The sequence below is a fragment of the Eretmochelys imbricata genome, chromosome 5 (genome assembly GCF_965152235.1).
Source record: "Eretmochelys imbricata isolate rEreImb1 chromosome 5, rEreImb1.hap1, whole genome shotgun sequence".
Classification (NCBI taxonomy): Eukaryota; Metazoa; Chordata; order Testudines; family Cheloniidae; genus Eretmochelys; species Eretmochelys imbricata.
The window spans coordinates 91,638,497-91,760,392 of record NC_135576.1 but is presented as its reverse complement, the minus strand read 5'-3'; the positions used below and the strand labels follow the sequence as shown (position 1 = coordinate 91,760,392).

The 121,896-nt window shown below is 40.8% G+C and overlaps 4 protein-coding genes across 10 annotated transcripts; 1 reads left to right on the top strand and 3 right to left on the bottom strand.

Annotated features, from left to right (window-relative positions):
• Positions 1–1,656: 1,656 nt before the first annotated feature.
• Positions 1,657–48,690, bottom strand: KIF27 (kinesin family member 27). Its single transcript, XM_077816389.1, has 19 exons — positions 48,596–48,690; positions 46,419–46,487; positions 45,155–45,531; positions 42,403–42,603; positions 38,356–39,332; positions 32,198–32,341; positions 29,345–29,551; positions 27,524–27,699; positions 26,979–27,112; positions 26,189–26,344; positions 23,905–24,110; positions 23,222–23,419; positions 22,750–22,860; positions 15,110–15,286; positions 11,187–11,402; positions 9,395–9,601; positions 6,365–6,563; positions 5,084–5,248; positions 1,657–2,742 (listed from the first exon to the last, which is right to left on the bottom strand). Exons 3-19 carry the CDS (start codon positions 45,450–45,452, stop codon positions 2,279–2,281), a joined length of 4,236 nt encoding a protein of 1,411 aa, XP_077672515.1. The 5' UTR covers positions 45,453–45,531; positions 46,419–46,487; positions 48,596–48,690; the 3' UTR covers positions 1,657–2,278.
• A 3,435-nt stretch (positions 48,691–52,125) lies between these two features.
• QNG1 (Q-nucleotide N-glycosylase 1) lies at positions 52,126–68,802 on the bottom strand. Of its 3 annotated transcripts, none has more exons than XM_077817524.1 (5): positions 68,748–68,802; positions 68,125–68,471; positions 66,427–66,686; positions 54,206–54,401; positions 52,126–52,599 (listed from the first exon to the last, which is right to left on the bottom strand). In XM_077817524.1, the coding sequence occupies exons 2-5, from the start codon at positions 68,459–68,461 to the stop codon at positions 52,367–52,369; spliced, it is 1,026 nt and encodes a 341-aa protein (XP_077673650.1). In that variant the 5' UTR covers positions 68,462–68,471; positions 68,748–68,802; the 3' UTR covers positions 52,126–52,366. The 3 variants fall into 3 exon arrangements, with proteins under 3 accessions (XP_077673650.1, XP_077673652.1, XP_077673651.1); XM_077817526.1 differs by lacking the exon at positions 68,748–68,802 and adding an exon at positions 67,165–67,269 and having other exon boundaries at positions 68,125–68,234; XM_077817525.1 differs by lacking the exons at positions 68,125–68,471; positions 68,748–68,802 and adding an exon at positions 67,950–68,102.
• A 2,741-nt stretch (positions 68,803–71,543) lies between these two features.
• HNRNPK (heterogeneous nuclear ribonucleoprotein K) lies at positions 71,544–98,569 on the bottom strand. 3 transcript variants are annotated; one of them, XM_077817521.1, is made up of 16 exons: positions 98,434–98,569; positions 95,536–95,610; positions 95,347–95,429; positions 94,096–94,193; positions 92,105–92,161; positions 90,550–90,593; positions 89,508–89,580; positions 88,820–88,933; positions 87,363–87,491; positions 86,143–86,450; positions 85,903–85,957; positions 76,305–76,355; positions 74,039–74,060; positions 73,879–73,961; positions 73,287–73,456; positions 71,544–72,523 (listed from the first exon to the last, which is right to left on the bottom strand). In XM_077817521.1, exons 3-16 carry the CDS (start codon positions 95,393–95,395, stop codon positions 72,490–72,492), a joined length of 1,287 nt encoding a protein of 428 aa, XP_077673647.1. In that variant the 5' UTR covers positions 95,396–95,429; positions 95,536–95,610; positions 98,434–98,569; the 3' UTR covers positions 71,544–72,489. The 3 variants fall into 3 exon arrangements, with proteins under 3 accessions (XP_077673647.1, XP_077673648.1, XP_077673646.1); XM_077817522.1 differs by lacking the exon at positions 98,434–98,569 and adding an exon at positions 98,097–98,235 and having other exon boundaries at positions 71,544–72,463; XM_077817520.1 differs by lacking the exon at positions 98,434–98,569 and adding an exon at positions 98,097–98,234.
• On the top strand, positions 98,475–104,041 carry RMI1 (RecQ mediated genome instability 1). 3 transcript variants are annotated; one of them, XM_077817518.1, is made up of 2 exons: positions 98,475–98,591; positions 100,502–104,041. In XM_077817518.1, the coding sequence occupies exon 2, from the start codon at positions 100,537–100,539 to the stop codon at positions 102,403–102,405; it is 1,869 nt and encodes a 622-aa protein (XP_077673644.1). In that variant the 5' UTR covers positions 98,475–98,591; positions 100,502–100,536; the 3' UTR covers positions 102,406–104,041. The 3 variants fall into 3 exon arrangements, with proteins under 3 accessions (XP_077673644.1, XP_077673643.1, XP_077673645.1); XM_077817517.1 differs by lacking the exon at positions 98,475–98,591 and adding an exon at positions 98,711–98,789; XM_077817519.1 differs by lacking the exon at positions 98,475–98,591 and having other exon boundaries at positions 98,720–100,686; positions 100,798–104,041.
• Positions 104,042–121,896: the final 17,855 nt, after the last annotated feature.

Here is a 121,896-nt window from a genome sequence, read left to right as displayed (position 1 = left end):
AATTTCTACTATATGGGGAAATATATACACCATGCAATGTGTGCAAATATATACACCAATGTGCCGTGGAACCAAATCTGATATGAAGTAGGTAAAACATCTTTTAAAATTTGCAACAGGTTTTAAAGACATTTAAGTAAATGCCCATTATGCTTGGATAAGTAAATAATCCCACCCAATCCTACAGAAATTCACAGAGCATCCAGTGACACTTAGTAGTGAATCATTCTATCCTACATTTTAGTCTGTTTTTTGAGCCCATATGGACACATTTTTGGTTGGATTTTTATGTGTAAAATACAAAGCAAAATCAACCCAGATCTATTTAAATGCAGGCTAACAGATAAGATAGTTTGAGGTATATGATAAAGGCTCAGTATAGGTCTTTAACAGTTGTGTTTCATACAGCTGGTATGGTGATGTAGAAAACTGAAATTAAGCTTTTTAATACATTTACTGTATTTCCATGTATTGCTTTAGCATACCTGTATTAAGATATATTAAATACATTTATATAAAATTTAACATGACAAAGCCTCAATTATTTAGACTTACAGCACAGTAAAAACTCCTAACAAAAACCACCAACCAGTTTAAAAAAAAACCAGAAACCTCCAACTCCCTTATATCACAATTCTACAGAACAATATGTAATAAGTCCAGTTTTCAAGGATACAATTATATAGGCCTTTACAGGGCTGCAAAATGGTTCATCAATATGGTTATAATACAGTTTTGTGCAATCTATACAGAAAAGACCAACAATTGTGTTATAAGACAGTCAGAGCACTATCATGTTACAACATGATCTCCTGACATGGTAAAATTTGCTCTGTAGACAGGCCTTTGATGGCCTGAAGCATGGGAAAATGAAATTCTCTTTCTCTCAGTGGCTCTGTACTGGAGGCTTCAATCCAAGTATATCAGCAAATAATCTCAGTTCAGACTGGAAGGATTTGCTGTTGCTAAGTGCAGCAAATAATTCAGGACAAAGTTTTCAAATATGGGTGCTTAAAGTTATGTCTCTACATAAAAATGGCCTGGTTTTCAAAACTGCTGAGCTCAGAGGTACTAATCACCTTTGAAAATCAGGTCACTTTTACTTAGGAGCCTAAATATGAATGTAGGTGCCTAACCTATAGCACTCAAATTCAGAAATCTTGGCCTCTTCCTTCAAGTCAGCTCAGCTAACTAGCTTCTTGTGAATGATAACTGCTCTCTTACAAAACACTATTTAACTTATTATTCAGAACTAAACAAACTAGTTGTTAACCAATGGATCTGTGTACTGTCTGCTCTGAAGTACATTTGGATTTTAAAAGAATGATTCACATTTCCTTCTAAATTAAAAGGTTGTGAACCATTATTACTAATAACAATGTATTACACTGTACTGCTGGATTACCTTAAAATGCTGAATTTTTGGTCCCATATTTACCATTTCAATAGTACACAAACATCACACTTCAAATCTAGATACGTCGAAAGAAAGAAAGAAAGAACGAACCCACAAACAAAAACCACAAAAAGTAAAGTGAAATAAGTAATTGCATCAATTTCACAAATAAGGCATAATACTTGTTTCGCACAGAGCTTAAAGTTTATATAAACATGTAAAGAAAAAGACTTAACAGTTTTTAAGGCATGTTTGGCTCATGCAATATAACTCTTACATAAGAGTAAGTAATTAAATACTGAGGAAAAATTAAAAATTATTTGAAATATTTACATATGTGCCTTTCGAGGAACGAATTTAGTTTTAGATCCTGATATCAAGCATATGCTACGTAAGATATGTAGTATGAGTGATGGGAATTCAGTCACTGCCAATTACTAGGTCCAGCAGCCAAGCTTTTAAACTATGTATTTTGCAAATTACCAGGGACCTTAATGTGTTTTTAAACCATGAAAGTGAAATTACCTTAGTCTCAGAATATTCTTGTACACTTCAATAGTCTTCAATCTTCACTAATGTTAACTTTTGAAAAATGCACCAGAACTTTTAGAGTGATTTGAAAAACCAAGGAGTATAAAGATTTTTTTTTTCTCTCAGGAATAAAAAGCTTTTTAATCATGTGCCTGTTTGTGGTCATGCCAATAAGACAGTGTCTCAGATTCTTTGAAACTGCATAAGCGCAAGAGACATATATGATCTCTGGTGTTCTGAATATCAACAGTTACAGAACAATGTGGCTGCTAGTTTACTAGTACATGAATAAAGGAAATGTAATACAGTGATTCCAGTAGCATGTGCTGCTAAAAATGTGATAAAGAATAACTATATCTTGAAGTCATTAGATTTTCTGGACATTTCAATGGAATCTGCAGCAACAGAATTGACACCAACTCCAAGGCTGGAGCGCCTCAGTGATAGTTGGGACGCAGGAATATGCCGTAATTCTCGGCGAGACAGTTTTACTGGAGTTACTCCTTGAAGCTGTGTTATGATCTCTTTTGTCTGAGGATGAGAAAATAGTTGAGGATGAGATTTTGAAGGGTGTACTTCATCTGGTCCTGGTTGGTCTTCCGTACTACTTGATAAACACCCTCTATTGTGTACTAGCTCTGAAACATCTTCTTCAAGCCTGTATGAATTCTGCCACCACTTTAAACCACTTGCTGGGCTGTCTGTTTCTCCTAATTTTCCTGATAGTTTGTTACTTTCAGGTTTGGATGTCAATTTGAATTTTTCTGAAGAAACTCCTGCTTCTTGGCTGAGTATCCTGTTAGCAGCATCATTATCTAAAAGGAAGTTTTCCGGGAAGCAAATGTTAGGATACAATTCATATGAGAATCCTCCCAGTCAAGGAAACATTGTTTTACAGAACATTAAACTAGGAAATACAGTCTTAGGGCATTAACAAGATTAAATGTGAAAGCTGTCCCCAATAATAATGATTCAACAGTGGTGTATACAGTGTAGTTGTAGCTGTGTCAGTCCCAGGATATCAGAGAGACAAGGTGGGTAGGGTAATATCTTTTGTTGGACCAACTTTTGTTGGCAAGAGAGACAAGCTTTCGCACAACATTGGTGGCATTTTTTTCAGTCTGCTAAACAAACATCTCATGTATAATGACAGAAGGTAACTAGCTGTTACTTCCATCAACCTAGGCCAGCAATTCTCAAACTTCATTGCATCGTGACCCCCTTCTGACGACAAAAATTACTACACGACCCCAGGAGGAGGGACCAAAGACCGAGCCTGCCCGAGCTCCACTGCCCCAGGGGTGGGGGGCAAAGCTGAAGCCCAAAGGCTTCTGACCTGGCCGGGGGGCATGTAACTTTAGCCCTCGGTGGTGGGGCTTGGGCTTCAGACTTGCTGTGGCCCAGGGCTGACACCAGCCTTGGGGTCCCGACCCACAGTTTCAGAACCCCTGGGTCTGGGCATTTATACCTATCTCTTCACTATTTTAACTTGTAAGTGCACCTGACCTAATGGGCTGATGCATAATGGGTCAAGCTTTCAAAAGCAGCACCTAAAATTACTCCTGTAGTTATGCAATTAAATGCACAATTCTGTAAGTTCAATTTTAATGTGCATGTTCATTTCTTAGACTTTTTTGAAAATCTGGCTAATAAATTTAAATCAGCAGAAAAAATAGATTTTATTCTCTTGTATGAACACATACAACAACAAATCCAAGAATAAACGAAAGGCAAGGTGAGATGTTTAATGGTAATATTATAAGAAAACTGAACCACTATTGGATTTTATATCATTCCCATCAAAAATGTATTTGGGAAAATTAGATTGTTCCAGAGCTCACACATTTTTCTTTGATTAAATGACCAGGACTAGTTTTTGGAGAAATTCACTTGTCCTAAAAAATGTGCTTACCTGACAATTAAAAATCTCTATTGTAGTCTTTCCCACATTCAATTAGAATCAGATCCCCTGTAGTACTAGAGTTTGTGGTTTATGTTCTGTAGTGTAATGAACTTGTTGGCTCATTACACCACCTCAAATGAGCTAGAGGGAAAGGATTTCAGGGATGAGTGGGGAGACAGGGACCCAGATCAGCATACAGCCAAAAGGAGGCACTAGGTTACCCAGAATGGCCCAGAAAAGGTGACATTTTGGAAGCAGAACTGATCGAGCTCAGGGAGAAACAGAGGATCAGTGAGCAGCAGGCCAGAATCAGTGATCTGGTTCTCTGAAGGGATGGTCGGGGGGAGTAGCCTGTAACCAGAAGACATGAGGCCAGCAACCACTTAAACAGGATTACAAAAAGACAACATGAAGAGGGTCCCCAACTAGGCATGCTACAGGACTGAACACTGGTCAGTGGGATACACAGGCCAACACTTAATTGTCCTCTAATGGTAGGATGGACTAGAAAGGGCACTCTAGGTAATAGGCCTGAGAAGCTCCTCCACTGTACAGTTGCCTTTGGTTCCCCCTCTCCTAGGCTGTACTCTAGAGCCGAGTTAGGAACTAATGTGTTTATCTTTTTATTGTATTTGTCTAATTCACGATACCTAGAGTATCTACATCCTTTCTACTAGACCTAGTAAAGATTCCTTTTTTACTTACTAGAAGTCTCTGAGTATTCAATGAGAACCCACCAAGAGGTAAGTAATGTCTGTGTAGCATAATACTTGAAACAGCTACAGTGCTTGCCTCAGAGTCAGTGGTATGCATCCCATGCTACCACATATCTAAAAAAGGGACTGCTGTACCTCAAAGTTTACAATGACATCTTACAGTGGGGTCAACTACAGTACCATTTGAAAGCTTTCAGTTAATAAAAATCCTTTGTTTTTAACTCTATTTGAGACAGTGAATACTGAAATGTTAGAATCCAGAAAAGCAAGATAATAATCCAATGCAATTTTAAAGGTACAACATATTGCAGACTGTTGAGACTAGAAACAAATGACTTCTTTCACTTGAAAGCAACAGAAGCAATAAATCATCCTGGACAGATATCACTATTAAAAATTAAACTGAGGAAAAACTGCTTTGCTCAAGTCTGCTCAAATGTAAAAAGTTCAAAGCTTGAGACTCTCTGCATTAACTATTTTTGAAATGTTACAATTAAAAGTTGTATATTGTTTCTATTGTGACTACAAAACACATACATTTAGTTGGTGCCACCAGCTGATAAAATGACTCTCCCACCAGCTCCTTCAGTTTCTTCTTTAGTTCTCTGCTGGTTTTCTTATAGAAGAACAAGTCTTTTTCCAATTGTTCGACTTTAGCTTCATACAGTTTAAGGGTTTCTGCAATACTTTCACCATCTTGTTCTAAGATGACAACATTAATTTTAGCTTCAAAATGTTTATTTCATTTTTACAGATGCAAATAATAATGCAGAATACGAAATTACAGACTACATCCTACAGCCCACTGCTGGTTTCCTCCCAAAAGTTTAGAATTAGCATTGTAAAAGTTATAATTTACTTCTTAACAGGATTCCCCTGCACAGCACCAGAAAATGGGAGAATTCAGGTGTCTTCTGGGAGTTGAAGGTACCCAGCGAGGAAACACTTAGTATCTTAAAAGATTGGACTCAAAGCCCATCTCCATAGTTTGAAGATTTTGCCCCAAGATCTGCTCACTTTACTCACACAAGTAGTTCTGCACAAGTGACCACTGATTATGGATGTCCAACAGGAGACACCTGGGACTTGACTATTTACAAATGTAACTGAAATCAAGAATTGTTGATATGCGATATGTCTGGCAAGACAAAAAAAAGAAAAACCAAGGTGTCTCAAGCTGTGTACCCAAAAATCAGCACCTACTTTTGACCACTAACTTTTTAGGGAGTAATTGTGAAAGTAACACATGAAAAATATGGTCTTTAATTCTCATTTACATCAACAAGTTCCAGTTTTTAAAAAGGTCATTCCATTTCCTGTGTTTAGTGTAAAAACTTTAAAAACGGAGTTTTCCTTTCATACCAGAACTTATATTGTGTCTGTGCCCCAGCACTGTATCATGCAATAGAATTAAGGCTTGTCTACATTTACAGTGGTGCAATGACGCAGGTACACCAGTGCGGGTGTAGCACTTAGTGAAGACACTACCTACGCTGATGGGAGAGCTTTTCCCGTCAGCATAGGTACTCCACCTCCCTGAGCGGCGGTAGCTATGTTGACTGGAGAAGCCCTTCTGTTGACATAGCGCTGTCTGCACCAGGAGTTAGGTCAGTATAATTCCGTTGCTCAGGGGTGTGGAAAATCCACACCCCTGAGCAACGTCATTATACTGACATAAGTTTGTTGTCTAGACCAGGGCTTATTAATAATACAACTGTATGTTGTGGCTACACGTGTATGAAGTTTCAACTGAAAAGCAGTATTTTTTTTATAGTGAATAAATAGTGTTTGCCAATAGAAACCCTAAGAAGCAAATACCTTTGAAATGATGCAATATTAACTGTATCTTTTGTTCATGTTCTTTCTGCTGCAGGGTCAGTCGCCTGTCACACTGTAGCGTGAGGTGTTCGAGTGCCGATTCCAGTTCGCGTATTATGTTTTCCTGTTCTATGACTCTCATTTCTAGCTCTTCAGTCTGCAGCTGTAATTTACGTTCTCCCTCACGTAGGCTAACAACCTAATAAACAAATAATTCCCTTTTTGAGTAAAAGGGGAGAAAATCTTGAAGGAATGTACTTTTTTTTTTAATAAAACATTTTATTGTACTTACTGGAAAGTAGTAGCTTAATGCATATAATATTCATTAACCCACGGGGAATAACCCTTTATAAGCCACACACACATTGACTGGAAAAAGAATGGTCTAGAGTAGACTGCACATCCACAGCAAGACTATGAAAGGCTTACTATAGAGAAGGGTCCCCCCTGTTCCTGGTGGATTCCACAACCATGAAAAATTGCTGCAGAATTGCACTTTTTTTTTTAAATTATGTGTCTAGCCCATATGGTTATGAAGAACCTTAAAAATATGAACCAAGTGTAAATTAATGTTGTGTTGTCTTCCTCATTTTGTAAATGCCTCTAACAATAGCTCTGTGAGGTGTGACCTGTATGTCCAGTTCAATGGGATTTTTTACTCTGAAACTTAAAAACAATAATTTAAATGTCAACGTGATTTGGCATTTCACTGCTATTAATCTTAACAAAAATATCTAGCTAATGTACTTATCTCGTAATCTCAAACTGCCTCCCACACCTCAGGTAGCAAAAGCCCCAGTTGTCACCTACTAAGCTGCCAAAACCTCCAGCTTGTTTCATGAAAACTTGTGATGCAGTTATACGTTGTCAATAAAAAAATCTGCAGTATACTGTAAACTGAAAACACAGAGCCAGCATAAAATAAATTGAATGTAATATCAAAATAAATACAAGTGCTAAATGTAACAACTGCATTAATTGTCATATTTAATTCATTTTAAAACATTTAAATTAAAAAGTGAACTGCCACAGAATTTGCAGTGTCACACCAACATGCTGCAGTATCCAGGTGTCTTTCCACAAAATCAAATCAACCAGAGAACAGGATGAGTTATTTCTTGGACACCTGTCTGTAACATATGGAAAGAAAAATTGTGTTCTTATGGGGAACTTCAATTTAGGAGATGTATGCTGGAGGTGTCATGCAGCCAGTAATAAATCCTCATGGAGTTTCTAAATATTATAAATTTTCTAACATAAAAGGAATTGCTGCCAACATGAAGTAACTGTTTTGGACTTCATGACTGATAAAGATGAATGAATTACTAGACAGGAAGTTGGTGGTTGCCTAGGGACCTGATTATATTCCATATGTACAAACAGCCTCAAAAAAGGGCTGATTTCCCAAAGCTGAGGAAAATTATGAGCAAAATTAATTGGGAAGAAAAATTTAGAAAAAAGTGAATGAAAATTGGGAATTTTCTAAGAAGAGTTTATTAGGTGGCCAAGAGAGTTTAATAGAACAATATTGGCTAAAATAAAATCCTGATTCAGTGGCAAAAGTGAAGGAAACAATTAGAAATAAAAAGCTGTAAATAACAAATGGGAAAAAAGTGGGCAATACATAGCATAGCAATTGATATAAGTTAGGAGTTATGAAGTGCAGAAAATTGATATCGAGGCTAAAGATATCAGGGAAGAATCCATTGCTGGTAGGGCCAAGGACAATAAAAAGCGTTTTAACTATATTAAAAACAAAAGGAATCCTAGCAATGATATAGACTCATTACTAGATGGAGATAGTAAAATTGTTAATAACTATACAGAAAAGAGAAGTGTTCAATAAATATTTCTGTTCTGTATTTTGTAAGATGCAGGATGCACTCATCTCAAATGAGGATGATTAAGTATTCTCAAGTCCATTAGTAACTGAAGGTTGTTTGACAACATTTAGGGATAAACATTTTAAAATCAGTAACTCAGATCATTTGCAGCCCAGAGCCTTAACAGAGTTGGTTGAGAAGGTCTCTGGCCCACTGAAGTTAATTTTTGAATAAATCTTGCAATACCATGTTAATTCTAAAAGACTGGAAGAGTGCTAACGTTGAGCCAATATTCAAAATGTCAAATGGGATGACCAGGATAGCTATCAGCCAGTTATTCTGACATCAATCCCAGACAAAATAATGGAAAAAACAGTCATTAAAGAGTCAATCTTTCTCTCTCTCTCTGGCCCAATTAATATTTAAATATTTATGCACAGTAGAACAACTTCAATAGGAGAGTGAGAGAGCCCCATCCCAGAATAATCTATAGCCCAGTGGTTAGGGAACTCTCCTGGGAGGTAGGAGACTCAAATCCCTACTCCACATTAGGCAGAGGGGTGAACTGAACTTCTCACAACTGTGAACCCCAAGTAGAGATAGGCACCTATGGTCTCTTTCAGGAGTTGGGTTTAGGCCACACCCCTCTCCTTAGCACTGGCTAGTTTAGTCTGTTCCCAACTCAGTGTGCATGCTTTTGTGATTTCCATTTTCTAGGCACCTAACTCTGCCCATGCACTGTATATGGAGCCTGGATGCCTAACTTGTGGTAGTGAATTCCATTATGTGCCAGGGCACCTAAAAGAAGTTAGGCACTGCAACCCCCAATGCTGCAATACCTAAATCATCTAGTTCCTTGCTACTAGAAGGATCAGGACCACACTGGGGAAAGGTGGGAACCCTTACCTCCACATCTGAAAGTAAACACTATGTAGGCTGGCAACATCTGAAAGGAGCTTGACAAACCTGACATGTAAAAGTTCAAAACTATTTACAGAAGTGAGAAACACTGCACAGTATCTGGCACAATATAGGGAGACAGAGCCTAACTTCAGCAATCGTCACTGAAAACACAACTTTTAAAATGAAGTTTTCTTCTTTTTTCGGGGAGAGGGCTAGTCCTAAGATTGAACTGTTTCATTTTATTACCTGCGACACAAGTGAAAAATAAAATTCAGTTTAATATTATTCATCAGCCAAAACATACCTTGTTGAAGTATTTGAAGAGAATAGCTCTAAGCTCAGTAGCAGACAGGGAAACTAGTTTTCCCATTACATTGGCCTCGCTCTGTGTAAGGATTTGAGATGAGCCTCTAAGTGAGTGCTGGCGATTCTGAATATTTTCATTCTTGTAGTCAATGGCGGCCTCCAAAGCTTCAATCCCTTCTTCCAGTTGGAAAAGGGCATGTTCTTCCTACAAATAAAAGCAGAAATGAGGTGCCACTCTCCATTTCAATTAAAAAGCTACGCAAGAGTCAGGATACCCTAACGTTAATATGTTAATTTATTTTATTATATAGACTCTGACTGTTTGAGAGAAAATGCAATAACATACTACAAATTGAGGAAAATGTTTAAAAAAAATAAATGACCTTTTTCACAGTGGGTTAAATACAATACATTACTGAGTGGAGGACTCACGGGATGGTCTATACCCTGTAAGTGGGACTTACTTCACTTTAATTTAAGTTAATTATGCTGATTAGCAGGATTTCTACCTCACACTGTGCTGGAGTCTGGGAATATCCTTAGCAACACACCTTATTGTCACAATGGAAATTTGGGGACATTTCAGGTGAGGTTTCCTTCTCACAAAACCCAATGAAAAGTCAAGTGGAGCCCTTATTAGTGGATAAATCACCTCAAGCAATGTCCGAACATAATAAGAACCAGCTGCGAAAAACTGATAATCATCCATTGAAGTTTTTCTAAACAGTACGAATTTTTAATTATATGGTTATTTGGAAAACTAGTAGGTGTGGGTATTCCAAGAAAGCAGCACATAAAAAAATAACTTTAAAAGATCTTGATCTTCTTAATAGAAAGTACATTTATAGTAGTAGTCACTATAAACATGCATAGCTCTGTGTGTACATTATATACATAATCTTCATAGAAAATCATGGGAGCTATAATTTTCTACTTTTAACTCCCTGTTTTAAGTAGAAAGGAACTTAGTAGCTACTTTATTAGGATCCTGAAATCGAGGGTCAATCTGCAAACGTGTATCTTTTTAGCATAGTGAAGATGAAGCTATGCCAGAGAAGGAAAATGAAAATGAAACACAAAAAGACAGAACAATGCTTTTTATTAGTTTTGTATTTTTAGTGTGTGGATGGTGGGAAAGGCAGCGGAATGTGCCTAGGAGTCTCAGAAGTTTTAATTGGCTGTGTCCTGCAGCAAGACACGTAAGTTTGGAGGCAGTTTTGTCTCTTGCTTCCCATGACAGATGTCAGACCACTGTGTCATGAAGGTGATGTATTTTTAATTCCCTTGAGAGGAAAGGAACTTGTTGCATAAGCGTTTCCTGCTGGCCAATCCAGAACAGTACTGATGTCAGTTTCAGTGGCAGCTATTAGACAGCTGTCTCTAAGGCCTAATCTATACAAGAAAGTTACACTGATTTAACTAAAGATTTAAGTCATGCAGGTTTGAAAGTCCTATTTCAGTTTAAAGACAGAATTGTGATGGTTATCTGGAAAGGAGAAGCTCTCGGAGTTCAAGGAAGAAAAACAGTATGCCACAGACAAAAGAACAAGGGAGGGTTGTCAAGACACCAGCTGGAACAGATTTCCAAACCTAAACTTTCTTATTTAGCAAACCAGGCCACTACTGTTGTACCTACTTTAATTCCTTTGAATTTCTTATTTAAAATTTTAATATTTTAACAAAAACTGTTCAAATTTCTCAATTCTAGTTATCTGATATTTGGAAACATGTTTAGATCATGATTAGTGTGTTATATTATAAAATAGTAACTAATAGCTATTTTTACTTACTTCAGGGGATAACACTTTACCATCTTTAAGTTTCTCATCCACACTATTTCTTCTTCTGAGCAGCTGGTCCCTTTCTTTCTGAAGAACCTGAACTTCTTCCACAATCTGTCTCCTCTCTTCACTGGCACTGATCTGGAGCTGCACACTTTTATCACACAATTCCTTGTCCAGCATACTCAGGCAGGTAGATAATTTCAAGCTATCTTTGTTTAAAGCCTAAAAAAACCCAAATTCACAAATGATACAAAAATGCTACCCATAATTAACCAAACTGTACATAGTTTACATTGCAAGCCCTTCAGGGTAGGGACTGTCTCTTTTCCATTTTTGTAGAGCACCTAGCACAATGGGGCCCCAACGCTCTTTGGGCACTATCATAATATAAATATTTACTACTAACTATAAAACACTTAACTTTCTGTATGTAGAAAGCTGAAGTTGAATCATAATTTAGTCATCACCCGTTATAAAGACACCTGCTATTAAGAAATCTGTGTTTAAATTTCTATTCATTTTTGCTTTTAAAGCCAAATAGCCAAAAAATATATTTTGTTTTCAAATTGCAAAGAGATCTACCAAATTTTACAAAGTATAAGACTTTACACTTACATAAAGGAATTTAGAGTAACAGCCGTGTTAGTCTGTATTCGCAAAAAGAAAAGGAGTACTTGTGGCACCTTAGAGACTAACCAATTTATTTGAGCATGAGCTTTCGTGAGCTACAGCTCACTTCATCAGATGCATACCGTGGAAACTGCAGCAGACTTTATATATACACAGAGAATATGAAACAATACCTCCTCCCACCCTACTGTCCTGCTGGTAATAGCTTATCTAAAGTAATCGTCAGGTTAGGCCATTTCCAGCACAAATCCAGGTTTTCTCACCCTCCACCCCCCCCACACAAATTCACTCTCCTGCTGGTGATAGCCCATCCAAAGTGACAACTCTTTACACAATGTGCATGATAATGAAGTTAGGCCATTTCCTGCACAAATCCAGGTTCTCTCACTCCCTCACCCCCCTCCAAAAACCCACCCCCATACACACACAGACTCACTCTCCTGCTGGTAATAGCTCGTCCAAACTGACCACTCTCCAAGTTTAAATCCAAGTTAAACCAGAACATCTGGGGGGGGGGGTAGGAAAAAACAAGAGGAAATAGGCTACCTTGCATAATGACTTAGCCACTCCCAGTCTCTATTTAAGCCTAAATTAATAGTATCCAATTTGCAAATGAATTCCAATTCAGCAGTTTCCCGCTGGAGTCTGGATTTGAAGTTTTTTTGTTTTAAGATAGCGACCTTCATGTCTGTGATTGCGTGACCAGAGAGATTGAAGTGTTCTCCGACTGGTTTATGAATGTTATAATTCTTGACATCTGATTTGATTTGTGTCCATTTATTCTTTTACGTAGAGACTGTCCAGTTTGACCAATGTACATGGCAGAGGGGCATTGCTGGCACATGATGGCATAAATCACATTGGTGGATGTGCAAGTGAACGAGCCTCTGATAGTGTGGCTGATGTTATTAGGCCCTGTGATGGTGTCCCCTGAATAGATATGTGGGCACAATTGGCAACGGGCTTTGCTGCAAGGATAAGTTCCTGGGTTAGTGGTTCTGTTGTGTGGTATGTGGTTGTTGGTGAGTATTTGCTTCAGGTTGCGGGGCTGTCTGTAGGCAAGGACTGGCCTGTCTCCCAAGATTTGTGAGAGTGTTGGGTCATCCTTTAGGATAGGTTGTAGATCCTTAATAATGCGTTGGAGGGGTTTTAGTTGGGGGCTGAAGGTGATGGCTAGTGGCGTTCTGTTATTTTCTTTGTTAGGCCTGTCCTGTAGTAGGTAACTTCTGGGAACTCTTCTGGCTCTATCAATCTGTTTCTTTACTTCCGCAGGTGGGTATTGTAGTTGTAAGAAAGCTTGACAGAGATCTTGTAGGTGTTTGTCTCTGTCTGAGGGGTTGGAGCAAATGCGGTTGTATCGCAGAGCTTGGCTGTACACGATGGATCGTGTGGTGTGGTCAGGGTGAAAGCTGGAGGCATGCAGGAGGAATAGCGGTCAGTAGGTTTCCGGTATAGGGTGGTGTTTATGTGACCATTGTTTATTAGCACTGTAGTGTCCAGGAAGTGGATCTCTTGTGTGGACTGGACCAGGCTGAGGTTGATGGTGGGATGGAAATTGTTGAAATCATGGTGGAATTCCTCAAGGGCTTCTTTTCCATGGGTCCAGATGATGAAGATGTCATCAATATAGCGCAAGTAGAGTAGGGGCTTTAGGGGACGAGAGCTGAGGAAGCGTTGTTCTAAATCAGCCATAAAAATGTTGGCATACTGTGGGGCCATGCGGGTACCCATAGCAGTGCCGCTGATCTGAAGGTATACATTGTTCCCAAATGTGAAATAGTTATGGGTAAGGACAAAGTCACAAAGTTCAGCCACCAGAAACAGATTGATAGAGCCAGAAGAGTTCCCAGAAGTTACCTACTACAGGACAGGCCTAACAAAGAAAATAACAGAACGCCACTAGCCATCACCTTCAGCCCCCAACTAAAACCCCTCCAACGCATTATTAAGGATCTACAACCTATCCTAAAGGATGACCCAACACTCTCACAAATCTTGGGAGACAGGCCAGTCCTTGCCTACAGACAGCCCCGCAACCTGAAGCAAATACTCACCAACAACCACATACCACACAACAGAACCACTAACCCAGGAACTTATCCTTGCAACAAAGCCCGTTGCCAATTGTGCCCACATATCTATTCAGGGGACACCATCACAGGGCCTAATAACATCAGCCACACTATCAGAGGCTCGTTCACCTGCACATCCACCAATGTGATTTATGCCATCATGTGCCAGCAATGCCCCTCTGCCATGTACATTGGTCAAACTGGACAGTCTCTACGTAAAAGAATAAATGGACACAAATCAGATGTCAAGAATTATAACATTCATAAACCAGTCGGAGAACACTTCAATCTCTCTGGTCACGCAATCACAGACATGAAGGTCGCTATCTTAAAACAAAAAAACTTCAAATCCAGACTCCAGCGAGAAACTGCTGAATTGGAATTCATTTGCAAATTGGATACTATTAATTTAGGCTTAAATAGAGACTGGGAGTGGCTAAGTCATTATGCAAGGTAGCCTATTTCCTCTTGTTTTTTCCTACCCCCCCCCCCCCGATGTTCTGGTTTAACTTGGATTTAAACTTGGAGAGTGGTCAGTTTGGACGAGCTATTACCAGCAGGAGAGTGAGTCTGTGCGTGTATGGGGGTGGGTTTTTGGAGGGGGGTGAGGGAGTGAGAGAACCTGGATTTGTGCAGGAAATGGCCTAACTTCATTATCATGCACATTGTGTAAAGAGTTGTCACTTTGGATGGGCTATCACCAGCAGGAGAGTGAATTTGTGTGGGGGGGTGGAGGGTGAGAAAACCTGGATTTGTGCTGGAAATGGCCTAACCTGACGATTACTTTAGATAAGCTATTACCAGCAGGACAGTGGGGTGGGAGGAGGTATTGTTTCATATTCTCTGTGTATATATAAAGTCTGCTGCAGTTTCCACGGTATGCATCTGATGAAGTGAGCTGTAGCTCACGAAAGCTCATGCTCAAATAAATTGGTTAGTCTCTAAGGTGCCACAAGTACTCCTTTTCTTTTTGCATAAAGGAATTTGTCTCCAGAACTTAAAAAAGTGTTCTACAGAAGGTGAAGAAATATCTTTGTTCTACATTATCACTAATTTAAAAAGTCAGAGAAACTGAGGTACAGAAAAACAGATTGGCTTGCTTGAGATTACAGGGATAGAAATCAGATTACATGAGACCCATACTGCTGCTTCTCTTTCTAATATGTTTTATCTGGACTCTCAAACAATGGTACTGTAACAATAGTTACACAGTATTATATAGAGCACCTGGCTAGATCTTAGTTTCTTGATTTCCAAATGACTTTTCTCTTGTAACAACGCTTCTTTCTTGTTTATGATATCTTCTCTTTTCTTTAAGTCTTCTTCCAGTTCTGCTAATTCTTGACGTTGATGCAGAACCTTCTCTAGTTCTTCATCTAACCATTTCCTTTGCTCTTCCTGTTTCTACATTTTAAAAAAATAATAGCAAGATATAGTCAGGGCTCAGAAGTACATCCTTTGCACAGCATTCTTTAAGTACACTATTTTCTCATCCAGAATAATAATTCTATCAATTTCAGATTTCTATAACTTAATCCAAAATTGACATTCTTAGTGTTAACAACAGTAACTCTACAACAGAATCCTGATTTGGAACTCAAGATAATGAAGTTATTTGGCTGGAGAAATTTGAAAAACCACAGCAGTATTACATTGCAAAGTCTGCTATGCACATGTTTGTATAAAACAGCCCTTGCTGAAATACATGTTATTTTCCTAAGAATATTTCTATAGCTCAGGTACAGGGCGTTACATTACATTTCATCAAGACTATTTACTTGTCAGAAAACAGCAATTGAAAAGAAAATGAGAAGTTAAAAGCTACATTAACAACTGAAGTCAGAAAACTAGTACACTGGTCCTACATCAAGGTCTGCTAGCTTGGATATTATGCCCAAGTGAAGTCCTACTGAAGGCTTGTTTTGAACAGGTTTAATCAATGTCAGGAGACTGGAGGGCTCCCATACAGGCCACCCCTTAGATGCTCCTGTATCCCCAGGGTGTGGCACCTTTGTCCCTCTTATTTAAGCCCTGGTCTACACTAGGACTTTAGGTCGAATTTAGCAGCATTAAATCGATGTAAACCTGCACCCGTCCACACAATGAAGCCCTTTATTTCGACTTAAAGGGCTCTTAAAATCGATTTCCTTACTCCACCCCTGACAAGTGGATTAGCGCTTAAATCGACCTTGCCGGCTCGAATTTGGGGTACTGTAGACACAATTCGATGGTATTGGCCTCCGGGAGCTATCCCAGAGTGCTTCATTGTGACCGCTCTGGACAGCACTCTCAACTCAGATGCACTGGCCAGGTAGACAGGAAAAGAACCACGAACTTTTGAATCTCATTTCCTGTTTGGCCAGCGTGACAAGCTGCAGGTGAGCATGCAGAGCTCATCAGCACAGGTGACCATGATGGAGTCCCAGAATCGCAAAAGAGCTCCAGCATGGACCGAACGGGAGGTACGGGATCTGATCGCTGTTTGGGGAGAGGAATCCGTGCTATCAGAACTCTGTTCCAGTTTTCGAAATGCCAAAACCTTTGTCAAAATCTCCCAGGGCATGAAGGACAGAGGCCATAACAGGGACCCGAAGCAGTGCCGTGTGAAACTAAAGGAGCTGAGGCAAGCCTACCAGAAAACCAGAGAGGCGAACGGCCGCTCCGGGTCAGAGCCCCAAACATGCCGCTTCTATGATGAGCTGCATGCCATTTTAGGGGGATCAGCCACCACTACCCCAGCCGTGTTGTTTGACTCCTTCAATGGAGATGGAGGCAATACGGAAGCAGGTTTTGGGGACGAAGAAGATGATGATGATGATGAGGTTGTAGATAGCTCACAGCAAGCAAGCGGAGAAACCGGTTTTCCCGACAGCCAGGAACTGTTTCTCACCCTGGACCTGGAGCCAGTACCCCCCGAACCCACCCAAGGCTGCCTCCTGGACCCAGCAGGCAGAGAAGGGACCTCTGGTGAGTGTACCTTTTAAAATACTATACATGGTTTAAAAGCAAGCATGTGAAAGGATTACTTTGCCCTGGCATTCACGGTTCTCCTAGATGTACTCCTAAAGCCTTTGCAAAAGGTTTCTGGGGAGGGCAGCCTTATTGCGTCCTTCATGGTAGGACACTTTACCACTCCAGGCCAGTAACACGTACTCGGGAATCATTGTAGAACAAAGCATTGCAGTGTATGTTTGCTGGCATTCAAACAACATCCGTTCTTTATCTCTCTGTGTTATCCTCAGGAGAGTGAGATATAATTCATGGTCACCTGGTTGAAATAGAGTGCTTTTCTTCAGGGGACACTCAGAGGAGCCCATTCCTGCTGGGCTGTTTGCCTGTGGCTAAACAGAAATGTTCCCTGCTGTTAGCCACAGGGAGGGGGGAAGGTTGAGGGGGTAGTCACGCGGTGGGGGGAGGCAAAATGCGACCTTGTAACGAAAGCACATGTGCTATGTATGTAATGTTAACAGCAAGGTTTACCCTGAAAGAGTGTAGCCACTGTTTTATAAAATGTGTCTTTTTAAATACCGCTGTCCCTTTTTTTTTCTCCACCAGCTGCATGTGTTTCAATGATCACAGGATCTTCTCCTTCCCAGAGGCTAGTGAAGTTTAGAAAGAAAAAAAAAATGCACTCGCGATGAAATGTTCTCCGAGCTCATGCTGTCCTCCCACACTGACAGAGCACAGACGAATGCGTGGAGGCAAATAATGTCAGAGTGCAGGAAAGCACAAAATGACCGGGAGGAGAGGTGGCGGGCTGAAGAGAGTAAGTGGCGGGCTGAAGAGAGGGCTGAAGCTCAAATGTGGTGGCAGCGTGATGAGAGGAGGCAGGATTCAATGCTGAGGCTGCTGGAGGACCAAACCAGTATGCTCCAGTGTATGGTTGAGCTGCAGCAAAGGCAGCTGGAGCACAGACTGCCACTGCAGCCCCTCTGTAACCAACCGCCCTCCTCCCCAAGTTCCATAGCCTCCACACCCAGACGCCCAAGAACGCGGTTGGGGGGGCCTCCGGCCAACCAGCCACTCCACCACAGAGGATTGCCCAAAAAAGAGAAGGCTGTCATTCAATAAATTTTAAAGTTGTAAACTTTTAAAGTGCTGTGCTTAAAGTGCTGTGTGGCATTTTCCTTCCCTCCTCCACCACCCCTCCTGGGCTACCTTGGTAGTCATCCCCCTACTTGTGTGATGAATGAATAAAGAATGCATGAATGTGAAGCAACAATTACTTTATTGCCTCTGCAAGCGGTGATTGAAGGGAGGAGGGGCGGGTGGTTAGCTTACAGGGAAGTAGAGTGAACCAAGGGGTGGGGGGTTTCATCAAGGAGAAACAAACAGAACTTTCACACCATAGCCTGGCCAGTCGTGAAACTGGTTTTCAAAGCTTCTCTGATGCGTACCGCGCCCTCCTGTGCTCTTCTAACCGCCCTGGTGTCTGGCTGCGCGTAACCAGCAGCCAGGCGATTTGCCTCAACCTCCCACCCCGCCATAAACGTCTCCCCCTTACTCTCACAGATATTGTGGAGCACACAGCAAGCAGTAATAACAGTGGGAATATTGGTTTCGCTGAGGTCTAAGCGAGTCAGTAAACTGCGCCAGCGCGCCTTTTAACGTCCAAATGCACATTCTACCACCATTCTGCACTTGCTCAGCCTGTAGTTGAACAGCTCCTGACTACTGTCCAGGCTGCCTGTGCACGGCTTCATGAGCCATGGCATTAAGGGGTAGGCTGGGTCCCCAAGGATACATATAGGCATTTCAACATCCCCAACAGTTATTTTCGGGTCTGAGAATAAAGTCCCTTCCTGCAGCTTTTGAAACAGACCAGAGTTCCTGAAAATGCGAGCGTCATGCACCTTTCCCGGCCATCCCACGTTGATGTTGGTGAAACGTCCCTTGTGATCTACCAGAGCTTGCAGCACTATCGAAAAGTACCCCTTGCGGTTTATGTACTCGGCGGCTTGGTGCTCCGGTGCCAAGATAGGGATATGGGTTCCGTCTATGGCCCCACCACAGTTAGGAAATCCCATTGCAGCAAAGCCATCCACTATGACCTGCACATTTCCCAGGGTCACTACCCTTGATATCAGCAGATCTTTGATTGCGTGGGCTACTTGCATCACAGCAGCCCCCACAGTAGATTTGCCCACTCCAAATTGATTCCCAACTGACCGGTAGCTGTCTGGCGTTGCAAGCTTCCACAGGGCTATCGCCACTCGCTTCTCAACTGTGAGGACTGCTCTCATCTTGGTATTCATGCGCCTCAGGGCAGGGGAAAGCAAGTCACAAAGTTCCATGAAAGTGCCCTTACACATGCGTAAGTTTCGCAGCCACTGGGAATCGTCCCAGACCTGCAACACTGTGCGGTCCCACCAGTCTGTGCTTGTTTCCTAAGCCCAGAATCGGCGTTCCACAGCATGAACCTGCCCCATTAGCACCATGATGCATGCATTGGCAGGGCCCATGCTTTCAGAGAAATCTGTGTCCATGTCCTGATCACTCACGTGACCGCGCTGACGTCGCCTCCTCGCCCGGTATCGCTTTGCCAGGTTCCGGTGCTGCATATACTGTTGGATAATGCGTGTGGTGTTTAATGTGCTCCTAATTGCCAAAGTGAGCTGAGCGGCCTCCATGCTTGCCTTGGTATGGCATCCGCACAGAAAAAAGGAGCGGAACGATTGTCTGCCGTTGCTCTAACGGAGGGAGGGGCGACTAACGACACGGCTTACAGGGTTGGCTTCAGGGAGCTAAAATCAACAAAGGGGGTGTCTTTACATCAAGGAGTATTTCAGGCAGGACTTCACGGAGGGTTCCAATAAGAAATGGTGCACCTAAGTTATCATTCTTATTGGAACAAGGAGGTTAGCCTGGCCTCTGATTGATACATGGCTAGATTTACCTCGCTGCACCTTCTCTGTGAGTGACTGCAGTGTGACCTAGAGGAATGAGTCCCCTAGACAGGGGAGGAGGCAAATGAGTACAAAACAAATCTGGTCTATTTCTTGTTTTGATCCACTCCATCTATCTTTTACATCTTTGGCTGGCAGCAGACGGTGCAGAAGGACTGCATGCCATCCACATCTCATGGCTGCTCGGCAGAAGATGGTACAGTACGACTGCTAGCCATCCTCATCTCTTGCCTGCCTGGCAGAAGATGGTACAATACGACTACTAGCAATCCTCATCTCTTGCCTGCCTGGCAGAAGATGGTACAGTACGACTGCTAGCAATCCGTATCGCCTGCCTGCTCACCATAAGACGGTTCAATAGGACTGACTGCAGGACTAAAGAGAATGACCTGGTCAAGTCACTCCAAATTTAGTCCCTGCACCCATGTCTGCCCAGGCGCTCCCAGCCGACGTGGCCAGGAGCACCTCGGACACGACGAGGACGACTGCCAGTTGTATTGCACCGTCTGCTGCCACAAGGCAAGGGGTTGCTGCTACTGTGTAGCAAAGCCGTACCGTATCTGCCAGCACCCAGGAGACATAGGGTGACGGTTACCTGAGCGGGCTCCATGCTTGCCGTGGTATGGCGTCTGCACAGGTAACTCAGGAAAAAAGGCGCGAAACGATTGTCTGCCCTTGCTTTCACGGAGGGAGGGAGGGAACGGGGGCCTGACGATATGTACCCAGAACCACCCGCGACAATGTTTTAGCCCCATCAGGCGTTGGGATCTCAACCCAGAATTCCAATGGGCAGCGGAGACTGCGGGAACTGTGGGATAGCTACCCACAGTGCAACGCTCCGGAAGTTGACTCTAGCCTCGGTACTGTGGAAGCACTCCGCCGAGTTAATGCACTTAATGCACTTAGAGCATTTTCTGTGGGGACACACACACTCGAATATATAAAACCGATTTCTAAAAAAACGACTTCTATAAATCCGTAGTGTAGACATACCCTTAATGTTTATCTTCTCAGCATGTATTTCACATTTTCTGGCAATAGAGGGAACCGTGATTGGGCATGTCTGGACATGCTGTAAATGTGACATAAGAACACAAGAGCAACCATACTGGCTCAGACCAAATGTCCATCTAGCCCAGTATCCTGTTTTTCGACAGGGGCCAATGCCAGGTGCTTCAAGTGATTCATCCCCGGTCGCCCATTCCCAGCTTCTGGCAAACAGAGGCTAAGGACACTATCCCTGTCCATTCTGGCTAAAAGCCATTGATGGACCTATCCTCTGTGAATTTATCTAGTTCTTTTTCTAACCTTGTTACAGTCTTGGCCTTCACAGCATCCTCTGGCAAAGAGTTCCACAGGTTCACTGTGTGAAGAAATACTTCCTTTTTTGCTTGTTTTAAACCTGCTGCCTATTAAAGTGTCATACATTATTTCCTGGAGCCCCCCATGTCACCCCCAACATGCTATAAAAACTCCAGAACCCAGCAGGGGTAGGGGAGGATTTGGGGCTCGGTGTCAGTTGCTAAGCTGGGGGGTGGGGAGGAGCTCAGGGCTTCTGCCCTGTGGCGGAGTGGTGGGGCTAGGGGCTTCTGCCCTGTGTGGTAGCAGTGCTCCAGGCTTCAGCTGTGGAGTGGGGGGCGTCTCAGCACCAGGGCTCAAGGCTTCAACCTCATGGGGAGGCGCCAGGATTCAGGGTTTCAGCACCAGGGAACACACCAGGGCTCAGGGCTTCAGCTCTGCAAGTTTGAAAATATTTACTGGAGCTCCACTTCGGACAGCTCTGGCTGAATTTAAGCCCTGCTTGTGGCCATCACAAGGCGCATGCATAACTTAAGATATATGGGGGAGTGTTACAGCTAATCCGTGTGGTGGCGAGGTGACAGACTCTGAACACAGAAGAAGGTTCATCTGCCCGCAACCGATACGCCTTTCCAGACCACCAACAGGGAGAGAGAGTCTTTATTTTACTTTCTGTACTGTAGCTCAGGATCACATATTTGGATTCTATTGTAGTTTTCAATAAATGGTTAAAATCCACCTAGGTCTCTCTTGAACCTAACTGAATTGCACTGGAGGAAGGGCAGTTCATAACATCAACGAAGTACTGAAAATAACAGCTGGAGCCAAAAAGCTGGCTATATTAGCTCCCAACACTGCTAATGCTGGAGCAGCCAATACCACAGAGATTGAAGAGAATACTGACCATAGGCAACCAGCCCTGAACCAACACTTCCCTCATGAAGAGCTGGACACAGACAATGGTGCCTCTAATTTTTTCTCAGTCTTAAATGCTTTCTGCACCCCATCCTACCACCCACTGCACTCGGTTGCCCATTCACTCTTGGTCCTATGTTCAGGCTTGGAATAATCTAGATGGCATTGTCACAGAGGTTGCCACACTAAAGTTGCCACAAGTAACAGAAGCTCTATGAAGAGAGCCTTGAAACTGTCCACATTTGGGGGAAAAAACCCAATTCATCACCCTCCAACCCATTAGCTAGCCTCACCTAGTGGATGACCAGAGGAAAGGGTAAAATACCCCTTCCAGCTGCTGGCAAAAGTCTTTTACAACTCTGAGCAACAATCAGCCACAATCCAGAGCCTGTAAGCAAGTACAGCAGAAACCTTGTACCCCTGTGCCAACCAGAAACTAAGTTCATTGTACCACAATAAAGCCAAACTAAAACCATCACTGAGAGTGAGGGCAAGCAGGCAGGCAGAAGTTATTCCTGCTCCCTGCTGGAGGATTACCTTTCTCTTTACCTTTGATGGCCAATTTATCCCTGCTTCAAAGAAAGAAGGGCATCTAACAATTGATTTGAGTACAGTTCTGCCAATCAGGAAACAGAATCTTCCCTCCTCCCACACAAGGCTAATCAAGAGGTGGGGTGGGGGATAATGAGTTTTGTCTCCCCTCCCCTTGCTTCTCAAGGCCCACCAGATTTGGAATAAATTAGCTACCTGTAATTGCTGTGAAGTTTCTGCCAAGTTTTTCTTCTTTTTAAAAGCAGCAATCTCTTCATTTTTAAGTTTGAGAATTTTCTGCTGTTGCTCTGTCTTTAACTGAAGTTCCTGTAAGTAAGAAAGATAAAACTATTTTCCTAGCTTCGTTGAGTCTATTGTCATCACATTTAGTTTTTTTCTGAAGGAGCCCATGTCAGTATATAAGATATAAGATTTTCATTCCACTAATGGAAGCTGTATTGTAATGATAGGAGATGGACAGTAAAATAAAAAAGCATGAAGAAGAAGAAAGTAATTTGTAAAAATTGTAGGTGAAAAGATTTTGTATGCATTTTGATTTTTCCTACCTTGAATGGCATTCCTTGTATTTATGGGAAGCCTTATAGTTATGCATCATGATCTATGAGAAAGTGATGGGGTGAAACTGTACTATATGCTTATCCATTATACAGAAAAGATAGCCTCTTACTTTGATTTGCTGTTGGTCCCTTGCAATCTCTGCCTCAAGAATTTTCTTTTTTTCACTTTCCTCTCGCAGTCTTTTCTGTAGCTGGGCCTGCTGCTGCCTCATATGATTCACAGTCTGCTCAAGTTCTGTAGCCCGTTTCTCATTTTGGGTAGATAATGATGCCAACTTCTTAGTGTCCTGCTGCTTCTTCTGTAAGACCTGAATTCACATGGCATATTTCAGTCTAATAGCATAAACACTTAAAGAAACAAAAAACACATCTTAGGACAAATAGCAGTAAACAAGTCCACTGATATTTGCACAGGTTTAGGATTTAGTGTGGTATTTTGTTAGAAGACTTGTGCTACAAAGCAGATTGCTTTAAATTGATTTGCAAACTTTCTCCCTAAGTTCTTACCAACTGCCAAACACCATGGTATGTGAGCACATCCATGCTATCCAATAATCTCTTTTTGTCCACCTTTCTAGTAAGAAAATACACTTCTCACATAAGGATATTGTTTGATACATGCAAGTACCAACTATTGGTACATTGAGGGCCTGATTATCTACTGTAATTACACTGACTTCAATGGAGTCACATTGGCATAAAACTTGTGTAACAGAGCAGATGATTAGGCCCTAAGTGTTCTATGGGATAGAGCAGTAATTCATAACTCCTAATGACAAAAATCAAAAACTACCTGCACTTTTAATTTAGCTGTATCCATTTTCTTCCGAAACTCTTTTTGTAACTTGGCTTTCTCAGCAATGTCTCTCAGCTCCTTGTTCTCCAGCTCCTGAAGCTGCTTTTGTGTTTCAGCTAATTCTATCTTGGCTTGCTCACCTTCATGTTCCAGTTTAGTTATTTTCAAAGAGTACTGCCTGCTTACAGACTGAGCATCATTGCCTTAAAAACAAAATATTACAAAATTTCTTGAAAAATTGCGTTATTGAAAAAAAAAACCCACTATTTCCAAATTCCATATGAAAATCTAATCCTTAATTATACATCTAAAGAATTTATTACTACTTAGCATTTATTTCAGGTAACACCCACAGCGTACCAGACACGTTCCAATCAGAAAAAAAGGCATAGTTCTTTCCCTAAGAATTCACAATCGAATACCCTAACAAACAGGCACAAGGCAGGGGAAGGAGTACAATATACAGATAAGATGCCAGATGTTGATAGGACTCACCTGGATAGTACAAAGTATTTATAACCCAGTTACCAAAAATATACATAGACTATTCTCAGTAACACTCTTATTATTAGCAGCTAGTTTCTGGCAAGTGTCAAAGTAGAAGTAAAAAGAACGAGGAGTACTTGTGGCAACTTAGAGACTAACAAATTTATTTGAGCATAAGTTTTTGTGGGCTAAAACCCACTTCATCGGATGCATGCAGTGGAAAATACAGTAGGCAGAGATAGATAGACAGACACAGACACAGAGAACATGAAAAAATGGGTGTTGCTATACAAGCATAACGAGAGTAATCAGTTAAGGTGAGCTACTATCAGCAGGAGAAAAAAAAATAAAAAAAACTTTTGTAGCATGGGGAAATAGTTTTACTTTGTGTAATGACCCATCCACTCCCAGTCTTTATTCAAGCCTAATTTAATGGTGTCCAGTTTGAAAATTAATTCCAATTCAGCAGTTTCTCGTTGGAGTCTGTTTTTGAAGTTTTTTTGTTGTAGTATTGCGACTTTTAGGTCTGTAATCGAGTGACCACGGAGATTGACGTGTTCTCCGACTGGTTTTTGAATGTTATAATTCTTGACGTCTGATCTGTGTCCATTTATTCTTTTACGTAGAGACTGTCCGGTTTGGCCAATGTACATGGCAGAGGGGCATTGCTGGCACATGATGGATATATCACATTGGTAGATGTGCAGGTGAACGAACCTCTGATAGTGTGGCTGATGTGTCCCCATGCTACAAAAGTTTTTTTTTCTCCTGCTGATAATAGCTCACCTTAAGTGATTACTCTCATTACACTTGGTATGATAACACCCATTTTTTAATGTTCTCTGTGTATGTGTGTGTGTGTATATACACACACACACCCCCCACTGTATTTTCCACTGCATGCATCTGATGAAGTGGGTTTTAGCCCATGAAAGCTTATGCTCAAATAAATTTGTTGTTAGTCTCTAAGGTGCCACAAGTACGCCTCGTTCTTTTTGCTGATACAGACTAACACGGATACCACTCTGAAAGTAGAAGTAGATCTTCAAGAGGAATTTGAATGCACCCAAGTTCAAGAAGGACATTCCCTTTGTAGGACATGGCATGGAAAAAATATGGAGATATTTATGGAACAAAAAATCATTAGGAAAGCACACCAAATATTTAATGAAGGTATTTAATGAATGTATGGTGGGGCCCCAACCCACATCTGGGGCCCCAGGTGCCACGATAATACAATTAGTAAACAATTATTAAAAGAAGTGACAAAAACTTAATGATTTTATAATAGCCCCCACTGATTAAGATTAATTACATATTAATTACAAACAACTAGGACTATTAAATAGCTAATCCTTACTTTCTTTCATACAGTAGAACCTCAGAGTTACAAACTGAGTGGTCAACCACTCACCTCATTTGGAACTGGAAGTATACAATCAGGCAGCAGAGACAAAAAGAAAAAAAGCAAATACTGTACAGTACAGTACTGTGTTAAATGTAAACTACTAAAAAATAAAGGGAAAGTTTAAAAAACTGACAAGGTAAGGAAACTTTCTGTGCTTGTTTCATTTTAATTAAGATGGTTAAAAGCAGCATTTTTCTTCTGCATAGTAAAGTTTCAAAGCTGTATTAAGTCAATGTTCAATTGTACACTTTGGAAAGATCATAACATTTAGTTCAGAGTTATGAACATTTCAGAGTTACGAACAACCTCCATTCCTGAGGTGTTCATAACTCTGAGGTTATACTGTATATGTTTTGAATTAAAATGTGCTTTACACAAGTCAGTTACCTGTTTTTACTATTTCTTTAATAAGTTCCTCCTTCATTTTGATATTAAGTGCAAGTTCTCTCATCTTTTGCTTGGCCTCGGTGAGTCTCAGCTCTGAATTCTTTAATTTCTGCATGTTTATTACACGACTCTTACGGTGGCATTCAATCTCTTCACCTTGAAAGAAAGGGGCAATGCTGAGAAGAAAGATCTGGAACATGCTATATATCCAGAGGACAAAATCCTGGCCTATTCTCTGCATATACACTGGGGAGGGAATCAGAAAGACAGGATACAGGGAGTCTCTTCCTCCCCACCTGCCATCTGCACAAAATCAGGACAGGATACAGAGTAGGAGCACTAAGTTGGGAAAGAAAGGTCCTTGGCTAACATACCCACTGATGCTCCATGACCCAAAGGGGAGTGAAATAATGTACTTACAGCCACATGTGGCCTTCTACAAGTTGCTTCACTTTTCTGTCTCACTTTATCTGTGAAACAGGGATAATACAACTTACCTCCATCACTTACAAAGGTGTTGTGAGGATTAATTAAATATCTACACAATGCTCTGGATATGTGGCACACTATATAAATGTTAAATATTATTTTTAAAGCACCAACCAGGAAGAACATGAATGTACTTCACAAAAAAAGTATTTAAAAACAATTCCAAATGAGGACATCAAAAGTATTTTTATTTTAAAGTCCATGTTTGAATGGAAAAGATTAACAACACTAAAAATGTACGTTTTCATGGTGTGACATAAGCATATGTTAGTATCTCATAATTTCCATTTGTAATTGTTACCTGTGACAGTGTCATTCTGCAGTATGGTTTCATTTGATAAATTGGACTTGTGCATTTGGAACTGTAGATCAGTCAGTTGAAGGGGAGAACAAAGAAGAGTCTGTTTTCGTGTCCATGTGCGGTTTATGGAACGCCTAAAAAGAAATTAAAAACCAATCCATATTCCAAATTTATGATTTTTTAAAAATTTCATACCAGATTATATAATCCTAATGCACTAGGTCCCAAATCTACAAAGACTTGCATGTGTGTCATAAATCTACTTTTACCACCACCTGCTCCCTTCAGGTCCTGCAAGTAGATCCTTGGATCAAGACATACTTATTAAAGTGAAGAGGCGTTCAATCTAAAGCTATGTTAAATGGAATAGAGTAGGTCATTAGCAATACCTATTGTGTTCACTTATTTTGTGATGTCAGGAGGTTCTACAAATTTACATAAAATGACACTGTAAACTGGCTCCATGATATGCCAGTATTTGGCAGTAATATAGCTCTTTGAGTGAAAGCTTTAAAGACTGAATAAAACAACAACAAAAAGATTACCTAAATGCTGATTTCTTTTTGCTGTCTGTGTTCCTTTCTTCTTCATCACTATGATCAGAGAAGTGGCAGTGAAGGACTTCATCTTGGTCTTCTATATGACCCAATATCATTTGCCTGCGAGTCTGAAATCCAGCCATTACTCGGGCCAGTGAGTAAGTAGGAGGGCTGGTGTGTACCTTCCAAGAGACCCCAAAAATAAAACCGGGGGTAAAGTCATTTGCAGAAAGCTAGGAATATTTAGGGCTGATTTTTCAAATGGACTTCTGTGACATTATTGACATAATCTGGAACCGTATAGATCATCATTGCAACCAAGGTCCTGTAGTGGCACCAAATCTTACATAAAGGGGGTCAAATGAGGTGTCTAAGACAAGGTTATGGTTTGCTGATTATGATTATGCTGTCTATATGTGTGTATCATTTTTGTAATTGAAGTTACGAATATTGGCTCTATACTGTCTGTATTTCAAATTTATGCTATGCTTCTGGGTGACACCCCAGACGAGTTGGTGTCAGCTCTGCCTAGCCTGCTTGATGACCCATTAAGGGCCATCAGCTATACAACTGAGCCATTGAAAGAAGGCAGACATGCCTTGTGACTCAGCAAGGTATGCAGGGACATGCCTATGGACAGAACTCCGAGGTTTTTCCATGCCATGTGATGGACAGCTTGTCTTTGGAACAAAGAAAGAAAGACCACATGGCAAGAGAATATAAAAAGCTGCTGCAGCTCCTCCATCTTGTCTTCAATCCTGCTTCTTACCTCTGGAGGAACTTTGCTACACTGAAGCTTTGAACCAAGGACTGAAAGACCCATCCCAGCTGTGGATCTTCTCCAGAGACTTGATTTGAACCTGCAGTTTATTCTATCACTGCTGCAAGCCTGAACCAAGAACTTTGCCATTACTGTATGTAATTGATTCCATTTAACCAATTCTAGCTCTCATCTATATCTTTTTCCTTTTATGAATAAACCTTTAAATTTTAGATTCTAAAGGATTGGGAACAGTGTGATTTGTGGATAAGATCTAACTTGTATACTGACCTGGGTCTGGGCCTTGGTCCTTTGGGATCGAGACAACCTTTTCTCTTTTACTGGGGTATTGGTTTTCATAACCATCTGTCCCCATAATGAGTGGCACTGGTGGTGATACTGGGAAACTGGAGTGTCTAAGGAATTGCTTGTGTGACTTGTGCTTAGCCAGTGGGGTAAAACCAAAGTCCTCTCTGTCTGGCTGGTTTGGTTTGCCTTAGAGGTGAAAAAACCCCGGCCTTGGGCTGTAACTGCCCTGCTTTAAGCAGTTTGTCCTGAATTGGCATTCTCAGTTGGGTCCCACCAGAACCAGCCTTGTTACAACTTCATACACAAATCTGCTAACACCTGCATTTGCATGCAAACGATGAGGAGGGTTGTGCAAGTTTTCTGGATTTCTTTTTGGAAAAATCTATGGAGATACTTTTGAGAATTTGGTTCCAACTGTTACAGAATGGGATACTGGCAAATCAGTACATAGCACTCTTTTCTTGGAATTAGTACAGAATAAATATATCATTATTAGTAATTATTTGTATTTTACTAGCACCTAAAGGCCCACTCAGGAGTGCAGCCCCTTTGTGCTAGAGGTTGTACAAATACATTTGCACTGGATAAATTGGTGCTGTGTACGTTGCCACAGATCAGAAATTAATGTTTCACACTCTTTAATGTGATATAAACAGAAAATGTCAATGCAACTGTTAGTATCTCCTTTCAACTCTTGTACCAAAATCAGAATAATTACAAAACGAAGGAGAAAAATAAAAAATGTGTTTAGTCATTACCTTTCGGGACTCCAGTCCTGTAGCCATATGAATGGAATGTACTAAACTATTAGTGAGTGGCACACTATATGGTCTTCTTGCAGATGTCATAGCAGCTGGCCCATCTCCACAAGCACTTCTGGATACTGAAGCTGTAGTCACAGTAAGCTTCTCTAACTTATCTTTCAGCTGATCAATAAGGAGTTGCTGTTCCACCATTTTCTCATTCTCAAAAAACAAACAAACAAAAAAACCCTGTTAGGTGCCAGCTCTACATTATATTTACATTACTCTAACCACAAACACATTGGTTTGAATGGTAAAGCTATTAGCAGGGTGCTGTGTTTGGTGTAGCACACTGAACTTAAATTCTCTTGCAAGGCTTAAGTTTATGCAATGCACCAATGCTAACTTGAAATAGAAAATTTGATGGAGGTGCAAAATCTTTGAATTCTAAAACATACAATTTTAATTAAATTAATCTAAAAATATGCACCGCATAATGAACAAACTTCAAAAAGGTTTGTTAAAAACATCATTAACCTTTTCAAACAGGCCCATCTCAGGTATGTTATACAAGAAGATTAAAAGAGTTGGAGGGGATACTTATGAGTCCATATTTGCTTTATTAATGCATAATTGGAAAAGAACAAAATATGCTTATGAGTCCATATTTGCTTTATTAATGCATAATTGGAAAAGAACAAAATATGAGTCAGCCAAAATTGATATTCAAAATGGAAGTTACAACCTTGGAGCCTGATCCTAAAGCACAATGTGTATGTTTGCTCAACAAGTAGTTCCATTCAAGTAAGTGAACTCATATAAATAAAAGTATGTACATAAACATTTGCAGGATCAGGACTTTGGTTTGATCTTGCCTGCCCCACACAACTCTGCCAATGATGCTAGTCTGGAGAACCTACTTATCTGCCTTTCCCACAACAGTCTTTGTGCATTGTTCAAAACATTGTTCAAAACAGTTCGCCACACTGGCTCATAGCAACCAGGAGAAGCCGCTGCAGGGGAAGTCTTGCTCAGACCCTGATTCCCCAGGATGGAGCAGTCTCAGTATACATGGAATCTTTGAGAAATTTAGCTGCAAAATGCTTAACAAGTCTCTACTGATCATGTGCAAACTTACAATTTTCAAAGGATTAAAACTTGGCCAGATTTGAATGTTTTCTCCATGGGGACAAGAGGGCAATCCCCTGCCAAATTTCAAGTCCGTGCTCCAAAACACAGTAGCAGCAGAACTTATCAGCTAAATGTTTGTAAGAATTTCTTTTTAACACAGAAAAATAATTTATTTTCCCCTAACTTCATTCTCAAAAATGACTGAAATGTTTCTGCTGAAATGAAAATAACTAAATAAATCAGACACACCCAACATGGAAAATTTTAGTCCAAATGGTTTAAGTTTGGAAAGTTTATAAGCTATTGAAAATAAGGTTTTACAATGGGAAGTGTCAGGCAACATTCAGTTGCTTAAGATATGATATTTGCACATAATACCATGTGTATGTACTGCAATTTACTTTTACAGTTCTGATCCAATTTGAAGTGCCAATCAAATCACATTCTTGTGAATGCTATTAAAAACTATTTGATTCATAGAGTTGATTTTTATTTTTATTTTAAATAGAAAGGGATGGTTTAGTGAACTTACAAGTTAGCCAGGAACTCTAAAATTCTAATCCTGGGTCTGCCACTGTCTTGATGTGTGACTTAGGCAAATCTCTTAACCTCTGTATCTTCACTGAAAACAGATGTGTTTTTACATCAAAATGGATTTTACACTGAGAAAGCTATCTCAGCATAAAATCCCAGTGGAGACAAGGCACAGGTAGTTTTTACCTCAGTGTAGCTAGTCAAGGTAAAAATGACCTGTACCTCACCAGAAATTGCAGAAAAGGAAGAGAAGGAACAAGAGAAGAAGAAGGTGATAATTGGCTTACTCGCCTTTTCTGTCACATTACGCAGTGACCTGCTCATAAGGCATCAACAGAGGGAGGAGGAGAAGGGAAGATAAGATGGGATAAAGACAGAAAAAGGAGAATGAGGAGAACAGCACTGATTCTCCCATACTTGGAATATTTACAACTTATTTTCTTCATAAGTTTTAGGAGATGGTAATATTTGTGGATCTTATGAGAGAGTCAATTTTAGGAGAAATATATTGAATATTCCACTTGTAATCTGATGGTCCTCTGGCTACCAGGCAATTGACTAAACCCATCATAATTATTTTATTGAGAAATGCTCCAAATGGAGGGGAAAGTAGTGTCTCCACTATGCTACCCTGATTCCTGTGTTAGCAAATCTTCCTATATATTTAGGCTGAAATCCTGTCCCATTGACAAAGCTCCCATTAACTTCAATTAATTTAGTGGTGCCAAGATTTCACCTCTAAACTTTTTAGTATTATAATACAACAGACACTTCTATAATCCCTTCCATCCAAAGATCTCAAAAAGCTTTACAAATATTGAAGAATTAAGAGACACTACTCTCCAGTAATGTTGGTAAATATTACTGTTCTTGTTTTACGGATGGGACAGGGAACAAGTGACATTAAGTGATTCACCTAAGGTCATGCAGTAAGTCTGCAGTAGACTAGAATACAGATCTCCTGAGTCTCAGTTCTGTATTTTAGCCACTAGACAAAGATAATTTTCTCATAAATGGTCACAGTTATGGAATCTAAGGAATAAACAGTACAGCCTGAGACAAAATTCTCATTGATAAGAAAATAACTTGCCTGAGGGCTGCAAAATATGGCCCAAATTTTAATAACTATAGTAATTACTGCATTCTAATATGCATCTTATTTGAACCAAACTTACACAGTAAAATGTGCAAGAGGAAACCTACCTGTAATTTATTTGTTTCTTGTGCCTCTTTAAGAGATTCCAGATGTTCTTGGTTTTCCTGTATCAATGTCAGTATTTGATCCTGTAATACCTTCAGCTCAAGCTCCTTTTGACTGAATACTTCTTCGTCCGTAGCTAAAGCCTGCTAGACAACAAAAAGGAGATAGGGTGAGGATAGAAAGGTGTTATTCTGACAACAGAATAATGAAGAGATTCTTCATATGGTGTTAAGAAAAGCAGATCTGAACTGCAAAATTTCCCAAGGTATACCATTGGTAGATTTTCCATAAATGATGTGCTGATTCTAGTAGATCTTGAAGATGCAGTATCTCTAATTATTCCCTCAGTATTATTCATCATCTACTTACTTTTTTTTGATAAGTTCCTTTCTCCATATGATGGGGTGGAATAGGCCAAGAGGCCCCCAGCTGGAGGCCTCAGGGTCCTGCAACACCTGTCCCAGAAAAAGAGCAGTAGAGAGGTCCTCTAAGCTTCTTAGACAGATTGAGTGGGACATGGTGAATCTGGGGACGCTGCAAGGGGCTAGCCAATCAGTATAAAAGGAGCTGCAGTGCAGACCACAGTCAGTTCCTTGCTGGAGCTAGAGGAGTTCAGCTGGTGCTCTTGACTGGTCACAGAGAACTGCAGCACCATGGACAGCTCAGTGCTGGCAGGGACTGGGGGAGCAAAAAGGAGCTTCTGGCTGGCTGCTGGGCCTGAACATAGAAGAGCCCTAAGGTAAGGTTGAAGGACTGGTGAAGGCTGGGGCCATGCGGAAGTGGCCCAGGGAACTGAAAACACTTTTGTTAAAGGGACACGGTGGCGTGTGGCTGCTATTCTTAGGGTCCCTGGGCTGGGACTTGGAGCAGTGGGTGGGCCCGGGTTCCCTCCCCCACCACCATAGGCCACTGGGAAAATGGCCTAGAATTGGACAGTGATAAACCCCAAGAAGGGGATCTGAATTACTTAGGGGCCCAGCTAGGTCAAAACCATTGCCTCCAGGGAAGAAGCCCTGGAAGTACGGCCTGGTCCTAGGGCTAGGACTGTTTAAAGACTGCAGTCACACCCAACCTGAAGGGGACACTCGCAAGAGGTAGGTGCATGCCATTACACTCCCTAAGAGAAATGCCAGTAACCAGAACTACTGTATGCAATGGTATATTAATACAATGCTATTTTCAGCATGCATTAAAATTCAGTCACAAGATCCAAGCATTTTAACTGCAAGAGTAGTGCAAATCTCTCATAAAATAGTTAAGAAACTAACACTGCCTTCCTTGTTCTACAGCTGTGATGATAACCACATGAATAAAGTCAGAATAGGCCTGAAAATTTCTTTTGATGTCTTTACAGGTGTATGAGCCAATGTTGGTCTAAGCAACTTCCAGAGTGCAGACGCTGCAGTAGCTGCATAGTGTATTTGAGCTCTGCACCCATGGATGCTTGGTAGATCCTGAGGGGGCGGGGGAAGAGTCTCTCTGATGAGGCTATTACATCTAACGGGCTCCCCAAAACCATTCTTTTCTCAGAGCAGATTCATAGAGAGTCACTCCACCCCAATTATCACATATTGCAATTGAGCACTGGTGAATGACTCCAGGAAAGCACAGAGCATGTTCAGTGCCTCAGCTGCAATTACAACAAAGACTAGGTACCTCTCCAGCTAAATGACAATTAGCCAAAGGACCCTTAAAAAGGAACAGCTTCAAAACAGAAATACCATCCAAGAAAAGAGATTGTGGGTGGAAAGGGGTCTGAGAATGTCCCACCTAGTAATTATGGGGATTGATGATTCACAGCTCAGATTGAACCACGAACAGAGGCATACACAACCTCCCAATAAAAAAAACAAGGCAAAAGTATGCCCCTTCCATTTCTCCTGCCACTGAACTGATGAGGGATTCCCCAGGACTACAGCAGAGAGAAGGGCATTAGATAGGGCATGTATGAGGCTGATTAGGGGCCAGAGGTTTGTTGAGCTCTACATCCAAAAAGCAACTCTATCATCCACATGCAAAACAGGCCTGAGTCATCTGGATGATCCAGGACTGGTTAGCCTGGTTACAGCTGTTCTACCTACCTCTTGCTGCCAAATACACTGAGATGGGCCAATTGTTAACATTATTTAAACTGATCATCCAAGCGATTTATGAACCATTACAAGATAGAACTTTATTCTGACTGTGTGCATCAAAGCACTGAAGTGTCTCTATCACTTCAAAAGTTAACTGACACTTCAATTTCCTGGCCCACATTGGACCGGTAACATCATTCAGATTCCAGGCAATCACTGAAAACCAAGAATTCTCCACTTCATATTCTGACCTGACTTAATTAATAGTAGAGAAAATAACAGCTAATAATAAAGATAAATATGCATGTTGTGGGCAAGATGTGAGAATAAGTAGTATGTTGTCCATTTACTTCCTTTTTGATTTTACATTCAAATACCAGAAAGCTGCACTCTTATGTATATGAAAGAAAATACAGCTACATCAAGAAACTGTTACAATAAACTATGCTAATTGTTAAAACAGAAGAGGACAATGAATTAACGTAAAGAATTTATCATATTCAAATAATTTTACTTAACATTCATAGGGAGGAAAAAAACATCCTGATAAATCTTATTTAATTTTTCCCATTATAGGGGTATATTTTTTTAAAAATTAAGATCAAAATTAGAATGTTATTATGATTTGCATTATTTATGAGGAACCGTAAAGTGTAATATGAATATATACTTGGAACCATTCACTGAGGAAGCATATTTTGACAAATTGAGCTGAAAATCTTAGAACATTTTTCCCTGCTCTACTATATTCTTGTTTATGTTGTATAAATATAGTTTAGCCACTGCTAAAGAGGCAAAACAGGATAATTCTCAGTGCTTGAAACACAGCAACAAGAAGGAGGAGTGGTTTGCCTGGCAACCTTACCTGTAAGCAATTAAACATGCACCCTAGACTCTCCAGAGAAGTAGGAGGTTTAAAATAATCCAGAGGGGGAAATCACAAGCAAAGAGAAAGATCATTTAGAGGTAAAGGAACCAAGAGCAGATGCATATGTTTCCTTTTAAACAAATTAAAAGAAAGCAATTGGAAGACATAATTTATATAGGCATTTCCCAAGAGAGAGTCTATAAACTGCATCAGAATTCATGTGCAAACCTCAAAGTAGGTTTCCCCAACAAAACATCCATTTTGTTGCACTATTTATAACACACAGGAGCACAGATTCCTTCAATCACAAGATATAGACTCAGATTAGATTATTGTTGTTGACCTATTATTAATATTCTTATTCTTTTAATGCCACTTTCAGTCAGTTTTAAACTCTTGATTCAAATGTCTTAAGTTACACCATTAACTTTTGATTTGGTTAAAGCTGCATGGTTTAGTGTACTTTTTATTATCCATACAAAGCGTGTTAACATAACATTGTTTCCAAAAGTTCCACCTGCTAAGAGGCTGTCCCCCAAGAAGTTATGTATGTTTATCATGTAATATTTTTGGGGGGAGGTGAGGGGGTAGTCATGACTGAGATGGCAAAGAGCTAGTCTCTCTCAGCAGGTCATTGTCTAGCACTATTATGAGCTGAAAGGCTGCAACCTTATGTCTGCCTCTGAGAAAGAACTGTTCAAAGTTGCCAGCACAAGAGTTCCTCTCTCACCTCCTCCTAGATAGCAGTCCTGCTGGGAATCTCATACCTTCTTCAAAATTCTCACCTCAGCAGGAGAATTGAAAAGAAATGTTATGGCACCAAAAAGCAGAAGGCTGATATGTAACACAGAAATACACGTCCAAGGAGTGCTATGATAAAAAAACCTGTGAATAATGGATAACAAGAATAAAAATGCAGTTTTGAGAAACACTATTTTTTTTCTTGAACGTTACAGCTCTCAGTCAACTAAGGATTTGACAAGTAAAAGAAAAACAGCTTTTTGTCAGGTATTTTTATTTTTGAAGTAGGCCTGTTAAGCAATTAAAAATTAATTGTGATTAATCGTGCTATTAAACAATAGAATACCATTTATTTTAAATATATTTGGATGTTTACTACATTTTCAAATATATTAATTTCAATTACAACAGAGAATACAGAGTGTAAAGTGCTCACTTTATATTTATTTTTATTACAAATATTTGCACTGTAAAAAACAAAAAGAAAAATTTTCAATTCACCTCATAAGTACTGCAGTGCAATCTCTTTATCATGAAAACTGAACTTACAAATGTAGAATTATGTAGAAAAAAACTGCATTCAAAAGTAAAACAATGTAAAACTTTAGGGCCTACAAGACCACGCAGTCCTACTTCTTGGTCAGCCAATTACTCAGACAAACAAGATAATGCTGCCTGCTTCTTGTTTACAATGTCACCTGAAAGTGAGAACGGGTGTTTGCATGGCACTGTTGTAGCTGACATTGCAAGATATTTATGTGCCAGATGTGCTAAAGATTCACATGTCCTTTCAGGCTTCAACCACCATTCCAGAGGACATGCCTCCATACTGATGATGGGTTCTGCTTGATAATGATCCAAAGCAGTGCGGACTGACGCATGTTCATTTTCATCGTCTGAGTCAGATGCCACCAGCAGAAGGTTGATTTTCTTTTTTGGTGGTTCAGGTTCTGTAGTTTCCGCATTGGAGTATTGCTTTTTTAAGACTTCTAAAAGCATGCTCCACACCTCATCCCTCTCAGATTTTGGACGGCACTTCAGATTCTTAAACCTTGGGTCGAGTGCTGTAGCTGTTTTTAGAAATCTCACATAGGTACCTTTTTTGCGTTTTGTTAAATCTGCTGCGAAAGTGTTTTTAAAACGAACGTGTGCTGGGTCATCATCCGAGACTGCTCTAACATGAAATATATGCAGAATGCGGATAAAACAGAGCAGGAAACATACAATTCTCCCCTCCAAGGAGTACAATCACGAATTTAACTGATGCATTTTTTTTTTTTAAAATGAACATCATCAGCATGGAAGCATGTCCTCTGGAATGGTGGCCGAAATACGAAGGGGCATACAAACGTTTAGCATATCTGGCATGTAAATACCTTGCAACACCAGCTACAAAAGTGCCATATGAATGCCTGTTCTCACATTCAGGTGACACTGTAAATAAGAAGCAGGCAGCAGTATCTCCTGTCAATGTAAACAAACTTGTTTGCCTTAGCAATTGGCAGAATAAGAAGTAGGACTGAGTGGACTTGTAGGCTCTAAAGTTTTACACTGCTCTGTTTTTGACTGCAGTTATGTAATAAAAAAAGGTCTACATTTATAAGTTACACTTTCACGATAAAGAGATTGCACTTCAGTACTTGTATGAAGTGAACTGAAAAATACTGTTTCTTTTCTCATTTTTACAGTGCAAATATTTGTAATAAAAATAATATAAAATGAGCACTGAGCACTTAGTATTCTGGGTTGTAATTGAAATCAATACTGAAAATGTAGAAAAACCTCCAAAATATTTAATAAATTTCAATTGTTATTCTATTGTTATAAGTGTGATTAATTTTTTTAATCACGATTAATTTTTTTGAGTTAATCACGTGAGTTAACTGCAATTAATTGACATCCCTATTTTGAAGGATAGCTTTTATTATTCTTGCGAAGGACTGACTTAATAATAAGTACTAGGTTAGACACTGATACTTGACACTACAGTGTTGAGGCCAAGTAAGTAGGTAGGGTGGATACAACTTGGCATCAGATGACCTATGTTGTCAACTTGTCTGTGGCTTTGATACATTGAGTTATACTGGTGGGATATAAAAAGAGATTTCTCACTTAACTTGACAGCTTCAGTTATCACTGTAAAGGAAAGAACTAACGGATGAGAGGTCATCATACTGTTATTCAAGCTCTTTAAAGCTGTAATGAAAATTCATTAGCCCGAGCATAAAATCTATTTGCCCACCTCTAACACAATGATGATTAATGTTTTAAATCACCTATCAAAATGAATAACTCACCCAAGTGAGCAGGCAAACAGAATTTTGCAATGCTGCTATTATTTAACTAGATCAAACCCTAGATAAAATGCAGATGATAGGGTTAAGTATTTTAAAACTTTCAAAGTCTAATGTGAATTCTACTAGTGGGCTACCCTTTCATGTAACAATACTTAAATTAAGAAGTTATAGTTTAATACCTGGCATTTTTTTAGTTCCCTCTTCAGTTGAAGAATTGTAATATGATGTGGCTCTTCTTGGTCGCTTCCAATTCCACTATCAGTTCGTGGCATGACGAGAGCTACCTTCCTTAGCTCCTGTGCCATGTTGATCCAATCCTGCAGCTTCTCTTGTTGACGCTTTGTTAGGCTGGCAAAGTCATTTAGTTCAACTAGAAAGGGAAACGCTTCCTCTATGCAATTTCTGTAGTTGAAACATTCCACCTGAAGCTGGGAAAGCTGCTCCTCAAGAGAATGAATTCGAGTCCTATCTTCACTCATATCCTGTGATCCCTGGCTAGCATGGCTCATTACACTAACCTGCTGATTCTGCAAAGCTTCCCGGAGCAACTTGATCTCAAGTTCCATTTCATCAATCCGGTCCCGCTCAGGGTTGTAGTTTACAACTGGTTTATTTCTAATATTCTTGGCTCTGTTGGCATATTTGAGGGAATTTAAAGACTCATCAAAGTCAGATGAGGACGGATTTATACATGTTATCATGACCGTCTTGGCGTTTCCTCCTAAGGAGTCTTTCAGGATACGAGTAATTTTAGCATCCCTATATGGGATATGTACACTTTTTCTCTTTGGGTCTCCAAGAGCACTTATCACATTTCCCAAAGCCAACAAGCCACTGTTGATCTGAATTGATTCCTTGAACCGTTCACCAGTGTTCCCTGTTTTTGTCACCCTTTCTGATCCTGCCAAGTCCACAAAGTGAAACTTAGAAGCAATGATCTGGCCTGATCTCAGAGATAAATCTTGCGCAGCAGCTACATTTTTCAGAGACTGTGTAGGTCGTTGCTGACAAATATTGATGGTAAAAATAGCATGAGATCGGCTGGAGTGCTCATTCATTTGTGTCGTACCTGTGTGGCGAGCTGCATTCCCACTTTCTAAAAGGCTCATCACTTCATCCACGCTTTCCACTTGGAAATCCTTGGCACCAACAATCACTACAAACATCAAGCCCAGGAAAGCATGAATAATGGGTTAACACTAAGTTCTCAGCAAAAGTTTACAGAAAAACAGTTTTTAGATAAAGTCATGAATAGTCAAACTAATCCACAAAGAAACACACTAAAAATCCAGCAAATAAAATTAGCTATAATAATGTGTACAAGTTCACATTAGCATATGAGCTCACAGCAAATACCTACAAGAAAAAGTTATATTAATGGAAGCACTGCATACAGCATATTAAACCTGTAGCGTATGTATAAAATATATATATGTACTGTTAAAAAAATGCATTTTTACCTTTTTACAAAAAAGCTTGTTGAGACTTTATTTGAATCAATTCAAAAAACAACAAATGCAAGGTTACAGTGAAGACGTTAAACAAACAAAAGATAGAAAATTCAAAGTTATGGTTCTCACAACTTTGTCACTTTATACCTATATATTTGTATTATTGTCTATCAGCCTAATACAACAAACGCTTACATTTGTGAGTAATTTTACTCATGTGAGTAGTCCCACTGAAGTCAATGAACTATTCAGAGGCTAATTTGCAGGATTGGACCAGAGGGTATTAATGTTTATACTTCATTACATCTAGGAAATATGACCAAGTAACACTTACTTCAAGCAATTAATTTGAATTTCCTGACTACTGAGCTCTTCAAATGTCTACATGCAGGTCTGTGCATACACAAAAGAACTGAGTGCAAAACTGGAGGACAAGATGATGCCGTACTGAAAAATTGGGCCCCATGTGCAAGGGAGCATTGTGCCATGTTGCCTTATGAGAAATTAGGAAAAAAACAGTGTATCCCAGTGGTTCTCAACCAGGGGTACGCATACCCCAGGGGGTAGATCAACTCATCTAGATATTTGCCTAGTTTTATAACAGGTTACATAAAAAGCACTAGCAAAGTCAGTACAAACTAAAATTTGTTTATTATTGTTTATTATTGTTGATTTGTTTATACTGCTCTATATACTATAAACTGAAATGTATTATTGTTTATTATTGTTGATTTGTTTATACTGCTCTATATACTATACACTGAAATGTTAGTACAATATTTATATCCCAATTGATTTATTTTATAATTATATGGTAAAAATGGGAAATTAAGCAATTTTTCAGTAATTATGTGCTGTGACACTTTTTCTATGGTTTTTTTTTTTTTTTGTATTTTTATGTCAGATTTTGTAAGCAAGTAGTTTTTAAGTGAGGTGAAACTTGGGGGTACGCAAGACAAATCAGACTTCTGAAAGGGGTTGTCAAGGTTCCTTCCCCACTCTGAATTCTAGGGTACAGATGTGGAGACCTGCATGAAAACCCCCTAAGCTTATTTTTACCAGCTTAGGTTAAACCTTCCCCAAGGTACAAACTATTTTACCTTTTGCCCTTGGACTTTATTGCTGCCACCACCAAGTGTCTAACAAATATATAACAGGGAAAGAGTCCGCTTGGAAACGTCTTTCCCCCCAAAATCCTCCCAAACCCTACACCCCCTTTCCTGGGGAAGGCTTTATAAAAATCCTCACCAGTTTGCATCGGTGAACACAGACCCAAACCCTTGGATCTTAAGAACAAGGAAAAAGCAATCAGGTTCTTAAAAGAAGAATTTTAATTGAAGAAAAAGTAAAAGAATCACCTCTGTAAAATCAGGATGGTAAATACCTTACAGGGTAATCAGATTCAAAACATAGAGAATCCCTCTAGGCAAAACCTTAAGTTACAAAAAGACACAAAAACAGGAATATACATTCCATTCAGCACAGCTTATTTTATCAGCCGTTTAAACAAAACAGAATCTAACGCATATCTAGCTAGCTTACTTACTAAGTTCTAAGACTCCATTCCTTTTCTGTTCCCGGCAAAAGCATCACACAGAGAGAGAGCACCTTTGTTTCCCCCCGCCCAAGTTTGAAAGTATCTTGTCTCCTCATTGGTCATTTTGGTCAGGTGCCAGCAAGGTTATCCCTAGCTTCTTAACCCTTTACAGGTGAAAGGGTTTTTCCTCTGGCCAGGAGGGATTTAAAGGTGTTTACCCTTCCCTTTATATTTATGACAGGGGTACAGTAGCCTGGAAAGGTTGAGAGCCACTGGTGTATCCCATGTATACCACAGAATTTTACTTCATTTGAAAACATTTCTACAGTCAATATATTTGCTATCTTTGAGGATGCTGTCATAGCAAGCTCAGAATAATTAACTACAAAGAAGCTATGTTTAATTCATCACGGCAAAACAAACAAACAAAAATCCAAAATGTATAAAAAAATTTATCTTAATGGTGATAAAGGTTTCATGCTTGAATAACTTAAACACAGCTATATGGAATTTTACAAACTTGGTCTAAGAACAAGAATGAGAAATCTCAGTTCAAAAGGATAATTCCCCCCCACTCCAGTTAAAACGGACTGAAAATAGATGCTTATAATGGAAATTGCTTCTCAGCCGTAACTAGAACACTGTGGTAGCGATTCCATAATATGCTGCTTAAGGACCAAGGATTTTCTGAACAGCTTCCGTACCTCCTAGGTCTCTGTTTAATTGGATAGTTGAAAATACAGAAGTAATAAAGAATATTACTGTCCGAGATAGATTTTCCCCAGGATTTTACTGATGAATGGAAAGAGCTTGTCATAGAAGGATATGTGGTCAACTGAGGCTGATTAGAAATTTACGTGCATAAATGTTTGTACTAAAGAAGAGTAACTGATCCCTGCACAATAGTTTAAAATTTATTGATGGATTATTATTCAAAAACCCGTGTTCCACCAAGAACATTCTGTCATTCATCCATTTCAAAGCCACAAAGATTAGCAGTTTATCTCAGTATCAGACCATTCAAGATGAACTTTACATTTATCAATAAAATGTATCCCTACAATAGACCTCCCCTCTTGTTTCATAATATCTGTAATTAATAAGTGCTTTTTCTTTTAAGAGAAGACAAGAACATTTGCATTTGCTTTCATAAACTTGCACTTAGAACGAAATATTCTTTCAAGCATATAAGTAGGAGCAAATTTAATAAATTTTTGAGTTCAAATAGGCTTCTCTACCTGTGTTTCCCTTTTCATCTTCTCTGATGTGTAAATCTTTCATAGAAGTCTCTAACTCCAGCAGATCTCTGAGTTCTTCCTTGTAGACCTCTATATAAGATACTTTCACGCTGAAGTCAATATTATGGTTTTCAGAGATGCTCTGAAATAGTTCCTGTATAGCACGTGGAATGATACCTTTTTCATCCTCTCCAACCGATGCTAAAATATAAACAGAAACGTCACCAGACTTGCAGTGAATATATCTTTAGTACAAACTATAAAGTTTAAACTTCTGAAACATGAACAAAAGTCTGTGGCCAGTAGCGCTAAGCCACCCATGAATCTGAAGAATTTAGTCCTGTCAAAAAGTCACAATATATCAATACTATTGAATGGCTGAATATTTGTTTACAATCCTTAACAGGATTCATAATCAAGCTCCAATAAATTACTTGTTAATATAAACTGGAGGGCAACATGATGGGTGGTTCAGGAGTCAAATGCATCACTATTATAAGCCTATATTTCTCATGAGCCACATTTTACACTCAGTGATTACTGATGGCCAGGACATTGCACAATTTTACGACAACCTCAATTTTCAGTAGATACCTCTTGCTCCAATAAGGGTACAACAGTAGTTCAGTAAGTTCCCATGTGCCAGAAATAGAAGACAATATTTAGGAGCACTTCTTGTTCTTTCAACCAACATATGGCTCACCAATGCCATGTCAAATTCCTGCTTTTAAATATCAGAAAGGATCTCAGATGTTACTTATTCCACAGTATGGAAATTGGTTGGGCGTTGATGAGAGGCTTTTGAGTGGCTCACACCTTCTAACCAAGAAAATTAGAAATTGTCCCATCTAATCAGTGACTCAATAGGTATATATGAAAAAAATTGCTGAGCTTTGAACAGCTTTGTACTGTGGCACCTGCTATTTAATGCTTCTAGGTAACTCAGGCTTAATATTCAATAACCATGGTTAGTCAAAAGATGACAAGAAATTAAAAGAATTAAGAATAAAGAGGATTTTAATTTTTACTGATTTTTTAAAATAATCTATTTATATCCACTTGGAAAGGTGAAATTAAAAAAAGAACTGCCATGTTATAATTTGGGATTTTCTATTAGGAGAATTAACACCTGAAAACAGTGAACATGGTCAAGGGAGGGAATCTAATCTTCAAATGATTCAATTTAAACACAGAAAAAAAAGATAGTACGACCCAGTTAGTCGGAAAGATAAAAGACTGTTTTCCATATTTTAGAATAATATGCTGATTACCTGATGATGTCGCCAATATTTAAACAACAGGAGTCTAATCTGGAATCTTGAACCACAAAGACATTGAAATAAGAAATGTCTTACCATCTTGTTTTCTATTATAAAATTCTACAGCAGCAGCATGCTCTAACAGGAATAGAATTCCAATAATAATAAATAATAATAATAATGTCTGATAACTCAGAATGATGATGGTTAAGAGAGTTGTCATTTCTGGGGTAATTTTGCCAGTAAAGATCAGATGTTTGCCATTTTAAACCAAAATTCTGATCTCTATGATACTGATCTCATACTAAAAGTGTATCCTTTTTTAGGCCATCAGATGAAGACAGAGGGCCAAATTCATAGGTGAGTCTAAAGGAATCTAAGGTGGTGTACTTCCTACCTCCTGACATCCTCAACATGTAAATGACAATAATTTCAAACTTCATTACACTCAGTTTGAGTCTAAGGAGAGGCTACATCTGTGTAATTTTCATGCTGAGGGAACCAAAAGGAAGTGTATATTACAATGGCCTAGACTCACTCAGATTCACTAATATACTAATGCTAAAATAATATTTTCTCAACTCTTACTTTAGATAAAGATGTAAGCAGACTCTACATTGAATACTACATTCTGAACAGACTCTTACGGTGCTCAAATGAATTATTTGAAGAGCACAAAAATATTCTGGGCACGCAAATACTATAGTGATGGATATGCTAGAAATACCTAAAGTAGATTAGATAGATTTGCTCACCATTGCTTTTTTTAGTTAATACCTAATAAAGTTAAGAGCAAACAGGTTAAAATAAATGAGATCTTGATGCTCAAGCACAGGCTGGGATTAAATTTGGAAGATGAGAGCAAATAGTTGCACATCTAAAACAATCCTATTTTAAATGTGGGTCAAATCCAGAAGCTCCAACCAACCTCATATCAGTGGCTGGCACTGACAATGTTGGGGGTGTGTGGAGGAGGAAAAGCACTTCATATGACATTTCTCAGGGTTCTTGAGTACAGTCTAATTTAAGGTAAACCCCTGTTCTGGATAGCTCATCTCACTGATGTTTAGTCAGAAGAGTATATTAGTTTATAGCAGTGTTCTCTATTAGCCTTTTAACTGTTTTCTGACAGTAGCACAGAGCTTAGATCCTGTGGCAATGAACACTGTAGAAACTTCTCAGATATAGATAGACTGTAGTGCTCTCTATGTTGCATAGACACAGTTGTTGGAATTATTTATTGCAAGTGAAGCCAGCCCAGTATTCTAACAGGAAAAGTCAATCAAGCAGCAAAAAACAAACAAAAAACCCCACACACAAACAAAAACCCAACAGCCAGCCTGAACAACTATTCGCCTCAGGTGTTTAAAAATACACCTGTAAAATATAGTTATTTCACAACTATCACATAGCCTTCCATGTATTATTTATTTGGTTTAGGCAAGTACACTAGTCACAAATCACAAAAACAAATTAAACTTTCCAAAACATACCAATGTGACCTCCACCAATGGTGTACGTCTTCCCAGACCCTGTCTGTCCATAAGCAAAAACTGTAGCATTATATCCTTCAATCAAAGACACCACTAAAGGCTTAATGCAAGTTGTATAAACTTCATCTTGAGTTGAATTTTTGCCAAATACAAAATCAAACGTGAAGACACGGTCTTTCCCAATGATAACTTGTTGTGTGTTTGGAACCAGTCTCATGCATACTTGATGGTTGTGAAGAATCTCTTTGGAAAGCAGAGGTCTTATTCTTACGGCAACTTTAACTGGAATCTCTTCCATGACAGCCTCCAATTTTAACACTTAACCTGAAAAATTTTCTTATGGTTCTTGTCTTCACAGCATTCTCAATCTTCTGCATCTAAGAAACAAAGTTTTCTGAAATACACAGCGAACAGAAGTTCATTTCCCAGTGACTTAGTTAACTAAACTGAGTGAGTTTCTGTCCTGTAAAAATGGCATAGAAGGCTCCAGTCCCATATTCCTTCAGTTTATAGGTAATTTTTCCCCCCTCTTAATTACCAGACCAGCAAATTCGACCTGGAATCTGAAAGCCAAGTGATTTCTTTCTGGACATGGCATGATTACATTAAGTCAGCTGTTCTCAAACAGGGGGCATTGCCCCCTGGGGAGGCTTGCTAAACTTTCTATGGGGGTACAGCGAGCCTTCCCGTTCACTCACAGGGTTACAACACCACTCAGTGAAATTTAGCCCATCTGCCACACCATCTGACAGTGGGGTGGCTAGGACAAATTTCACCGAGTGGTATTGCGACATAGCGCAATGCCCACTAGCACTCTTCAATGCTGAAATTGAGAAATACTGCCCTGAAAACTTTGTGGATACTAAGGCATGTGCTTTTAAAAGGTTTCCTAGCCTATGCACAGGACTGATTTATTTCTAGTAGAATTCCCTTTATTGGAATCAATGTATTAATAGCCCCAATTCCACCTAGATTACATTGGAAAGTCCCATTTTGTAAGGATGGGGAGGGGAGGTGGTGGAATCTCCTTCCTTAGAAGTTTTTAAGGTCAGGCTTGACAAAGCCTTGGCTGGGATGATTTAATTGGGGATGGGTCCTGCTTTTGAGCAGGGGGTTGGACTAGATGACCTCCTGAGGTCCCCTCCAACCCTGATATTCTATGATTCCAAGTTAAAAAAAAAAAGTTGTGTGGGAGGATGGCATAATTTCAAAAAGGTTGAGAACCTGTACATTAAGTAATAGAGACAGCACCGTGAGAGCTTACTTATCAATTCTGTTGATGAAGCACGTGCTCAGAATTAATCCAACTCACTCTCCAACAGCTATATTAGCTCTGTAGGGGAAACAGAAGTAAAAGCACATTAAAAATGTCTTCCACTTACATAAGATAAGTAGACAGGACTTGAAAAGCACACGGGAAACAGATTAGTTGCATATGACAAGAAGGTGTAATTTTAAATACTTCTCTGATTATTATACTTTAAGAAGCCTGATGCAGAAGTCAGGCCTTTTTAATCAGTGTTAAGTACCTACCTAATTAAAATGACAGTTTTGTTTTTTGTTTTCATTTGTTTTTTGAAAACAGGTAACTTATAGCAATTGTGGTTCCATGTGTTGCCCTCTGCATATTCACTCTTACAGGATGTTCCTCCTCCCACAGCTACTTTCAAGAACCTTCTGGAAAGCTGAGTTTGTCAGGCATGGATGGACACCCCCTCAGGACACCAAAGGTTCAGAGTTTAAGTTATGGAAAGGCTGCGTGACCACAACCACTTCAGTTCCAAGAGTCCCATGAGAGCAGAAAATGAGGGGAAGAAGTAGTTCTTGCGGGTTGCATTGTTTGCTAGACTTCCATATATAGGAAAACGTAAAGGCTAGCTTGTCATATAAATAGTAGGTATGGATTTCCTGCCTTTTAATACTTTAGAATCAAAGCCTAAATAAAAAGTTTTATAACTAGCTTTTTCTTGAGGTTTGGTGTAACCTCAAATTTAGTATCACTTTAGTATTGGATATGTTCACTGTCATGATCACTTTTCACGAACTATATTCTGCAGTTGCAGAGAGATGGATCCAAAGGTCTAAAAGATGTTTTCACTATTTTATAAACTGGACCCCTATTTAAGTATTTAATTCTTTTTTAATTGACAATAGTGAGTGGAAATGAGTGCCCCAGGAATCAAACTGAAAGCAGAACAAGTAGTGGATTCCAAGTGGCATTGTACTGCAGCTACTATATATGGGAGGGATGGGGAAGAAGGATTTGTTTGTTATTTAAATGGTGCCTGTTTATAGAAAGAGAGATGATTTCCCTATATAAGGAACTTACTAGGGTCTCATAACATTATTATGTACATCATTGGTTACTGAACTTTTTTTAATTAAAAAAAAGTACACAAAACTCTCAAACATAAGAGAGTCCAGAGTTGGGGCAACAGGGGTATTAGATGAAATATCTTACAAGATCACTTCTAAACATTTTCAGCATAGACAAAAAAGTCTTTAAAGAAACCTGATTGTGGTTTACAAATACACAGAATAGAGTCTCTCTACAAGCATAGAGCAAAAGTACAACCGTTTGTAGTATGCAGAGTAGAAAGAATTCTATTGTCTGATGGCTCAGCACAAGCAAACCCCAGTCCACACAAATAAAATATTTTTTGTTTTTTTTAATTATTTCTACACAGAATTGTTTTTAGTCTGAATGAAAATATCATGAGCTCTTTAGAAACCACTAACTGAAATATAAATCAGTATTTACACCTGCCAAATGTATTAGCTTTTACATTATTAAATAAACAAACAAAAAAAACTACCTCCATGGACCATTACCTTGTTATCACAAAGAATTTTGGAAAGTTGTGGAAAATACAATGAGTGCAGAGCCTTTAATTAATAGGGGATCAGGTCGCTAAAATGAGAATCAGGAGATCTGACTTCTGGGTTCATTCAGCTTTCATGTTAATATTTAGCAACCGAAATATTTAACGCAAGAATATGGCTAAAAGTTCCTCCTTTGTTCACCTAGTGCCAATATTATGCACATGTATTATGCTAATATATTTACTTATTATCTGAAATATTGTATTTCCCCATCCTCCCCCAGACACACACCACAATCCAAAAGACAGACTGGCACAGAGATGTAACATAAATATATAATTTTAAGAAGTCTATTATGAATTACTCATATAACCAGTCTTAATACACATGCAGATGTCACAGTTTGTGTCTCTGCTCAATCATTATAATTAATTATTATTATTAAAATCGGGTGCAGAAATCATCCTCAGACTAAACCTGGGTTCAGCTAACAAAAAAGCCGCTTTGCTGCACTGTGTTTGGAAAGGGGTCCCCAGCATAATAGACCCTGCGTGGTGTGGTGCCAGAAAACCCTTGGGAATGCCATTGTAGCTCCTTAACCCAGTGCTCGAGAACCACCTGCTAAGACAGGGCGCAGGCCTGGGGGGACCCAGGAGACTTGGCTCCCAGACCTGGCTGTGCCACTGGCCTTGGGCACGTTGCTTAACTTCTCCATCCTTCTTCAGCGCCCGGCCTGTGACACGGGGATCAGGCTGCTCCTCCCCGGCGCGGCTCCTCGGCTGAGCAGCGTTACTGCTCGGTGCTATGCCCGAGCGGGACGGGCAGCGTGTGGCTCCTACCGGGCCGGGGGGTGCCCAGCTTTTCTCCCTTTTCCTCTCCCCTTGCGGAAGGCCCCCACGCCGGCCCGTCTGCTGGCGGGGCCGGTGCCAGGCACAGGAGAGGGCTGGGAAGGGAAGCACCGACCCGCGGGGCTGCGGCAAACCCACCTGCTGCTGCTGGGCACGGGCGGAGAGTGATGCAGGCCGCTCCCCGCCACTCCCCTTCTGTTTACACGCGGTCACCAGGCAACAGCGGAACCTTCCGGCCCGGCGGCGGTCAGCGAGTCCGAGGCCTCCGCCGCCCCCAAGAGCGGCGCTTCCCGCCCCGCCCGGCGCAGTGCCCCCTACAGGAGCCTGCGAGCGTCGCTGCCCGGCCGCGCCGCTCCCGTGGGTGGGTGGCCCTGCCGGAGGCCGCCCCCGCCGCCGGCTTCAAGCCCCAGACCCGAGCGCCTGGCGGCGGGGCTTCGCCTTCCGTCCCACTTGGGCCCATGTGAGGAAGCTGGGCCTCAGTCTGCGCCCCCTCAGTCTGGCTCAGCTCAGGCCTCAGCACCTCCCGCCCTGCCACAGGGCTCCCTCCCCGCCACCGGGGGGGGTCGTCCACATTTTAATTTAATTTTAAATAAAGCTTCTTAAACATTTTAAAAACCTAATTTACTTTACATACAACAGTGTAGTTATATGTTCTAGACTTATAGAGAGAGACCTTCTAAAAATATTAAAATGTATTGACTGGCACACGAAACCTTACATTAGAGTGACTAAATGAAGACACAGCCCACCACTTCTGAAAGGTCGCTAAGCCCTGAGCTGGAGCCACTCACCCCAGGCTAGGTCTCCAGTGGCCATGTCCGTGCTACATGTTCAAAAATCAGGCCTCAAAATATCATGAGACAAGAGTGGTTGTTTTTTTCAGTCTTAAAAAAAAAATTATGCCTTGGTACATCTGCTTTCTGAGCTGCTGGAGAGGTGTAGGTGGAGGGAGGAGCCTAGGGCAATCCTGATCGAGCTGCTCTCTGAACATTTCCCCCTCCCCGGGGTTAGAATTGTACTTTAAGAACAAAAAATAAAGTTGAGATTCTCAATCATTGGCTCCAGAAACTGTGGCTTTAAATAAACCACCAAATATTGCAAGACTTGTGATAAAATCATTAAGAGTTGGCAGGATCGCCCCTCATCAGTTGCCACTTGCTACAGGTTATGCTGCTGCCACCTATCTCCATTTCACCTAGCAGCTGTTACACTGCCACCAGGCCCGTCGTCATAACTCACATATTACCCCATCCCATCACAGCCAACCATCATGTTACACAGCCATGTCATGGGTTGCGCAGCAACTCAGCTGGTATTTTGCCACCAGATCACATTATACTACCAGGTGTCTTACACTGTTGTGCTTATGGTGCTCTACCATAATGATAACTAAATGTACCAGCCTGAGGTTTTTCCAATTAATTCCAAGCCCCCTCCCCCACCAAAAAACCAAAGCTATCTCTGTCATCACTTCCATTAATTAACCAATGTTCTCAGTGCTGCAGAAGACACACAAATTACAAAAGAGCCATCTTATGGCCAAAAGAAAACAGACACAGTATCAGAGGTGTAGCCATGTTAGTCTGTATCCACAAAAACAAGGAGTCCGGTGGCACCTTAAAGACTAATAGATTTATTTGGGCACAAGCTTTCAGGGGTAAAAAACCCAATTCTTTAGATGCATGGGGGAGTGGAGGCATAGGGGAAGTAGACCTGATGTATCTTGATTTAAGTAAAACTGTTGATGCAGTCACATGACATTCTCATAAGCAAGTAAACTAGGAAAATGTGATCTAGATTAAATTACTATAAAGTGAGTGCACCACTGGTTGCAAGACTGTACTCAAAGAATAATTATCAATGGTTCACTGTTGAGCTGGGAAGGTATACGTAGTGGGATATTGCAGGGGTCCTGTATTGATGAAAATACTGAATAGTAAACTTGGATAATGGGGTGGATAGTATGCTTACAAAATCTGCAGATGACAAGGTTGGAGGGGGTTACAAGTACCTTAGAGGACGAGATTAGAATTCAAAATGACCTTGACAAATTAAAGAACTGGTTTGAAATCAACAAGATGTAATTCAATAAAGATAAAAGTGCAAAATACTACCCTTAAGAAGGAAAAATAAAAAAATCAAATGCACAACTACAAAATAGGAAATAATTGGCTAAGCAGTAGTACTGCTGAAAAGAATCCCGTGGTTATAGTGTATCACAACTGCATAAGTCAAGAAAGTTTGCCAACATCTGTTTGGGCAGGGCTGTGGGGTTTGGGGCATGTGTTAACACCACAACAGGGGGGAATCTTATAACTTCGCATCAATACTCCCACACATCTTACCAGGCCAATACTAACCAGCAAATTATGAGTTTTCAAATGATACCTTACAAGGCACACTTTGTAGAAATATTACAGTAGGGTGCGGGGTGTAAATACAGGGGAGTATGCCCTATGAGGAAAGGTTAAAAAAACTGGGCATGTTTAGTCTTGAGAAAAGAAGGCTGAGGGAGAACCAGATGAAGTCTTCAAATATGTTAAGGGCTGTTATAAAGAGGATGCTGATCAATTGTTCTCCATGTGAGTTGAAGGTTGGATAAGAAGCAATGGTCTAAAATTGAAGCAAGGGAGATTTAGGAAAAGCTTTCTATGTATAAGGATAATTAAGCTCTGTAGCAGGCTTCCAAAGAAGGTTGCAGAATTTCCATCATTGGAGCTTATTAAGAACAGGTTGGACAAACTCCTGTCAGGACTGGTCTAGGTTTACCTGGTCCTGCCTGAGTGCAGGGGGCTGGACTTGATGACCTCTCAACATCTCTTCCAGCCCTGTGTGCCTATGAAAATGCAGTGATGTTTAAAATTTACAACACAAATTTGATAATTGAATATTTACTGAATCAAGTGATTCAACTCAATGGCGGATTAATGATTTTGCCGCCCCCAAGCCTTGAAATAATTGCCGCCCTCCCCCCCAAGCAGCTCCCATCCCCCCCCCGCCACAGCTCACCTCCGCCTCCTCCCCTGAGCGTGCCGCTGGGTCCTGCTTCTCCCTGCCAGTGCTTGTGCGCGAAACAGCTTCATGAAGGGGGGGTTGGGGGGGGGAAACACGGCGCATGCTCAGGAGAGGAGGCGGGGCTGGGCCGGGACGGAGGGCACGAACCAGCACCAGGGGAAGCAGTGTCCATCTGCTATTATAAATTTGCTGCCCCTGCAAATTTGTGGCCCTTAGGCCTAGGCCTTGTCAGCCTAGGCGTTAATACACCGCTGATTCAACTTTAATAAAGTTTGATTATATAAATCCAGATCTCTTGGTTTTATTTCAAGCACAATTATTTACTGAATACAAAAAATAGGCCTTCCCTGAATGTGATCTCTATGGAGTACTACTACACAACTGCAGTGATGGACAAAGTGTTAATATTATCAGAGAACAGGTATTTAACTTTCTCCTGAATGCTTCAAATCAGTATATAAAAAGCTACAAATTAAGTGACAAATCTGCAGGATGCTTTAGTGAGAGATCTATAAAATTGGTGTTGTTAGTAGTATACGCAACGTACACGATGAATTGGAATCTCTTTCATATCTTCTCTGTGATCCCGGGCATAGTCCCATAGATAATAATCAAGAAGAACTGCATTGATTCTTTCACTCATGTTTTGTCCTTTCTTCTTATAAAGTTCCAGCAGGTGATCACAAATCAATCCACAACACCAAATAGAACAACCTCGGATCTCCACTTCTTGTTGATCTCCAGAATGGAACATTACTCCTGTAGAACAGAGTAGAGAGCACTTCAATTAAATGTTCAGTGGAACAGAAGACAGGAATCACAGAATAGTATACACTTACTCTTTAAGCTACATATAGTTAAATATAAACCAGAGTTTCAGATTTAATATACTGCACTAAAAATCAAGAAAATTCAGCCTGTGCATTTTCTAGGGATTTCGTTTTGTTTTTCTGTGTATATTTATGAGTTGCTGCATTGTTAAACTCCCATCTATTGGGATGTCCTATATATTGTAGTTTTTTCTAAAATACAGCACTAAGTGGCCACGGATGAGGGAAGGGTTGATATACAAGCAAATCCAAATACTACAGCACTATTCAAAGTCAGGAATGCTGCAGGCAGGTGCTATGCAAGCTGCATACATTTATGAATACACCTTATTCCTCTTCTTGCGATTCCAGTCTTTATCTTTTTCTGACAAGAGATTGACAATTATGTATCCACCACGGTATAGCAACAGAATCTGAATATCACCCAGCACTAGAAGACCACAGACTCAATAAATAAAATAAATAAAAACACAATAAGGAAGCTGTATTTGCTGGATATGAAAGTGTGCTATCATGTACTGACAAAACACATTACAGATTAGAATAGAAGCAGCTGTCAGTGGACATGACTAAAGGACTGCCAGATGTAAAGGGACCCATTTATTCTAATGACTACAATAGCTATGCCTTTACTATGACTCCAGAGAGAATTTGCTTATATGGTCTTCAGAATTTCACTTTACATTGATAGGTTTACATAATAACTAACAAAATACCTTTATGTTTCTATATTACTGTTCTTTTCACACACACACACACAGAGTAGCTGTTAGCAGGTCAAGGTAAATGACTGTCCCCACCCTTTTGTTTTCTCAGGTTCAGGAACGGACTCACTAAGTGTATGTTTACACTAGAATTAAAAACCTGTGGCTGGCGCATGCCAGCTGACTTCGACTCACGGAGCTTGGGCTAAGAGGCTGTTTAATTACAGTATAGACATTCAAGCTTGGGCTGGAGCTGCAACCTGAGCTTGAATGTCTACACCACAATTTAACAGCTTCTTAGCCCAAGCCATGTGAGTCAGTCAGCTGGCATGGGCCAGCTGCAGGTGTCTAACTGCAATGTAGACATACTCTAAGCCAGTGCTACTCAAAGTGCCGGTCTGCGCGCACATTGGAAAAAAAAAAATTGCTGGTTCCCCACATCAGATAGCTTGAGAAGCACTGCTCTAAGCCACAAACTGGAGTGGCAGCTATAACCTTGTTGAAAATGGCACCAGCCCTACAGATGCTCAGTGTTCAACTGGTACACATCCTTTTAAATCCAGACTTAGTAGTGTTTAATCCAAATAAATTTACAGTTTAATATTTATATAAGATGAAAAGGATGATGGGGGCGGTCTTCTCATCCCAGATCTTTAGAGAATGTACTTTCCCACTCTCCCCTCATCATTGGAGGATAACTCTGCATACCAACAGGAAAAAACCTCATATACACCTCTTTCATAGATGCTAATCATCTCTATGCTACAAAATTAATATTCATAAACGCTGATGAACCACAAACACACTTGATGCAATAAAGGAGTTGCAAACCTTCACGAAGTTTCCTCATCAATTCATCAGAATATCTCATTGCTCCCAGGTGAACAAGGACTTGAGGGATCCTATAGTCAGCAAATATAGTCAGACTAGAAATATCACTGAAGCAGCCATCTCCTTTCCCTTCCAATGAGCTCCAGGTATCAGCCACTAGTATTTGTGCCCGTTTATAAAAAGACACCTTTTTACCCTGACAGAAAACAAGAATACAACTGTTTAGGCACCTGAGAGACATAGGTATTCAGAGACTTCATTTTGTTAAAGGAAACGATTATTATGCTTACTCAACTAAGGATAGCTAGTTAAACAGAATATAGTATCCTCCTATACATTCCAATAAAAACGTAGAACCAAATGCAAATTTTATATGCAAAAACCCCTTAAACAAGAAATACACCTGAACTTACTGAAGTGGAACTCATATACTGTGATATCAGGTTATTGAATAATATTGCAAAAAGAGAAGGAGTACTTGTGGCACCTTAGAGACTAACAAATTCATTTGAGCATAAGCTGTCGTGAGCTACAGCATTTGATGCATCCGATGAAGTGAGCTGTAGCTCACGACAGCTTATGCTCTAATAAATGTGTTAGTCTCTAAGGTGCCACAAGTACTCCTTTTCTTTTTGCGGATAAAGACTAACACGGCTGCTACTCTGAAACCTGAATAATATTGGTTTATTGTCCATGGGAATTACTGTAATATCAGGTTATTGAGTGACAATAGTTTATTGTCCATAAGTTACACTCCTTGAAGCCCAGTTAATACAAAGTTTCTTTCAGAGGCCCTAGAGTTCACCCAAGACTTTATCCGGAGGAAAGGAACATAGGGAGCATCTTACTGGATCAGACCATTGGTACATCGAGTTCAACAGTTTGCCTCTAATACTGATCAAACAATATAGTCTAGTAAAGGTAACACTTAATATTCATTCCATACAACTCGCCAATTACACAGCGGTAGAGAGGAAAAACTCATTTCAGTAATTGTAAAAATACTTTTGTATTAGGCCTCAATCCTCCAAAGACTTACGCACAGGCTTCCTTCAATGCACTGTGTGCAGTCTCATTGACTTCAAAGTGTAAAGTTAAAAATGTGCATAAGCCTTTGTAGGATTGGGGCCATAGCTCTTATAACTATAAATATTTTTATTATAAAATAAAACTAGATCTGATTAAAATACAGCTATGGCAGAATAGGGTTTGTTTGTTGAAGTGACTACTATAGAATACTAGCAAATAAGATGGGACTTTTATTACATTTCTGAATACTTTTCTTCTACTTCCCCTCCCCTCAAATTGTCACAATTCACAATGGACAGCAAGAAAATTATTCTTTTTCTAAAAAAGGGCTTTAAATTACTCCAGCGAATAGAGCATATTTTTCGCTGCTCTGTGCCCAACTCCAAAAGGACCAAGAGATCAGTAGTGCCAAGTCTGTTTCACTGCACAACACTTGTGTGCTTTTTTTTAGTTCTCTCTCTCCATCCTCCACTCATCCTGCATGGCTGCCCCCCCTCCATTTTTAAAGAAATACTCATCTTAGAATGTTATCGTGTTTCACTTAAATGCTACTCAAAGTATATGTAAGGTTCCATGTAAGGAAATAATACTTTGTATATAAACAACAATTTCCAGCACTTCTCTTTTCAAAAGAAAGAAATTAAAGCACAGCTAGACTGTGATAGTAGTTTTCATGCCCTGGCATGCATGCACTTTTATCCTTCCCAAAATGCTACCACAGTGACCCCATCTCCCTCTAAGTCTTCATAACTTGTCGGCTGGACAGAGCAGAATTAACTAGGGTTGTTGGTGGCAGTTAGTCTCGGAAGAAGCATATATCTTTAGGGAAATAGTGTTACCATTTGAACTGCTTTCTCAGACTGTTTCAGAGGGAAGTTGGGCCAACTATCAGTTTTGGCAGTGGAAGTCCATTGAGGGATTGGATGGTAATCCCTACTCCCCAATGAAAAGAGGAAAAACAGCTGGAACCATCAGAACCCTTACTAATTCTGACCTACCAACAGATCTAATCTTGAGTCAGACAGAGGCCTTAAGTACCATGTTACCAATGCTAGTTGCTGCTAACAAAGCAGTGTATTGAGCATTTAAGATATGATAATGCTTATAGCACCAAATCAGAGAAAAGGTGGATTGTTAGGGAGTGAGGATTTTACAGTTCCAGAATGTTGGACGCGAGGGATACGTATATGCATCATTCATGGGTCACTGCTTTGAAAGGATTCCATGGTTTAACTGGCAGGCATGAGACTCCTCCAGTGTGAATCTCAAAAATCTGGGACACATTTCAAATACAGCAATGATTTTGAGTACAACAGCGATTCACAAGTAATATGGATCTGGCTCCCAGTTCAGCAAAGCACTTAAGTTCTTGCTTAATTGTGGTCTATTACAGCAACTGTTTTTTTGTTTGTTTGTTTTTTTGGGCCGGGGGCGGAAGAGAGGGAGGGCAGTCTATTAATATTGTTAAGGGCACAAACAAAACCAAAAAAAGGACATACTTTTTTGGTTTGTAATTTGCCTTTAAGAACATAAGGACAATAGGGACTCTGATGTCTGTAATTTTAGCAACGAAGTGTCTTGTATGTAGTACATTTTGTGAAACTTGTGCCCATCGAATTGGGGACATATTGTCTTAGTTTTAAAAATTCCCCTAGAAAATCAGAGCATGACTGAGTAAAGCTGAAGTCTATTTTAGTTATACTTTTTAATACAAACGTGAGACACTAATACACATTACATTTTTGTTCTTAAGTGTTATTAGGGAAATTTGATTTGCTTTCAGATTCCTCCCCCACCCAACTTCATTCTCTGCTACTTCCTGATCCTGTATCACAGTCATGGTCCTGCCTTGTGACACCTCAGTCTTCTGCCATGGAAACAATGTTGATAATGTGAAAACTAGGACTGTCTCTCAACCGGTAGCACTGATTTTGTTACAACCAGGGTATAAATTTGGGCAGCAGTGTTTCATCCACCTTCAGAGCTGCCTGGCAAAAAAAAAAAAGAAAAAAAGACAGAGTTTATTGCACTAATGCAAAGCCTTTGATCGTGTAAATGTTTCTGGTGCAATGGCAGCGTTTGTGACTGATTTTCATTCTGCAGTTTGTTTGCAGCTGCTATTTATAATGCAAGACTCATTAAGCATTCAGACTCTTGTGAAGGTTACATAAACCTATTTTGTCATTACACAGATAAGAAGCATATTCTGCTGATCGCTTTCCAGTAAAGTGTTTATCCTTTAATCAGAAATATATCTGAGGGAAGGAGAAAGAATATGCTTTGAACTGTTTAAAGTGAACAGCACAGTAAGTTCAGAAACCAGTTAGGGTGGACCTCTTGTAGAATATAGGCCCACATTAGATTTGGATGAACTATGATTTTAAATTGAGTTGGGATATTAGCAACAGATCCAACACAAATGACCAAAAAGAATAAGACCATGAGAAAGAAGAGTTGTTGTGAAACGTGTAGTAACTCTTGTGCGGCAACACTACGTCATGACCCCATTCTGGCTTATCTCGGAGTGAAGCTGGATCACACACTAACCTTCCATAACCATCTGAAGAAGGTAATTGCCAAGACAAAGACAAGGGTCAACCTGGTCCAGAAACTGGCAAGTACAAGTGGGCGAGCATCACCATCAGTGCTAGGGACAACAGTCCTTGTGTACTCTGTAGCGGAGTATTGTGTGCTGGTATGGACCAGAAGTAGCGATATTCAACTTGTTGCTGTCCAACTGAACACTGCAATGTGGTGCATCACTGCAACCCTCAAGTGAACCCCAACACCTTGGCTGCCAGTACTGTTGCATGTTGCAGCAAATGGATGGGGAAGCAATGCCACAACACTTTGGGAATTCCAGAGGACCACAGAAAATGAAGTCTTTCCATTCACCAGGACCTTAACACCGTCCCTCACCACCGCTTGAGGTCATGTAAGCACTTTTGGACCCATGCATTTAAGCTTCAACAAATGTGACTTCAACCCTGATGATGCTTGGAAAGCAGAAAGGAATTCATAAAAAAATGTCACAAATAAATGGCCTGTGAAAGATCCAATGCAGAAGATCCCTGGTTTTGATCTTCCACGAAGCTCATGGGAAACTCAAAACACATCCGCACAAATCATGGCAGATGCAGATACTTGCTGTACAAATGGAAAATTAAAGACTCTCCACCGTGCAACTGGGGTCACCCAGAACAGACCATGGAACATATAACAACTCAATGCCCGATTCACAGATACAAAAGGAGGCATCACAGCAATACACTCTGCTAGTCCAGATGCAATTATCTGGCTTAATCATCTAAATGTAAAAAAAGATAGAGTTGTTGCTCTTCTTTGTATGGCTGATGTAAATGTAGAAGAAATAGTGACCCTTCAAATACCAGTGTTATCTTATTTAAGATTCAGGTTAAATAACAGAAATAAAACATAGTTAACTGGGTACCAGGTGCAGTAAATAATTGGCTATAAAAGAAACTCCATCTGGCCTTAGCAAAGGTCCAATAATTGGCAATGACATCACTTATTTGTTAAAAAGGTATAAAAAAGGGAAACTCTTAAAGCATTCGTTGCTAATACCAGTCTGACCGTGCTAGAGCTAACCAATAGCCCGTTTGTAAGTGTAACCCTTCTGCCCATCAGAGTTGGCAGCAACAAGGGCCGGGTTCAGTATCTAGGGGTTCCATTCCAATAACACAATGCAAAACCGGCTCGAGCCCCCCCCCCCCCCCCCAGTGACCTGGGACAAATATATACCACCCCTACTGGGCGCCTCCAAGAGGCAATACTTCCCCTCTCGCAAGCACGGAGTCTGAGTGTAGCAAAAAAAGCCTTTTCATAACAGAGAGAAACAATGTGGCATTATGTTGGGGAAACACCACCAACAGGATTCATAACACAACCCATGAGCAAAAACCCACCCCAAGCAAATTGGCGCGTGTCCTTTCCCTTGGGTTCTTGAGTCCAGCAACCCAAAATCACCCAAAGGCCCAAAAGTCTCTGTCCCTGGTCAGGGCAGCCCCAGAGTTCGAAAGTTTATCTGCAGAGTTTTACCTCCCAACCTGGGTGGAAATGGGGGGGGGAAGGGGTAAGGGGCACCTTACATGATCTGAAGCTGACTGTGCCACAGCTCCATAGGGCTCCGCTCCGCCAGCCAGTCCACAAACTGCTCTGCGTCCCACAAGCAGCTCCCATCGTCCCATGAACTACTCCACCAGCCGGTCCATGAACTGCTCCGCTCGGCTTCCCACGAACTGCTCCACCAGCCGGTCCACAAACTGCTCTGCTCGGCGTCCCACAAACAGCTCCTGCCGTCCCATGAACTGCTCCAGCAGCTGGTCCACAAGCCGCTCCAGCTGTCCCACAAACTGCTCCACGATATATCTTCAGGTTCCCCCACTACTTAACACAACACTCAGTGATTTCAGCTCTTAGTCAGTTTTTAGCTCTTTTGTGATTTCAGCTTGTAGTAGGGGAGCCTCAGTGCTGGTGCACCATTAGCCCAGAGTGAATTCAGCTCAGCAGCCTATAACTAGACTCCTAATGGAATCAACATTAGCTCTGATATTCCACAGTGGAGAGAGGAGGAAGTGCAATTAGCGTGTAAGGCCCTCACCAGGAGGCCCATGCCACCAAGTATAAATACCTGTCCCCAGCCTCTCTCAATTCACAGAGTTTTGGAACCCATGTCCCTGGCCTAGTGAGTGCTACTTAGCTGATGGCGAGTCCCTCCATCATAACAAAAGGCCCAGTACAGTTCCAAGCACAGTTCCCATAATCAGGGTAATAATTTATTCTTCCTGCCCCAATAACAGAGACACTGGGGATCCCACAGCAACCAAAGTGACCATTTGGGCAGCTATGGGCTTGTGCTAGGTGGGGTGGGTGTGCCTATGCAAATGAGATCAGCCCCTGAAGTTCTTTTCCACAACTTGCCACACCTCACCACCAGATGTCAGGGTGGAGCTCATCCTGACTCTGCTTACATCAGTATCTTGATCAAATGCTTATAAAATGTTTTGTTACTGTTTGGATGTAATAAATTGCTTATTATTTAGGTTTTTTACACATATTTAGAGCACCTGTATAAATACCATCTGGTTTTGGATTTAATACAGAAATTTATGATTAAATTAATATCATGGTAATACCCTGCATAAATAATCATTCAAACTCATCTCAACTGTTTCCCATACAGAAGACATCTCATTTCTCAGTAGGAAGCCACAAAAAGAAATAAAACATCACTTACTGAAGGCCAGCTAGAGGAAAAAAAAAAAAAATCAGTTATAAAATACCATTCTGCACTTTATTGGCCTGCTTCCTCTTTGCATGTTGTCCATATGCTTTACGTTCCAGTTAAGGTGATCAAAAAAAGGTATCTTGAAAAGACTGCATCCATTATCACAAATGCTCATACAGGTCTTCACATGTTGTGTTCAAGCCGAGTACTAGTATAGACAGGACTAAACACAGTGCAGCTCACCTGCTCTGACACCTGGGACAGAACATGCTAGCACAGACCAAGCTCCAGTATAGACAGGAGATGCCAACAAATGAACAAAATTGACCAGACCCAATTTCCTGTACAGCAGCCCTTTCCTTTTATGAGACTGTGTTTCATTCTGCTCCATCCCTGTAGAGATGAGCTACTGAGCAGAAGTATAACATTATGGGTCAATTCTATTTTATATTCATCTATGCAACACCCACTGAAATCAACAGGAGTCAAGGGGCAGATCCCCAGCTGGGGTCAATTGTTATACTCCATTAAAATAAAAATTTCTTCAGTGGCTGTTGAAATCCTTAAAAAATGGGGAGAAAGGGAAGAAAAAAACCCTGGAGTCTCAGCCCTGGTCTACACTATGGGGTTAGGTCGAATTTAGCCGTGTTAGGTCAATTTTAAAATGAATGCGTCTACACAACCAACCCCGTTCCGTCGACCTAAAGGGCTCTTAAAATCGACTTCTGTACTCTTCCCCAACAAAGGGGAGTAGCGCTAAAATCGACCTTGCTGGGTCGAAGTGCAGACGCAATTCGATAGTATTGGCCTCTGAGAGCTACCCCAGAGTGCTCCACTGTGACCACTCTGGACAGCGCTTTGAACTCCAATGCGCTAGCCAGGTACACAGGAAAAGCCCCAGGAAATTTTTGAATTTCATTTCTTGTTTGGTCAGCGTGGTGAGCTCAGCAGCACGTAATCATGCAGTCCCCCCAGAATCGCAAACAAGCTCCAGCATGGACTGAAAGGGAGACACTGGATCTGACTTCTGTATGGGGAGAAGAATCTGTGCAGGCCAAACTCCAATCAAAAAGAAGAAATGATAATATATATGCCAAAATCGCACAGGGACACACAGCAGTGCCACGTGGAAGTCAAGGAGCTCAGGCAAGCCTACCAAAAGACAAAGGAGGCAAACGGTCACTCCAGGTCAGAGCCCCATACATGCCTCTTCTATGATCAGCTGCATGGCATTCTAGGGAGGGACCCTACCACTACCCCATCACTATCCGTGGACACCTGAAAGAGGGGAGTCTCATGCAACAAGGAGGAGGATTTTGTGGATGAGGAGAATGCTCAGCAGGCAAGTGGTGAATCCGTTCTCCCCAGCAGCCAGGACCTTTTCATCACCCTGGAGACAATACCCTCCCAAGGCGGGATCCCCGACCCTGAAGCTGGAGAAGGCACCGCTGGTGAGAGTGCACATTTGTAACTACAGTACAGGGTTTAAAAGAAATAGTGTTTAATGTTTTAATTCTTCAGGGCAAATGGGATGCATTTGCAGCCAGTACAGCTACTGGAAAAGTCTGTTAACGTATCTGGGGGTGGAGCGGGAATCCTCCAGGGACATCTCCATGAAGCTCTCCTGGAGGTACGCTGAAAGTCTTTGCAGAAGATTTCTGGGGAGGGCTCTCTTATTTCGTCCTGCATGGTAGGACACTTTACCACGCCAAGACAGTAGCAAGTAGTCTGGAATCATTGCAGCACAAAGCATGGCAGTGAATGGTCCTGGGTTTTGGTCGCATTCAAGCAACATTCGGTCTTTATCTTTCTGTAGTAGCCTCAGGAGAGTGATATCATTCATGGCCACCTGGCTGAAATAGGGGAATTTTTGTAAGGGAACAGTAAAAGGACACTGTTCATGCTGGGTTGTTTGTGCTTGGCTAGAAGGAATCATCCCAGAGAATAGTGGCGGGGGAGGGGTGAAGGGATCATCCCAGAGAATAAATGATGCAGCGGGGTGGGAGGAGTTGTGTGCTGCACATCCACCCAAAAACCGCAGACCCTTCTTCTAAATGTGTAGCCCCACCGGCATTGCTTGCTATGGGAAAGGATGGCACTGCAGTTTGAAACCATTCCCACATGTTATGAAGGTGTAAGAAGCCAACCCCACGTACCAAAATGCTTACCATGGCTGCCTGGGAACTGAATTCTGTTGCCCGGCCATTTGTGATGTGTCACCATACCGGCAGGTGCTCAATACAAAAGGCAAAATGTGACCTTGTATCTAAAGCACATATGCTGTCTGCTGTGAATCGCTTCATTCATGTGAAAGTCTCCCTTTTGTCCTCAGAAATGATCCCCCTATCATCTCCGTCCCTGAGGTTATCGCAGATTAGAAGGTGAAAAAAACCGAACTCGCGCTGACATGTTTTCCGAGCTCATGCAGTCCTCCCGCACCGATAGGGCACAGCTTAATGCATGGAGGCAATCAGTGGCAGAGGCCAGGAAAGCATTAAGTGAGCACAAAGAACAGAGGCAGGAGGTGATGCTGAGGCTAATGGGGGAAGCAAACGGACATGATGAAATGTCTGTTGGAGCTGCAGGAAAGCCAACAAGAGCACAGCCCCCCGATGCATCCACTGTATAACTGCCTGCCCTCCTCACCAAGTTCCATACCCTCCTCACCCAGATGCCCAAGAACACGGGAGGGGGGCGGCGGCGGAGCTCCAGGCACCCAGCCACTCCACTCCAGAGGATGGCCCAAGCAACAAAAGGCTGTCATTCAAACAAAACAGTTTTGATTTGTAGTGTTGTGGCTACAATAAGCAATGTGGTCTTGTCCTTCCCTCCTCCCGCACCCCACCAGGGCTACCTTGTCAGTTATCTCCCCCTTTTTTTTTTTTAAATTAATAAAGAATGCATGGTTTCAAAATAATAGTTACTTCATTTCCTTTGCCAGCTGTGATCGAAGGGGTCGGGGGTTGGCTTACAGGGACTTAAAATCAACAAAGGGGGCAGGTTTGCAGCAAGGAGAAAAACAAAACTGTCACACCGTAGCCTGGCCAGTCATGAAACTGGTTTTCAAAGCCTCTCTGATGTGCAACGTGCCTAGCTGTGCTCTTCTAATCGTTCTGGTGTCTGGCTGCTCAAAAATCGGACGCCAGGCGATGTGCCTCAACCTCCCACCCCGCCATAAATGTCTCCCCCTTACTCTCACAGATATTATGGAGCACACAGCAATAACAATGGGAATGTTGGTTGCGCTGAGGTCTGACCTAGTCAGCAAACAGCACCAATGAGCTTTTAAACGTCCAAAGGCACATTCTACCACCATTCTGCACTTGCTCAGTCTATAGTTGAGCTGCTCCTTACTACCGTCCAGGCTGTCTGTGTACGGCTTCACGAACCATGGGAGCAAGGGGTAGGCTGGGTCCCCAAGGATAACTGTTGGCATTTCAACATTCCCAATGGTAATTTTCTGGTCTGGGAAGTAAGATCCTTCTTGCAACTGCTCGAACAGCCCAGAGTTCCTCAAGATGCGAGCGTCTTGCACCTTTCCCGGCCATCCCACGTTGATGTCGGTGAAATGTCCCTTATGACCCACCAGTGCTTGCAGCACCATTGAGAAGTACCCCTTGAGGTTTACGTACTGGTTGGCAAGGTGGTCCGGTGCCAAGATAGGGATGTGTGTTCCATTTATCGCCCCACCACAGTTAGGGAACCCCATTGCAGCAAAGCCATTCAGTATGACCTGCACATTTCCCAGAGTCACTACCCTTGATAGCAGAACATCAGTGATCGCACTGGCTACTTGGATCACAGCAGTCCCCACAGTAGACTTGCCCATTCCAAATTGATTCCCGACTGACCGGTAGCAGTCCGGCATTGGAAGCTTCCACAGGGCTATCACCACTCGATTCTCAACTGTCAGGGCAGCTCTCATCTTGGCATTTCTGCACTTCAGGGTGGGGGAAAGCAACTCACAAAGTTCAAGGAAAGTGGCCTTATGCATGCGGAAGTTTCGCAGGCACTGTGAATCATCCCATACCTGCAACACTATGCGGTCTCACCAATCTGTGCTTGTTTGCTGGGCCCAGAATCGGCATTCCACTGTATCAACCAGCCCCACTGCCACCATGATGTCCCAACTGCCACAGCCTATGCTTTCAGGAACATCTGTGTCCATGTCCTCATCACAATCGTCCTCGTGCTGGCGTCTCTTAGCCCGGTTCTGCACACACTCAAGGATCATGCGCAAGGTGTTAACAATGCTCACATCAGCAGCGGTGAGCTGAGCGGGCTGCATGCTTGCCGTGGTATGGTGTCTGCATGGGTAACCCAGGAAAAACGGCGCGAAACAATTGTCTGTCGTTGCTTTTACGGAGGGAAGGAAGGAGGCGACTGACGACATGTACCCAAAACCACCCTCAACAATATTTTTGCCCCATCAGGCATTGGGAGCATAACCCAGAATTCCAATGGGCAGTGGAGACTGCGGGAACTGTGGGATAGCTACCCACAGTGCACTGCTCTGTAAGTCGATGCTAGCCATGGTATTGAGGACATACTCCGCTGACTTAATGTGCTTAGTGGGCACATACACAAATCAACTGTATAAAATCGCCTTCTATAAAACCGACCTAATTTGGTAGCGTAGACATACTCTCAGATAAAAGGAAAAATAGAGTTAGTGGGAGCAGAATATGACCTTTCAGGGGCTGGAATCATCTCTTCCTGTGTGTTTATATAGACCCTGGTACAATGGGACCCTGATTTGATTGGGAACCCTGTCACTCCTACAATACAAAAACAAACAACAGCAAGAACGGTGAAGAAGGAAAATAAACTGTGTGCTTTTACTCAGAAAAGTGTGCATCATCCATAAGGAATGCATCACTGACTAGTACAGGAGTTATTTATCAGTGCAAGTAATTAAGGCAGTCCCTATTGCAGGGGTGGCCAACCTGAGCTTGAGAAGGAGCCAGAATTTACCAATTACATTGCCAAAGAGCCACAGCAATACATCAGCAGCTCTCCCCGCCCTCCGCCATCAGTTCCCCCTTCCAGCGCCTCCCACCCACTGGCAGCCCTGCCAATCAGCACTTCCCCCTCCCTCCTGATCAGCTGTTTCGTGGCATGCAGGAGGCTGGGGGGGGGGGGGGAGAAGAGGGGGAAGGAGTGGAAGCATGGCAGGCTCAGGGGAGGGGGTAGGAAGGGGTGGAGTGGGGACAGGGCCTGTGGCAGAGCCAGGGGTTGAGCAGTGAGCTGGCACATTGGAAAGTTGGCGACTGTAGCTCCAGCCCCGGAGTTGATGCCTATATAAGGAGCCACATATAAAACTTCTGAAGAGCCACACGTGGCTCCGGAGCCACAGGTTGGCCACCCCTGGCCTATTGGGTTTCAAGGAGCACAAAGGCTTTAATTAAGCAAGTGAGTTTTAAGTAATTCTTGTAATTTTGTTATCTATTGTTAGCTGTATAGATAAAACACAATTTTACCATATCTTAAAATTAATTTCTTAAAAGAAAAAAAACAAAAAAAAAGTTCCCTTTATTACTAATGATTAAATATTATTAAAAACCCATTAAAATATCAGATTTGCTTTTCACTACATGCTGTTTGCTTTTTACAGGAGAGAAACATCAGCAAAAATTGATTAGTCAATTTCACTCTCAGGTTCTCAAGCACTAGCACCATGCTATAATGTTTGGATTGCAAACACAGCAGAAGAATTGTTACCATTGAAATTCAAAAATAAAAAGATTTCAGGGCAGCATTTCTATTAGTCTTTGATTTTATGGAAGCTTGTTTTCACAAGACCTCAATTCTGACAAAATTTGACCTGTTGTCATTTAAAAAAAAAAAAAAAGTTTTCATGGACAGCTTAACAATAGTTTTGGGGTACGCTCAGTAATAAGTGAGCTCTTTTGAAGTTCAAAATTCCCCAGCAGAACTAACTTACCTTAAATGTAGCCTCATCTCTGTAAGAAGGAAAATTCTCGACTACTATACGCAGTAGTTTCTGAGCACTTTTCTCACTCATTTTAACACAGGTGACGAAAGAGCCTCCAAACTTCTCAAGCAGAATTGTCCCAGTTTCTTTCAGAATACGATGTCTCTCTTCAATCAAAGGCATGGGGACATCTGTGTCAGAGCGAAATACATGTCTAACCTGCTCAAGTGTCATAGTGGCATAATATGCCGCACTGGTAATAGGTATTCCTTCAGAAAAAGGAAAACAAAACCTTTTAGAATGTCATGTTATATAGGCATTTGCGAAATAATAATACACTGAGGATTGGAGTGGTTATATTACACTTGTACACTGGAAAGTAATGTTTACAAATTAAGATGAATCAAGTATTCAGATAACTGTTAAGTTTGGTTTTAAATGGAGACAGTGCTTTATTAGGTCTGTAGACTCCTATACATAACAGCTCCCAACAGCAGGTCATCATAGTACATTTCTTCTCTTTCTTCTGTGTCTTTTCCCATTTCTACTAGTCTTCAACACTTGATTTGAGGTTTAAATAATATTCCCATGCAAATATCAGTACGTGATTCTTACTCATATTTTTACACCAGTCATTCTGAATCCACATAAAATACTCTTACAGCTTTCCCCTTATTTGTATGCACTCATTGTGGTTTCTTCATTATGACATTTAACTAGACCCACACGGAGAATTTTTCGCCATACCTTCACCATTGGGCTAGCACTCCTTCAGTGATAGCAACTGTGGAAGCACCAGCCAACACCAGGCACTGTGTCAAGTATCAGAGGAGTAGCTGTGTTAGTCTGGATCTGTAAAAAGTGGCAAAAGAGTACTGTGGCACCTTATAGGCTAACAGACATACTGGAGCATAAGCTTTTGAGGGTGAATACCCACTTCATCGGATGCATGTAGTGGAAATTCCCAGAGGCAGGTATAAACATGCAAGCAAGAACCAGGCTAGGGATAAGGAGGTTAGTTCAATCAGAGAGGATGAGGCCCTCTTCTAGCCTGATTCTTGCTTGCATATTTATACCTGCCTCTGGAAATTTCCACTACATACATCCGACGAAGTGGGTATTCACCCACGAAAGCTTATGCTCCAATGTGTCTGTTAGTCTATAAGATGCCACAGGACTCTTTGCCTCTATTACTGTGGTTTCTAGACTTGCTAGAGCTGCATTGGTGTTAGATTAACAGGAGAGAATTCCCTAAGAGTCTCAGTGTAGACAAGGTTTACTTGTTAATCACAAAAATATAAAATTAATTTTACAAAGTATGTATCTGAAATAACAGGAGTCACATATGCATAACTACGTAATTGTCAAAAGTATAATTAATAGGAAAAAATATAACCCAAGACAGAAATTGTTTTGCATATACATGATTGAATAGTTTACTTTAATTTCTGTAAGAATAGGTATTATTAGAGCCCTTCTATTTCATCTCACGTGAACTTGATGGGACTACCCATGTATACTAAGCTGCTCACCTCCATGTATTTGCAGGATAAAGGAGTAACTTTGAAACTGACTCTGAGACAGTCTTGAATTTCCTCCTTCCCCCATCATAATGATAACTGGCATGTAGATTTTTAGTTAAATAAGCAACTCAACCATACAGCAGCCATGCTGCTCCACCACAATTCACAGTACTTATGCACTAACCATCATCAAGTGCTCTGTTGATTGCAGCACAAAGAGACCAGTAACCACTGTACATCTTGCCTCTGTACTTCACCAGACACTTACAGTCTTCATGTTCAGACCAAAAGGAAAAGTTAAGGGTATCTGCAAGAAACACCCAGTTCACTGCATCATCACTCACTGCTTGAGGGTTCAGTTCGTGAAGAGATTTCCAGCCAGCCAAACTGAACTCTTTTGCTGAGACTTTGTCAAACAGAGCCTCTGCAACTTTCCTCACTCCCTCCTCTTCAACGAGCACGTCTTGGCTGCTCTCGGCTATGAACCTGGCAGAGTCTTTAGGGGACAGGAACGCTTCCATGGCTCTCCTTCTGGCGACAGAGAAAGAGAAACACCCAGAGTCACCCAGGGGCGTGGCGGGGCCCAGCACGAACAGGGCCATCATTAGCATCACCCAGGTCTCGCGGTGGGTTGGCCCCGCCCCTTGCACGTGGTTAGCTACGGGCCGCCAGAGCACTTCTCCCCGCAGAGCGTACCACAAAGGAAGGAGAACTAAGGCCCGGGGCCGGGCCCCCCGCCCACGCTTAACACCCCAGGCGGGCGCTGCTGCAGCGGGGACGAGCGCCCCCAGCCGGTTCCCTGCTTACCTGGGCGGACTCGCGGGCGCTTCGCGCGGAGTGCTCCGCACAGCGAGCGACGGAACAAGGAGGCTGCCCCACAGAACGAGAAACAGCAGCGCACAGCCTGCCCCTTCCGCCTTTCTTCCAGCCGTCGCACCTTCAGCAGCCAATGGGGACTTGCCTGATGCGCATAATAGCGGCGAGAAGACAAGACGCGGGGCGCTCCTTCGGAGCTAATACACAGGCTGCGAGAAAGAGCCGATTAACGGAGCGGGGGCTCGGCCTGGCCTTTACAGCAGTTTGTATCAGAAGGCGGTGAGGCGCTAACTCCGCCTTACGGACTCTTTATGGAGCTTCTGCCAAACGCTTTCCTTCTCTGTAACTCCTGGTGCAATGAGAGGGGCTAGCTGCTGATTTGGGGGTAAAGGAGAATGCGGGGAAGGCAGAAAAAGGGAGTTCTGAGGGAATTATATTGCAACACGAATAATCAATTGCTCGCAGAGCGATTTGAACACAGAAAGCACCGTGCTTTATTTTAAAGCGTTATATGCCTACAACAGGCTTAAGGAACGTGAACAAAATACCGCGTCATGTTCCCCCATAGAAGCCGTTTGTTAGCCGCTGGTAGTCAGAAAGACACAAGACACCATCACAGGGCCTAATAACATCAGCCACACTATCAGAGGCTCGTTCACCTGCACATCCACCAATGTGATTTATGCCATCATGTGCCAGCAATGCCCCTCTGCCATGTACATTGGTCAAACTGGACAGTCTCTATGTAAAAGAATAAATGGACACAAATCAGATGTCAAGAATTATAACATTCATAAACCAGTTGGAGAACACTTCAATCTCTCTGGTCACGCAATCACAGACATGAAGGTCGCTTTCTTAAAACAAAAAAACTTCAAATCCAGACTCCAGCGAGAAACTGCTGAATTGGAATTCATTTGCAAATTGGATACTATTAATTTAGGCTTAAATAGAGACTGGGAGTGGCTAAGTCATTATGCAAGGTAGCCTATTTCCTCTTGTTTTTTCCTACCCCCCCCCCAGATGTTCTGGTTTAGCTTGGATTTAAACTTGGAGAGTGATCAGTTTGGATGAGCTATTACCAGCAGGAGAGTGAGTTTGTGTGTGTATGGGGGTGGGTTTTTGGAGGGGGGTGAGGGAGTGAGAGAACCTGGATTTGTGCAGGAAATGGCCTAACTTGATTATCATGCACATTGTGTAGAGTTGTCACTTTGGATGGGCTATCACCAGCAGGAGAGTGAATTTGTGTGGGGGGTGGAGGGTGAGAAAACCTGGATTTGTGCTGGAAATGGCCTAACCTGATGATTACTTTAGATAAGCTATTACCAGCAGGACAGTGGGGTAGGAGGAGGTATTGTTTCATATTCTCTGTGTGTATATAAAGTCTGCTGCAGTTTCCACGGTATGCATCTGATGAAGTGAGCTGTAGCTCACGAAAGCTCATGCTCAAATAAATTGGTTAGTCTCTAAGGTGCTACAGGTACTCCTTTTCTTTTTACAAGACACTATGCTTTCCATAACTCAAAAGCCTTTAGATCATGATTTGAGACAGAAGTTATGGGTCTATTTCAGGAAAAGATAGATGAGAGTCTGTGGCCTGCAACGTGCAAGTCACTCTAACCCAGGAGTTCTTAAAGCTCATTGCATTATGACCCCTTTCAGATAATAAGTTACTACATGGGGCAGGGGGAGGGAAGAAAGGGTAGAGCTCAAGCTTTAGCTTCAGCCCTGGGTTCCAGCAAGTCTAATGCTGGCTCTGGCAACCACATTAAAATGAAGTCACAACCCACTTTTGAGAATCACTGGTCTACCCGACAACAGGCCCATCTGCCTGCAAAGGCTAACAATTGTAACACCAGTTTTAGGCTCATTTACACTGTATTGTGAAATAGTCCACACTTAATAAAATATAGTTGGACACTACCATTTCCTGCACAGAAAATACCAGCAACCCCATCTCTGCTATTCAGTGGAATAACTACTTACAGCATTAACAGACCCAAAGCACTACTGATGCTTTATATCAGGGGTTCTCAAACTGGGGGTTAGGACCCCTCAAGGGGCTGTGAGGTTATTACATGAGGGGTCACAAGCATTCAGCCTCCACCTCAATCCCCACTTTGCCTCCAGCATTTATAAAGGTGTTAAATATATACACAAGTGTTTTTAATTTACAGGGGGAGGGGCATGTCACACTCAAGAGGCTTGCTGTGTGAAAGGGGTCCACCAATACAATAGTTTGAGAACTACTGCTTTATATTGATTTTAGGAATTGAGGAAGCTGACAATTTCTTGTTTTCTGTATAAAAATTGCTCTAAGGTAGGATTGAGTAAAGCATGTGTAAGAATAGCGACACACACTAACCAGCTTTCTTGTATCTACATCTTTGCCACAAGTGGTGTTGATAGCTGTTTGGGAGGGTAGCTGAAGTGAAATGTCTCAGTAATGAAAACAAGCATCCACACAAACTAGATTTATCAGATCCAGCCGTGTGTAAGGTGGATAGTTGTTTTTTTTTTTCATTTATTTTTATTTAGGAAGTGAAATTAAAACTTGTAAACTATCACTACAAATGCCAAGGTACATGAGATATCCAGAGGTACTTTTATCATTTTTTGAATTTCTCATGTTTCCTACATAAGCCAACATTTAACAGGGAAACAATACAAGTGTTTCATGTAAGCCTGTACACAATGAAAGACCAGGATATTTTTACAGGTTACAGAGTATCTATCAAACTCCCAATTCTTTAGAAGTGTCTACCTCATACAATTGAAAGATGTGAAAACAAATCAAAATGTATTTATTAGAGGTACACCATCTTTCATCTCTATAACAGTGTTATTTGATACAGCAAGGCCATCAATGACCAGACTTCAGGTGGAATCTAACATTGTAACTCAGATATCACAAAGTTTTAAAGGTTTTATTCACATACAGTCAGTAATATAGACAAATGTGCTGCAAATCAGATAAGTAGGGACAAACACTTGCAACAAACCCAAACCCAACCCAACTTTTGCATATGTTGCAATTTATTCCCAAGCAGCAAAGCTTTGAATCATGGTATTTTCACCAATACAATTTAATTTGCCAAAACACAAGTCTGTATCAGAAGCAGAAGAACTTAACAGCAATTTTCAATTACAATTCCTTGCGGGGGGATGAGGGGGGGAGGAGAAGAGCATCAATTTTAGATATTACCTTCATGGATATCTAAAAAAATGACCACCAAGTATAGATTCACTAAATTTATTTTAAAAATCATAAAACATTTCTTACAAAAGAGCATTACATTCTGCACACTGCTCTGAATGGATGCCAGAAACATGGACTACTAATATTCTCCCCCTTCAAAAAATAAAAATAAAAATACAGTGTACATAAAGCAGGGTGTTCACAATAGTTACAGAAAAACATTACAGATTACCACCAACTAACAAAAATAAAAACCACTCTCTCTGCTGCTGTTTCAAAATTCCAATGTTAGTCTCGCGCAACACCCTGTTTCCCCCCCAAATATTTGTAAGGAACTAAAACATTACATCTGGTGGACAGCAAAGCTTTCACTACACCTCAAATGCAGAACACCTATGAAGCAGAGGAATGTTGGCTTTTTAAACAGAAGCAGATAAAAAAAAAAAGATGCAGGACTCCTTCAGTTCTTCACTAGTCTTAGAAAAACTTTCCAGAATACTGCTTCACACTATAAAAAAGAAAAAATATCTTGCATTAGAATCCTTCAACATCTGCATACTGCTTCACACTATAAAAGAAAAAGAAAAAAAAGCATGTATTAGAATGGTTGAACATACATTTTGCATCAATATTTACACACATTTTTTTAAAAAAATCAAAATTACAAGTTCTCAAAACACTTGCATATTTTTAAAGACTAAGGGTTTAATTCACATTTAAGCATTAATACTCTGAAGTTCAACATTCAAATCTATTATTACAAAATATTTACTAGTTAGCCAACATGTTAATACAGAAAAATTAAGCAAATTAAGCAAATTAAATCTAAAGCTGTTAATATTTGGCAGAAAAGACAAGGTAATGCCAGTAAGGTGTGAAATGCTGCATTAACAGCACCAATCGTTTTCAACTTGTCCTGTAGAGGGATGGCCTGTGCCATATGGCAGACTGCGATTTGTTGTCGATTTAGTTATCTAAAAACAACAAAATCACTAGTCTTCCACACAGAACTAGACCAACATCCACTGAAATCTTCTATATTTTCTACAGGCTCTATATAATTTATTAGAAGTAGTTTTTGCAGCAGTTTTCACCAGAGAAATGAGAGGACTGCTCGGTTAAGGCGTCTTCCAGCAAGATTAGTTTTGAGGGCGTCTTCATTTTAGTAAGAATGGAGAACAAAAGAGAATAAAAGGCAAAACTACCAAGTGTAGAAGTCAGGTCCTTATATAGATATTTTTAAAACCCTGCCTTCTAAAAGCTACATCATATAAATAGAGAAGAAGAACTTTAGAATTTAGTGGGAGTGCAACATTAAAACTTTAACTTGCCTGTTCTGCAGTAAATACTGTGCATTCTGTATCTGATCCTGTGTGCCTGTAATAGTTATTATCCGGTCTTCTGAGCCTTCTAAAGGTTCATCAATTTTGATTGAAGCCCCTGATTCATGACGTATTTGTTTGATCCTCTGACCTCCTTTCCCAATAATAGATCCAGCCAACTAGAAAAAAAGCCAGTCATTTACATTTTAATATAAAATTTCCCTGTAAAAGAAGTTACAGAATTCAAGGTGTTACTCTCGGTAGTTTCTATGATTTTTTAGAGTGCCAATGGAAATTGCTCCCTTGTGGCCACCATTTGTTCGCAGCATTTTTGAGAAATAGTCAAATTGACTAAGCAAAAAAATCAAGTTGACTAGTCTATTTTGATTGCTCAAGATCAGTAAAATACTAAGTTTTACTATTAATTATTTTTGTAGAATGAAGCGACAAAATGAACATCAAATAATCGAAGAGTGGCAGTTTGGAAAAATATATACAGCATAGAAAGAAAAAGGGTGAGCATCTGAAATATTTCTGGTTCATTTGTACAATCTGGACAAGATGTTTTAGAGAGCTATTACAAAAAGAATAAAATACTTACATCTTTGGGAATCGTTACTTGTGTTGTGATGATGGGTCCACCGAGATCACCGTATGATCCACGACCCCCTGCATAAGAATAGTCTGATTTAAACGTATGCATCAAGTCCTTATAATACTAAGCAGTAAACTATGCGTAAAATGTATAAATATAAACTTACCATATCCAGACCCACCCTCAAACTATAGGAAAAAAGAAAAAGGTTTAGTGTTCTTATTTAATGAATCAAACATTTAGACAAGAAACATTTGTAGCAAATGTACTTAACACTCATTAAAGGCGCTGATTTGTTAACTCTGGGTATATCCACACAGCAAAGAGAAACCTGTGGCTGGCCCATGCCAGATGACTCAGGCTCAGGCTGTGCGGCTGTTTCATTGTTCTGTAGACTTCCGGGCTTGGGCTGGAGCCTAGAAGTCTACAGAACAATAAAATAGCCCCACAGCACAAGCCTGAGTCAGCTGGCCCGGGCCAGCTGTGATTTTTTGGGTAGACATACCATCTGAAGACTAACCCCATTTTGGGCAAAGAAAAACACCACAGTGCCATAAAAGCATATGCAGAAAGAAAACGACTGCTCTGCACAATCTTTCCAGCCTATGTACCTCAGCCCTATTCTGGAAGAAACATCTAGGACTGAGATTGCAATGACACCAAGGATCTGGATATGTATGTTAACAAAAGAATGTAAATTAATAATGTTATTTAGATACGATACAAATGGACATCTCACAATAGTGACTTACTGATCCAAGATCAGAACTTATGACTCAGAAGTGAAAAGCCCAGCATTTCAAAGCCACTTAAACTACTTGGTATGACGACAGCTCTTGTGCTCTACAACGTTTTTCTGAGCCCAAATATGTGACTTTTATTGAATCTGCAGATCGTATCAGCCCTCCTCTCACTCTGCCTAGGTCTAGGCCAATAGTTCTCATCCTGCGGCCTGCTTGCAGCCCAATCGGCACATAGCTGTAACTCATGTGACTCCATGTGAGCCCATATAACCCATAGAGAACTGCATAGGAGAACCACTGGTCTAGGCAAAAATTAAGTGGCAACTGTAAGGCAGTGCTTTAAGAAGATTAGCCCCAATACATAGCCCCAATATAACATGCCCCCCAATAGCCACAGTGCCCCCCCTCCCCTCCGATCCAGGATAGAAGAGTGCTAAAAAGAATCAGAGCACATGATCAGTGCAGAAACCTGTCACTAATTCTATGGAACTTCACTTGATGTCTACAGTGCTTCACTTCATGCACTTAGTTCTCCAATGTTCCTGATTAAACACATTTTAACTGATTCCTCTAATTTATCACTTGTAACCTCTTAACTCCTTTTTTAAAGTGCAAAAACTAACTAGATTTGGATACTTATTAAAATTCAAATTATAATTCAACAAATTAGTCAGAAATAGGGGAACATGCAGAATTGTTATTTGTTTGTAGAATTTCTAATTGAGCTGCTTCTTAAAATAATCTCGCATTTATTTACCTGCTACCTCTGGTCCTTTTTGAGAAATATGCCAAAAAGGAAACTATTTAGAACCAAGTGTTCAGTTATTCATTTGTTCCTAAGCAATGAATATGGTATAATCATGTTACTTAGCAACAGAGTTATCAATGCAGTATATTAGAACTTACAGTGGAACACAAAAAAAGAGGAGAATGAAAACCACTGTACAGGGCTTCATTCAAAGTTATGATTTTATATTTTATCTGTATACTTAAATAGTGCAAAGACCAAACAATGCATACCTGATAAGATGCTTATCCATAAGTGTATGTTATAACCCAATTTTAACATTTTCATAATTAAAATTTAGCATGAAAAACCAAATAGAATATTTAGCTTCTTACCAATAACTGGTTAGAGTACATTGCCTCAGCAGATCCATAGTGGGATACAAGCACAAAGAGTGCTGTTGTAGTAGAAATTTCTGCAAAGCAGCAAGTGATGTGATGGTAGAGTAATAGCACCTCATGGATCAAATGTTAGGACTAAAAAAAGGGGCAAAAGGGCAGAGTGGATCTAAAGAGGCAAGATATTGAAACAACAATAGTTAGAGGCTCTTTACCATTTTCCTCTTTGAGAAAGTTTCTGCATATTTGTACTCTGGGATATTAATTGGTAGTACAATCCCCAAGAGAAAGCTTAGCAACTGCAGCATTTGCTCTCAAGAAATGGACAAGTGAAAGATGTCAAATGAAGAGTATACCTGCATGAATCTGTAACCAGAGCACTAAATGGAAGGTTTCTATAACTTCATAGTACTACACAAGCCTGTCATGGGCTATACCTAAACTGAAGAATTGCCTGATGTCCTTCTCATTGTCTGAGGAGAACATCCTTAACCAGCTAAAAAGGCACTCCCTCTGAAGCAGTAATTATAGCAGATCAAATTAAAAGGAAAGAAGCTCACTCACCAATTCTGGTGGTTGTATGTCATCACAGGCGTCCACGTGACACTGCATCATCTTGCGAGAGAGACCATGGTAAAGGGAGAGAATGGGGACAAGAGAAATATATCTGAGTCCATGTCCTCAAGCAGAACTATAGCTAACGAAGTGAAGGTGTGCATGTACAAACACACACACACACACACACAGAGGATGGAGATGTGTAGGGGAATACCCTTGTGCTCCCAACCACCTTCCCCAGTATAGAGTACCGAAAAGGGAGAAGGAACCAACTGGCCACTCTGTTTCCTCTAGATTCTGGCCAGTGGCAGGGTTTTTGGAGGGGGGAGCCTGAAATGGCTCATCACTTCTTCTCTGCCCCTTTGGATGGGACAGATTTTCCTGTTAAGGATGCAACAGACAAATAGGGCACTCTGAGTTAGCTTTACCACCTATTGGCAAATGTTACCCCCCAAGCACCAAACCCTCATGCTTTTACTTCAGATTCTTCTGCCTGATGAACCCTCATTTCAATAGTGAGTGCAGAATAAAGAGTGGGAAGCGAAGGCTCTCTCTCCTTTTTGCAAGAGCGGTAACTGTACTTCCTCCTTATTTTAGTATCCCTACTAATGGGGACAAGGTGTGTGAGGTAATATTTTATTGGGCCAGCTTCTGTTGGTGAAAGAGACAAGCTTTCCATCTTACACGGAGTTCTTCAGGACCTGCTAGTTCACCATCAAAAGGTGGTCGAGTTAAAGATATTATCTCACCCACCTTGTCTCTCCATTATTCTGGACCAACATGGCTACAACACTGCAAACAATGGAAGATACCCATCCTCAGAACTGTTTCACTTTTGCTGAGGGTGCAACCTACTCTCCCTTCTCCCAACTTATGGACTATGTTCCTGACCTTGAGATTCACATAAAATCATCTATGGTCAAAAGATTCAGTTATCTCCGAGTTGTGTTTTACACACAAGTTCTGCTTATGGCTCCACAGCTAAGTCTGAGTACTTAAAGTAGGGCTAATACCACTGTGTTACATCCTTACAGCACATCCTTCCTGAAATTACAGCACTCTTGGGGCACAGAATAAACTTCCTAAAATGCTGGAAATAAACCCGTTAGTTAGTTTGAGTTAATGGGTTCTCTAAGATGTCCAGTACTCAAGAGTTACATCACATATGTCCCAAGTGATCTTAACTGAACATACAGACCCATCAACAGTTACAAATAACTGAAGTCTCATATACTGGTTACATTTAAAAAAAATTTTTTTAATGGAATAATAATACATTTTTGCCATTATTTTTCAACTTGAAAAGTTCCTCCTTCAGCAAAGCCTCACCAATAATTTTCCACATGCAACTTGTCTTTGCCCTAAAACACAGGGTAAAGAGTAAACACCTGTAGCATGGAATGAATATCCAGAGAGTGGCTACACTAATGTTTAACATGTTACAACTTGACTTAGTTGGCAATTAACTCACTCAAGGTTAAATAAAAAATCTGGTGTAGATAAGATCCATTGAAAGTGAAGCTGCAATCAACAAAATGACATTTGAAAATGACCCCCACTATTCCCCATGGAATTGGCGGCACCCTACAATGGCTGTCAGGGGCCATCATCTTCCCCTAGGGCAGCTTGACTTCATCCACACTAGGAGCAATGGAAGGCTGTGACCATTCTGAAAATGGGCACTTACTCACTGAAAGCAATAGAAGATGGCAGTCATTTTGTCATTTGCTATTCCACCTTTATGAAAATCTCTGTAGTAGATTTAGAGTAACATTTATCGAGCTCTGCTGAAGGAGAAAGGTTCAATAATGGGGGGCGAGGGGAGAGAAAAGCTACCTGTTGTACCAGGTCTACTCATCAGCAATGGCAGGTGGACATTTGGGGGAGGTCTCAAAGAAAATTTGAGGTACTGGAGGGAGGAGGTAACTAGTGTTCATGTATGGAGGTAGGAGAAAATTACGGGATATACACAGGGAAATGTGGAGATCAGGAGTTGCAGTATCTGACCAATACACGCAGGCTGCTTTGCGTTCATCTAGACGAATGCAAAGTAGACCAATCAAGATAGTGAATATTGCTTTAAAAAACATTTCACATATCTTATCTTCAAATGATAAGAAATATCACATGGTAATAAAATTGTCAAACTGGAGTTAAGCTTTGAGTACAAATCAATAATGTAACAGAACCAATAACTTAAAAAAAAAAAATCCAAACGTGTTATACTATGCAGCAAAAGCATCCCAAAATAACCTTAATTCCATCCTGTAGTGACACCATTCAACCACAATAAATATATTACTGTGTGTTTGCAGTCCCAGATTCAATTAAACTGATTTTTGAATGTTCAGGGATGCTTCCCCCCCCTTCTCCTGCTGTCACTGAAGGACAGAATACAGCTGGCCTGTATTCAGTAAGGCCTGGAAAAGCAGTTAAGGTTAACAAATGTGGATTTCTTTTGAGTTTAACTGTGAATTTCCTGGATTTGTAACATTTGGATTTGGGATAATTACAACACCCTTGTGATGCTTTCACCATTATGATAACGATATGTACTCAACTTTAACTACAGTTTAATAGAGTTTTTATTTGGAAATATACACTTATGGAAAAAAACTGAATCTGTGTTTACAGATTAGCTATTAGGAAACTGGTACTTTTATCAAAATGCTAGAAATGTTCTCTTCCCCGCCACCTGCGTTTGTGGAAATTTGCACACTGCCCATTTTAGGAACCCCCGCCCCCTTTTTCCTATTATAGATAAATTACACCATGTTAAATATAATGAAATAAATCTTCTCTTTTCCTTTCTTTGATATGTCTCCTAAGAGAGATTTAAAGAATAAGGAAGATAAAGAAAACTACATGTTATCAGCACTTTTATGTCTACTACAAGGCCAGCTGCAAGGAAGTAATGTCTTTTTAAACCAATCCCTTTCCATTCCTCTCATGTAGCTACTGTCCAAGTTGCCACTCTACTGGTACCTCTAGGTTTGTTTGAATTATCCCAGTAAATTAAGTAGTAAAACTGCTTATTATTTTAAGATTTTATTTATTTATTTATTTATTTAAAGCACAATTATTCTGTGGAATTCATTGCTATAAATCATCAAGGCCAAAAAATTAGCAGGATTAAAGAATTACAGACTTGTATGAACAAGAGTATCTAGAGTAATAGTAAACATATTAAAAAACCAAAAGCACCATTCCCTCCACCCTCATAAATCCTTATGTTTTAGGGCTTAAAACCGGCCTCTAACTACCGGGGACAGAAGGAAACTTTCCCTGGGGCAGGTTATCCCCTAATTGCAGTGTTTCTTGCAGCACCTTCCTTGCTGGCAAGAGGCTAGAAGACCATATGGACCACTAGCCTCATCCAATAAGGTAATTCCTATATTTCTAATAAGCTACCCATTGTGTTTATAATTATTTTAATTACAACACTGCACTTTTTACAGCTTAAAGTGAGCAACGTGGAAGCGGAAAAAACTCATTTATTGTCCAGAAAGACAACAGCTTCAGTATTTATATCAGATTTCCTTAGAAGTTTTTTGTTTTTCTTTTAGTAAATGAATTTAATTGTGTCTAACCTTCAGTATCAACCATCCATTTGTGTAGATATTGCTAATATTTATGTATGAAACATTATGTGCCAACAGTGGTTTTTCCTTTTTATTTTTAAAAATCAGAAGTCTTTGCCTGATATAGCTTAAAGATTTAATATTACAGTGAATTTTGATCTTATTTTCTTTTGTATGTGCTTCAATCTGGTTGATAATTAACTAAATATTTTCTAAAATCTAATAAACTGTTAAGATGTACCATGACACAGCTTTTGAATGAGCAGAACAGAAACAGCAGCTAAATTATAAATCTGGAAACATGGTTCACTTTGAAATGGAGACTGACTTCTTAGGTTTGTAATTCCTAGCTGTACATAATTCATGTAAGCTATTTCATAAAATTTTTTGGGGAAAATATGATTTAAATAAAAACCATTTTAGATGAGGATGTACCACCACTTTATATATTCAAAAGCCTGTGAAAGGAGGAATTCTTGGAGCTCATTCAGGGCTTCTTATGTAATCCAGTTAAAAGCAAGTATCTCTCGATAGGCTTGAAAGTCAACTCTATTTATCTAGTCTGGACTAGATTCAAATCCAATGTCTATGGTGGTTCTGTAACTAGAGATACAGGACGAATCAATCCTTTACAGCCTTCCTTGTGAAGGAATTTCTTAAACAGAATGGCCTGCACAACTAGCAATATATAGTTATAGCTCTTAACTTAGAAAACAGACGTGAATATTCCAATTTAAGTGAGTGGATTAAGTGAGAGGAACCAAAAAAATTATTTTTAAAAAAACTGCAACAACTTTTCCTTTTCAAAGCATGTTTTCCTTTTTCAGGATCTGGAAGATTTGTAAAGATTCTTAACTGTCAAAGTTCATAACCGAAACTAAAAAAGTCTCAAACTAGCAAATCTATTTACCTTCAATCTGGATAGAAAATCTAATAGTTTTAAGACAAAAGAGCTGGGACCAGTGTAGGAAATGCTCACACCAGAAGTGCTGAGCACAAGTTGGGGATAAGAGAATAATGTGACTCATGCTGGTCACTGGAAAGAAGTGGCAGAGAAAAACAAGCACTCCCATGTACTTCACTTCCATCCAGCCACATGGTATCTGAATGTTGGATCTTTTCCTGTCTTATCAGGATAATGTTGTGCTGTCTTTTGAGTCATTAGATTTATATAAACATGATCTTACTTTCTGAAGATGGCCTTTACTCCAAAGAGAAACTGCTGAGCTTGAATTAATATGCAAAGTAGATACCATTAACTTGGGTTTGAACAGAGACTGGGAGTGGCTGGGTCATTATACATATTGAATCTATTTCCCCATGTTAAGTATCCTCACGTCTTCTTGTCGACTGTCTAAATGGGCCATCTTGATCATCACAAGTTTTTTTCTCCTGCTGATAATAGCTCATCTTAATTAATTAGGGGCTTACAGTTTATATGGCAACTTCCACCTTCTCTGTATGTATATATCTTTTTACTATATGTTCCTGTCTATGCATTCGGTGAAGTAGGCTGTAGCCCACGAAAGCTTATGCTCTAACATATTTGTTAGTCTTTAAGGCACCATAAGTACTCCTGTTCTCTTTACTATAAAGTCCTTCAGAGGCTATATTCATATTGGTTCAGCGGAGACTCAGACATTCTGCCAGAGAATTGTCCTTTCCTGTTAAGTGAAGGCAACTGGGAAGATCTTACACTTTATGTATCACTACTCCTACAGGCTCTGTCTCCAATCAGGAGCAGCATCTTTATATTTCACATACAACCATACTTCCCAAACACATGTACAGCTGAGGTTGCTGGGACATTACATTTTTTCTGGCCCTGAGAACAGCAAATGGATTCATTCAATCTGTTTTGAGGAAGTAGCAGTTCTAAGAAGAGTATACATGATCATAAAAGTCAATTAAGCTTGTAATATGAGGGGATGGAAAAAAGTGAACTGATAGGTTCACAGGAAGATGCATTTTCAAGTCTTGAGACTTCTGTTCTGAGAGAAACTCTTAGGTCACCAAACAACCAAAGGACACCCAATAAAAGTTGGCTTGATTGGGACAAAGTGGACTTTCTAGGTTTATTCCATGTTTGAGTCCATAATAAAGAACATTACTATGTGAAGAGAGTATTTTGAAGACATTGTGCTTTGATCAGTCATCCAAGTAAACACATCACTCCAGAAGTCTTTTCAGACACACAGATCAAAATATGAAAATCGGTCTTGAGAACACGAGGTTGGAGATTGTCAAATGGAAGGCTATATCACCTGATATTTGCATCTATTGATTAGTTCAGTTTCTGAAGATGCAGGATAGAGTAGAAACTCAATTATAAGTGGAAACTCTTCCCTTCAATACTTCTGAGAAATTTCTACTTCTCTGTTATATAAGGATAGTAACTTCCTGCCACAGCAGGTTGTGAAATATCGAAGAGTTGAATAAGGATGGAGTGCAACCGGATCACATAGCTTTCTTGAACTCTAACATCACAGATCAGTATGTTCAACTTTGTGTTACATGGAAAAGCTAGATAGAAGAAAAGGCATGTCTCGTCAAACTTATTGCATTCTTTGAGGTTCCAGACTGAGCCAACAGAGTAGAGAACAATACCTTAGATTAGAGTCTTACCTCAGTGATTCATCTCCCTGATGCCCAAAATGAGCTTTGATATACACTTTCCACACCCGCTCAACAAGTCTCCAGAAGAGGAAACCTGAAATTTGCTGTGACAGTGGATGACTACTGTGAATGTTTCTTTCTGAATCAAGACTGACAGCCCTGAACAGCTAGGCTATGTTAGTGTGGTTTTGTTTTAGTGAAGGGGTTCAACCTTCAATGGACACATTTTCATATCAACTAGGAGCCCTGAGTACTCCACTTGTGCACGTCTATGCAGGTTTAACAGGTAGCCACAGCCTTTGCAGCTATGATCACTTAACACTGTTGATGAATATGCACTGAAATTTTGCAAGAGGATATTTAGCTTTCTTAAAAATCAAACAGAAGATATTTCAGATATAAATTTTCTCCCAGACATAATTATAAGAAAAGAATGGCCTGAAAAAATGACAAAACTTAATGCCTAGGAGCCAAAGACTAAGCCTTTCTTCCTAATTTCCCTTGCTCCAGATTTTTCTGCAGATATGGAGACCAGAGAACCAGGAATGGGACAGAAAAAGGAATATGCAAAAGCCTTGATAGAGGATTTGATGAAGATTATTCAGGTTCTTCACCACAGGTGTTACGGATGTAGGACTAACCAAAAACGTAGCAGATTCCAGTAATCTGTCACTAAGAAGCAAAGACAGCACTGTTCCGACAAGATTCCAAAATAGTCTGTCCATTTAAGTCTTTTCTTGAGTTTAAGACACTTCCAACTCCAGAGTTTCTGACATCCTGATCAAGAAGCCTTGAAACCGCCTCAAGTCATCACCACCTAATGTTGAAGTAATGTAAAGCAACACTCAAAAGACCGACAGTTGATGCTCAACCTTGCCTTATAATCACTAATCCAGTGACTGGACATCTTGAATTGGTCAATTCTTATCTTAATACAAGAAAAGATGATCTAATAAGGGAAAGAATCAGTATCTCAGAGTTTCTAGGAGTAGAGAGAAAATACTGCAGACTTCTCAGTGAACTCTTCAATCCTCACTCTCTAGAAAAGATCTTAACTTTTGTTGGGGTAGACAAACTAGGAATCTCTCAATGGACTTCTCTTGTCCCCTAGAGTTCACCAGGCTCCTTGTGATCATGAAACAAATGGGCTGTATTGACAGAATCTGACAAACGGCGAAGGACGAGAAGTTCATGGAAAACGGCTGTGAGAGCACATACTTAGTAGCAAAATTCAAAATCGCTGGTAAAAGTCTAATTTTTCCTAATATAAACAAGGGTCTAGGCCAGGGGTTCTCACAACACATTTTTGGTGGCCTCTGACTGACAATTTTTCCTAAAACAATTAACTTTAGGAAACAAAACAGAAAAACAAGTATGCACATATACATGTCCAAATCATTACAATTTATCTATGTAGGGTTTTTCGTTGCAGACTCAATAATACAAATACTGTACAGTTATCTCTATTCTTTACTGGATCAAAAGAGAACAGAAACATAAATAAGGTGCTTTGAACATTCTTGGTTTTTTTTTTCTCGTTTCTTTTGCTTTTTTGGGTTGTTGGTTTGGGTTTTTTTAAGACTTGCTAGCTATAAGTAAGTCTGCGGTGAAAAGCGGTATTTGTATGTTTGTATGTATCACTTTTGACTGCAGGCTTACTCAGCCCCAGCAAGCCTGGGGACAAATTAAGCCCTGGATGGGTAGGTGGGTTCAGAGGCAGCGGAGGCCAGGGGTGTTGGGGCAGGCAGTGGGGGCCAGAGGTGATAGGGAAGGTGGGGGTAAGCTTGGGGACAGAGCCCGCCACCACACAGCCAAGGAAGGGAGCCCAAAGCCCCACGTCCAGGGGACAGGGTCCGGGGACAGAGCCCGAAGCCGTATGGTGGGAGCCTGCTATCCACCACCCCAGGCTGAAGCATAACCCTACCACTCCCGGGAAGGTGGAGAACTCACTAACTGCCTGCTCCTCCAGCTTGTCTCTCCCCAGAAGGAGGTGGGGCGGCTTTGCCTCCCGCTCCCTCAAACCACTGCCCAGGAGCCTGTGGCTGCAAGAAAAGCTGCTGTTGGCCATATTTGAGAAACGTTGCTCTAGATGTTTGTGGGTACATTTAGAGACAGAAGATATGGAAAAGCCATCATGAAACATCAAATTTATAAATTCTGATTGGAGTATATATTGAGTTGAAATCCAGGTACCTCTGGAATTTACCTCAGCTCTCAATCCAGAGGAAAAAAGAATTAAGTGAAGAACATGAGTGATAAGATATTCAAGATAACTTGGAGCAGGTGACAATCTGCAGAAAAGTGGCAACTGACAACTGAGACTTGAACTGGGGGCCAAATGGGCAGTACCTGCAGCAGGACCCAACAACACTAGAATGGAAAGCAGCAAGCCATCTGAATGCTCATATCTGGCTTGCCTTGCCTTTTAACTTAAAAATCATTCTTGGACCAATGGCATCTCTCAGACGACGGCCCCAAACTTAAGTCAGAGTAGCACTCCATCACTTTTTTCTGAAGCCATGATGAATAAGTCCCAGAAGCTTCAGAATACATGAAACCACAAAGATCCAATAGCTTTAAATCTTAACATTTTTGATACTTTTCTGAGAAGCACTTTTAGGCAAGATGTGCACTGCACAATGGGGGCAGTAGAGCTTCTCCTGCGGACATAGCCACCACTGTTCGTTTATGTGGGTTTATTATACTGACAAGTCTGCATAGTGGCTACATGAGTGATCTTGCAACTGTACTGCTGTAAGCTTGCTAGTGTAGACGTGGTCTAACAGTGTCACAGCTATCTACAAGATCTAACACAAAGTTTAGCACATATTCTATAAAGAATAGGAGTACTTGCGGCACCTTAGAAACTAACAAATTTATTTGAGCATAAGCTTTCGTGAGCTACAGCATCTGATGCATCCGATGAAGCGAGCTGTAGCTCACGAAAGCTTATGCTCAAATAAATTTGTTAGTTTCTAAGATGCCACAAATACTCCTTTTCTTTTTGTGAATACAGACTAACACGGCTGCTACTCTGAAACCTGTCACATATTCTAAGGGACCATTCAAGATGAAGTGGCCTATTAGAACCCATGTGATCATAGGACAAAAAGGCGAGTTAGTGGAGACAAACTGACAGAGCACCATGGCTGGTAACAGGAAAACAAGCTGACTCAGGCAGTGGCGTATGCCCCTTCTAGCTTCAGTCCTAAATGTCCCTTTCCATGAGGGAGCTGTGAAGTGTACCTTTTGCACTGTTCTGATGGGTCCCTGCTTTCTAGAACTTTGAGAAACAAAAACACATATCCTAGACCAGGTACTTGAAGAGGCAATTCTTGAAGGAGAACAAACAAGTAAGGTTTTTTGGTCAATACATGGTAAATTACAATACAAATTAAAATCCTTACCATTCCATCATAACGGTCTCCAGGTCTGCCCCTCCGGTCATAAGACATAAGATCTCTACAATGAAAGAAAAAAACCAAAACTGGTGTATGACTTAAGTATTTTTACTTATGTAAGGTCACATTTTAGTTCAAAATTGCTAAGTCAATTTGATAATCTGCAACAAACACAGGAAGCACAAATAGTAATCAACAACTTCTACTCTTTAGAATTATTTTGTATGTCCTTGCGCAACAACTCACCCGCCACGAGGAGGCGGAGGAGGAGGAAGAGGAAGATTACGTGCTCTGCTACCACCTCTGCCACCACGACCTGGAGGAGGGGGAGGGGGTCCTCTGCGAGGGCTCATGTCATCATAATCTCGTCTTGACGGAGGCATGGGACGCCCACCACGACCAGGAGGCATTCGATCAAAGCCTCCCCTTCCACGCATTGGAAATCCTACAGGACGTCCCCTTCTATCATCAAACATCATTGTGAAGCCACCATAGTCATATGTTTCATCATAGAAATTGGGGTCATATGGCTGTGCCCGTCCTTTGATTGGAGACTAATTAAAAAGTAGAGAGAGTTCGCATTTGACTGTTAAAATTAATAGACCTCAGTATAATACATAAGAGTATAAAACAATACTTTAAACCACCAATTTAAAGAGTTTGAAAATTATCCCTGTACATTTTGATAAGTATCATGCTTGTGAAGAGTACATCTAGCAACCCTGGCATGTCCTCAGTTTATCCACAGAATAGGAACAGAAGAGGCAGAACGAGCATGAACTTTCCTATTAGGCTATGTCTACACTACCACGTATGTCAGAAAAACTTTAATGTTGCTTGGGGGTGTGAATATTCCACCCCACGGAACAACATAAATTATGCCAGCGTAAGTGCTAGTGTGCACAGCATCATATCGGCGGGAGAGCTTCTCCCGCTGCTTATTGAGAATGGATTAATTATGTCAACAGAAGTCTCTTCTGTTGGCATAGAGCCACTACATGAGAGCTTTTACAGCAGCGCAGCTGCACTGCAATGCTGCGCTGCCGTAACCTCTTAGGTGTAGACAATAGCCTTGATATGCTTCCTATGAAGTTCAACTCTGCTGGAGACACCACTCAAGGATCAGAGAGTAATTCAGTTTCTGTGCCCATTCTTTTCTGATTTTATTCTGTCCCGGACTCCCTTTATATCATTCAGTATACAAGAGAAAGTGAACAATGCCTTTTTTTGTAGAAATACTGCATTTTTTTTTTAAATGTAAAAAGAAAACATTTTCTAGAATTGGCCTGAAACTTATTTAACACAGGGCACCAATAGCCAAACTGTAACTTTTGGTTATAATTGCCATATGCTAGAATAGAAATGGAACCCAGAAGACTAAAGTGTCATGTCCCTATCTTGAAAACATCTAGGCCCGTTATAACAAAATACTGATCTTTAAATAAGTGAATCTAAAAACATGTTACCTCTGATATAAGATCCAGGATGATCTTGATGCATTCCACAACTCTATCAGGCTTTCCACCAATAAGTACCACTCTGTCCGTGGAATGAGGACAGCACTCTTGAAAAAGTTTAATGGTGGTCTGAGTGTTCTGTTAAAAAAAGAAACATTTCAACTACACGTATTTAAGCATGACTAATAGCTCACCAAGAAAACTAACAAAAAACCCAGCAATATTTGTGTGCGTGTGTGTGTATATATAAATAAATAAATAAATAAACAAATGAGACAGTGTCAACTTAACCTAGGCAATTAAAATTCTTAATAGTTTCAGTAGACTTGGTTCCTGAGCTCTCCTGCAAGCATCTGAAACAAATTCTACACCACATTGTCAAATGCACAAACTGAAGGAGAAAATTTTTTCCTCTCATCTTTTGGTTACAGTAACCCAAGATTAATTTTAATGATAGGATAAAAAAAGCACAGACCTGTATTTTTACATTTTCAGCATCCTTTCAAAACCAAGTAACTCTATAACCCCAGGATTTAACTTGTAATGTAGGTCACTGTCTATTGTGGTACAGAAATAATATCAAAGATCTTCTTAGGCTGCTTATTTTGTTTTACAGTCGAAATAGTCAATATTTGACTATTTTATACAATAAAAAACTCAAGTAATTAAATTATATCAATCTGTTTTGAAGAGCTAATGATACATCTAAATTATTAATGGTTTAAAATGAAAGACTAAATATTAAATTGATCAATTTTATCCACATATAAATTTAAAATGAGTGCACAAGAAAAATGTAATTTTTTTTTTGTATATAAAAACCATTACACGAATCAGAGAAGTCAGGGATTTAAAGTATTATTGGTAAAAATTTGTTACCGAGCAGCAGGGTGTGAAAAATATTAGAATCTTCTAAGCAACTATAATTTTACAATTTGTAGGACAAGCTCTATCAGTACCAGGCTATTTTTCATATCCTTCCAAAAGCTACATAAATATTTACTAAGTTATTTGACCAGACACAGCCTAAATTTTTTTTTTTGTATTGGTGCCATGCCATTCAACACCAAATAGAATGGTTATATTGTATATTTATAGAAAACCAAAAATGTTAAGGAAGTCTTCATAGGTTTCTAAGATGTTTTTAGAAAAAAATGGTGATCCAAATTAGACTTAAATATAGTACACTTTAGTGGACAGGATGGACCAAAAGTCATAGGCTTTATCACCATCTGTCCCGGGCTCACTGTACAACTGTAGCAAATCCTACAATAAGCTATGTACAAGCAGACCCCTTTGCCAGCATGGAAATCCGATGTGAAGTCAGTTCTGAGTAAGTCACATTGCCAGTGTTAAAAATAAAGCAGTCACGGAATGCACCCCGCCATGCTGGAACCCACCTATAAATACAAAACTAGTAAATATCTTATAAAACAAATCTGGATAATGGGGAAAAATTATGATACCTCTCGGAGTTCTTTGATTTTAGCACCCTTGACGCCAATAATTCCTCCTGCCAGACTCTGGTGAATCAACAGCCTTAGCTCGCAGTCAAAGTCACTTCCTTTGTAGTGCTGGTACTGTGGTAAAAGTACATAGAAAAATTTGTACACAATGAAGATCAGCCAAATATAGCACAAACCTGTCTTGAATAAATATTTAGCATAGTGCTATTTCTATTTTTTCAGATCGTACAAAGTTCTAAACAGATCTATAGCTGGCCAAAAACGGCTGAAATTTGTTTCTGTATTTCCTATGCTTTGACTACATAACCACTGAAGAACCATGCAGCACTGCGTGGGGTCAAGATAGCATGGTGCAACATCACAGCCGGAACAAGTAAAATGAAGAGTTTAGGATGGAATGTTCCCAATGTCCATTTTTGCTGATTATTGGAAGCATTTTAGTAATTGTGAAGTACCAAATTCTTGTATGTTTAACCTTAAGACAATTTTTTCTGCTGTATCAGAATGCAATTTGTGATAAACTGAATCCAAAAACTGATCTCTTAAATTATTGATTCTTATTGTCTAAGAGTTTGTAACACTTCCCTCCACTAAAAGAAGCTTAATTTACATATAAAGAATAGCACGGACAGAATTGTCATTTGATGTTTTACATTTCTGAAGATGCAAGTAGAGGAAAAAGGCATACCTCTTCTAAGGTAGGGATAATTTTCTTCAAAATTTCTCCAATTGTTTCAATATCTGCACTTATACTCAATATGCTGTCAAAGGCCGCAAGTGCCAGATAATAAAGAGAAGGTGAAAAAAAAAAGCAGAAGTAAGTTTTGCATTCATAATCATAGAACTCAAAACAACTTACTACAGAGTAGAATTTACAGTATTCCCCATTTAAAGTAAACCTGTTTACTGAATTTACAACACATGCATCTTTGTTTATGCCCAATATATACACACGATAAATTTAAGATTAGATCTTGCAGAGGCAGAGAGATCAAGAGACAGAGCAAAAGACAGAGCAAGAGAGAAAATGGGATTTTGGAAGGGCTCAGATTAAGTGGGCAAGAAACTGATGCAGAACTGAAAGTTGAAGTGAATATTCGTGTTCCCCACCACCACTAATTTAGGATACCCTCGCTATTACATCAGTAAAACTGGCACACCTTCTCATAGGAAAAGTAGGGATATGCAAGTGGTGAACATTATATTCGGAGTAAGGTTATGAGACCAGTTAGAAATTACTAATGGGGCTCTGCAAGAAAACAAATACAAAGCAAGACAAAAAAAAACCCAAAAACCAACAAAAAACCCCCAAAAAACCAACCCCCCCAAATAAATAAAAAGACAACACAAATGAGAAGTGAAGGAAAGTGAACCAGAGAGTTAGCATTTCATCAGAAAAAATTATGAACAGGCAATGTTGGGGGAGCAAGGTGGGCCACAAAAAGACAGAGCGAGAGATTATTTTGAAACAATTTGATTTACAATGCAGCAAATATGCAACACTTGAAGCTGTGCTCCTTCCATTGAAATAAAATTAGTGGATTGTTTGGGTGGGCAACTCACGTAAAAGTTCAGTGACAAAAAGACTTAATGGGGAAAATAAGACAGAAAACTTGAAAAAACAATACACCGTCTATAAGGGGATACTATTTAATTATATAAAAGGCAGGTAATAAAATACATTTCTCTCTTTCTAATCAGGCAGTGAGGCATAAACTGTTGGGACATACCGCTCGGGGCCACTGCTGTCTGGGACTGAAACACTGGCATTGTACTGCATTGGTCATTGGCGTTCGTGGATGTTGGCATTGGGCATGGGCATTCAATCGGAAGTTGTCAAGTATGGCACCCGTTTGGCAACGAGCACATTTTTGGGCATAGCCAACCAGGGTTTTCACATGGGCGTTCAGGGGCGGATGGGCCAACGTCATGATGGGCAACGCAGGGGCAAGTCGATCCAGTACATGGGCAACGGAGATATATGGCCAAAAAAACAAGGAGAGGGAAAAGGGGGAAAAGCAATAAATTTTAATTTAATACAAACTATACTCATTACTCTCAATTAATGAAACAAGCTTAAGTTGTTCTGAAGACTAACACAATAACGGATTGCTACATTGACTGTGGCTTAACATTTATGGACCTTAAAATGAGTTACTTGATCTAACTATACTACTTTTTACTTTTAGCATACGATGTTTCAGTAGTAGGCTGGCTCATGAGGGTAGACACAAAACCTGTTGAGATTCAGATTACTGAAATCCTGGGCAAACTGGGAAAGTTAATATTCCAGATAATTATATATGATATCTGGATTTTTTCCCCCCTTTAATAAAAGAACACTAGCTGCCAAAGAAGTCAGTTAATGTGCATATGGTTCCTGACCATTTTCAATTCTAGTTGCTAATGTTTATGAATTTCCAAGCACAATTTTTACAAGGAGTTCAGTTTACGTATTTAAAATTTAAATAATCTAATGAAAAATGTAGACAAATCTGATACCAACTGTGAAAATGATACACTACCAAATATGGTGTTTAACGAAGTGTCTTTCAAGAAAGAAAAACTACTGAAATCATAGCTGATGTCAAGTACAAGAGGATAAACTAATGAAATTTCTTTTTAAGTGTTGCCAAGTTTTATAAACAAACATTTACGTTGAATATGTGTCTAATCACAAGAGTCAACCCACTATAAAACGTGAATAGTAGATAAATCATGATCATTTAAAATCTTCCAAGTTACAGAATAAAATGTTTGTATGCTGTTCTATACCCATATTTAAATCATGCAATCTTCTTAACATTAATGTCTTTGTGCTTCATGTGCAAGCTGTTAAAGTAAGAACAGATGGACAGTTTTAAAAAAAGGAAGTCTAAAAAATATTCATCTATCACTGGGTTAAGCCAGCCACCTGCAATGGTTTTCAGTAATACTATAATTGATTCACACATATGGGAAATGGTGCAATTAAGGGTTTTAAGCTCTGTCAATATTTCTAATTAGATTGTTAACTCACTTGAAGTGTATAATTTAGTGGAACCCTGTTAATACGCAAAGAGGTTTAATACAAACCTCCTCCCACATAACTCAATCTGGGTTTTAATTACAATATAAACTCAAAAACCTTGAGGTTATCTATTCTAACAGTCATTACAAATGGCTTGTAACTAGACTATTAAGGTCTAAAACTGATTTTCTCAATTTCTAGAAATGCATGTAATCAGGTTTAAATGCAGTGTTCTGAAAGAATCGTTAAATTAGTTCAAACTCTCAAATACTCACGTCTGTACGAAGTGCCTTAATATTTTTGCCACCTTTTCCAATCACTGCTCCAGCATTCTGAAAAAATATTAAAAAATTACACAATGCCAATGCAAAATTTACTTTTTTCCAAAGGGAAATAAGTTTAAAAATGACATTTATTTTTGCATCAGGTTGATTTTAGCATGCCTTTAAAGACAGTTTTCTTTAAAAGGGTTCAAATTAAATGATGGTGAAGAAACTGAGACAAGCTATGCAAACTGAAAAAAGGCTGACAGATCTGTTACTGCTCAATTAAGAAAAAGCAAAATTTTGCAATCTAATAAAATTTCCATATTAACTTTAAATTTCTGGGTGTTTCAGTCTGCATCACTACAATATCAAGATATAGTTCACCTCTGAAAAGTGACATTTGGCATTATGAGGTTCCACATTTATTGTGCAGGTCAATGGCTTTTAGATTAAATCTGTTCAGTTTATAGGAAGGTTTATCATCTTAATTGCCAGCACTATAAAACTTGACTTTTAGATTGCATAATGCGCCTTGACAATTACTTGTAATAAAGGGTCTACAGTCCAAGTGTTGCCCTTGATTACACCTATGCAACTCTACTGCCTTCTTGCAAGGTACAACCCAAGTTATGATATGAAGACAATGGAGTTGAAGTGGCTCTGCAATTTGGATTTATCCGATTTATTTACAAGCCAAAAAACAATCCAGTTCACATTCAGAATCCACCATGTTGTGAAAAGTTAAGAGCGGTAAAAAAACCTTACTTCAACTAAATAAAGTAGGTATGACTCAATACATATAGAGAGGTTTGTTGAGTAAGGTGATGCCAATTTAGAATGTCACTTTCCTGAGTAAGTCTACATTTCACATTTTTGATTAGTAGAATAAATTTGCAGCAGTCTATAATATTGGTAGATGTTCAACAATGGCAAATAAATGTATCAAACTAGGCTGTTACATTGACTGGTGTATTAAAATCACCTGCTTACTATGCTGCAGGTTCTTCAAATACTATACTGAGTATGTCGAACTTGTTCTGCAACAATTTATGTAATCCATCTTCTAGAAATACCACATACAGTCAAAGAAACATAAATCCTAACAATAAAACCCCAACTACAGATTACTTTACTTCAACAAAATAGAAAACCAAGCTGTGCCCATATTTTGATGACTGCATGGCAATTTCTGAGAGAACCAAGGAATTAGCCATAGCAAGATGATCACCTTCTGTCTCAGTGTCGCAGATAAACACAGTGGGGATAAATGCTAAACTAGAGTAAACTGACATATAAAAATGTATATCCACTGAGGAGCTACCCATGTATTCTTCCATACTGCTCTTCTGCTTACTATGAGGGTGACTAACAATTGCACCGTTGAAAATAGAGTTATTAAAATTCACAGGCATAATTTCCTCCCCCATATTTAAATTGATGATCCCAACTGAACAATGTTCTCCTTACAGCCTTATTATCTGAGGTTAATTTTTAGTCCCAGCCCAGGAAATAACCTGCACTTTAACTGTTATTGCTTAACTTCCTGGTTACTGGCTTAAAATGTAAGTCCTTAAAAATCACTAAGGACTAATCCCGGTAAAATTACATTAAAAAAAAAGAAAAGGAGTAGAGACTAACAAATGCCACAAGTACTCCTTTTCTTTTTGTGAATACAGACTAACACGGCTGCTCCTCTGAAACCTATCATAAAAAAAAAAAAAATCACTTTTTATCTGCAACATCCCATCACCACATTCAATATTCCAAACAATCAAGTTTCATTTGACTATTTTAAAAGATGAACTACATGGTGTTGCTATTTCTGCTACAACACTGTATGTTAGTTCCCTCAGCAGAGTGAAAAATAAAGTTTTATTTTACATTTTTGTTTATAAACCTTCAACTAGAAACTCAAGCACTAAGATTATATGCTTTGCTATGATTGCCTGCATAATTGCTACTACACACTTTAAAGAGATAACATATTTCAAGTATATTACTTTGCTCTGAAGCAGGATGCGCAGTTCTACCATTTCATCAGTGTTGCGAGATCTTTTGAAAGCCTGTTCTTCTTCCATATCTTCTGCAGGACGTTTTCCTATAGTTTCATAGGGAAGGAATGCAAACACTCATTTAGCTTTCGCTATGCCATATTCAAAATGTGTGCACTTCGATACCAATGTTCCTGATCAAACTTTGTTTGATTAAGCGGATACCAATGTCAAATCCAAAAGCTAAATATACTGAACATTTGTAACCAAAATAATTCACAATTCCAATGCAAAAACTGTGGTAATTAACATTCTTACAGAATGGTGATCTTAATATCGCAATCATTTATAATCTATGAAGTACAGTCTAAACCAAGATGTTGGGGGTTTGTGGCTTTTATGAAATTTAGGTCTACACCATTTATTAAGATATACTTATGATGACAGTAGTGCTGTTTTACAATTTCCAAAATTCTCAAAAGATTAACATGAACATATCCAAAAGGTTGAAAATAGTTTACCCCATTGCTGAGTACTACTGGAATAATTTGCAATGCAACAATTCAAATACTCTCTTTACAAGCTGGCATCAATTACTATGAAAGCTGAATTACTGCTGCTGTTTTGAATTTTGCCACTGATCAGAAGATCCTGAGTAAGCAATGCATACTATCTGTTGTTCTTTTGTGCAAAATACTAAGTAAATAAAAGCTGCAATAATGACGCTGACTAGTACTTGCTTCTATTGACCAGAAATATGAGCTAAATAATGGATAGATAAAACAATTTTTAAATCCTTAGTTTTTACACTTATTTGATTAGCATCTGTATATACACATACACACACATGCTAAACAAGAACATGCAGTAATGCACTGACAAGATAGCCAAACTCATAGCACTGAATCAAAGTTCAAAATGTAACGTTATATGACCATTAAGAAATTTTCAGAAGTGTCACAGTCAATGCATAAGAGGTACTGTGACCTACTGTCTTGAAAACGTTCAGTACATTTAAGTTATTGAATTTGTGAATGCAATTAGTATTTTAACAATTTAAGCCTTCTAAAGTATTTAAAAGCATATAGCCTTTATAGAAATGCTTAAAATTGTCTCAAGGCTAAACATACAAGAATTTGGTACTCACAATTACTAAAATGCTTCCAATAATCAAGCAAAAATGGACATTGGGAACATTCCTTCCTAAACTGTTCATTTTACTCGCTATATATACTTGCATATAGCTTTTATAGAACTTACCATTTGTCTCTGTGTTGGTAAAAGTCTCCTCTTGCTGCTCGGTCTCCATCACTACCTTTTATTTTTAGACTAGTAAATGGAACCTGTCAAAGAATAAAAAGGCTAGCACAAGTACTCTTTATAGAAAAAATCAAACTGTGCATCTTGCTAAAAAGAACAATCAAAGAGACAACTGCTTCTAGAACTTACGATTATATATCCTTGCAGAGCAAAACTGAAGTGTTCTGGGCGGGATCAAAACCAACAGCCTATTGCTTCAATAGCCTATGAAAACCAACATACATTAATTTTAGTCTTGTTCATTTACAGTTACACAGTCTAGAACAAGAGTACATTGAAGCTGACGCATTGAGCTTTCCACTGTAAAAGCTATTATACAGTTTTTCTTTAGAACTCAGACAGCATGAGGCCTTAACATAAAAAGGCCAACAACTGATTTTTCCCACTTCCAGTCAATATGTAGTTATTGAAATATTGTTTTGCATTTGTTCATAATTTTCAGATTACGTTTAGCAACATTTCAGTATTCACCTTTCACTCAACAAATGGGAACTTCAAATTCTAAAATTAAATGAGACAAATCAATCCTTATTACACACAGCACACTAACACTTTAGACTTATGCACATTTTATTTTGAGGGGTTTCCACGGTCTATCTGTAAACAGGAGAGACTACTCAAGTTAAAGCACAATTACAAAAGCCAGTAACAATTTATTAGCCACATCAACTTGTTTTTAATAGGGCTTTTAACTCCAATATCAGCTGTGAGTCTTTAGAATGATAAAAGATCTACCTGTAAGTTTAGGAAAACTTTACTAAAAGCACTGCACAAGCATATTTTACACTCATGTATACACATACAACTGCTATCACACATTAAAAGCAGTAAAATATATTCAAGTGTAAACTATACATTTGCCTGCTTGCGTAAGAATGTTCAGAAATTGCATTGTCTGAAATCCTATTAAGTATAGATTTGCACAATATTCTTTAAGTAACATTTCAACAACTAAATACATCAAAAAATAGGTTTCCTAGGCTAACAAAAACTCCATGCTGGTTTAGAATTCTTGGTATTCTCTACCTGAAGTTTGACTTAATACGGTTGATTAATTCAGGATATTTAACAGGTTTATGCAGACAAATGGGCAATATCCATAGTATTGTTATAAATCACTTCATTATTCTAGAAAAAAAATATTTGGGGAGCGCCCAAACTAGCCTTTGTAAATGTATTAACTCTCTGAAATTAACTATTAACTCGGGGATAAAAAAAAGATTAGTGCAAACATATTTTCAAGTCTATATTTCTGCCACAATTGAGGAAAAAAGTGAACTCCAAAAAGTTCAAATCGATTGTGAATATATGGCCTGGGGATGTAACCGTGACATTTCCGAGCCGTATTTCCATTGCTGCTAACGCCATCAGGAAAGCCCATAAACCTCGGCATTGGTATGCTCCATATTTACTGAGCTGCTTACAGGCGGCTCGAATACTCCCAAGCGGGACTGGTGTGTGACTAATTCACGGTGGCTATAGTGCTAGGCTAGAAAGTGCCAGTCCAAAACCATTACACGAATAACGTAGCAGCAAGCCATAAATACTGTACAAGAACAGATACTCAATAGGGCAGTGGAGGGAAGATTACAGTGCCTACAACTTGCCCTGTGCTGGTGTAACCCTTTTGCGCATCGGGACGGGAGGAGCTTAGCCGAGATTGGCCACAACAGCCGCACCGCGCGATGAGAAGTGGGGCAGGGTGGGCCGCCACCCCAACCCACTCGCCCAACAAGCGGGATACTCGCTGTCTGAGAAGCGAGCAGCCGCGCCTCCGGACTCGGCTGCTCCCGGTGTCGGATCTGATAGAGCTGTCCCGCTCCCGGAGGGGGTGGGGGGGGGGGGGGAGAGGGAGAAAGAAGCCGACTGGCCGAGTTATATAATCTCCTCTTCTCCCCCCGAGATGACTCCGGAGCTTCTCTCTTTCCCGGCGGCAGGTCAGGGAAAAGAAATGGCGGCCGCTGTAATGGCGCCTACGCGCTGCTAGGCGGAGCCGGGAGCGGAAAAGCCACCACCACGCGGTCACACGAAGGCCTACCCCTTGGCTGCCCGGGCGGACACAAAAGAGGCGCCTAGGAGCCCTCGCACCATGGCCTGCCTGGGCGGATAAAGGCCTCCCAACAAGAAAGGAGCCCCCCCCCCCCCCCGCCGCCATGATCGCCCTGCGGGATCCGAGACCCAACCCGGATCCCGCAAAAATCGACACAGGCCCCGCACGGGCCACCACGCACGCTAGACACCTCTCCCCGATTGCGCGCCATGATCCCCCAACAGCCAGTCCCCCACACCGAGTTAGCAAACCAAGCCCGCAGAGATCACCCCTCCCCCGCCCCCAACCCGCCAGGTCCGACTGCGGGAGGGAAGGGGGGAGAGACTCGGCGTATGCGAGAACCGACCGGGGGGGGGCTACAATCCCTCAGGGCACGGATCTGCTCAACCCACTCCCGCAAAGGGGGAAGACGTCTGCCCTCGGGCAAAGGAGGCAGTGCCCTGGTGAGGGAAGAGAGCTGGCAGCGTGACAGTGTAGGCTGATGCACAGTTACAACCAGGCCGCCCGCCTCACTGTGTCTCGAGACGGAGACGGATTGGCGCAAACGGGGCCCGACTTCATTTATAGCGGGAGGAGGAATCCCACGCGCTGCATCGTCCCCCTTTCTCCTCAGGGCCGGCCTCTCCAGGCTACGTCTTACCGCGCTGCGCGCTCTCTCGTCCCAAGCAGCGACGCACCAGTCGCCTGCCCCACCGACTCGAGTGCGAGAAAGAAAGGGGTGTGGGAACGAACAGCCCCCACCACCAACGCGCACACACACAGCACTTTCAGCCCATTGGCTCAGCCTACAACCCAAGATAGCACGCCACAGCTCTATTGGCTAATAGAGCTGCCCATCACGCCTCAGGCGGTTCCCATTTAGCCCCGCCCTCCGTGGTAGCTACGCAAATCTATTTGGGCCCGAAAACCGTAAGAAAGGTGCCCGGCTTTATTCTCCGGTTGCTCTGCATCGCACTGGCATGTCGGACACCCTTTACCTGACAGGCAGGAGTCACGATAAAAGCTACGACAGCAACAAGAACCAGCGGGCGGTGTAAGGGAAGCAAGAGCGACCTCCGTCGTATGGCGAGAAAATGGCGTTTGTGAAAACTCCGCCTCCCTCGTCCGTCTCCGAGATGGGCGAAACTCTCGCGAGGTTCAAAGTCGCGCGCGCTTGGCCGGGCAGTTCCCGGCTCTAAATGATCGTTAGATTTTAGGCTCGGGTCGTGGGGACAGTGCGGAGCACGGCTGGCTCTGCGTATCCAGACCGTGCGCGCGCGCTATGAGGGGCGGGAGGAATGGTCTCTGTTGCCTTTTCCTGGCCGCTTGGCTCGCTGCCCCGCCCCGGGTGCGGGTAAGTGGGGCCGCTCCCCGCGAGCCGGGGTTGGTGGGGGCTGGTACCTAGCACGCTCTCCTCTAATCCCGCCAGCCCCACTGCCCGTGGGTCGTGACATTCACAGCACCGTGCAGCCGGGCTCCGTCCCCAGCGCTCTGCCTAGAGCCTAGCGGCCATGGCGCCTGCGCTCTGAACCGGTTCGAGCGCCGCAGCTAGGTGGTGAGGGTGTTCACGATGGTTTCTTAGATCCGCTTTCAGAACGCTCTCAGCCGCATGCCTGGGCGGCACCAGTGCCCGCTCTTGGTTGGAAAGCGGCTAAAGCCACTGATTTTGGGGCAGGGCCTGCGTTGCCCTCTGTCTGTGGGGCACCTACTCCACTGCAGACGACACTGCAAGACAAATGACAAAAACAGTTTGCAAATGCAAAGCCCGAGGCAGCAAAACTGATAGCAAAACAGTCCGTCTCATTGTAATCATACTGAAGTCAGTAGCTCCTACTTGCACAGGATGACCAGGCCCATAAATGTGTGAACACACTGCTTTCTTCTCACGTGGGGGAGAAGGTCTGCTTGCCTTGCAACGTGACTGATTCAGGCAGAAGTTTAGGCCAGGGTGGCTTTTGCCACAGACTAATATATAATTTAGAATTTCATGGAGGAGAAAGGTCTTATCAACCTCTGCTCTTATAATGCTTTTATAGCTCCTTTAAAAATAAAAAACAGCAATAATAAAACTCTAAGCTTTCTGATTACATAATAATGAAGTAAAAAAGGATACAACCTAGCTGTGTATGTTTTATTGAATTTCTTGTTTCTTTTGTTGATCAGTTTTTAAGACCATATAACCCTCAAAGAGCTTTTATTAGTAATATGGGTGTTCCTCAAGGCCTCACGGCTACAATTTGGGACCACCTCTACCTGGAATTTCAGTTTAGTCAAGGTGCCTGGTTGTATGATTTCACATCTTTAAAAGTACTTTGCAACTGGATTCAAGACTTGGACATATCTAGATACTACTTTAGTTCTAACGCTTTCATCCAGTTACAGCACTTTTAAGGTCCCCTCTGTGCCATAATTGTACACAAATCCCCTGAGTTGCTCATAGAATAGATGGGTCCCGTCACTTCTACGCATAAGCTTATTAGTAGCAGTGAAAATAAGGACCGTGTTCCTGTCAAAAGTAGAGAAGGTACTAGAGCCATTCCTGGAGGAAGAAAGCAAACATAAACTGAGGCTGAGGAGGACCTCCCAGCCTGCTTTCCACTATTTAATCTGGCAGGGTGGGAGGGAGATGAGACAATGACAGCAAGCGTTCTTTCTGCCAGCAAGAAGAAAGATTTTTGAGTCACAGGCTTGTCAGAAGTCTGTACAAAAGATGGAGTCACCAAGATGGGTTTAGGGAGAGCAGCATAGTAAAAATCTCAACACTTTCTCAGTTCTTTCTGGTGACCAGCTGGATACTTAGGCCTTGTCTACACTGAGACTTAGAGCGCTGAAACTTTATTCGCTCAGGGGTGTGAAAAAACACCCCCCTGAGCAATGCAAGTTTCAGTGCTGTAAAATGGCAGTGTAGATAGTGCTACAGCGCCTAGAGCCTCCCCTCACGGAGGTGGTTTTATTACAGCACCAGGAGAGCTCTGTCTCCCAGCGCTGGAGCTATGACTACACAACCACATTAAAGCGTTGCCATGGTAAGTGGCCCAAGAATAAACTTTTTTTGTTTCTTTTTAGGGGATTCATGCGTTTTTCCTATAACTTAAAAGAAAATGAGTGCATCTAGTGTTGCAGGAAAAGTGGAAACCTGGCTTTCTTCTACGTGGCATGTTAAAGTTCCTCTGACGTGGCTAGAAGCTTGTATTAACTGGATCCAACAAGAAAATGGTTGTAATTTAACTCAAGCTCAGATTAACAAACAGGTATTTGAACAGTGGCTTCTTACAGATCTGAGAGATTTGGACTATCCTGTTTTGCCTGATTGTATCTTAGATGGTCCAAAAGGAGAACTGAATGGCTTTTATTCCATACAGATTGATTCACTGGTGGATGTTAGCCAGCCTGCATATTCCCAGTTGCAAAAGATTAGAGGAAAAAATACTGTAAATGAAGAAGTAACAGCCAACACTCAGGCACCCCAAAAGTCCTGGGAAGCAAAGCCTACCCGAATGCTGATGCTGCAGCTAACTGATGGAATACATCAAATTCAGGGTATGGAATACCAACCCATTCCTGTCCTCCATAGTAATCTTCCTCCAGGTACAAAAATTACAATACAGGGTAACATTGCATATCGTCTTGGAGTTCTTTTGCTAAAATCAGAAAATGTTAAATTGTTGGGGGGCGAAGTAGATGCTCTTCTGGAGGACTATGCTCAGGAAAGAGTCCTTGCCAGGGTAATTGGAGAAGCTGAGAACCCTAATCCTGTCAAGCAGCATGATCATGAACAAGGCATTTTAGGAGCTGTTGATGAACTAGGACAAACTCTAGGACCTTCAGATGAAGAGCTTCTAGCAAGTCTTGATGAAAATGATGAATTTACCATAAATCATGAAGTTCCTTTAGAAAGTGGATATTGTAGCAGAAGTAACAACTCAAATACAGCCACACATTTGCTCCTTTCAAGCAATGAAAACTACTCACAACAGGGATTTGGGATCCTCTTGCCTGGGGCAAATGAAGAACAAAGTGTTCCAGCTATGGAGGATGTTGATGGAGATTTAGATGACTTCTCATTGGAAGATGACTTGTTTTTAGAAGAGGAGATCCAAGAAGAAATTCAGACAATGCAGTCACCGGTCATAAACAAAACCATAGATATCATTACACAAAGATTTTCACATATGCCAAGATCTTCACTAAGTTACACATCTGAAAAAGATGACAGAGGTCAGTTGGATTCAGTTAGCAAAGAAAAATCCTGTGGGAGAGAACTGTCTGTTGGTGATGAAAGTAGTACAAGTAACTTTTCACTACATCATAATGTACAACACTCCAAGAGCTTTACCAACGATTTCTCCTTGGAACATGTTCTTGAGCAGAAGTGTAATAAGATAGATGTAGTTAAGAGCAGTCAAAAAAATTGTAGTTTTTCTGGCAGTAGATTGTTAAACAAAAGACCAGTTAATTTTTCAAAAACTGATTCAGAGATAAACAAACAAAATTACTGTGTACAAACCTTTTCTTACAGAACAACAGAGAAATGCAAAAGTCTTGAGTTAGATTCCCCACCTTTTACATATATTTCTGTTCTACTTGCAAATACCGCAGAAACTGTTACAACAGTGAAAGTTAAAGCCTTTATTGTAACCCTTACTGGAAATCTCACAAGCAGCAGTGGCTTCTGGAATATAATGGCAAAAATCTCTGATGGTACCGCTTATCTAGAGGTAGACATTGCTGATGAAATTCTAACAAGCTTAATTGGATTTTCAGTGCCTGAAATGAAACAGTTAAGGAAAGATCCCATTCTACATCAGAAGCTTAAGGATGGTTTGCAGAAATGCCAAAGAGAACTGATAGATCTTTGTTGTTTGATGACTATTGAATTTAATCCCTTTCAGTCTAAAGCAACAGTACTAATTTTACAAGATGTTGATGCAGTAGATCTAGAAAACTTGAAGAAACGTTTAGATAAATAGTTGGAGGAAAAATCTATAGAAAGTAGTCCCAGGAAATATGTAATTCAAGGCATAGCAAAGTAAGTGTTGAGAACTCCATTAAGAAGTCCAGTGGTTTGTGTTTGTTTTTCTTAATGGCAGGGAGGGAAGGTGGGGGAAATATCCATTCTTTAAGGGGAAAATATTTGAATAAAAATTACAAATACATTTGTTTTGATAAAATGTTCATGTATCTAGTTATTTTTACAAAAGCCACCTTGCTCCTAATCAGGGAGCTGAGGAATACCCATTTCCTACTGAAAGTTTGTTATCGAGTGCTGATCAGCTGATCCTTACATTTTTCAGTGGAGTTACCATTAGCACTAGGGTCACTGCTAAGAAATTTTTACAAGGGAGTACTATGCAGTTCCAGAAGAAATCAGGGGATGTGACGGGGCAAGGCCAGATGGCTATAGAAAAGTAGTGGGAGATAGATATATTAGCTCCAGGCTAAACAAATCCTTGGTACCAGGTTAAGTGAAATGGCAGCTGCTCCAGGTCAATTAAGACATTTGGGGCCAATTAAGAACTTTCCATAAGGCAAGGAGAATGCTAGGTTGATTGGGACACCTGAAGCCAATCAGGGGCTGGCTGAAACTAGTTAAAAGCCTCCCAGTTAGGTGGGTGTGCATATCAGGAGCTGTGGGAGGAAGTTGTGCTGTTGGAGAGACTGAGTAGTACACACCATATCAGGCACAAGGAAGGGGGCCCTGAGGTAAGGGGGAAGTGAGGGCTGCTGTGGGGGAAATAGCCCAGGGAATTGTACATGTCATGTTTCTAAAAGGTCAGCTACTATAGCTGATACTGTTAAGGTCCCTGGGCTGGAGCTCAGAGAAGAGGGTGGGCCCAGGCTCCCCCCCCCCAATCTTTGCCCCCTGATTAATCACTGAGACTTGGAGACAACAGAGCCTGTGCAAGGAAGAATAACTTCTCCTCACCTCCCTTGCTGGCTTATGATGAAAATGGCTCAGTAGACTGTGACCTTTGTGTCTAGAGAGAGAAGGGTTATGTGGAGGGTCACAGTGAGCCTCTGAGGCTAGCGAAATCCGCCAGGAAACACGGGACCCACGGAGGCAAGGACAGAGCTTTGTCACAGGGAGTAAATCTAATCTAATTATTTGCTTTCATCACAAGGCACTGAACCTTTGTAAAATATAGAAGTTACCTATATTATGACATACTATCAGGACAAACCCTAGGGGATTTGTAACTCAAATATGTGTGTAGTGCATGAGAAGCTGAAAGTGAATAGAAATGGTTTATGATCGAAAGTCAAACAGACTATTTTATTCTTATTGTCCAGTATGAGAAACAACGACTAACCAACTTTTGAAAATCTCAGTGTTTTTCAAAATTATTTCATTTAACAGAGGGTTGTGTCTATCATATAAGTAAGCATATTTGTTTATTTTAACCTGACAATGCCACTGATCAATATAGTAGTACAACAAGACTGAACCTCATTAACATGATTTTTTTCTCTCCAAATTAGTAATATAACTTAACAGTTGCTTTTCTAGTCTTTGTGCTGTTTAGTCAAATGTTTTTCATGTTCCTGAAATGTTTCATGTCAATGTGGTTATTATATTTATTAAAATATCACTTTGTTCTGTCTTAAGACTCACCGAAAGGTCCAGTTTGGAAATTGATAGAGTGAATGGATCCAGAGATGAACATTTTTAATATTACTGGATCATACATAAAAATTAACATATCAGATGACTAAGTATGATTTGGGTTTTTTGTGAGAAGTCTTAAAGGTGACCTTTAAAAAAATGGGTGTATGTTTTTGGTGGTGGTTTTTGGTTTTTTTTTTTTTTTTATCCTTTATGAAATGTGTAGAAGGTCTGAAAGCATTTGTTTTTGTTTGTTTTTTCCCTTGCACCTTTTTTTACAGTAGAAATTTGAATCCTCTCTAAGCTACAGGATGGATGACTGGAGAACCACCGCACTGCTGACTTCTACTAAGAGTGTAAATTAAGAAGGGAATGAATTTTTAATCAGACCTCAACCTACAGTTTTGCTTGTTCTGGTAGCCTCTCTTACTGTCTAGTAACTAACATTCTGGAAAAAGGAAGTGTGTGTTATAGATTCAACACCACTGCCCCATAAGCTGTGAGACCTAACAATCCTAACAATATGCATCCTCTGTGATTCCAGCAAAAGTAGGGAAGACCCGAGCTGATGTTTCTGTTAAATAAGCAGTGTTAGCAATGCTGATTTCATTAGACTTCCTTTGTGACCTTGGGCAAATCACTTAATCTGTGAATCGGTTTCCCATCTGTAAAATGGAGATAATACTTTTTCTTCCACCTTTATATAGTCTATTTAGGTTGTAAATTCTTTGGAATGTCTCTTTATATGTTTTTACACTGTAATATAAACTACAATAAACAATGGTCTTAAACCATTACAGAGTAAAAACATACACCAATCACACTATAATACAAACAACAACAACAACGATTTAACTCTTTTGACGCCAGTGTGGTTACTGCTGATGAGAGTAGAATCAGACCGGTTGCCTTTATTGGGCAGTACTACTTAAAACTCAATAGCAAAATATGACCTTTTGTTTTCTGGAAAATTAACACAAAGGCTGATTTTTTTGCGCTCCTTAGCCAGACAAAATCTCCCTGACTTCAGGGAAGTTCTGTGTGCACAAAATGTGAACTGATAATTATTTCTATATTGAGGAAATGCTTTCTTTGGCAACACTGATGATAAGCACAGAACAAGTGTGGGGAAAATTGCAATGTAATTGATGGTATTAAATATGGCAGATGAATAACTGATTTTAGTTGACAGCACCAGCATTCACAACACATTTCTAAATTTAATAATAGATTTTAAAAGATTAATGTGAAAAATGTGTATATGTGCAAAGGATTCTTGGTAGAAAGCCTGATTTATGATAATAAAATGGTGGTAGTCTATACTACTAACTACATTTAAGTAGTTTTCAGAGTAACAGCCGTGTTAGTCTGTATTCGCAAAAAGAAAAGGAATACTTGTGGCACCTTAGAGACTAACCAATTTATTTGAGCATAAGCTTTCGTGAGCTACACCTCACTTCATCGGATGCTCAAATAAATTGGTTAGTCTCTAAGGTGCCACAAGTACTCCTTTTCTTTTAACATTTAAGTAATAACTTTTAGTTGGTAATTACATTTATTTATGACTTTTCTGACTTTAAGACAGTTTAATATTTACAAGTACATTGCAGTCAACATTTAACAAATGTATATGCAGAAAAGCATTGTCAATATTAAACCCTGAAACTTGCCTTAGTCATACAGAAGAAATGTGCTTATGGGCCTCAGCCCAGACAAGCACTTAAGAATGTGCTTCGGAGCGAGGAAGAGCGCTTACTTCCTGGATCCAGCTACTAGTATAGTGCCAGGCCTCGTGCAGGTGCAATTTACTACAAATTGAAGGATACAGTGCATTTAAGAAATGCATTAGAATGTGGGAGGAAACTTCGGTAACTTTAAAACACTTAGTTTTTCTCAATGTGTAGACATTTTATGAATGCACATGGGTGATACCGGCTGGATCCTTTTATTTACAGATTAAGAGGGTCTTCTCTTCTGTTCTTTGGGTACAAGAACTTCACAAAATATTCTTGATCTGCAGAAACCAGGACTGAAATAACACATACAGTGGATGTACAGCTGAGGCTGATTTAAACTAATAGGGTTAGATTTTTTTAAAATACACAAATGTTAATGAGCTGTTGTATGCACCAGACTTGCATGTGCTCAGATCATGATGTGGGTGTACAAGTTGGGAGCACACATATATCAGAATTGGCTGGAATAGTGGCTCACTCCTCTCCATATGATGTTTCTGAGCCACCAGATCTGTGCAAACCTGATACCAATGGCATCACTCTGAGCAAACCCTCAAGTCTCCCTTACACACCAGCCTATTTGGCTTGCACAGAGTACCTCTCTGAAATGCACCAAGCGTGTAGAGATTTCTCTGTAGGGCTATGCAGTTTGTGCAACTCTGGATTTTCTTTCAGGGCTTAAGTAGTGCAGAGGTCCTCCAATGAGATGAATTTCACCCAGATAATATAAACGCTGCAGAACCACAAAGAGTATGACTACACTATGAAAAGAGGTTTTTTGTTTTTTTCCCCAGGGAAGTTGGCTCAATTGAGTTAACATGCTAAGAAAGTCTCCTTAACACCCATAGATCCACTGGGCCAATATAGTTGTAAAGGTGTCAGTTGGAAAACCCATGTAGACATAGTTTATGTCAAACTAACTCAATGGGGCTAATTCAGTTGAAAAAACCCTACCTTTGTTTGCTATGTAGACATGGCCTATGACTGCAAAAATAAGCAAGTCTTATTCTTGTTGGTACCATCTCTTCTTCTGTGTTTGTACAGAGCCTAGCACAGTGGGGTCCTGGTCCATGAAGGGGGTACTCTGAGGTACTCTGCATAATAATTCCATTGTAGCCCGTGTAGCATAAGACTCTAATTTCTAACTAAACACTAAGGCCCAAATCATCAAATATATCTAAGCACCTAAATGCCTTTGACAATCTGAGCCAAAATATAAAATTTATTTATGTACTGGTGATGGCTGGTAAAGTATGAAGCAGAAAGAACCCAGTTTGATTTACAGGGATATCAAATGGATTACTACTCCTTCCCCATTGACATTTGGAACTTTTGTTGCAGTCCTTCCCTATTTCTACTTGAATACTAGATTCAGCACAAAATTGGAATTCATGAGTTCTAAGCCTCACTGATACTGACCCTCTCTGTGACACTGAGTAAGGCTGATCTACACTACAAATTTAGGTTGATGAAAGATGACTTGCATTGACCTAGTGCTGCATGCATCTACTTTTAAACATGTCTCCCACTGAAAGTCTCCAAGATGCCAACGTATAAATACCACCTCCCCTAGCGCTATGGAGCAATGACTGATGTATTGAAGACAATGCAGCATGAAGGTAGACACTGCATTACGTATATCAACCCTAACAGTCCTCCAGCGACTGTCCAACACTATCCAATACTGACTATTCTTGTCAGAATTGTGAACTCTACTGCCCAATGGTGACAGAGATTGGAAGGCCACACCACTCTTTAAAGCCTTTCAAATTTTTGAAATGCCTTTTCTTGATTGTCCAGCTTGGAGAGCACACCTATCAGCTCTTGACTGTTGTGCACAACTGCCCAGCTGACCATGCCAGCTACATGATCCAGATGTGCTCTTGCTTGGAGTAGACAGTAGTGGATCTCCTGGATGTGTGGAGAGAAGAGACAGAAACAACTCTGACATCATAATCAAAAAGGCTGACAAAGGAGGTGCTGTTGTCATCATGAATAGGTCGGAATATGAACAAGAGGCTGCTCGGCAGCTCTCCAACACCACCTTCTACAAGCCATTACCCTATGATCCCACTGAGAGTTACCAAAAGCAACTACAGCATTTGCTCAAGAAACTTCCTGAAAAAGCACAAGATCAAATCCGCACAGACACACCCCTGGAACCCCGACCTGGGATATTCTATCTACTACCCAAGATCCATAAACCTGGAAATCCTGGGTGCCCCATCATCTCAGGCATTGGCACCCTGACAGCAGGATTGTCTGGCTATGTAGACTCCCTCCTCAGGCCCTACGCTACCAGCACTCCCAGCTACCTTCGAGACACCACTGACTTCCTGAGGAAACTTCAATCCATCGGTGATCTTCCTGATAACACCATCCTGGCCACTATGGATGTAGAAGCCCTCTACACCAACATTCCACACAAAGATGGACTACAAGCCGTCAAGAATACTATCCTCGATAATGTCACGGCTAACCTGGTGGCTGAACTTTGTGACTTTGTCCTTACCCATAACTATTTTACATTTGGGGACAATGTATACCTTCAGATCAGTGGCACTGCTATGGGTACCTGCATGGCCCCACAGTATGCCAACATTTTTATGGCTGATTTAGAACAACGCTTTCTCAGCTCTCGTCCCCTAAAGCCCCTACTCTACTTGCGCTATATTGATGACATCTTCATCATCTGGACCTATGGAAAAGAAGCCCTTGAGGAATTCCACCATGATTTCAACAACTTCCATCCCACCATCAACCTCAGCCTGGTCCAGTCCACACAAGAGATCCACTTCCTGGACACTACAGTGCTAATAAACAATGGTCACATAAACACCACCCTATACCGGAAACCTACTGACCGCTATTCCTACCTACATGCCTCCAGCTTTCACCCTGACCACACCACACGATCCATCGTCTACAGCCAAGCTCTGCGATACAACCGCATTTGCTCCAACCCCTCAGACAGAGACAAACACCTACAAGATCTCTGTCAAGCTTTCTTACAACTACCATACCCACCTGCGGAAGTGAAGAAATAGATTGATAGAGCCAGAAGAGTTCCCAGAAGTCACCTACTACAGGACAGGCCTAACAAAGAAAATAACAGAACGCCACTAGCCGTCACCTTCAGCCCCCAACTAACATCCCTCCAACGCATTATTAAGGATCTACAACCTATCCTGAAGGATGACCCAACACTCTCACAAATCTTGGGAGACAGGCCAGTCCTTGCCTACAGACAGCCCCGCAACCTGAAGCAAATACTCACCAACAACCACAACCACACAACAGAACCACTAACCCAGGAACTTATCCTTGCAACAAAGCCCGTTGCCAACTGTGCCCACATATCTATTCAGGGGACACCATCACAGGGCCTAATAACATCAGCCACACTATCAGAGGCTCGTTCACCTGCACGTCCACCAGTGTGATATATGCCATCATGTGCCAGCAATGCCCCTCTGCCATGTACATTGGTCAAACTGGACAGTCTCTACGTAAAAGAATAAAAGGACACAAATCAGATGTCAAGAATTATAACATTCATAAACCAGTCGGAGAACACTTCAGTCTCTCTGGTCACGCAATCACAGACATGAAGGTCGCTATCTTAAAACAAAAAAACTTCAAATCCAGACTCCAGCGAGAAACTGCTGAATTGGAATTCATTTGCAAATTGGATACTATTAATTTAGGCTTAAATAGAGACTGGGAGTGGCTAAGTCATTATGCAAGGTAGCCTATTTTCCCTTGTTTTTTCCTACCCCCCCCCCCCCGACGTTCTGGTTAAACTTGGATTTAAACTTGGAGAGTGGTCAGTTTGGATGAGCTATTGCCAGCAGGAGAGTGAGTTTGTGTGTGTGTGTCCCCTCCCCGGGAAGGGGGTGGGGTGAGAAAGCCTGGATTTGTGCTGGACATGGCCCACTTTGATTACCATGCACATTGTAGGGAGAGTGGTCATTTTGGATGAGCTATTACCAGCAGGAGAGTGAGTTTGTGTGTGGGGGGGTGGAGGGTGAGAAAACCTGGATTTGTGCTGGAAATGGCCCAACTTGATGATCACTTTTGATAAGCTATTACCAGCAGGAGAGTGAGTTTGTGTGTGTGGTTTTTGGAGGGGGGTGAGGGAGTGAGAGAATCTGGATTTGTGCAGGAAATGGCTCACCTTGATTATCATACACATTGTGAAGAGAGTTGTCACTTTGGATGGGCTATTACCAGCAGGAGAGTGAGTTTGTGTGCGGGGGGGCGGAGGGTGAGAAAACTGGATTTGTGCTGGAAATGGCCCAACTTGATGATCACTTTAGATAAGCTATTACCAGCAGGACAGTGGGGTGGGAGGAGGTATTGTTTCATGGTCTCTGTGTGTATATAATGTCTTCTGCAGTTTCCACAGTTTGCATCCGATGAAGTGAGCTGTAGCTCACAAAAGCTCATGCTCAAATAAATTGGTTAGTCTCTAAGGTGCCACAAGTACTCCTTTTCTTTTTGCGAATACAGACTAACACGGCTGTTACTCTGAAACCTGTGCAAGCACAGCTATGGACTAGCTATAGAAACATAGATATGTACAAGTAGATTGCACGGGGGATGCAGGAGAAGGGGTACAACAGGGATCAGCAGCAGCAGTATGACCTGAAACCAAAGGAATTGTAGCAGGAATACCAGGCGGCCAGGGAGGCCAACAGTTGATCGGGTGCCAAGCTGCAGACCTACCCCTTTTATAAAGAGCTTTGCATGCCATACTTGGCAAAGAAGCCACCACCAGCCCACATGCCGCTGTGGATACCTCCCAAAAGCCCAAGTCATGGGCCCCTGGCATGAACAGTCAGGAGGAGGAAGAGGAGGAGAATGGAGGACATGCAACCAGGGGGTTCAGCTATGCCATGAGCCAGGAATAATTTGAAACTCCACCAGAATCCAGTCAGTCCCAGCAGTCGAGCATAGATGAGCCCATTGCAGGGAAAGAAACCTTGGGTAAGTGTGTACATTTATTTCCCATTACAGTGATGGCACCCCCAACTTAGCAGGATCCAGCTATCAACTTTTCATTAATTTACTTGTACTAGAAGAGGTAGCAGTACAACAAAGAGAGGGAGAGTTGTTATCGGCTTTTCATTCCCCTTTAGGAGGGGCAGAGTGCTGATCAGTTTGTTTATGTACACAGGCTTGTACATAATCCCTTTAATCCTCCTGAGAGATCTTGATGAAACTTTCATGGAGGTACTGTGCAATCCTCTCCTCAAGTTTTCTGGGAATGGTCGCCTTATTTCCTCCTCTGCAGTAGGACCTTTTCCTGCACCAATCAGCAATAAGTCACAGTTCTGTGTAGCAGAAGACTATTAACAGCCCTGCACGCTTGCATGACAGTAGCCCCCAAGGTGGATTTTCCAAACTCCAAAATGAATTTCCACTGACAGGTAGCAAGCAAGTGTTGCAAGTTTCCACAGTTTGATTGCTGCTTGTTGCTCCACTGTCAGTGCAGTTCTCATTTTGGTGTCCCTGCACTGGAGGGCTGGGATGAGCTTGGCACATAGATCCAGGAGCGTGGCCTTGTGCATCCAAAAGCTCTGCAGCTACTGCTCATCATCCTAAACGTGCATTACGTTGTGATCCCATCAGTCAGTGCTCATTTATCGGGGCCCAGAAACAGTGCTCCATGAACGGCACTAACAATCTTCAATTGGTTCTCGTTATGTCCCACATGCTTCTGTCAGAGGTTATGTACAGTTACAAGTCCCACATGGGTTTGTGAGATTTTCAAAATAGGAACAAAATTATGGGACAGAGATGGCATTATGCGGTGGAGAAAGTTGCATGATGGGAACTTGCTCCCAGTCAATATTGCATGATTCGTTTCAGCCCCACTGTGCATGTTCATAACTTCCCAAAAGACAGTGTGCTGTATGGTGGCAAGTTGCATTCTGGGATACCTATCCATGGTGCACCACATCATGCACTGACATGAGCACTCTTAGTGAGCAGAGATTACCTGTGACTGCAGATAGTGGGGTGGCAGAGTGAGGGCAGCTGGCTTTAGCATTGTTACTGAGTGTGCTCAGTCTGTGTGAGCACGCTCAGTACAAGCCAAGCATCAAATCTGGAGGATGGCACGTGAACCTGCATGTCCCCTCACACGGTCACCTCTGCTAGTGAGCATGCGCTGTACCAACCTATGGCACCAATTATGCATACACACAAGCTATATTTCAACTACAGCAACTTTATGCCGATATAATGTGCTGCATCAAAAGTTTGTAGTTAGACATGCCATAAGTCATTTAGGCCACTGATTTTGAGTGCCTCAGTTTCGGGTGTGGTATTTTATAGGCATGCCGGACATGATTTTTAGACATACAGCATAACCACCATGGGAACTTTGGGGTCAAATTTAATAAAGTTGGGTATCCAAAAACAGCCTCAAACATGAATGGACACCTTTGAAAATTGTTGCTTTAACCTCAGTCTCAATTTCTCCATCTTTAAAATAGGTATAATACTTTGACCCACCTGGCAGGGTTTTTGTGAAGGTTAACTGCAAAGCATTGCAGAAAATTCTTGGTCTGCTTACATCTCTCCTCCTGATCCAACTTCTATCCTCCTCCTGCAGAGACTAAATGATGCATTCCCCATACCACACCAGAAAAGCTAACTGATGTTCTAATATTGACTCTTGGGGTTCAATAATCAGTGCTTGCATGTGCAAAAATGCATGCACAATTGCAACCCTATTTTGCCTATGCAATTACTACAAGTGCCCATACAAAGAGCTAAGTAAGGGGTATTAATTTTCATGTGCAGTTACTTAGTTTATATAGGGTGTTGCAGCAATTGTACAAAAATACATGCATGAAACTGCAAAGACAAGTGAGTTTTCATTCATGAAATTTGTCCACATATGTGCTGTCGTTCAAATGACTTTTTGTCATTTCTGTATCATTGGCAGCTGCACAAATCACTAGTATGATATGTTATGAGGGAACTAATTTTTTTTTTGGTGTCTGATTTGCAGACAAAGGTGAAATATTGTTATCTCTTCCATTTATGATTCTGTGTAAAGAAGATATTTTTCATCTGCATGTATATTCCCATGTGAATCAGAACGAAATAGCTTCATTTTTAGTATTCTATTTTATCTTTCTCACACACTGTTACAATAACTGTACCAGTCTGTACAGGGCAGCAATGCAAAATAGATATATTGCACTTGATTTTGCCAGATGAATGCCTTTAAATCAGTGGTGGGCAACCTGCGGTCTGAAGGCCGCACGCGGCCCTTCAGGTTAATCCGCTGGCGGGCTGCAAGACAGTTTGTTTACATTGACCATCCACAGACACGGCCGCCCACAGCTCTCATTGGCTGGGAACAGCGAACCATGGCTGCTGGGAGCTGCGAGCAGCCGTGCCTGCGGATGGTCAGTGTAAACAAACTGTCTCGCAGCCTGCCAGCAGATTACCCTCCGGGTCGCAGGTTGCCCACTACTGCTTTAAATGAATAAAACAAACTGAAAAAACAAGAACACTGCTTTTGTGTCCTCGATAACCTTGTTGTCCTTACCATAGATAATGCTGAACAATATGGACTAGTATAATGTTTATCATTTATCTGTGAAGGACATCAGGGTTCTTTCTGATCTTTCATTGTCCAAGAGAAAGATATGTTCTATTAAAGGAACAGGTGTCCAACAGACATGCATGTTGATGTTGCTCAGTTAAGGTTTTGCATTACTGTGATTATGAGGTATGTGACATACTTTTTTGTCATTATGTGTGTTAGAGGTATAAAGGTTTTATTAATAGAGGTGTGTAGTCTGTCAGTGAAATGAAGATGTGATGGAGGTTAAGGTATTATAAAGAAGGATATTTCAATTGGAGAGTCCCTTGCTTTTAAGGGATTATGTAGGAGAGCATTCTCCTTAACTAATTTTTAACAAAGTTTTGTCTTTGTGGAAATATATATTTCCACAAAGGCGGCTGTATTAGGTAAGAAAACAATGGCCCTTACTTACCCTAGCCCTAGGTATCCATATTGTGTTGCTAGCATTTACACCGTGAAACCCTAGCCATGCTGAAATCAACAGCAACACTTCAGCTGACTTCAATGTGGTCAGCATTTTACCCACAGTGAATACCTTCCAATATTTCTGCACTGCTCACAGATTTTCAATAGGAAAACTGTAGACTGCTGAGCTGGACAATAGTGCCACTTAGCATATCACAGGGACCAACAGCTTTGATGGCTACTTCAGGGAAAAGACCTGTAAAAAGCTCAAAGTTCTTGGCATACCTGTGGCATCATCCTTCTAAGATTTTTGCCAGTGTAGTTACACTGGCATAGTTAAATTGGCAAAACCCATGGATGTTGTTATATCAGTGTAAACGTACTTATACTGGTCTAGTTTATGCCAGTTCCTTTGAATTGGCATAAAGATAGACTGGTATAAGCATAGCTGTACTGATGTAACTGCCTCCAGAATAGGGCTTCTGCCACTATAGCTAAGGCTCAGATTTGATCACAAATATTTTTAGTAAAAATCATAGACAAGTCATGGACAATAAACAAAAATTCATGGAAGCCCATGACTTGTCTATGATTTTTACTAAAAATATCCCTGATAAAATGGGGAGGGAGGAGGGTCCAGCACTCACAGTGGCTGGGCTGCTGCAAGCACCAATCCCAGCTGTGGTGGTTGGGCAGATGCAGGGGGCTCCCGCCGCCCCCAGGGCAGGACTGCTGTTGGGGGGGCTCCTGCCGCTCGCTGTGGCTGGACTGCTGCGGGGTCACCCGGCCCTCCTCCTGCTGCGGCTGGCTGCTGGGGCGGGGGGGGGCTCCTGCTGCTTGCTGCAGCTGAGCTGCTGGGGAGACCCCAGGCATCTGTGGCGAGTGGGCGCTCTGAGAGATCCCCAAGGAGCTCCAAGGCCCCCTGCCCTCTCAGCAGTGGCTAAGAGCCAGAGCCAGGGCAGAAAATGTCACAAAGGCCTCTGGAAGTCACAGATGCCATGACTTCCGTGACCTCCATGACATAATCGTAGCCCTAACTATAGCTATGTCCGTAAAAAGACACCCTAACTAACATAGCTATAACAGTCTAATTTTTAAATTTAGACCAGAGTTGAGACAGAAGTGGAAAAAGAGCAAGGAGTAGATCATTTTGGACACAATACAGTTTCTAATGAATTGGGATGATGACAGAATGGTTGTCTTTTTGAATTGGCAGGAGGAAAGGAGGAAAAAGATATAGTTAAAGGTGAACAAAGAAGGCAAAATAGGAAAGCTGAGATGGATTCAATTGTTTGAGTACAGCTAAAGAAACAGCTGGTCAAACCCTTTCTTTTTGTCTGTTTTTGTCTGTTTCTGTCCGCCCAGTTAGGAGCAGAAAGGGAAACAAACAGGGGGGAAAAATCAAAGATATAAAACAAGTGATAACTAGACTGAAACACGGAAAAAAGTCAATAGCTGTAGAGAGCCAGACTTGAGTGCAGGAGACAGTAGAAATGGGAAAACAAAACAAAAAAAGGTTTCAGAGTAACAGCCGTGTTAGTCTGTATTAGCAAAAAGAAAAGGAGTACTTGTGGCACCTTAGAGACTAACCAATTTATTTGAGCATAAGCTTTCATGAGCTACAGCTCACTTCATCGGATGTATACTGTGTGCATCCAATGAAGTGAGCTGTAGCTTACGAAAGCTTATGCTCAAATAAATTGGTTAGTCTCTAAGGTGCCACAAGTACTCCTTTTCTTAAAACAAAAAAACACACAACCAAGAAAAGAAAATAATCCAAATACACTTATATGAGTAAGGATGTCAGAACCCTGATATGCTGGGAAAAGGTTACTTAAAATTAATAGGATTTACCATCCCCAAGGCGTTATCTGCTTGAATTTTCATTTTTTTTTTTTAAAGGTAGGTACAGTGACAAAATATTTGTTCCATAAGAAATGAAAGTTGAATAGGATACTAAAGTCTAAAATCCCTGTAAGTCTGTTTCTTCCCCCAACCAGAAGGTATGCTTCGGCATAATTTAGGGCCCAGTTCTGCTACCTATATGTTAAGTAGTACATTACTCTGTCAATAGACCTACCAAGTTCAACTTAGTGTGAGTAAGGACTCAATTCTACCATTGCCTTCATTAGTAATTAGAACACGTTCCCTCATGCTCACTGCCATACTCATCCCGTAAGAAATATATTTTCATATGAAAAGAATCGGACACAGCCAGTTTCATTATGTAGGCTACTTAAGCCATTAGAAGAGAGCCCTGTATGGTGATATTGTAATATTATTTAAGCATGGGAATAGTAGTTAGGAAAAAAAGAGAAAGGATTATGCTCAATGCTAAGTTTTCCCCTGCTGCTTTTTAAACAATGTATTTATCTGTTCTACATTTTTCTAAGTATCTTCTCCAGCTGTGCAGTTCTAATTTAGCAGTAGTATGTACTGTCACTTCTGCATTAGTAAATACCCAGGACCTGCTGAGTAATTACTGAATAACCTCATAATGAAATGCAGCAAAGAGTTCTAATTAAAATTTAAAGTTGCTTAACAACTACTCTACTTAAAATGAAAATTTTTCAGCTATGTACCCTAATGAGTTTTCAGAATACATTACTAAAAATTTGTAAATGATAGGTAAATATAGACTATTTCCTCCTGTGTGTGAAGAACATTTGCAAACAAAATAAACACAATATACCCAAAATATGAAAATGCTTAACAATATTAAAATGCTGGGACAGATACATGAAATGATTTGTGAACTCCTATATTACAAGTCAGGAAAATGCAAGGATAAGGCTAGGTCTACAATGTAAACTTTTTTTCCGGCATACTAGGGGTGTGATTCTTTATGACATTTTTAAACTGGAGTCCTATTGTAGACACAATTATAATGGCAAAAATGTCCCTTTCTCAGCATGACGATTCTCGGGGCACCCAGGACTGAGGGTCACCTTGTTACCCCCTGCTTCCAGCGTGACAGTCTTGCTTGTGCCTAGCAGGGTGTCAGCTCCCTAATGCTACTAGCCTGTTTAGCCACTCAAGCACTCTCCTTTGGGCTATGACAGCCCTGTCTCCACCTTATAGGTTAACAATAGGTGCATCTCAGTCCCCAAATCCCTTTGAATTGTTCCCCTGTGATATCCAGCCCCTGAATTGGCTACTCACAGAAATTCCAGAAATTCCATCCTTGGCCCAGTCGGACTCGACCCGTAATAAGCAGGGGGCAAATTGGTCGTTCTGAGGGTGCGCCCAAGGGCGACCTACCAGACTGTTCCCCAGATCCATCTTTCCCAGTGTTCTCCGACCGTGTTTCCCCTTTCCTCCCAGGGTGGACTGCTATAACTTAGGACCGCTGGGTCCTCAGCACAGTGGAACAAGGTTATACCCTCCAGTTCCTTTCTACCCCCACTTCCCACCTCCCTTCCCCGTCCCTCTTCAGGGACCCCTCTCACGAGAGTCTCCTTGAGGAGGTAAAGGGGTTACTACAACTGGGTGCAGTGGAAGAAGTTCCTCTTGAGTACAGGAACAAGGGGTTCTATTCCCGGTACTTTTTAATTCCAAAGGCCAAGGGTGGTCTATGGCCCATCCTGGATGTGCAAGACCTTAACAAGTAGCTACAGAAGCTAAAGTTCCGCATGATCTCTCTGGCTTCTATTCTCCCCTCCCTGGATCCAGGAGACTGGTATGCCATCCTCGACTTGAAGGACACATACTTCTACATAGTGATCTTTCGAGGACACAGATGCTTCCTCTGGTTTATGGTGGGGCCCTACCACTACCAGTTTGTGGTCCTCCCATTTGGCCTGGAGACAGCGAGGGTGTTTACCAAGTGTATGTCAGTGGTAGCGGCTTACCTCAGGCGCCAGGGTATCCAAATCTACCCATAGCTCAACGATTGGCTCATCAAGGGCAGCTCCAGGTCTCAAGTCCGAAGGGATGTTGCGGTGCTTCAAGTCACATGCCGCTCTCTGGGCCTACTGGAGAACGACAAAAAGTCAACGTTAGTGCCAGTGCAAAGGATAGAGTTCATTGGAGCAGTCCTTGACTCTACCTATGCCAGAGTGTTCCTGCGGCTGGAAAGGTTCCACATGATTGCAAACCTCATTGCGGAAGTTTCTGTGTTCCCTCTGACTACAGCTAGGGTCTGTCTGCGCCTGCTGGGCCACATGACAGCACGCACTTACGTGGTCCGCCATGCCAGGCTCCAGATGCAGCCCCTGCAACAGTGCTGGCGACAGTCTATTCCCAGTCCCGAGACCCCCTGGAGAAGATCATTACCATTCCCCAGGCAATACTTACCTCGCTGAGATGGTGGACCAACTGCAGGACAGTCCTTGAATGGGTTCCGTTCGACAACCGTTCTCACTCCATCGAGTTGGTGTTGGACGCCTCGGACCTCAGCTGGGGGACACATCTCAGCAACCTCCAGACACAGGGGATGTGGTCCGCGAAGGAGGCGCTGTTACACAAATGTCAAAGAGCTCCGAGCAGTCTGTCTGGCATGCAATCTTCTTGCTCCACCTTTCGGGCAAAGTGGTACGAGTCCTGACAGACAACACAGCCTCAATATTCTACATCAACAGGGGGAGCATGCTTGTCAGCTCTCGGTCAGGAGGTGCTCCATCTGCCCTGACTGTAAAACTTCTAAGCCCAGTTCTAACTTCACATTGGTTTTCTACCGAGCTCTCCACTGACTTCAGTGCCTGAAGGATACTGTGGTACTAATTGTTTAAAATTAGTTGTGTAATCACCAGAGGGCCTCCCAGTGGAATGGATCTCTTACATGGTTCAAACTCAGTCTGAGTTTGCATGCTCAGAGACTAGCATCTGTAGGAGCCATCTTGTTACAGAACTAATAAAGGGCATGGCTACACTGGAAACTTCAAAACGCTGTTGCAGGAGTGCTCCCGCGGCAGTGCTTTGAAGTGCGAGTGTGGTCTTAGCTCCAAGGGGATTAGCTCCCAGTGCTCGGAGCCTGTTTACGCTAGCGCTTTAAAGTGCTCTGACTTGCTGCGCTTGGGGGGGGTGATTTTTTCACACCCCATAGCCAGCAAGTTAGAGCGCTACAAAATGTAAGTGTAGCCAGGCCCAAACAGAGTTCAAGCTTAAAGTTTATACCCCGATCTCACTCTGGGTTGCTGAAGTACAGAGGGTGTGGCATACTCACAAGGAAGATACTCTCTGTTGTCTCATTGCATTAGAAAGATTGCAGTAACCTTGTTTAGAGTTGGGGAAAAGGTATTTTAAAAAATGCATTAACACATTTTCAAACACCATCTAACACCTAGTGTAGAAAAGGGTTTAAAAATGTGCTAGATGGTCGAGGTCAAGAGGTTGACCAGGACGAACTAATATTTTTTTTCAAGGTGCTAACACTTTTTAAAAGTCTTAAATCATGTCTATACATGTCTTTAAAAATGTATTAGCTAACATGTTTTAATTAACACATTTTAAATACATCTTGCTTGAACAGGCTATAGTTCTTGCTGAATTTACTCCTTATTTTACACTCTGTGGTAAGGCATGGAAAATATTTTGAAATAATAATGTAATAATACCTTGTACTTATATAGTATCTTTCATCAGAGGAACTGAAAGTGCTGCATAAAAATAATTCACTTCTTAAGGAGAACTTGTATATCACAATCTGATACTGTGAGGATTTGGGGTTTTTTTGATAACCAGAAAATTTAGTTCAAACAAATTTTTTTTTTTAAAATTACTTTTGTTTTCTTCCTAGATGGTTTATGGCACTAATAAAGCACTTTGAGATCTACTGATAGAAAGTGCTATATGAGAGTTAAGTATATTTATAATTATGATTAATATAATTGGGACTCAAATATTCTTAATGAAGAGACTCTGAAGCATTGTACACCGGAGCCAATCCTGCAAGCCCCTGCTTCCTGAGAGTTCTTATTCTTGTTATTTTTTCATTGAAATGAATGAAATTTATTCGGTGACTGTGACTTCAAGAATGGATTTGGAATACTGTATCTATTGTTGTAATCCCTGATGATATGTACTATGATTTGCTATAATGGGCAGTATTAAGGATAATGTACAACAGTCTCTTTCTAAGCGTATGTTTACACTGCACTTCAACACCCGCATCTGGTCCATGTCAGCTGACTTTGACTTGTAGGGCTCAAGCTACAGGACTGTTTCATTGTGTTGTTGATGTTCTGGCTTTGGCTGGGCCCAGAGCCTGGGCTTCAGCCCAAATCTGAACATCTCCACCACAATTAAACAGCCCCAGCCCCGTGAGTCTGAGTCAGCTGACATGGGCCAGCCACAGGTGTTTAACTGCAGTGAAAACATACCCTAACTGTTGTCTTTTCTGTTTTATCTATTTTCATATAAGAACTAGAAATAAGTAAATATGTGCTGATTTCATGAAGATCTATCCATTTCAATCTATCCATTTCCTGTTACAAAAAGTTTCTGAAAGCAGTTTCGCAGTAGGTGGGGCAAGTAGCCAGATGAGAATAGTCACTAGGTTTTTGTGCTGGAAGAGGTGGAATGGTATTTTCTATTCCTGAAGATGTGGTCTTATTAAACCTTTTATCAAATAATTTGGTTTCACAATACATTTCCGGGAATTAGTGAGATTGGTTATGTTCCTAATTATGTTTTTTTAAAAATGTCCTTAGTCTACTTTGAAAAATTTTAAAGTGGACCTTTATTATAGTTACAGAATTGTATAAAAGAGCATTGCCCTCATAAAATGAGGGTCACAGGTGGAATGTAGCAGTGCTAATATGAAGGGTAATGGAAAAATCCACTACATGTGTTCACTACTTAAATGACATGGTTGGGTAAATGGATTTCTCTCCTTCCTAGGAGTGCGCTTCTACATTAGTCTAGCAGCAATTAGAGAGAAGAGGTTGCTCTGCAAATTGGCTCTGCGAACCATGTAGTTCATCTTTTTATTGTGTAAAACATAAAAAATTGCTGCTAATCAATCCACTTCAACTTTCTGTCTAAAAATTATTACCATCCCTTTCAGCCTAGAGCACTTTCAGAATGTTTTCCTTAAATTAACTAAAAGCAGGAGGTATTTGTATCAGTAAGCAGATTATGGTTATGTGGGTTAAATCTTACCATGGTAGCAGTAAAGAAACTGCATTATTACTCAAGAGTTCTTAACAAATTGATTAATGCTTTTAGAATAATTAGTCCATATTTCAGATGTAATAGTGCTATCTTATTTATTAAATCAGAGATGCAGCACTGGATGACCATAATGCTAAAACAGTTTCTGGTTTTTTTTTCTTAAATAGGAAATAAATTGTTTTGAACTTTTTTTGTCAACAGACAGTAAGTCACTTATTAAGAACAATTTTTGGCTTTCACAGTAACATTTGTCTCTTTTTTTTTTTCAGACCTACAGTGGGACTTGGACTTTTCTAAACAATGACAGTAATTGAAGTTGTGGCTTAACTTTAGTCAATAGTTTCCACACCTTGAAAGAGTAATCTGTGATCAGTCCATGGGACTAGGAGTCAGGAAATATGATTTCTACAGCAGGCTTTACCATTCACCATGGACAAGTTACTTGACCACTGTGCCATATTTTCCCCATCTGTAATAAGGGAATCATACTTACATGACAGGGGTGTTGTGAGGCTTAACTATTTGCACTTTGAAATTCTTGGAGGAAAGATGCTCTAAAAAGAAAAAAGTAGTATTATCCAGATGGACATTTTTAATCCAGTTGACCAATTGAGACCAGTTATGTAGTCCTCACTAAGGCAAAGCTGAAATGCAAAATATCTTTACTGATTATTACAGCTGACTGGAGAATTACAGTTTAGTTTCATGAAAACTTTTGAGTTTTCAGAATTTGTTTTAGGTGGAGCCCATCCTTCCTTTATAGGCGCCTTCTTTCCCAAAAGGTTCCCCAGTTCCTAATAAACCTAAAAGCCTCCTCCCTACACTATAGTCTCATTCCTGCATTGAGACCCTGCAGTTCTGTCTGTCTTTCTTGATCTACATGGGGAACGGGATGCATTTCAGAGAATGCTGCCATGGAGGTCCAGGACTTTACCTAGTAGCCAAAATTTGGCCTCCATGACCTTTCTCCCCACAATTTGATGTCCAGGTTGAA

Bases quoted from the DNA above. Each gene is read 5' to 3' on its own strand.
- QNG1 (XM_077817524.1), bottom strand. From the start codon at position 68,461: ATGGAAGCGTTCCTGTCCCCTAAAGACTCTGCCAGGTTCATAGCCGAG. The intron at 66,687-68,124 runs GTTAGTGCATAA...CTTTTTCTGAAG, and splicing joins CAACAGAGCACTTGATGATG to GAATACCTATTACCAGTGCG. The intron at 52,600-54,205 runs GTTTGCAACTCC...TCTGTTCTACAG, and splicing joins GATGAGGAAACTTCGTGAAG to GAGTAATGTTCCATTCTGGA.
- HNRNPK (XM_077817521.1), bottom strand. From the start codon at position 95,395: ATGGAGACCGAGCAGCAAGAGGAGACTTTTACCAACACAGAGACAAAT. The intron at 76,356-85,902 runs GTAAGGATTTTA...CTCTCTCGCAAG, and splicing joins GAGACCGTTATGATGGAATG to ATGATGCAGTGTCACGTGGA. The intron at 72,524-73,286 runs GCAAGTTAAAGT...TTTCTTTTATAG, and splicing joins CAGTATTTACTGCAGAACAG to TGTGAAGCAGTATGCAGATG.
- KIF27 (XM_077816389.1), bottom strand. From the start codon at position 45,452: ATGGAAGAGATTCCAGTTAAAGTTGCCGTAAGAATAAGACCTCTGCTT. The intron at 29,552-32,197 runs GTAGGTTTCCTC...TTGTTTTTTGAG, and splicing joins AAGAAACAAATAAATTACAG to AATGAGAAAATGGTGGAACA. The intron at 6,564-9,394 runs GTATGTTTTGGC...TTTGTTTATTAG, and splicing joins TCTTCAAATACTTCAACAAG to GTTGTTAGCCTACGTGAGGG.
- RMI1 (XM_077817518.1), top strand. From the start codon at position 100,537: ATGAGTGCATCTAGTGTTGCAGGAAAAGTGGAAACCTGGCTTTCTTCT.